The following is a 132,205-nucleotide window of genomic DNA, read 5'->3' as shown; positions in this document are numbered from 1 at the left end:
TTTGGGAGGCATCAGCACGGACCCCGGGGTTGCTGCGGGCCCCGTCCTCACCGCTGAGGCTCCCGGAGCTGGGATGGGCACCCAGCGTCTGAGCCCAGAAGCCAGACGCGTCAGGCACGGCCACATGGGGATGTCTGGATGCGCATGCAGACTAATGCAGATCACCCTCCTAAGGGAGAAGTGGGTGCTCCTTCATTGTTTCAACCTCAGTTTTCCTCGTCTGTAAGATGGGTCCAATGACGACGCCAGATGTGTGGCTCTCTTAGGGATTTAAGGGAACGTCTCAAATGGGAACAGTGAAGGATCATAATGACGGTCGTGTTCGGGATTGAAACATGACACCAACAATAATAACAACGTGTGGACAGCCCCCGGGAGCCAGTTCTCGGTAGTCTCTCTTTCCCACCTCTTGGTGCTTGCACCCATTTGAAGAGACAACTGAGGCTCAGAACAGTTCAGCAACTTGCCTGAGGTCACACAGCAATTGGGTCTGGCTTTGGGATGCAGCAGGCGGAAGGAGCTGATTCTCTTTCTTTGGCCTTTGATGGTGATTCCCACCACCTTGGTCTTTGACCTGAGAGACGACTAGGTAGGGCCGGGGGTTCCGTCTGGCTGGGCTTGAACATGGGCTTCCCCCAACCCCTGCCTTGGTCCTGGGTGGACGTGGAGGGAGTGCAGAGGGGGGTTGGCGATGCTTGCCATCCAGTCCTCCGGAGCTGATAATGCTGAGCTCAGCGTCTGTCTGCTTCGCCCGTCTGCCAAGGAGCCTGATTATTTTTAGATAAGATGGAGAGGCGGGCGCCAGGGTGGGAGGGAGCCCCCAAGCCAGGGGGGTGGGCGGGGGTAGAGTAGCTGCAGTGGGAAGCCCCTCTGCCCCCTCCTGGGGGCCCCTGCGTGACAACTCAAGACCAAGGGCTGGACCCCCAGGACCTCATCAAGGTCAGAGGCCGGGGGGGGGGGGGCACTGAGAGCTCAAGGACTCATCTCTTTGGCTCTCAGTTTCCCTATCTGTAAAATGGGCATAAACCATAGCTCCTGCCTCCTGGGTGAAGGCAGGGTGAGTGAGTTACCCTCACGAGTTAGGAAATGAGCTCCGTTCATTTCAGAGAAGAGGAAACAGGCTCAGGGAGGGGAAGATCTACAGCCTGCGACTGAGCCAGGCCCTGCACATGGGTTCTGCTGCGTAGGGGACCCTCTGGACGCCCATGACCCCATGGGGCAGCAGCCAAGGGAAGGAGCCAAGCGGTGATCCCAGGGCCTGGGCACATCGGGGACCACTTTTCCACGGCACTACCCAGCCTGGCCCCAGCATGGGTGTCACCTCTCCCCCTGGGGTGGGGTTTCCTGCAGTGTCACTACCTCCTCCCCCTTCTCTCTGCAGACGCGGAGCAGAGTGGCAGTCCCCGGGCAGGGATGGGCTCCGACCAGGAGGACAGCAAGCCCATCACACTGGGTGAGTCTGGGGACAGCATAGGGTGAGCGGGAGGACCCTGTGTGCTCTGCGTGGCCCTGCACGGCCCTGCATGGGCACCTCACAGACATTCCTGGGTTCATTCGCCACAGACATGCCCTGGACAAGTGCCACTGTTGATCCATTGTGTAGATGGGAAAGCTGAGGCTCAGAGAGGTTAAAGGGCCTTCCTGGGGCACCCAGGAAGATGGGGTGGGAACCCACAACCCTCAGCTCCCAGTGTCTGGTCCCTGAGGTGCTCACCTCACAAGAGAGGCCCCAGGGGGCCCTGCAGTCCCGTGAGACATTTAACAGATGTTTACGTTGGTGGGAAGTGGGAGGGCCTCAGGCAGGGCTGGGAGCAGAGCCCCAGAGAACAGAAAGGATTCAGAAGCTGCAGAGGCCTGGCTTCCGCTCTGGTCTGCTCCCATGATTGCCCCCTGGACCAGAGCGGTCGCCTCTGCCCTGGTCCCCTGGCTTCTGTCCTCCTGCTCCCAATCTGTCCTCCCTGAAGTAGCCAGAGAGCACCTGTGGGCACCTGAGTCAGGTCCTGCCTTCCTCTGCTCACAGCTGTGAGGGTTCTCACCTCCTTGGGGGTAAAAGTCCTTCCCTGACCCCTAAGGACCTGCAGAACCTGTCCCTGTACCCTCCCTGCCCTCCCCTCCACCCTTTCTCCCCCTCACTCTTTCTGCTCCAGCCACATGAGCCTCCTAGCTGTTCCTCCAATGATCTAGGTCCAGTCCCTGCCTCAGGGCCTTTGCATGTGCTTTGCTTGCTATTTGGACAGCTAACTGTGCTCTCTCTCTGTCTCTGCCTCTGGATCTCCTGAGTCTCACCTGAGATCTGATCTCAAGCAGCCTTAGCCACTCTCAATGGCCACCTTCTGTTTTATTTCCTTCTGAGGAAGTTAGTGAGTGCATATGTATTTGCTTAGTTGCTTAGTGACCGCACATGTGTGTCTCTCTTCTAATGCAGCGTCACCTCCTTGAGGGGCAGAGGCTTTTGTCTATCCTGATCACTATTGTGTCCTCAGTGCCTCGAATAGGACCTAGTACACAACAGGTGTTCAATAAATATTTGCAGAAAGAAAAAGAGAGAGGGAGGGAAGAAGCGGAGAGAAAGAGAAACTAGAGCGATGGCATACCAGGGGTGAGGAGGGAGGAGAGATGAAAAGGAAGGAAGGAAAAATAGAAGAAAGAGCCGGTGGGTGAGGACATCCCTGTGGGAAGGACCAGCATGGGGAGGCCGGATGGTTCCAGGAGGTTCACAGCCCCCCAGGCTGCTCACCACTGGGCGTCTGTGACCCTGAGTCCTCCTTGGCCTCCTGTGATCTCCAGGCGCCTGCCTCCAAGCCAGATGTTCAAGGCAGGCGGGGGCAGAGGCACTTGGCCTGGTCCCATGGGGAGCTCCAGCGTCTGGCAGAGGAAAGCACTTCCTCCCACCCGCCAGGGAGTCCCCAGGAGATGGAGCTGGGCGAGTGCTGCACAAACAGGAAACCCCGGTGGGGGGAAGGCGGAGGGGCGTGCTGACACCAGCTGGCCAGCTGGGTGGCAGGAAACGGCCATGGCCACTTCCCCTGGACACTGGGGGGCCTTCACCCTGTCCTCCCAGGGATGTTGTGGCCCTGAGCCCCCCAGCACGGGGCTGGGAATATAGTTAATTGCACAAGAAATGGTGTTCGCAAAGCTCCTAACCAGGGAGGCTGCAGTTTCTGGACGGGCCAGGGTTTGGGTCTCCCACAGCTGGGGAAGCTGGGCACCAAGGTCAGCTCCCTGTGGCCCGTGCTGCCCCCTGGGGGCCTGGAGAAGAACTGTTCTCACCACCCCAAAAAGCTTAGAGCTGCCCACCTGCTGGTCTGGTCCCCACTCTGACCACCTTCCCTGGCTCCTTTCACTCCAGCCCTGTTGGCCTCCAACCCCAGGGCCTTTGCTTGGGTCACTGGTGGGAATACTGTGGCGCCTGGGGAGGCAGCAAAACAGCAAGTTTAAGATCAGTCCAATCACGGCAACCAACACTTGCTGTTTTTTCCATCTCCTCAATTTTAATGCATCCACTCCTCTTACCCACCCTACCAGGAGGTCTTGGTAAAATGTCACCCACAGCAAGGCCTCCTGAGAGTCCTTTGTGTAAAGGAGCTCCCCTTTCCAGCAGGCCCCCCAGCCCTGCCTGCCTACCACCGCATGACACGTGGCACCTTGGACTTCATGATCCTAAATTTATTTTTATCATGGTTAAACTCATGTAACAGCAAATGTACAGTTGGTGGCACTAAGTGCATTCGCGCTGTTGTGCAACTATCGCCGTCTAGTTCCAGAACATTCCATCACCTGAAAAGCAACCCCATCCCCTCCCCCCAGCCCCCCCAGCCTGCACGAACCCCCTTCTTGTCCGTGGAGGAGCCTGTTCTGGACATGTCACACGCGTGGACTCACACCCCATGTGGTTCCCTCCCTGAGCGTCATGGGCTTGGGGTCCGTCCCCGTGCAGCCTGTGGGGCGCCTCACTTCTGCTCGCGGCCAAGGGACGCTCCCCGTGTGGATGGACCACGTTTTGTGGCTCCGTTAGTATGCTGATGGATTGTTTCCAGTCGGGGCTGTCATAAACCACGGCTCTGTGCACAATTTACATACAGGGTTTTGTGCCTTACTGATGTCACGTGGTGTCCACTGCCCACACTGGACAGTGAGTCCCAGGAGAGCGGGCCACTGTGTCTGCCTTGTTCCCACAGTGTCCACAGCGCCTAGCTTGGAGCTGGACACTGAAGGCACTTGGTCAGTGCTTGTCAAGTAAGTGAGTCCTGCCCGAGTGGACCTCTGGGGGCACAACAGGCCTCCCAGCTGTCTGAGGTCAGCCAGGCCTCCCGCCCTCTCGGAGCCAGTCTGTTTCCAAACCCATAAAATGAGTCCTGGCCATCCCACACCAGAGAGGTGGGTCCCTCTTCCTCTGACATTAGGCAGAAGTGGTTCTGGGGACACTGGGGATTTTTAACTGCTGCAGGGGGACCTCCATTCAGCCTTTGGTTCTGAGCCGCTGCTGCTGGCCAGGCTCTGGTCTGGGCCTAGGGACACTGTGGGACCTGGGCACACAGAACATCACAGAGCTCCCATTCTGGAGGGGGAGGGATAAGAAGATGGGGCATCGCGTGTTGTAAGGAGTGACGGGAAGAAAGCAGCCAGCCCCTCCTGGGCAGCTGATTTCTATGTGTAAGCCTCCCTAGATGGCGGGGTGTGCGGCCTCCACTTCCGAGATTAGGGAGCAGGGAGGCTCAGGGATGGGCAGTGACTTGCCCAAGATCAGATCTGGACAGCAGAGCTGAGATTCGAACCCGGATCCAGCTTCTACCTCTGCCTTGCCGCGGGGCTGCAGGGGGTAGACATGGCAACCTCTCCAGCGCCTGGCGTGTCGAAGAAGGAAACAGATCCAGTGAGCCCCGTTTTCTCCCTGTTCCAGACACCACGGATTTCCAGGAGAGCTTTGTCACCTCCGGTGTGTTCAGTGTCACGGAGCTCATCCAAGTGTCCCGGAGTGAGTGTCCCCGCCCACCCCTTGCTGGGATCTGGAGGGGGAGGGACCCCCACAGGGGAGGGGCACTGGAGAAGAAGGGGCTTTGGGCGGGGGTGGCTCTGAGAGAAAAAGGGTCTCAGGGAGAGGCGAGGAGCCCATCACCCTGCCCCACTCCCCTGTCACCAAGCCAAGGTTCCTAGGAAGGGCGGCATCCAGGCCCTCCCTAGAGCCCAAGGTCAGGGCGACACGCTCCTTCCCAGTTAACAGACTCCACATGGATGGAGGGTGCTGGAAAGCCTTCTGCCCCTGTGTCCTTTCCTGGGGCCTCCCGACCCCTCCAGGAGGAGACCCCAAAGGGCCCCACCCCCTTCCTCTCTCTGCCTCCTGTTCCCTTACCTTCCTGATGGACCTGCTGGGGACCTACTCCTGTGACACCCCGACTCAATTCCACCCCAGGGAGTCCTGGGCACTGTCCCGCCTTCACCCTGACTATCGTTCTCCCTGTCCATCAGCAGAGCCTGGCCTCAGGGAGCACTTGGAAGCTTGGCCCCCCAGCTCTGGCTCTGCCTCGCAGCGTGCCCCTGGCGTCTCTTGCCGGCTTTGCTCTTCTGATCCATAGGATAAGGACAGTTTCAGCCAAATTAGGAACCACGCCGATCAGGGAAGGCGATCAGGGAAGGCGTTCCCTTTGGGACTGGCCAGCCCCCAGATGGCTCTCGGCACCCTCCAGGGCACAGGGCAGCCCTGGACCTTGAGCCCTCTCTCACTCTGCTCTCTCTTGCCCTCCGCAGCCCCCGTGGTGACTGGGACAGGACCCAACTTCTCCCTGGGGGAGCTCCAGGGGCACCTGGCCTACGACCTGAATCCAGCCAGCACGGGCATGAGAAGAACCCTACCCAGCACTTCCTCCAGCGGGTACGTGCCTGCCTGGTCCCCGCCTCGGGGGCATTCAACGACCCCTCCCCCACGCCCATCTGACCCCCGCTGGCTCACTCCTCTCCTAGCAGTGCCTGCTTTCAAGGGCCACGTGGTAAACTCCTACTGATCCTTCAAAACCCAGCCCCAAGCGCTGCTTTCCCCAGCCCCGACGCCCCCAGGCAGCGTTCCCCCAGCCTGGAGTCCCGTGAGCCCGGCCCTTGAGAGCCCACAAGAAGGCAGACACCGGGTCTCGCTCTGCAACCTGGAGCAGGTCACACCGTCTGCGCGGGCTTCCCCATCTGTAAAATGGGACCGTGGTCCGGGCGCGGTGTTCTGAGGTCTGCGGCAGACCCGGTGACGAGCCAGGCCTCCGGGGTTTCCGTCCACAGCCCGCTAGCTTGCCGCCTGCCCCGCCCGGGCCCCTCACTGCCCCCGGCCGCGCGCGTCCCGTCCGCGCAGTGGGCAGGTGGAGGCAGGTGGAGGCAGGTGGAGGCAGGTGGAGGCAGGTGGAGGCAGGTGGAGGCAGGTGTTCACGCGGCTCCCGCGACGTCTCGCGAGAGCACCCCGCCCGCCCTGCCCTCTAGGGCCCGGAAGTCAGCGCCGCCCGCCCAGCACCCTCGGGTATCCGTGGTAACCGGCTTGCTCTCTCCTTCCCTCACCCTTTAGGAGCAAGCGGCACAAATCGGGCTCGATGGAGGAAGACGTGGACACGAGCCCCGGCGGCGATTACTACACCTCGCCCAGCTCTCCCACGAGTAGCAGCCGCAACTGGACTGAGGACATGGAAGGAGGTGGGGCTGGCGGCGGGGGCGGAGCCGGCCTTGGGGTCGGCCTTACGGCGGCGGGGACTACATATTCCGGCAGGCACTGCGCGGGCCCCCGGGTGCGGGAAGGCTCGGGGTGTGGAGCCGCGGAGCCTCCTGGGAATTGTAGTCGCACGGGCGGTTCGCCGCTGGGAGTCCGGGCTGTCGTTCCCGAGCTTTTTGGTTCCGCCGAGACGGGGAGAGCGGAGCGTGTGCGCTGCCCGGTAAGGCTTCATCCCCGTGGGGTCCGTCTCCGCGGCTTCCGGAGTGGACTCGGCAGAGCTTCCGATGAGCAGGACGCTGCCCCCCGGGGTCGGCCACAGACCGTCGTCAGGGGGGTCCCCTCTGCCTGGGTCCTCGTGGTCCTGTGGAGCTCGCATCCCTGCGAGTGAGTGCCGCGCCCTCCGGGCCCCGTCGCTCTTCCCCCGGCGTCCTCGTGTCCGCCTGTCGCGCTGCTGCCTGCGTGGGCCCTCCGCAGCGGGGGTCCCGTTTTGGGGGGCGGCGGGTCCGTCGGCTCCCCCGGGGCCCCTGCGCGGCTTTCCCTCCCCCGGGGGCCCCGTCTCCGCCGCCGCTCTCCTCCGAGGAGTCCGGTCTTCTGCTCTGCAGCGCGCCGGCCTCCGGGATTGTCGCCACCTGGGGCGCAGGGCGGCCCCTGCGCTTGCCTCTCCCCCGGCACGGCGTCCCTGGCGACGCCCAGAGCCTCCGCGGGACCCGCGCCCCAGATTTCAGAAGCACCGCCGCGTCCCGACCCTTGCGCGTAATGGGGGCTCGCGCCACGGATTGGCCTGGGATTGCCGACCTGGACGCTGGGGAGCCCGCTGCGCTGAGCCTCGGTGTCCTGCTCTGTGAAATGGGGTTGTTAGTGCCTGCAGTCCCCGCCTGCGGTTGTTGTGGGGGTTACGTGAGTTAATGCCTCTGGTGTCCCTAAAACAAGCCTGGCATATCCTGCGCACCCACGAAACCCGAAGAGTGGTTTGCTTGTCTCCTCCCCCTCTGTCCCTTCTCTCTGTCCCCCGAGGGCCTGCTTGTCTTTAAAACTCCGTCTATACAAAGTGTCCGTCGCACCTGCAGGATTCCTGGAAGGTAGTTAACATTACCGTTAGAGCAGGTTTGGACAGCAGAGAGACCGGGGTTTGAAATGCGGCTGTCTCGCTGCCTGGGCTGTGTAACTTTGGGCAGGTGACTTGACTTCTCTGAGCCCCTGTTTCCTTATGTCCCAAATGGGATTGATGAGCTAACTGTTCTCTCCTGGAGGTGGAAGGAGGCCCATGCTTAAAGCAACTTTCTTAAAGCACAGGGTAAGTGCCCGGGGCACAGTTCATTGTTTGTGTCTTTATAAAATTCTCATCTCTAGGAGTCGGTCTTTAAGACATCTGGTTGTAGCATTCGAGCCCCGAGAGTCCTTGCTCTTCCCTTGGGCCGGCTCTCAGAGCAGCTACCTAACTTTGGGCGGATCTACTTATTACACGCTCTGATTTATGGGTCAGAGTGTCTCTGTGACTCGCTCTCTCTGTGCATTCCCCGTTTCTGTCAGGTTTGCCTCTATTAAAATCCTGCGTTTAACGGGTTCTAAGTTTGATTGTGAGAAACGGAAAACCTAAAAGGACGGGGCATTTCTCTCCAAAGTAAATGTTCAGCCATCAGCAACCCTGGACGTGTATCGTGTGCAGGACTTGGGCTCCTGCCTTATGCTCCAGTGAATGTGGTTTTCGTTCCCACCTCATGGTCCAATACAGCTGCTGGAGCTCCAGCCATCGTGTCTGTTTTCCAGCCAGCAGGAAAGAAGAAGGGTCAAGTCTGAGCATGTCCTTGCCCTTTAAGAATAATGCTCAGAAAATGCACTTAACCTCTTTTGCTTATCTCTGTGCCCCTGAGTTGGGTCGTATGGCCACACTGTGCTCCAAGGGACTAGGAGATGTCATTTTCAGCAAGTATGTGCCCATCTCAAATTTAAGGGTTCTGGTACTAAGGAAGAAGGGTAGAGCAGATACTGGGGAGACTGGCTCTGATTGGCGAGACAGTCTACATAGGAACATGCTGTTTAGAGGCAGAGGACAGCCTCTGTGATGTAGCCACCGCAGCCCCGAGAGGAAAAATTATAGCCTTGAGTCTGTGGATGAGAAAAAGAGAAGGGGTGGAAGTCAAAAAGCTATCTTTCAATGCAGGAAGCTCCAAAAAAAACCCAAAAACATTAAAAGGAAGGAAATGTTTGAGAGAGTCACTGGAGCTTGGTCTCAACTTCCTGCCTTGAGCATGAAGTGGCAGCCGTGGCGGAGGACTGGGAGGAGCCCACACCCGCTTTTGCTGTGTACAGGGCCAGAGGGGAATGTCAGAGGGGATCTGTCCACTCTAGCCTCAGTTGGTTGCCTCCGGTGATGGCAAACTCACTCTCTAATTCAAGGCCCTCAGTATAAACCCCCGCTGTGTGGGTGCCTGGGCCCCTGCAGATGCTCCCAGCCTGATGGAGAAGATAGATTCACATCCTCCCCATTCCTCTTCCCCTTCCTCCTCCTCCCCTCCCCCTTCTGCCCTCCCCCCACCCTCTTCCTTTCCTCCCTCCTCTGCCCCTCCTCCCTCTCCTCTCCTTCCCATCTTTTCCCCCCTCCCCCATTTTCTCCTCTTCCTGGCTTCCTCCAGCTTCCTGTCTAGACAGCCCCCAATTAGCTGCTCATTAAGAGGGTTAAGCTGATTAGAGCACTCTCTCCCTTCTTCTGCTCTGGCCACAAGGGCAGTGCTCAGCTAACAGCCCCCGCCCCACCCCAGCATCCCTTACCTGGGCGGCAGAGGCCTGGGAGTGGGGGAGGGATCATGTCCCCCCTGCCCCCAGCAGCATCCCCACAGCCCCACCTCTCAGGCCTTTTCCCTTTCTGTGCCCAGGTTAGGAGTGCCTTTCCTCCTCCTGGCCACCCCCTCCTGAGGCCTTCCCTGATTACGCACCCCTGAGGGCCAGAAAGGGGCACCCTCCAGACTGCTTGGTTCCTGCTGCTCCTGGGGCTGTCCTGCCAGGGGCATGGGCCCCCCCCACATACAGTTATGGTACTGGGTGAGGCAGGCGACTCCTTGCTCTCTCTGTCACGTGGGGGGGCTTCCCTCTCCTCTCATCGAGCTGCGGCGGGGGCAGGAGGGGTGCAGAGCGTGGCTGGTGGAGGTTGGAGTCAGTTCCACCACTTCTCAGCTTGGTGGCCTTGAGCCAGGGTCCCCATCTGTGGAGTGAGGGTGACTCCTGGGAGCCCTGCCCGGGGCTGCTGGGAGCGGTACCAGACGTGCCCTAACCACTCTGCCCCCAGGGACCCCAGGCCGACATCAGGACAGGGCTGTCGCTGCTCTGGCTTTGGGAAGGGGCTCCTGGCTCCGAGGTGTTGGGGCTGGGGACACTGCTCAGCGACCCCTTGGCCCCTCCCAGAGGGTGACGGGGCCAGCTGATGGCTGTCCGGGGCAGAGCGGTTCCCTGGGAAATCCTGGCTGCCCAGTGTCCAGGCCCACCGACCCGGGTCCCGGGGCTCACGCACTCCCCGCGCCGCGTGCATACAGGTCTAGTGAGCAGGGTTGTAACAGCAGAACCTCCTGGCTGCCCCCGTGGCTGTGGAGGGGGGCGCTGGTTCCCAGATCTGGTCACCACCAGCATGGCTGTGGGAGGGGCCACGAGAGGCAGGACCCAGCGGCGTGGCCAAGGGAACACAGCACAGGAGGGGGCTGGGGGGCCTGTGTGACCGGATATCCCGGAAACCAAGTGGCTCCCACCAGGGCGACTCGGCCCGGGGACCGAGTGTGTGCTTGTCACACTGTGGGGGCTGCTGGGGGGTGGCAGGGATGCTGCCTGGCCTGTAGCAGGTGGGATGCCCCCCACCCCGGGATGGCCGGCCCCTACGTCCGCAGTGCTCGGTGGGAGGGAAGGCGCGCCCCCAACATGCCTGAGTCCACTCCGGGTCTCTGTGGGTACATGTCACTCTGAGGGTACATGTCACTCTGAGTAATATTCTTAAGAATCATTTCTAAGCATATCTATCTGCAGACCCTGTGCCCTGGTCTCAGGGGTGGAGCCGGGCCTGGGACTCTGCCCTTATCACCTTCCACCTACACATCTGGGCGATGGCAGGGGTGGGGGTGCAGGGGGCTCGCCTGATTCTGGAGGGCCCCCGGGCGCCCTGGGGAGACGGTGAGGCCCCTGCGCCGGGGTTGCGGCCGCGGGCGCCAGGCCCAGTCTGACAGCTGTTGTGTCCCGCCTCCCTTGCCCCTCACGGTGGCCCCGCAGGAAATTCTGTCCTCACTGCAGCGAGGATGAGGGCCACACACGTCCCGCTGGCACACCTCTGCCCGGTGGACCTTCCCGAGGGACCCTGTGGCCTTCTGTCCAGGGCCCTGGTGGCCCAGGGGGTCGGGGCAGCCCCGAGCAGACGTGCCTGTGTCCAGAAGGAGAGAAGGCGGGGGCTAGGCCTGATGTCCGCAGCCCTCCGTGGCCACCAGGCTCCTCACTCCACGGCCCACGTGACCCTGGGCGACCACCCGCTCTGTGCTCGGAGCCCTGGTTTCCCACCCCCGCCCCGGACAGTGGGCTCCCGGGGCCCTCGCCCCCTGGAGTGCTGTGAGAAGGAAGGGCCGGGCTCTGTCTGCCTGCGGCCCTGTGACCTTCTGACTCCCCCCACGTAGGCATCTCGTCGCCGGTAAAGAAGACAGAGATGGACAAGTCACCTTTCCACAGCCCGTCTCCCCAGGACTCACCTCGCCTCTCCAGCTTCACCCAGCACCACCGGCCTGTCATCGCCGTGCACAGCGGTGAGCACGCGGCGGTCCCTCTGACCAGGTCCCCCTCGGCCAGGGACGTCCCTCAGGCCCTCTGAACATGAGTCCTATTGCCATCACCTCCCAGCCAGGCAAAAACACCTGGAGGTGCCATGGTTCGGGTCGCCTGGCCCTGATCTGTCTCTCAGGCCTCAGTGTCCCCGTCTGTACCAGAAGGAGCTCTGGGCTGGGCTTGCCCCCTCCGCCTGCTTGCCTTATCTCACGCTCAGCCCGCACAGGGTCGGGAGATCCCAGAAGGGGGTGGACACAGGCCAGGCCACATGAAGGCCACCCAGGGGATACAGGGGACTGTGTTTAGGATCAAATGAGCTAGATCGAGGGCTTGAATGTCGCCGGGGAGCCGGTTGTCACGATGATGATGCTCTAGTGCCCCATGAGGGCAGACACACACACGGGTTCCATGGCTGCCTGGCCGTGTCCACGGGTGGACACGCCATCTGTGGCAGCTCCCAGGCCGTGGTGGGCAGAGCCCAGTAGCTGCAGGAGAACCTGGGGCCTGAGAAGCCAGAAGTCCACACTGTTCACTGGCAGCTGGAGAGAGGAGGGGGAGGGAGTGGTCACGGAAGCAGGGCTCCCGTTGCGGGGGATGGAAATGTTCTAGAAAGAGAGTGAACATACGAGGAGTTACTGGGTGGTTTAGAAGAAGAAAAGGAAACAAGTGTCACGCAGGCCCGTTACTCACCGCGAGTAGGAGTGAGGTGCCCCCACGGGCAGACCCTGAGCCCACGACGCTTGGGGAGGGAACCAGACATAGAAGGCCACACCGCATGGGGTGTGAGTCCACACATGTGACACGCCCAGACCAGGCTCCTCCACTGACGGGAAGGGGGCCGGTGGGGACTCATGGTTGTTGGGGAGGGGACAGGGGGTGACCACTAATGGGGACAGGGTTGCTTTTCAGGATGATGGGAGTGTCCTGAAAGGAACTGTCATACTGGTTGCCCAGAGAATGTGCTAGAAACCAGTGCACTGTCTATGGAAAGCTGGCTGAGCCCTGGGGTGGGCTGTGGGACAGCCCTTCCCTGGGTCTGCCACCTGCTGGCTGTGTGATCTGGGGTGGGGAACGTAACCTCAGAGAGCCACCATGTCCTGTCTCAAAACCAGATGGAACCGGGGTGCCTGGGGGGCTCCATTGGTTCAGTGTCCAACTCTTGATCTCAGTTCAGGCCTTGATCTCAGGGTCATGAGTTCAAGCCCCGCGTGGGGCTCTGTGTTGGGTGTGGAGTCTGCTTAAAAAATGGTGATACCAGAAACCCATGGGCTTATGGTAGAAGTACTCAAGCTTGAGCGTGTGAAGCTGGGATTTGCTGTGTTGTCGGGCTCATGCCTGCAGACCCAGTCGCAGAGAGACCGTGTCCCCAGCCGGAGCCTGCACTGACCGCCCCACCTGCTCTCCGCAGGGATCGCCCGGAGCCCTCACCCGTCCTCCGCCCTGCACTTCCCCACGACTTCCATCCTGCCCCAGACGGCCTCTACCTACTTCCCGCACACGGCCATCCGCTACCCGCCTCACCTCAACCCCCAGGACCCGCTCAAAGATCTCGTGTCGCTGGCCTGTGACCCAGCCAGCCAGCAGCCTGGACCGGTGAGTCTGGGGGGCTTGGGCCTCCCCTCTGCCCCACGGGGTCACCTGCCCACACAGGGCTCCAGGGGACCTCCCCGGGGGGCCCTCCGCCAGGCAGCCCCCGTCTTAAATGGTTTTGTGGACAGTGGGGCCGCGTTCCCCTGCCTGAAGTGCCCGGAGCCGGGCCAGGTCAGCACAAAGGCTGTTCCAGGTGCCAGAATGGACAGCACACAGTTTGCCCCCCAGTCACACACGGTCTGGGGCCTCAGCACAGGCCCACCTTCTCCAGACTAGCTTTTGGGGTTCAGAGCCCTCTGCATTTTGGAGCTGTGGGCGAGGTGGACGAGGGGAGTGTACAGCCCCACCTGTGGGGTCAGACCCCGGTCAGGTCTAGGTGGCGTCTTGTGGAAGGAACAGATGGGTAAAGAGTGGCTTCAGGAGGAGACACAGGGTCCCAGGATGCTTCTAGAAGCCTACGGGGCCAGGCGAGGCGGCGGCAGTGGTACCCACCAAACTCGCCTGGTCACGCCAAGCCCGGCCCTCCCCCGGCAGGGCCGTCGCTGGCCGCCCGAGGCAGAGGGGGCGCCCGCCGCCTTAACCACCTGTCTCTCTGTTCCTCCCAGTTAAATGGAAGTGGTCAGCTCAAAATGTCCAGTCACTGCCTTTCTGCTCAGATGCTGGTACCCCCGCCCCCTGGGCTCCCGCGGCTGGCGCTCCCCCCCGCCACCAAACCCACCTCCGAGGGAGGAAGCACGTCGCCGACCTCGCCCTGTAAGCACTCGGGAAGCGGTGCCCGTGGCAGGGCGGGCGTCCCTGAGGGGCCCCCTCCTCCCCCCTCCCCGACTGCTGGGGTCAGGGGCTCGGTACCGGTGAGTTTGGTGGGTCCACGGATAGAGGCCCGGGGGGGCCATGTGGTCGGGCCCACTTGGGGCCAAGGCAGCCCTAGGGAGTGGCAGGAGAGGACCAGAGGGGCGTCTGGGGTCCCCGCGTGCCCGCTCCCAGCCCCTCCGCCCTCCTCCATGCAGCAGGCAGGTGGCAGTAGGTAAAGGTCTCGGACTGGTGGCCTTGGGGGCAGAGGTAGCCCCCAGATGCCTTTTGTTGGTGGAAAATGAGAATTTATTGTTGTCTTAGAGTCAGGATAGTTCACGTGAAAATTTCAGAGTTGTGGGTTCTCAACAAAAAAAAGGCAGCCCTGATGGGCCCCTTTCCTGCTGGCGACCCAGGCTGGGCCACGCCTCTAGACGGGATAGTCCCCACCTGCCCACCTGACCTTACAAGGCCTGGAGTTGACTGCCTTGCCTTCTAGAACTTTCCGTCCTTTGGATGTGGTTCCAGATGACCATTTGGTGGCCCTCCTGTACCCCCTAGGCCGGGGCTGCTCCAGGCTGGGAGGTGGCTCTGAAAATCGCAGTCCTGGAGTCCACCCCCATCAGCAGTGGCTCTCCCTGAACCCCAGTGCAGGCTCGGGGGGGGGGCATGCACGCTCCTCCAGGCTGCCATGCTCTGGGCCGTCCCCCCCACGCCGTCTCAGTTGCTGTCCCGAGCACGTGATTTCCGAAACCCCAGACTTCTCGGTCTGTCCGTTAGACTCACCACTCCTGGCCGGGGGTGGGGGGCCCCGCAGGCGCGCCCCTGCCCCCACCATCCAGGGCCATCCAGGACCCAGGGCAGCTGCAGGAGTGGAAAGGCTTTCTCTGTGCCAGGTGTGGTGTAGGCGCCGGGTTTGAATCCCGTCTCTGAAGCTCCGTCCCCGTGTGTCTTCATGCAAATGTCCTTGCCCTCTGAGCCTCCTGTTTTCTCAGACGTAAAGTAGCGAGGTCGCAGGGTACCCAGTTGGCTGGCGGGGAGTGAGGGGAGGAGCGAGACCAGGGAGGACATTCAGCGCCACGCCAGGCAGGGAGCAGAGAGTACTGGCCTGGGTACCCCGGCCCTGACCACTCTCATCTGTAAAATGGGACCAGCAGCCATCACGCTGGCTAGGTAGAGAGGCCTCTGAGGGTCCACGGGACCGGGCCGTGAACTCCCTCTCCTCCTTCCGCACCCGGTTCTAGGGACACATGCAGCTTGGCCGATCCCACGCAGGGACCCTCCCGCCACCCTGGGCCCAGCCTGTCCCAGGCTCCCAACCTCCCCGGCAGCCTCGGGCTGGGAATTATTCCCTCACCAGCGGAACGTAGCTGGGGGGAAGAAGACACAACTCTAAACGTGAGCGTAACTATAAACGTGTGTGCGCGTGTGTCTGCAAACACCCAGCCTTCCCTGTGCGGCCTCCAAGAGGAGGAGGAATCAGTAAAGCACCCTCCGTTACGCACGCGCCCCGCGTGGGGTGCAGGCCGCAGGAGCAGGCGCCCCTGAATAGCGCACGGGCGGTCTCTGGTTCTGGATCTCGTCTCGTGCCTTCCTTCAGCAGATGCCCCGCCTGCGGGACCCCAGGGCCCGGCGCTGTAGGCTCTCCGGGGTGCCTGGAGCGGCCGGGGAGGGCGGCAGGTTTGGAGGTGCCGGGTGCTGGGTGCGGAGGCCCGGCTGTGTGACCCTGGGCAGCGGCCACTCTCTCTGGGTGCTCCCGCACAGCCCCCCTTTGCTAACGGGCTCTCGGTCTCTCTCCTCCCCGCAGCCTACTCTACGCCCGGCACGTCCCCTGCAAACCGTTCCTTTGTGGGATTAGGACCAAGGGATCCAGCGGGCATTTATCAGGCACAGGTAGGGGCCGAGAGGCCGGCTGGGGGGGCGTGGGGCGGGGCAGGGCAGAGGGCCCCGCCTGGGGGCGCAGGGAGAGGCCGGCCTGCTGGTCCCACGCCACTCCGGCTGTACCCCTGGCACAGTGGCCGTTGTGCGTGGTAGGGGGTCCAGCTGCCCATACCCTCCCAGGGCCTCGAGCCCGCGCCCGGGGACGTGGTACAGCCCCCAGCCCCGCTTGCCGCTTCCCAACGGGGAGACCCTCCTAGCCAAGCTGCCACGAGGCCAGGGCTGGTACCACCCCAGGCCCATTTGTACAGATGGGAAGACTGAGGCCCACAGAGGCGAGGGGATCTGCCCAGGATCACACAGCACGTCAGCCCAAGCTTGCAGCCCCTAGCCTTCATCCCCTTCCATGCTGCTGGCCAGATGGGGCATGAGAAAGGGGGACCGAGGGTAGCCGCCGACTTGAGGACTCCGGCGGCAGCCAGGGAAATGGAGGCAGGCTGGGGACGGGGCCCCCCAGTAGCCTGCGCAGCCCGCACCCGGGGCTGCAGTCTCTGATGTGGAGAGGGGAGCTGAGGCTGAGTGGGCCCCATGGGGCCGAGTGTGCCGCAGGGTGGTGGCGGGGGGAGCGGAAGACCAGACCCGGAACCTCAGCGCGGAAGAGCGAGTTGCCTGAGGCCACACAGGAGGGGAGAGCAGAGCCCCACGGGTCTAGAGCTAAGACTCGTGGGTCTCAGCTCCCAGGGCTGGGGTCTGAGTCCTTGCCACTGCTGGCTGGCGGTGTATTGGCAGGTGATGTCTGGGGGTGGGGTCTGGAGCCCGGAGTCCCTGCTTCCCAGTACGTGTCAGGGAGGGTGTTGGAGGATGTCAAACAGCCAGGTCTGCAGGCCCCCCGATGCCCAGATGTGCAGAGCGAGCAGCCCGGGGCTCCCCAGCATCTCCAGATCGCCGGGGTCCCAGAGCCTGCGCATTTGTGGGACCCCGAGGCCGCATGTGGTCCCTCCAGTCGCTGGGGGAGGGTTTCCTGCCACAGGGCATGGGCAGGGGTTGAGAGGGAGGTGGAGAGGTGGCTTCAACCTGTCCTTCGCTAAGACCAGAATCAGCTGGGGACCCTCCTGGGCAGACCTGGCAGCTGGCAGGGGCTAGAGTGTACGGGGAAGCCGTTGCCCTCCCTCCCTGCCGGGGCCTCAGCAGTGATGCTGGGGTCGGGAGGCCGGGGCTCACACCTGGCTCTGCTTTACCCACTCTGAACCTCTGTCTCATCTTCTGGCCTCAGACACCTCCCAGGGAGCGCTCCTTCAGGACCAGTTGTCTTTAGAAAGGCCTCCCAGGGGCAAAGAGACGGCCCCACATACCCTTGCCTGCTCCGAATATTGAGTACTCCGCCTCGGGAGAGCTCCGGCCGGGATCCAGACAGGGACCCCTTGGTCAGGGGCCCTCAGCAAGCTGGGGCAACTCCAGGACTCCACACGTTGGGTTTTGGGGACCCCGTAGCCACCCTCTGTCAGTCCCAGCATGGACACCCCTGCTCCCCAGGGTTCCGGAGCCCGTGGTTCCTCGCCTGCCCCCAGTTAGAGGCTGGGAATGTCCCATCTGCTTCAGAAACGGAAGTGGCCAGGGGACACCTTGCCTGCTTAACTCTTCTCTGGGGTCCCAGCCCCTCACCTCCCCATGCTCAGCCTCTACCTTCCAGCCAATGTTCTGGAAGAGGAGGGAAACCGAGGCAGGCCAGGGCATACTTTGGTTCTCTGTGCTTCTTGTGGCCTCCCCTTGGCCAGTGGGCCCCAGCTGGTGTGGAGGAAGCTCAGGGAGAGGCACCTAGCGCCCTGCCTGGGGAGGGAGGGATTGGAGCCGGTACAAAGGCTGGCCAGCAGGAGAGCAGGACAAGGGTGCCCAGGCAGGGGCTTGGCACTGACAAAGGCTGGAAATGCTGGAGAAACAGCCTGAAGGTGGGCTTCGTCCTCAGGGCTGTGGGGAGCTATGGAAGGATTTTAAGTGAGGGAGGGGCACAGCTGGGTCTGGAAATGAGAAAGAACTTTCTGGGGCTGGTGTTGCCGGGGCACACAGGACATGGAAGGGAGATGCCAGCTGAGTGAGAGGCTCCCGAGGGGGCCTGGGATGTGGGCAAGGTGAGGCCCCAACCTGGGTGAGCGGGAACTGCCACTCCAGGGGAGCCCCTGCTGCCAGCTGCACCCCTGGCCCCTGGACTAAGGGTGCCCCAGTTCCCTAGTGGGGTCAGGCGCCTGCTCCCTGCCCCCTGCAGACCCTTAAGGGAAGGGAGGAGACCATGAGACCCTGCTGCCCGCTCCTGGAGCCCTGATGCAAAGGGCTCTTAGCTTCGAGGCCTCTCATTTCTGACCCAGTCAGCACTTCTGTCTCCCCCGTCGTTATTCCCGGGACATTTGCTTTCCTGTCCCCCCCCCCACCAGCCCCCAGCTCTGCCCCCCAGCTTCCAGCAGCCTCTTTCCCCCGACACCTGTCCATCTTCTGTCTTCCTCTCCCCCCACATCAGTGCCCTCCCCGAGCCAATGTCCTCTTCCCCACCAACAGCCCCTCCCTCAACAGTGCCCCTCCCCGAGCAGTGCTCCTCCCTCTTCGGTGCCCCTCTCCCAGCAGTGTCCCTTCCCCCCTCAATATCCCGCCTGCCCAGCAGTGCCTCTACACCCCGATTAATTTCCCCTTCCCAGACTAGTACCCCTCCCCCTGATCAACATCCCCTTCTCCCTGTGAGTGCCCCTCCCCCTTGGTCAGTTACCTACCTTCTTCATCCCCCCCCACCAACCCCTCCCAAGTCCTGAGCCGTCCCATTACTTTGGTCCCCAGAGAGGGGCTTCATGGGCCCATACACCTCCACCCCCTCTCCGCTGTGATGGGGAACCCCCCGCCCAGGGCCCTGCTGACATTTTGTACCAGGACCCTTTCTGCCCAGAAGCACATGGCGCCACCCAGCAGATGAGTCAGCCGGGGCCAGAGGGGCTAAGCCACAGGCTGGAGGCACACTGGTGGCTCCAGCTGGGCCGGGGGGCCCAGAGCTGGGACCTCCCCCGCCCCCGGCACCCCAGCCCAGGGGGAGGATGTTAAGTTACTGGGACCAGAGGCCTGGGAGGGAGGAAGGAGGAAGGGCTGAGGGGAGGCCACCATGGGGGAGGGTCACGCCCAGAGTCTGTCTGGTTGCCAACAGAAACCAGACATGAGGTAATGGCCAAGATGAACTTGAACTTGGCTGGAGGTGGGGGGCTGGGAGCCAGGGCGCCAGGTCACTGGGATGGCCCACAGGGACGGCCCGAATGGAGAGGCACAACTGATTGATAGCAGGGGTGAGGGACGACGCTGCGACAGCCTCAGTTGAGGGGGGGGGCCTGGGCCAGCCTCCTGCAGGTGGATTGGATGCTTTTCCAGGAAAGGGCTGTTCTGTGGCTTCCCTGTGGAGACCCAGGCTGGAACCGTCCCTGAGCCAGTGCCCCAGGCCCTCCCACCCCCACCCCTTCCTCCCATGGAAAGCGGAGGTCATGATCTCTCCAGGGCCAGGTGGGGGCCAGGCCAGGCCAGAGCCGCGCAGGCCCAAGTTGGAATTCCCCTCTGGTGCCCCCGCGCTGGTGGCCCTGGGCAAGTTTCTTGACTTCTCTGAGCCCATATTTTCTTCTTTGAAACAGGATGGCCGGAGGCATAGTCCCTCCTTCGTGGGGAATCTGGCGGGGGGATCGTTAAATGGGAGAACATTTGTTCAAAAACAAAGTGAACAGCTCCAGTCGCCTGGACGGTGTGGCACGTGGTACAGATTCGGGGTGCAGAGGGAAACCGGGTCAGAGCCACAGCCTCTCCCCACTTTGTAGACTCGGGGCACCGAGGCACAGAGACCCAATTGTAAGCAGAACCCCAGGAGGCTCCGATAGGTTTAAATCCCAGACAAACAAGTGATAAAAATAAGTTTCAAAAAATTGGTGCGGCGTAAGGATAGGCTAGAAGTTACCCCGTAAACGCGTTTTCTCGGTGGTTTCTCCAGAGATCGGGTACCACTGGGCGCGCTGCGCTTCATCCAGCAGCCTTGTCCGGGGTCCTCTAGCAGGTTATGACATGTCTGGGACACGGGAGACGGGTCCTGGGGAGGCGGGTGCACCGGGCAGTGGCCAGTGCGGTCCATGGTGGGAGCCTGACCCCCATGTCTCTCTTTCTCTCTCCCTCCTCTCTCCATGTGTCCCCATTGGGCACCCAGTCCTGGTATCTGGGATAAGAAAGATTTCTTCCCACGCCCTGCTCCTCCGTCGCGGGAATCCCAGGGGGCCGCACTGCCGGCCCCGGCCCACGTTTTCAGTGGAAAGTTAGAGTGAGCGAGACGACCCTGCCGACTCCCAGCCTGGCCGGAAAGACAGAACAGACACACACGCGCAGGAGGGAAGCAAGCAAAAAGAAAAAAGGCAAAAAAAAAACAAAAAAAACCAACCCACCAACAACCACAACAACAAAAAAAAGACAAACAGAAAAAAAACCACCATGAAAATAAACCCACCCATCCAAGACGACGAACAGTAGAGACGGCCACCCCTCAGAACTCTCGGGACGCCGCGGCCTGACCCGAGGGCCAGGCCCCGCCACAGGTCCGGTCCGCTTCGCCGCTCCGGGCGCCGTCCTCAGTCCTCACTCACTCATCTCCGGCTGCTGCTCTCCGAGGGCGGGCGCCCGCTCCCCGCCTCCGCCCCAGACCAGGTGAGCGCGGCCCAGTGCCCCGGCCCGGGCCCCACCGGGCAGGACACCCAGCAAGGCCACTTCTCCCTGTGCCCCCGCCGCCGGGACGCCCGCCCGGCCTCGGTATCTGCCGAGTGGGGAGGCGGGTGCTGGGGGGGGTCCTGGGGGGGGCGGTTGGCAGGCAGCAGAGGCCGATGTGGAGGCCCGGGTGGGCAGTGAAACGACACAGGCAGAAGAGGGTTGTGGGGAGACCCTGGGTGTTGCCAGGGCACTGGGACACGTGGTGGGAGCATTATCAGGAGCGTCCCGTGGCCGAGGGCCCTCCGCCTGGCCCCTGCCGGCCCGGCTCGGACTTGGGCTTGCAGCCGCGCGCCTACCCTGTTTGGGAAGAAAAGTCTCTATGCAATTGCCCCCCAGCTCCACCCCCGGCAGAGGAGGCCCCCCACCCCGCATCCCGCCGCTGGCCCTGCTCCACACCCCCCACGCCACCCCCGGGAAGGGACCCACGTTGCACACACTGTAAGAAATGCACTTTCCGAGGAAGGGGCTGGGGGGCAGAGTGGAGAGACTCAGAGCTCCTGGGGAGGGGACACCCTGTCTGGAGCCTTCATCCGCCGAGCCCTGGGACGGGAGGACCCCCCTGCCCCCGCTTAGCCCACGGAGGTGGGAGGTGGGAGCGAGTGGTTTAAGTGCCTGATTCCCACCGCCCGCCCCCCTTTGTCCAGCTGGAATGGGAAGTGGCCGCGGGCCCCTTCCGTTCCCTCCCCCGACTCAGCCACCTCAAGTCGCTGACCCTCATTGCTGTGCTCCCCTCAGAGCTAGAGAGATGGGGATCCCCCCCCACAGGTGGCCCAAGGGGCAGAGCTAGACTCCTCAAGCCCTGCCGTGCTGGGGCACGGGGGTGGGATCTGGGGAAGCCATCGGGCCCTCCCTCGCCGCCTCTGCCAGTGCCTTACATCCTGGAGCGACACCCCTCCCTGGCGCCTCCCAGCCCAAAGGGGGGCCACGGTTTGCACTTTCATCTTCCCCCCGCCGAAGTGGGGCACAGCCGGGGTGTTGCATCAGAGCCGGGCCTCCGGGCACCCACAGTGTGCACGAGCCCGGGGGTGGGGTCGGGGGCTTCTGTCTGGGGCAGGGGGGGTCGGCACCTATCGGGGGTCCCCTGTGGCCATGTGGGGGACCTCCCATCTGCTAAATGTTTTCCGTTGAGCCGCTCCAAAAACACTAAGCTGGGGACCCCGGGTGCCCCCCCAACCCCGGCTCCCTGGCCCCATCCCCACCCCCACCCCAGGATGGCCATCTTGGGTGGGGGAGCCTGGGAGGGGGTGTTAGGTGTTCTTGGGTCACGAGGCCCGAACACAGGGACCCCTCCCACCCATCCATCTGAGTCCCAACAGGCCTCCTCCATGCCTGGCCCTGGGGAAGACCTTCCCCACCACGACCCCTGACCCCCTGGCCTGGGCCAAAGCCATCGCCCTGGGCTGGGCCTCCACCTCATCTGCTCCCAGCCTGGCGCCCCTGGCCCTCTCCTGCTACCCCAGGCCTGGCCAGCCTCCCCCCAGCCTCCCCAGAAACTGGACTTTCCTCCCAAACCAGCCCAAGGGGCTTGGCAAACCCACTCAACCATCCAGAGAAAGACCCTTCCCCACCAAGCCCCCCCCCATTGTCCAGAGGCATTCGAGAACCCTTGGTCCGTCCGTCTGTCCCCAGGGCCCCCCTCCATGGGGTAGCTGTTGGGGACCAAAGCATGGGCCGCTCTCCCGGAGGGCAGGAGGGGGTGGGTCGTGCAGCTGGGGTATCTGGAAGCTTCTCCGCCGGGAACCTTAGGGTGCGGGTAGGCAGGGTAGGGAGGGCGTCTGACGGCCCCCAGCTACCTAACTTTGCATGGTGCTTCGTCGGGGATTCCTGTGACCTGGCTCCTGAGGCCAGCTCGCTGCGGCTGACCCTGCATGGCAAATCGTACCTGGCTCTATCCCCCTCCCCCCGCCCTTCCCCCCCCAACACTACCCCCCTCCTCTTTAAAAAAAAAAAAAGATACAAAAAAAAAACCTTAAAAAAAACTCCATGTTTCCTAATTTGCACGAAATTTTTTACCACATGATGTGCCTTGCCTTCTGAGAATAAGTATTACCTTTAAACAATATCAGCGCACAGATAGCTGCATGCTCTGCTCGTGTAGTTCCAAAACAAAGAGACAAAACAATGACATGAAATAAAAAATAAAAACTGAAGGGGGATGTATTTCTATTTGTAAAAAAATAAAATAAAAATAAAAAATAAGAATTAAAAACAGAAAAAAAGGAAAATCCCACGCTTAGAAAAGCTATCCACAGAACAGTGGCTCCGTGGCTGGCCCTGTCCCCCCACCCCCCTGTCGCCACGCCTCCCGCTGCAGTGGGGGGCGCGCCCTGGTGCTCTGCCGCCCCCAGCCCCACCCCTGGGCTCCGGAGGAGTCCCTTCCGAGGCCCCTGCCCACAGCAGCAGACGGACCTCAGGGGTGAGCCCTGGCCCCACGGGGTGGCCGTCCTGCCTCCCCTTTCCCGCAGGCTGGCGTCCCCCTGGCTCAGGGTCACATTGCCGCCCCCCCCAGGCTCCCTTCCTTCTCCCCCCAACCCCTCTTCCTTCTTGCCAAAGGACTCCCCAGCCACCCCCCCCATCCCTGGAGACCGGCCTGGGGGCGGCGCTCCCCTCCTGCCCCAGCACCCACTTCTGTCTTCCAGCTGTGAGGGGCGGGGGGGGGGGGCGGTTATCTGGGATGAAACAAAACAGAAGCCAAACCCAATATATGCAGTATCTGTCTGTCTGTCCGTCCCTGTAGACCTAGCTTGGCCACCCCAGACCCGGCCGGCAGCCCGCGGGCACGGGGACGACCCCTGGGCACGGGCTGCTCCGTCTGGTGGCTGTCACACGGTTGTCTTGTCCTTAATTCCACATCCTCTTTTCCTTCCTTTCTCCATTATTGTTGGTTTGTTTGGCTTTTGTTCTTTTTTTTTCTTCTTTCTCCCAATTTCCTTTGCTTTTTACTTGACCAAAGCTGAGACAGTAGCAGCCGGTTAGTGGGGTGTCCGAGGGCTGGGCCCTTTAAGCTCCGGCCCCCTGGCACCCCCATCTCCTGTGGGGACACAGCAGGCAGATGGCCGCCCCCGGAGCAGGGAGGAGCCCCATGGGCCAGCCCGACTTCCATCCACCATCAGACACTCATCCCATGCCTTCTTTTAAAAAGATGCCTCCACAAGTCAGGGGCAGGGGGCAGGTCGCACTCTCAGTGGCTGTGGCCGTGGCCGTGATTTGTCCTTTAGTCCGAGAGCTCACGTCCCTGCGTGTCATGTTTCATGCGGTAGATTTCTGGGTTTTATCCCTTTCCCCTCCCCCAGAATTGGGGAGCAGACACCCAGGGGAGGGAGGAAGTGTCCCACCCGGACCCCTCCCCGAGGGTCTTCGCGGGGACCACGTCATCCCTCCGCAGCCTGCCCCCAATTGTGTGCCCCGCTGAGTCGGTAGTGCCGTCCTGGGCCCATGTGTCCCCCACCCCCACCCCCCAGGAAAGCCGAAGGCAGAATAAGACGGAAAAACAGGGACCCAGCCAGACCCTTCCCCAGCTCTCAGTGGGGCTGGTGTTGCAAACACGAGGAGGACCACTGGGCCCTGCATTGTTTTTCACGTGTGTGAAACTAACATGTTCTCCAGCCCCGTCCCCTCCCATGCCTGCTGCCCCCACCACCCGTGGTCCTTCCCCGCCAGTGGGTGACCCCCCAGCCTGACCCTGGGCTCCAGCCGTGCAGGAAGAGAACAGAGAGGCCTCCTAGATGTATGCACGTCGCCCTTACGCCTCTCTGGGATGAGGGCATGGGCTCCTGCCGAGGGTGGAAAAGGAGGTGTGGAGGGGCGGGAAGACCCAGTCCCGTCCCGCTGCGGAGAAGGGGGTCTGGGGCCCCCAGGCTCCTGCCAAGTTCCAAGCCCAGACCACCTCAACCCCTGGCCCTGAGCTAGACAATCAGACCCAAGAGGAGCCCCGAAGGGGACCTGGGGGGTGTCTGCACCCCCCAAGCAACAGACAAGTCCAGCCTCAGCCCCACACTTCCCCATCTCTGCTCTGGAACATTCTGTCCCTGGGGATGGCGACCAGTTAGGTGGGAGCCTGGGGCCGGGAGCAGCTCCTGACCCCCGCAAGGCGCCGCTCGAGGACCCTCTCCCCACTCTGGCCCCTCCCACGGTACTCTGACCCCCCCAGTTTAGGGCTATTCTGTACACACACACGCATATATATAAATATATATAATTTTTGGAGTTTTTTCTCATAATACAGATTCTACAATGGCTACTTCTTATTTTGACCTGGATTCCCTCTCTGAGATCCCGGTTTCTCCTTTTCTTTGTGGAGGGTGTTGGAAGACAGGTTCCAGAGACCCAACCTTACATCCAGCTTCCTCTGCGGGCCCCCATCTTTCCCCGCTTCTGCCCCTCCGGACCCCTGAGGCCCCCACCTCTACACTGACCCGGCCTCCCCGGTCCATCCCTCCATCCATCCCCCCACCCCCCAGGCGAGGCAGGGGGGCCAGACCCAAAGCTGTGCCAGCGGGACTTGTTGCCAGCGATACCAAAACAAGACTTTTCCCAAGCAGTGCCTCACATGTCTGCTGGTGTGGTTTTGGGGTTCTCCTCCCCTGTTCTCCAGGGGTCCTCCCAGGCCTCAGGAAAGAGGCAGTAGGATCCAACAGGAGTCAGGGCTCGGACCGGAAGGAAGTCACGCACCCCCAAGCTTCTGCCCTCCCTGTAGCCCTCCATTCACACCTCCTGGCTAGAAGGGGACCCCCGGGAAGGGGACGGGAGCTGTCCCAGCCCCCTCCGGTGGGGAGCCCCTCAAGTCCACTCCCCACCCCATCCTCCCACTTTGGGTCCCAGCCAGGCCTCCAAAACCAAAGTCCCTTCAAATCCGGGGGGCCCTGGCCTCCCACCCCCAGGACCCTACATGGGGGAAGATGAGAGGGTCTGAGGGACAAGAGCGCACAGGGCAGGGAGGAAGGACAGAGACCCCCTGAGTTTCCTTGTTCTTTGCTCTTCTTTTCCTTTTCCTTTTCTTTCCTTCCTTCCTAACTTTCTCTCTCTGAAAAACATTTTGGTGGTGTTGCTTTTCACTTTCATTTTCTTTTCCCTCCGAGATATTTTTTGAGGTCCCCCCCCCATTTTGTATTTTACTGATATTACCAGGATAGTTTACTCTGTCTCTCGCTTCCTGCTCGCCACACACACCGGATCACACACACCCCATGCTCGTGAACCCAGGGCGGGAGACGGTCCCGGCTGGGTCTGCCGCCCGCGGCTCCCTTCCCCTCCGGGACAGGGACCCAGGACGGCTGGCAGACCAGCCGACTTCCCGCTCGCCCGCCCGCCGCCCCCGCCGCCGCCGTCCGCCACCCGCAGCATATTCTGGTCATAACCTTGTATATTACGCAGTCATTCGGTTTCTGCAGATGCGCCTACCTACGTACCATTTACAGAAAGTGACTCTGGCTGTTATTATTTTGTTTGTTTGTTTCCCTATGCAAAAAAAAAAAAAAAAAAAGAAAGAAAAAATGAAAAAAAAATGAAACAAGGGGGGGTTCCATAAAAGATTCAATAAAAAGCAAAAAAAAAAAAAAAAAGACAAAAGAAGGAAGAAAAAAATGTATAAAAATTAAACAAGCTATGCTTCAACTCTCGCTGACTGTCCTGGGTCCTCCTTTCTGTGCTTTTTGGGTTGTTCTGTGTGAGAGGGAAGGGAAGGGGCTGGGGCTGCGGAACGATTGGGCAGCGGCTGAGACCTTGGCCTCTGTCCAGCAGCCTCCAGGGACCCTCCACAGTGCCTAGGGACATTTGTTGATTGGGGGGAGGCTCCTGGCACTGAGGGCTGGGGCCAGGCACCCAGGGCACCCACACAGAGAGCAATCTGGACCCACATCCGTGTCCGCAGGGCCCATGGGAGGGACACCCTTTCCATGTTGACGTCAGTGAGCTCAGGGCCCAGGTCCTTCCTGCAATGCTCCCGGTGGCCTGTGGTCACCCTGCCCCTACACTGGTCTGTTTCACAGCCCTGAACCTTGGTTCCTGCTGTTCTTTTGCTCATCACTGCCTCTTCCTCCAGGAGGCCCACACACCTTTCCCCAGTCTAGCTTCCTCCCCGACCAGCCTCGGATCTCCCCAGGGTCTTCAGTCAACAAACCCCACAGGCGTCTGTGCAGCACCTGCTCTGTGCCGGGAAACCCCACCCCCTCCCCAGCTCCAAGGACAAAACCTGGCACGCAGTCAGCGCTCCATAAATGTACAGAACACTTTCCCTCTTTTCCACCTGGCAAAGTCCCATTCATTCAGCAAAGATTTCCTGAGCATCTGCTGAGTACCAAGTATTGGGGACACAGCAGGGAACATAATGCCCAAAATAACCTGCCTTCATAGCCCTTACAGTTCCAAGTCGGGAAGACGCATGGTAAACAATAAGAATAAGTAAGATATGTATCAGAGGAGGGGCGCCTGGAGGGCTCAACGGGTTAAGCCTCTGCCTTCGGCTCAGGTCATGGTCTCAGGGTCCTGGGATAGAGCCCCTCATCGCATTGGGCTCTCTGCTCAGCTGGGAGCCTGCTTCCGCCTCTCTCTCTGCCTACTTGTGATCTCTGTCAAATAAATAAATGAAATCTTTAATATATCTATATATTTCAGAGGAGGTAAGTGCCAAAGAAGTAAAGCAAAGTAAGGGAAAGGAGAGTGGGTCTCGCGTGAGGAGTTAACATTTAAACAGAGATGAATAGGAGGGACACAGCCCCCTGGAAATCTGACAGATGAGTGTTTCAGGCAGAGGACACAGTCTGTGCAAAGGCCCTGGGGCAGGACGCTGGATGAACAGCCAGGAGGCCCGCATGACTGGAGCACTGTGAGGGGCCCAGGGAAGAGGGGAGGACAGGGAGGGAATGGGCCGGTCCTGCAGGGTCTTGGCCTCGGGGAGGACTTGGGCTTTTTCCCCCAGGGAACCGGGAGACAAGACACACAGAGGGACCAGCAGGCACAGTGCCCTCCACTACACGCGGATGCGCGGCCCCACACCGCCGCCCAGGCAGGAACAGACGACAGTCGTCGGGACGGGGGCGGGGCGGTCCCAGGTCCCCTTCCCGCGTCCCAACCCCGACAGGGCTGGGCGCTTCCGCCTCAGCAGCGAGGTTCTGGCGCCCCCTTGTGGACGGGCGAGGCTCTGGACCGAGGAGCCGGGTCTTGGGGGGAGGGGCCCGCAGCCACCTGCGCCCCATTCCCTGTCCCCGGTCCAGCCGCTCCCCACAGCTGGGAAGGGGACGCCAGCAGGAGCTTCTTTGGCGTAGCGAAGGCCCAACCTGTTTGGGGGCTCCGGGTCGGGAGCTCGACCGGGGTGGGGGTAGGGGTCCGCCGACGCCCTCAGGCCGGCGGGCGGGGCTCGGCCGGCGCGGGGCGGGGGGCAACCCGGCCTCCACCGCGCGGGAAGCCTCCGTGTTCCGCAGACACCGGCGCCCGGAGTGAGGCCGCTCTGGGCTCGGGGACGGTCCCGCACCGCAGGCCGCTCGCCGCCCTGGGCCTCCGACTTCAGGTCATTAAAAGGGTGCCGGCTTGTGACAGCCACAGGACCCTCACAACTTCCAGACGCCCCTAGGGGAGAAGTCTGCCCCCCGCCCCCGCGGAGAGCGCGGAGTCGCACAGCCCCGCCTTCTCCCCTCCCCCGCGGCCGCGGCGCCGCCTCCTGCCCGAACCCTCCGCACCCCCTGCTCGGAACCCGAACCCGCGCCCCTGGCAGGGACGAGAGGCGGAGGGGCGCGGGGACGCGACCTGGACACGCCCCCTGTGCCCTTCCAGATCCCCCACCCGGAGCAGGAGCCTCCCACGCGCCGGCCGCATCCCCACCCTTTCAGCCTCCCGAAAAGCTGACATTTATTAGACACCTTCTGGGTTCCGGGCTCCGTGCTTCGGATTTTCATGGACACTGTTTCGTTTAATCCTCGTGACAATTTATAAAGGATCAAGTTACTCCCCCCACCCTTTTCCTGGACAAGAAGCTTAGGCGCAGAGAGGTTAGGTTACACGCTGAGGCTGCACAGCAAGGACGCTGGGAGTTCAAGCCTTTCGGGGAGCTGCCCGGGGGTGGGGGGAGGACGCTGCGTTCCCTCCCAACCTCAGCACCCGCACCCAGGAACAGCTTGCAGACAGTGACCAGCAAATCAGTGCCCAGAGCGGGGACCCTCCTCTCCCAGGACACCGCCATGTGCTGGGCCCACTCAGCGGGACAGCTGGGCGTGATCTGGGACCCGCAAACACTGTAGGGCCTTTGCAATTTCCTCCCACTGTCCCTCTTACCCCTGAGAAGGGGGCTGGGGAAGGGGGTGTATAAAGGCCCAGGTAAATGCAAAGGGGGGGGGACGTGGGGCGGGACCTGAGCCCTCCTCATTCAGGGACACTTCATCTGAATCCCACATGGCATCATTTCACTGGCTCCAGGACCAGCTTTTTGCTTGCAGGGCGCAGAACAGGCATTAGGCATCCCTGGGAGGCCTGCCTGGAGGAGGCAGGTGGGAAGCCTTCATTCAGAGGAGCTCTGCACTCTCTCGTGGTTTGGAGGCCCCCCTTTCTCCTCCAGCTCCAGCCCCCCGTTGCCCTCTGCTTCTCTCTCCTCTTCTCTCACAGTCCCCTCTTCCTTCTCTTTCTTGCTGCGGAGACAAGAAGGGTCCAGAAAACCCCACGTCATAAGAATTTCATGTCCAGGCCTCGCGATCCCCCCTGAACCTCTGAGCCTGCACTCCTGTGGCTCCCACCGTGCAGAAGCTGAGCTGAGCTCAGACAGGTTAGGGCACCGGTGCTGTTTGAACAAGAAGCACTCATGGGAGCCCACTCGGGAGCTCCGGGGCCCTAACCCAGCTCTTCACACCCTGCCCCCCCTGGCCTCCCGGGTCTCAGGACCGTGGGTGAGGGACCTGGCAGAGAGCCAGGGAGACGGGCTGATCGGTGGGCGGCTAGGTGAATGAGTGGATGGGTGGATGGATGGACAGATGGACATGCGGACAGAGGGTGGGTGGGAAGGTGGACGGAGGTGCAGACAGTGGGAGGGACACACACATAGGACTGGACGGAGGGACGGATAAATGCGTGGGGTTTGAAGGGAGGTGATAAGGACCTTACGGATCCCATCTGACACACACATGAGCCCTAGGGACTCAGGGAAGCCCCCTTGCTTTTCAGGCAGAGAGTCAGGAGGGAAGACAGTGAGGTTATATGAGGCTGTCTGGGTTCTGAATCAAAGAATAACCCCCCGGGGCCCTGCCCTGCCTCCTGGGAGGCTCTGCGAGGACAGGGGGGAGGGGAGTGGCTCTGAGCCCCTCAAGTTCCACAGGGGAGGGACTCAGGCAGGAGCGGGGCCCACCTGTCACGGGACTGGCTGCACCAGATGGCGTAGACCACTGTGAGGATGAAGAGGAGGAAGAGGGCGGCCAGCATGGCCCCCAACCCCACCAGCCACGGCTTCCTCTGGGTCACTGCAGGCAGGATGGGGCGGGGTCAGCAGCTGGGCTGGAGGGGGCAGCGGTAATGGGGAATGGGGGGTGGGGGGAGCTCCCTTCCCACCTCCTCTCCTTCCCGAGGCCTTACAACAGGGTTGGGCCTGAACCGGCTGCAGGACCAGAGCTGCCAGAAGGGAGACTGGGCCAGCGGTCATCCGGAATCTGTCCATCCTTGTCCGTCTGTCCTCGCCTCTAGCCAGCGGGTTCTGGGGATGCCACCCCATTAGAAGAGGAAGTGGCCTGCCCGGGACACCCCAGGGCAGGGTGTGGCCAGTGCTGCAGGAAGTGGGGGGATGGGGCCCTCTTCCCAGGGTTCTGGGTATGCTGGGGAGGGATCCCGCGTCCAGGGCATCCAGCACCTTGTCTCCCTAAGGTCCCCCTTGGCCCCCTCACTACGGGAGAGGCTCAGGAAAAGTGGGGACGCGTCTCCCGAGCGCCTACTGTGCGCCAGGCCTTGCCATGGCTCTTGGGCCCTGGAAACTGCTTCAATCCTCCTAACTCTTGTCCTCAGGGTGCAGACGAGGGGCTACCTTGCCGGGGCCACACAGCATTCCAGAGGGACACCGTGCTCCCAGCTAGGATCCACAGCCAGGAACAGCCCCCCCCCCCCTCCGCGCTCCAACCCTCTCCCATCCTAGGGCATTAACCTCCAAACCCGACCTCAGCCTATAAAGAGCCTATAAACTCCCTCATCACGCGGGTTGCCTGGCCTTCGTCCCAGCTCTGCCAACTGCAGCCCGCAAGACCTGGCCGGTGGCGTCCCTCTTTCTACGCCTCCCTATTTTCAGCTGGGAAACGGGACTAATTGTGCACTGATGGAGGCGGAGGACGGAAATGCCCCAGGCTCCCTGGGAGCATCTCTGAGGGCCTGTATTATCTTGATTTTATTTATGTTTTTTGCACCCCCTGGTGGACGATTCTGGAAGTGTTCTAGCAGCCTTGGCTTCATCCTACCAGCAACCCCAGCGATCAGCCCCAGAACCGAGCCCCGATGCCAGTCTTTGTCAAGGTCCTTATTAAGAAATAGTTAACATCCAGGGCAAGGTCCAGGGCCCAGAGAAAGTGAGGTGAAAGGGGAGGCTGGAAACTGGGAGGAGAAAGTACTTGCCCCTTCCCGGGGAACGCAAGAGCCCTGGGGCACGCAGCCTCCCCTACCCGGTTCCCGGGAATGGGGTCACGTGACCCCCAGATGAGGGGTGGGGTAGTGAGGATTTCCTAGGATATGGTGCTCTCTCTCGGGGCTCAAAGTCCAGGGCTCAGGGAGCAAAATCAAGATTTCAGGGAGAGGGCGGGGGGTGGGGGGGCGGCATCTGGGCACCGTGCAGCCTGTTCTCCCATACCTGCACGAGCATTGACCCCAACCCCAAAATCTGCCTGCCCCAGGGGGAAACTGAGTCCAAGAGACAACAGGAACCCTTCTGAACAGCTCTTATCAATTCTTTAATGCAGGTCTCGGAAAAGCAACCCCTACCCGGTGTTGGTCCCCGAAGCTGAGTGGGACAGGGTAGGTTCTGGCCAATAGATAGCAGGGAGAAGGAAAAGAAAGCAGGCAGTGGGGAGAAGTAGGGGGAGCCATGAGATGGTAGGGGCTTGGGGGTTTCTCCACAACCAAGAACGCACTCCAAGTGCAAGAAGAATCACTAGGCGGACAAGTCAGGAAGGAGGGCAGAAAGAGCCCACACATTCTCACACGGAGCCCTCCCTGGCGGGGCAGGGCACGTCCCACGCCTCTTCACTGGGTGCTCTCGGTTCTACATGGAGTTATTATGGTGGTTTCACATCCGGGCCATTGCTTACACGGTGTGGAAGGGGCATCTGTGGGCAGCTGCCTGGAGGAAGCGAGTGTCGACTCTTCACATGGCCATGTTTGTGACCTTCCCATCACCTCCAGACTCCTCCTTCTCCTCCAGCTCCAGCCCTGAGTTCGTTTCTCCTTCTTTCTCAGCCATCTTGCCCTTCTGGTCCTTTATCTCCCCTTTCCTCTCCCTCTTGCCTTCTTCACTGTAGGGATACAAAGGGCCCAGACCACAGTGAGAAACAGTCACTCCCATTTAATTGGCACCTACCTGGGCCAGGTGTTCTGACCTTTGCTGAATTCTCAAAACAGTCCTCAAAACAGAGGAAGCCTTGCTAGTTCCATTTCACAAAGGCAGAAACTAAGACTCAACCATCCCATGGATGGACAGGTGGATGGAGATGGGTGGGAGGATGGATGAATAGGTAGATAGGTAGAGAAGTGACCACAAGGTTGCAGTGGAGGGTTGAATAGATACACAGCATAGGAGGTTAATTAGAGGAGGGAAAGAATGAGGGGCTAATGGATGGCTGGATAGGAGTGTAGAAGGGTGGATGGACAGAGAGATCATTGGGCTCATGGGTGCAGGAAGTGGATAGGTGGATGGATGGGTGGGTGAGGAGGTAGATGGGTGGGTAAGGGAATGAATGGATGGATGGTTGGGTGGGTGGGTGGATGGATGGATGGGCAATGGGCAGGTAAGTGGTTAGGTGAATGGATAGCTGCATGGAGAGATGAATAAGTGAATGGGCAGATGAGTGAATGAACAGGAAGAAGAAGAGAATGACAAATCAATGGATGGGAGTATAAATGGGTGGGCGAATGGCAATGTACAAAAGATGAATGGATCAATGGGTTACTGGGTAGGGAGACTGATGGATGAATGATGGATGGTTGGAAAGTGAAGCATGGGTAGGTGGATGGATGGATGAGTGGGTGGGTGGATGGATGGATGGATGGATGGATGGATGGATGGATGGATGAGTGGGTGGGTGGGTGGGTGGGTGGGTGGATAGATGGAAGGATGGGTGGGTGGGTGGATGGATGGATGGGTGGATGGGTGGGTGGGTGGATGGATGGATGGATAGATGGGTGGGTGGGGGGATGGATGGGTGGGTGGGTGGGTGGATGGATAGATGGATGGATGGATGAGTGGGTGGATGGATGGATGGATGGATGAGTGGGTGGATGGATGGATGGATGGGTGGGTGGGTGGATGGATGGATGGAGAAATGAACGGGCAGGGAGAAAACTACCAACACAGGAGCTTAGGTGGGTTCGAGAACCTCCCGCACATCCTGGGAATGAGAATCACATTTCATAGGCACTGCACTGGTTTTCAGACAAAGCAAATAACTGGGACTACATCTCTCCCTCAAAATACATCTTGGGCTTGGCTGAGAATCTTCTGGTCAGGTTGGCTTCCTCCCATCTCCTGCACTCCTATTCCCACCCCCCAACTTTGCCCCAAGCTGGGATATTACACTAAAAGGGCCCCCAGCCCTGCCACCTCCCTGAGCCTTCCACCAGAATCATGTCTGGAACCAGTCGGGACCATAGAAAACACGGAGTCCAGGAGAGTCACCCATCCCAGATCACATGCTCGTGCACAGACACCCACCCAATCTGACACCACGGTCTTGTTCAACAGACCTACTGTGTGCCAAGCCCCATGCTGAGCCCTGGGAACACAGCTAGGACCCAAGCTATGTTCTATTCATCTGTTGGAAGCTACCAGCAAGCGTCAAAAAAGGGTGTAATGACTAAGATAATTTCAGCTGGTGGTAAGTGCAAAGAGGAAGGCACAGCTGTGGGGCGCAGTGTCAGGCAGGCTGGCAGCCAGGGTGGGCTTCTGCGAGGAGGAAATATCTGAACAGGGACTGAAGGAGGAGCCAGCCAGAAGATACAGGAAAGGCTGTTCCAATCGGTGAGAACAGTGTATACAAAGCTCCTGGGGCAGGAATGTGTTTGAGGAGTTCAAGAACAGAAAGAGGTCATCTGTGCATGCCCATCTCTCCTCACCCCCCGAGGAGGCTCCCACAAACCCCCTAACCCTGCACACACCCACACACGCTCACACAGGCAGTACCTCAGGGCTATGTCATGATAGGGGTTGGACTCCATACCGAATGCTAACTCCTCATCCTCATCTCTGCAAGAGACAGAGAGGTGAAGGTGAGTGAAGGGCAGGAGGTCGCCTTCAGAGTCTCCCCTGGCTGAGGCACATGAACCCCACAAAGCAGGGTGGCTCGGCTGCATGGCTGTCCCAGACCTTGAGGCTGTGAGGCCTGTCTGAGCAGGAGCAGGGAAATGGGGAGACAGGAGGGAGGGGACCAGAGAGGGTCAGGAAGCAGGAGGGGTGCCCAGCACTTTGGGGAGGAGAGGAGGACAGGGACAGTGGCTGTGGGGAGTGGGGAGAGGGGTTCCCACCTCTTTCTGGAGCACCAGACGCGATTAACCAGCATGAGGACGAAGACGATAAACAGGAACACCACGACGGCAGCCAGGCCCACCAGCCAGGGCTTCAGGCGATACTGCGAGGCTGTCCGGAGGTAGAGCAGCTGGGACTCAGAGATGGGGCTAGGCCAGGGGTCTGCCCCCCCCCGAAGGGGAGAGAGGGGAAAGGTGATGGGGAATGCTGATGGAGTGCTGGGTGTCAGAGACCCATTCTAGAGAACGGGAGGGGCCTGGGAGCATCTCAGGGATGGGGAGAGAGGCCCCAAGGGAGTGTGGGGATTGGTGGGGCTCCAAGAGGGGTCTGGCCCCATTCCTCCTCTGCCTGCCCCTCCTTTCAGAGGTCTTGGTTCCTCATCATGAAAAATGGGGAGACGGTGAGCCTATGGGTGAGCTCCTCCCAGGACCCTCCCCACCCCTGTCCCCCGCCAACCGCCCCACCAGGTCCAGATCAGGTCCTACCCTGCTGAGCCTCTGCAGGTGACAGGAGCAGGGCACTGAGTAGGAGAAGGACCTCCAGGGTCTCCATGGTCATGGAAGAGCCGCGGCGGTGCACGGTCAAGGTTGGCTGGGTGAGGCCCTGCCCAGCCCCTGATATGGCAGCAGGCAGGCCTAGGGGCGGGGCGGGTCCAGACCTGCAGGTCAGACTCTGGACCTGGTATAACAATTAACGCAGGAGTCCGGCCCCTCCACCCTGTGCCTGCCCCAGGACCCAGCCTCCAGGTCCCCCAGGCTCTGTGCTGCTGCGGCCAGGTTGAGATGGGCCTGGGCTCGGGGCCACCAGGCTTCCTTATGTCTCCTTCTCTGAACACCCCAAAAAGTGTCTCCATCCCCATTTTGTAGAGAAGACCAAGGAGGCCAGGAGAACGGACATCACGCAGAAACAGCTGGCGCTGGGGTCTCCCCCCTACCACCAGCTTATATGGCCATGTCCTGGCTCCCGGACCCCTGGGGACCCACAGCCAATACTGGGATGAGCACAGGGACAAGAAATGACGGCCACATGCCCACTATCCATCTCCAAGCCCAGCCACGCCTTGATGGTGGGAGAATGGGACACTCAGGTAGCTGATGACTCAGGCTCCAGGCTCTCCTGTCCATCAACCTTGGTCCCTGGCCGATTAGATAGGGAACCCTGCCCAGGAGAAAGAGTGCCCCACCCCAGCTGCCACCGGACAGCCACGGCCCAGGCACGTGGCAGGAAGCCCCTACACCGGAGGGGGGGCTCCCCCTCCCGCTCTGCAGGGCCCTCGGGGGCTGGGAGGGGTGCCAGCATCACTGCACACACCTTTAAGGAGCACCTATGCATACCTGGGGACTCCCCCCACCCTAAGGTCTGGCTATCATCATTGCTCAGTGGGCCATCAGGAGTGGCGGAGCTCAGGCAGCTGCTCGAAGCGAGCCCATCTCAGCCCCCCAAGTGGCGCCTGCGAAGCTCTGACCCTGTGCCCAGTCCTGTGCCCAGCTCAGAGGGGAGGGAGGAAGCCTCAGGCACTGTCCTCCAGGAGCTCTCAAGTTAGCTGGGAAGCCAGGACCCCCCAGAGAGCAACAGGTCCAGTGGGCAGAGCAGCAGAGCTGGGGAGTGTAAGGGAGGAGGTGGGGGGTGGGGCTGGGGCAGATTCGTGGAGCAGGGCCAGAACCCCATCCTGAGGCTTCTGCTTTCCTTCGAAGGCAGGTCATGGTCATGGAACTGGCCTCTTTCTGCAAAAAGTTCGCTCTGCTCCAGACAAGTCATCTCCGGGCTTTGTGCCTCCATGTTCCCACCTGGTAAGTGGGAGCAAAAAGTCCTGGCCAGTGGGGATTAAACAGTGTAATACGTGGAAAAGGCTCACTGAGCACAAGAGCAGGGACAGACTAAGGCCTCAGTTACCACTGTTACTCTTTGAAAATCGAGGGGCACCTGGGTGGCTCAGTGGGTTAAAGCCTCTGCCTTCGGCTCAGGTCATGATCTCAGGGTCCTGGGATCGAGCCCCGCATCGGGCTCTCTGCTCAGTGGTGAGCCTGCTTCCCCGTCTCTCTCTCTGCCTGTCTCTCTGCCTACTTGTGATCTCTGTCTGTCAAATAAATAAATAAAACCCTTATTTAAAAAAAAAAAAAGAAAGAAAAAGGGGCGCCTGGGTGGCTCAGTGGGTTAAAGCCTCTGCCTTCGGCTCGGGTCATGATCTCAGAGTCCTGGGATCGAGCCCCACATCGGGCTCTCTGCTCAGCAGGGAGCCTGCTTCCTCCTCTCTCTCTGCCTGCCTCTCTGCCTACTTGTGATCTCTGTCTGTCAAATAAATAAATAAAATCTTTAAAAAAAATAAAAAATAAAGAAAAAGAAAATCGAGCAGAGGTTGGGCAGAATCAGGCTCTGGGGCTACCGGGTCGGGGTGCGCAGGAGTGCAGAGAGTCCCAGGGATCAACCGTGGGAACCCGCCAGCCAAGAAAGACAACGTTCTCTGCCAAGTCCGGCTGCTCAGGGGAGCAAGGGATCCCATGTGCACAAGTCCCGTCCACACAACTCCCAAAGGGGTTCAAACCCAGGTCCCGGGGCCGGAAGGCAGGGCCCAGCTCAGCCCAGCCTCCAGAAGGAGCTCCGAGCAGGCAGGTCCTTGAAGACAATAGAAGAGCGGTGGGGAGCCGGGGTGGGGGCTTCTGCAGGGGCCGTATCGCCACCCCCGGCAGGGTCCTCATCACCCCGCCAGGCCAGGGCCATCTGGAGGTCGAGCTCCTCCAGATCCTCGCCCTCCAGGCTCGAGCGCAGCTCCCGGGGGGTGTCCTCCTGGTCTGGCTTCGGGCCAAAGGCCCAGTCTGCAATAGGACACTGGTGAGGAACCTCCTGGGGCTCATCCACCTTCTGTCCCCTCTCCTGCTGCGAGGGGCCCTGGGGTGCCCCCCCACACCTGAGAGTGGCCCAACACTGTCCCAAGCCGGGCTCATGGCAGACAGCAGCTCACCCACCGGCCAGGTCGTGGGCGAGGTCCTTGATGAGATGCCCCACAATGGCATAGGCCACGGCCACCACCAGGAACGCCGCCAGCAGCAGGTACAGCGCATACCTGGGCAGGCGGATGGTATCCAGAGGTGGTGGGCGGTACTCCTCATACAGCGGTGGGGCCGGGCTCCAGCCCTCCATCTCCTCCTCGACTGCCGGCCCTGACATGATGGCCACCCAGAGCAGGAGAGGCCCGGAGGTGACCTGCGTTGCGGAAGTATTTAGGGGCTTTGGGTAAGAGGATTGGGGCTCCTCCAAGGCCACCATCTGCCTGGATTAATCATAGCGCAAATCGCTTCCGCCCAGCGCCCCCCCATTTGGCTACTTTGCATATCCATCCCCACCCCAGGGCCTTTGCTTGAGCTGTTTGGTCTCCTGGGAAAATCCCTACCTTCATGGAGATGACATTCAAGATAACCTTAGAGTAAGTGATGTATTGGGTTAGAAAGTGAAGACTGTTACTGGGGTGGCTCAGTCGGTTGGGCTTCTCACTGGTGATTTCGGCTCAGGTCATGATCCTGGGTCGTGGGATCGAGGGGGAAGTCGGGTTCCGCGCTCAGCAGGGAGTCTACTTCTCTCCATTTCCCTCTGCCCCTTCCCCACCGCCCTGCTTACGCACGTGTGTGCATATGTGTGTGCGCACTCTCTTTCTAACATAAATAAATAAAATCTAAAAAAAAAAGTGGTATTGGGGTGGCAGTACCAAGGTCTAAGGGTTGGGACTACTAAGAGGGGAGTTCAAGCTTAAAATAGGGTGTCCAAGGCCATATGGAAATACATGTGAGCAGAGAAGCAGGTATGGGAGTACCAGGGAGAAGAAGAGTCCAGGCAGAGGGCACAGCATGTGCAAAGGCCCTGGGGAAGGACTGAGCCTGGTGTGTTGGAGAAGAGTAAGGAGGCCTGTGTGCCTGGAGCAGAGTGAGCAACAAGGAGAGAGGGAGGAGAGGTCAGGGAGCCCCGCCCCCCACCTCCGGCAGCATCCAACCACGTTAGGAATGATGCGGATTTACCCTCTGTATGAAGAGCTTCGTACCATGGCTGGTGTGCAGCGGGTGTTCAGTTCATTCAAATACAGATTGGGCACTTCCTGCTCCAACTCAAAACCTGGCAAGTCATGCAGGGCCTTGGGGGTCAGGGGAGAATTTGAGCTTTTATCCTGATCGAGGTGGTAGCCCTGGAGGGCTGTGGGCAGAGGAGGGCGGGGCCTGGCTCACTGGCCCACAGATGGCCTCTGGTGGCCGCTGCGGAGATGACAGACGCTGAGGGGTGACGACCGCAGCCAGGAAGGCAGGCTGAAAGGGACTGCGCCGGTCCCGGTGAATGAGCGGGGCTGGACACCCCCCACCCCGAGGCGTAAGAGGGGCTAGCCTTTACTATTTTTTCCGATTTTTTTCCTTGCCACTACAAACAATGCTGCAACCGGTGCTTCTTTTCCACTTTCCGAAGTTAGAACACTTCTCACGTGTGCTTCCCTGGTCAGAGCACTTCAGCCTTCTCTGCGTCAGAGTACAAGCCAAGTCCTTCTTTTTTTTTTTTTTTTTTTAAAGATTTTATTTATTTATTTGACAGAGAGAGAGAGATCACAAGTAGACAGAGAGGCAGGCAGAGAGAGAGGAGGAAGCAGGCTCCCTGCCGAGCAGAGAGCCCGATGCGGGGCTCGATCACCAGGACCCTGAGATCATGACCTGAGCCGAAGGCAGCGGCTTAACCCACTGAGCCACCCAGGCGCCCCAAGCCAAGTCCTTCTTAAGTCTGGTGTCTCTCCCCCAACCATCCCCAGGGCTCTTTCCCGCACCTGCCAGGTGTTCACTCTCAAACGTCACCACCTGAGCCCCTGGCCAGGCCTCCTAAGACTTATCATCGCCCTTGAACTATACGGCTTAACAGGTGTCACCACCTGCCATGAATTTTCCGTATTTATTGCTTGTCTGACTCCCTCAGACAACCAGGTTGTGAGGTTTTCGAGGGTAAGGATGGCAGGCTATCTCGTCCTCAGCCCCCATCAACTATTTGTTAAGTGAACGATGAACGAGCGACTCCATCGGGTCGGAAAAGAAGGACCCGCGTCCTCCCTTCCCCCGCTGGAGTCCAGGCACCTGACGCCATCGGCCACGCCCCCCGAACTCGACCACGCCCCAGGGCCGCAGCGCCTGCTCCGTCGCTACCCCGCGCCGGGCTCCGTACTGAATTGGCACAAACCATTTTCACGTACCTGGGGGGGAGAGAGTGGAAAGGAATGCCTTCCGCGGAAAGAGTGGACGTTGCCCTTCCCTTCCCTGAGGGACGCCCTTAGACGCCATCTTCTGTGTGAGTGTGAGCTGTGGCACCGATGCCGACTCGTGCTTTCAGACCTCCCTCCTGCCGCGGAGTCTCTGGCTGGACACCCCCCCAGCGCTGCGTTGGTGCCGGCCAGCCCGGTCACGTGGGCGAGAAAATGGCGGCCCCCACAGGGCGCCGCGAGCGTCGCAGTTGGTGAATTGAAGGTGGCGGCGGTGAGAGCGGGTGGACTCGGCGGTCTCATCCTCCCGGAGCTCGTTTGGGCGTTTCGGCGGCAGGGAGCACGGTGCGTGGCCTGGGCCACGCGGGCAGGTACGGTGGGGGGGACGCCTCGTGGGGAGGTCCCGTCTCTAGGATTGATTGGTTGGGGGGATCGGGGGGCATCCTCCTGAGGGGTTTCGAGTCCCGGCGAGCTCTTTCCCCAGGTTCTGGGGACCCTGTTTCGCCGGGGATTGGATTCCCAGGTTGGGGGACCCTGGGAGCCAGCGCGTGTAGGAAGGGGTGATCTCTTTCTCGAGTTTTGGGAGAACCAACGGTACGAGGGATCCCGTACTTGGGGGCCCGCGTAGACAGATCTTGAGGCATCCGGTAACTCGGGGTCTCTTCCAAGGGGAGGGATCCTGCGAGCATGCCTGGGGGAATCCTGTGTTGGGACGACCTCTTTCTGGGGGAGAGTTGGTTCCCAGAGATGTTTTTGTTGGGAATTCTTAGGTCTCAGGTGGGGGCGGGAGGTCAAGGAGCCCGGTCTCCTCTTTCTCCGTCCCTTACTAGCTCATCAAGAGGCTTTTATAGGGGTGAGCGGATTCCAGATTCTGCTTTGGTTAGGGGCTGATCCCCTCAACCCCACGCCCACACCCTTGCCCTGCTTACCACTGAAGAACGTGCTAAAGGTATGAGCCGTGGGCTTCCAGGAGGCTAGGGGAGCCCTCCTTGGTACAGAGAGGTAGGTTTGGGGCTCCCTGCAGGAACATTTAATACTAGCTCTGGTTTGTCAAGTGCATACTAGGTGCTCCGTGAACACGCCTTTTTTTTTTTTTCTTTCTTTTTTTAAGATTTTAGTTTTTAAGTAATCTCTACAATGTGGGGCTCGAACTCACAACCTTAAGTTCGAGAGTCAAATGCTCCATGGATTGAGCCAGCCAGGCACCCCTCCGTGAGCACACCATCACTGGCAGTAACTGTGAGGTCCAGGTGCCCCTTCTACCCAACTTGCGAATGTGGTGGGTGTTCAGTTCACTCAAATACAGTTTGAGCACTTCCTGCCATGGGGACAGATCCCAGGCTAGGCCGTGAGGACACAGCAGTGCACAAAGGAGCATAGATACCTGTGTGTGTCTGTGTGTGTACGTATGTGCATGTGATTTCTTTATTTAAAAAAAAAAATATTTATTTATGTGACAGAGAGGGCACACATGCACTAGCGGGGGGATAGAGAGAAGCAGGCTCCCCACTGAGCAGGGAGCCCCATACAGGGCTCGATCCTAGGGCTCTGGGATCAAGACCTGAGCCGAAGCCAGATGCTTCACCGACTGAGCCAACCAGGCGCCCCCAGATTTCTCTTTATTTATATACATAAGGTCCTGTCCTCCAGGCACTGATTTTCTAGAGTAAGAAACTGATCAGTGGGGGAGCCTGGGTGGCTCAGTCGTTAAGCGCCTGCCTTCGGCTCAGGTCATGATCCCGGGGTTCTGGGATCGAGCCCCGCATCGGGCTCCCGGCTTGGTGGGAGGCCTGCTTCTCCCTCTCTCACTCCCCCTGCTTGTGGTCCCTCTCTCACTGTGTCTCTCTGTCAAATAAGTAAATATTAAAAAAAAAAAAAAAGAAACAAAGAATTGATCAGTGAAATACCCTGGACACCAGGTGCTGTTAGATGTGCAGGGAAGCCGAAGGGGAGTGCGGCACAGAGAGGGCTTACGTGGCTACAGCCGGGTGCTCAGAGAGTTCCTGCCTCCACATTGAATATCTGAGCAGAGACTAGAAGGAAACCCGACTTGTGAGCTATTTACAGTTTTCTTCCAAATGCAGAAACCAACCCCTGAGACTTTTGCCCCAGTTCGGGTCTTGCTCTGGAGATCTGCAGCAGATCCTGTAGCTGGAGCTGCCCTGTTGGCCAGATTTCCCCTCATTCCCAGGAATCTAAGGACTCTGGGGCTGGGTAGGCGATGAAGGGCCTTTTCCGGGTGTCCTGAGGGTGATCCTGCAGAGCCCGGGAGTCAGGAGTCCTGGGCCCTATCTGCCCTTGGCGTGCTGTGTGACCCCACGCAAGTCGCTGCTCGTCCATGTAGCAGAGTCCAAGCTCGGGGCCCCTGACGCCTGGCCGGCTCGCTCACTCCTGGCTTCTGTGGTTTCTGGTGCTCTCCCTGGGTTGCTCAGAGAGCTTCCCCTTCCTCCTGAAGCCCGGTGCTGGTGCTGCAGGGAGCCAGGGGCTACGGCGTGCCACGGCATGCTTTACAAAGCGTCCCCCAGGTCTTCACTGGTCCAGAGGACAGAGATGGCGCCCCTCCTCCCAGCCCAGGCTGTGTCATTTTGTCTCTGTCCGTCCACTCAACCTAGCATTTGTGGCTTAGAGCTTGACTGTGGAGCCCAGCCTCCTGGATTTATGACTCCTCACTCAACTTGTAAGCGAGTTACTAACCTGTGTGTCTGCATTCTCGCCTGTAAAAGGGTGACAAGCCTGGTGCCCATCTCAGAGGTTTATGGGGAGAGGTAAATGAGTTTATGAGTGTGAGGGGCTTAGCAGAGGGGTCTGGCACATAGTAGGTCCTCTGTAAACGTCAGCTGCTGTTACCGCTAGGACTGGTTTTTATTGAATGCCTACTAAGTGCTGGAATATAGTGGCAACGAAGATAGTCTCGGTCCCTGCCTTCAGAGTTCTGATGAGGGGTAAGACCCACTGTAGGCAGCTGAGCTGTTAAACGTCCTATATGGTATCTCGTAGGGCTAAGGGCTCTGAAGAAAAGTAGAACAAGGGAAAAGAATAATAGGGATGACTGTAATCAGGAAAGGCTTCCCTGAAAGGTGACATTTGAGACCCAAAAAGTGAGAGGGTGAGCATGGGGGGGGCATTTGGGGAGGAGTGTTCCTGAGGACAAGAACAGCCCATGCAAAGGTCCTGGGGTAGTCCTGGTATGTTGGAGGAACAGCCAGGAGGCCTTGTGGCTGGAGCAGGATGAGCAAGGGGCAAGGGGTAGAGGGGGAGGAGAGGAGAGGGCTGGCAGGGGTCAGGGCAGGGCCTTTAGGACTGTGAGGGTGTTTGGAATAATGAGGTGCTGTAGGAGGATTGTGCAGGGGTCCAGTTTATGTGCTGAAAGCATTCGTGCCTCAGTTATCTGTCACGTAGCGAATTGCCCCACAGTTAGCAGCTCTGAGCAACAGCAGACATGCTCTCCCACAGTCTGTGTGGGGGATCTGTGCCTGGTCGCCAGGAGCTTCCAGTTCCGCTCTCTCGGGAGGTCGCAGTCGGGACTGCTGGGGCTGCCTTGGCTGGAGGCCGGACAGGGGCTGGAGGAGCTGCCCTCAGATGCCTGCTCTCACGTGGCTGGGGGCCAGAGGCCTTGGTCCCTTACCTGGTGGGGCCCTACATAGGGCGAGGAGGACGCCGCGGCGTCTCTCAGAAGCCGGCCCGTCACTGCTTCCATACCCGGTGGCTCGCACCGGTCAAGCCTCTTCAGTGTGGGAGGGGCCGCAGGGAATGGGGGTCGTGGGGGCCCCACAGCCCCTCTGGCGAGCGTGTGGAGGGCAGGACAGCAGAAGTCATTGCTGACACACAGGCAGGAGGGCCAGGGAGGGACGTAGCAAGTCGGAGGCCACACAGCAGGCGGCCGGGCCAGGCCGGGCCTTCAGCCCAGACGCCCGCCCCACCTGGGTCTGAGCTCTTAAGTGAACGAATCCGCCAGTGGATGAAGAACACCCACTTGGGGGCGCCTTGGGGGCTCAGTGGGCTGAGCCTCTGCCTTTCTGCTCAGGTCATGATCTCAGGGTCCTGGATCGAGCCCCGCATAGGGCTCTCTGCTCGGCAGGGAGCCTGCGTCCCCCTCTCTCTGCTGCTGCTCTGCCTCCTAGTGATCTCTGTCTGTTAAATAAATAAATAAAATCTTTAAAAAAAAAAAAAAAGAACACCTCACCCAGGCTCCTGGCTTTTTGCCCCTAGGTTCTCGTGCCCAGGAGCCCCCGCGTTCAGCTCAGGTGGGGCTGCGGAAGGCCCGTGGGCAGGAGGGCGCGGCGCGCCATGGTGACAGAGCAGGAAGTGGAGGCCGTCGGCCGGACGCTGGCGGACCCCCAGCAGCCCCTGCAGGCCCGCTTCCGGGCGCTCTTCACCCTCCGCGGGCTCGGGGGTCCCGGAGCCGTCGCCTGGATCAGCCGGGCCTTTGGCGACGACTCCGCCCTGCTCAAGCACGAGCTGGCGTACTGTCTGGGCCAGATGCAGGACCCCCGGGCCATCCCCGTGCTGCTGGACGTGCTGCGGGACACCCGACAGGAGCCCATGGTGCGCCACGAGGCGGGTGAGTGGCCAGGGCGGGGGCGCCGGACCTTCACCCCCTCCCCTGCCCGTCCCTTCTGCCTCGTGTGCCCCCCTCCCTCCCGCGCGGTCTAGAGCAGGGCTTGGCGGCCTTTGCCGGGAAAGGGCAGGTGGCAAAGTGTTCAGCCCCGTGGGCCGGACAGTCTCTGTTGCCAAGCCTCACCTCTGCCCTCGTGATTAAGTCGCCGTAAACTGCCCTCCGCAGAGAGGCGTGGCCACGTGCTGGTGGGACTCTATGGGCTCTATGGACTCTGGGTTTGAATTCCATGGAAGTTTCACACGGCAGGAAATACCCCTTTGATTAAATATATGTATATATATATTGTTTTTTTCAAGATTTTATTTGCAGTCTTCTCTTTACCCGACATGGGGCTCGAACTCAGGACCCCAGGAGTCGCGTGCTCTCCCGACTGAGCCAGTTGGGCTCCTGTAAAAACATTTAACAACATTAAAACGGGGCGCCTGGGTGGCTCAGCAGTTTAAGCATCTGCCTATGGCTCAGGTGATGACCCCAGGGTCCTAGGATCGAGCCCTGCATCAGGCTCTCTGTGGGGAGCCTGCTTCCCCCTCTCCTGCTGCCGCTGCCCCTGCTTGTGCGCACTCACTCTCTGTCAAATAAATAAAATCTTTCAAAATAAAAAAATGAAAGGATTAAAACCATTTTTTGCTCATACAAAACCAAGCAGCGAATTTGCCAGCCCGTGGTGTCTATTTCATTTGTCCATGTCACCCCCTGGGCCGGTTTCTTGAGTACCTGCTGCGTAGCAGGCCCTGCGATCTTGGGGGACACCGGAAACAGGAGAAAGGAGTAAACTCCGTGGCAATCCGGGGCTGTTGAGGCTGTGTCTCTGTGACCAGTGAGCTCCTTTGCAGACCGGGGGTGGGGGGCACTCTGTTTCCATCTCACTCATTTTAGGCATTTCTCATATCCTCTGAAGTAGTCCCTGGCTCTGCTGGGCCTCCCCCTGTCCCCAGGCTGCCCCCCGTAACTCTCAGGGTGCCAGGCACAGTTTTTGTTGGAGGTGTCCTCACCAAGAACATCCTCCAAACCTCACCCTTCCCATGAGTTCCGCTATTTTGAGTGTCCAGTACTGCAGAACGCCTTGTCGGGTGATAGTGGAAACACGTGGGGTACTGAGGAGGCAGTCAAGCAGGGAGCAGGGTGAGACGGCCAGAGGGCTCACCCTTTCTAATCGGCGGACAGAGATCTGAATGAAGGCAGGTGGTTATCTGGAGAAAGGTGCTTCAGGCAGAGGATGCAGCCTGTGCAAAGGTCCTGGGGCTGTACCGTGCCTGCTCCCTGAAGAAGTGGCAAGGAGGCCCCTGTGGCTGGGGCCAAGAGAGTGACAGAGAGGAGGAGGGGAGGGGCCTGGGGTGCTTCGGGGAGCACTCCAGCTTTTACCCTGAGGGCTGCGGGCAAGGAGGGCAGGCCTGACCCGGATTCAGGTCCGTTAGGATGTTCGTGATTGTGAGCAGCAGCGTCCTCTACCAGCTTGCAAAGGGATTGAGTGGGCGTGTGTGTTCGTTGGCTGCGGGTCTCTTCCCGCTCGGCGCCGGCGTAGGCCCACGGGGACCCACGGGGAGATGATCCGGTTTCCCCACCAAGCCCTGCCTTTCTCTGCTGACCTTCCTCTCCCACATCACAGCACAGAACCTCCTTCTCCAGGGCTCACTCCCACGAGCTCTCCTCCCCTGGGTGTTCTTGGGGCTCCATGGTGACCAATGTCCCCGAGTTGTCACAACATGTTTGTCTTTGTCCCCCCATCTAGACCACGAGCATGGGAGGCACGGGCCCGGGGGTGGCGGTGGGGGTGGGTCCCAGCCCAGTTCCATGCTCCGGCTCCAGTGTGTGGGTCACAGATATAAGCAGAGCCGTGGGGCACGGGGTGGGGGAGGGCACAAAGGAGGTGGTGTTGCTGGTCATGCCCCCTGATCCCCCCCATCCCTCCCCCAACCTATCTGCGGCATTTTCCAACCAACCGTGAGCTGTCTGTGTGGTTCTTCTCAGGCGAGGCCCTGGGGGCCATCGGGAACCCCGACGTTCTGGAGGTCCTGAAGCAGTACTCCTCCGACCCTGTCATCGAGGTACCGTGGCCTGACCCCTTCCTCCCCCCCCCCCCCCAACTGGACCATCCTCCCTCTGTGTCTGGTTGCCAGGGCGACCGCTCTGCCAGGGTCCTAGGAGACAGGGCGACAGCCAGGGTGGTCGTGGGCCACTGCCCTGCCTGGCTGAGCCACCTCGCCTCTCCCAGTTTCCCCGCTGCCTGCCTCCCTTCATTCTCCAGGGGACAGCTTTACTGAGATAGAATTCACATAACATAAAGTTCGCCCTCTGAAGGGGTATGCTTTGGTGGTTTCTAGAGCGTCCACAGGGGTGTGCCACCCTCTCCTAATTCCAGAACATTCCATTTCCGCAAAAGAATCCCCATCCCCATCAGCGGTCACTCCCCATCCCCTCCCCATCCCCGGTCCCCATGAGCCCCCTTCCCATCGGTGGAGGAGCCTGGTCTGGACGTGTCACACGCGTGGACTCACACCCCGTGTGGCCTTCTGTGTCTGGTTCCCTCCCTGCGCGTTGTGGGCTCGGGGTCCGCCCCGGGGCTGCATGTGAGGGCCTTGCTCCTGCTCCGGCTGATACTCTTGGGCCCACATCTTGTCCCACTGATGGACATTTGGGTTGTTCCCCCTTCCCGGCCCCCTGAACCATGCTGCCGCGAGCTGCGTGCGGGTTTCCGGGTGGACGTGTGCGTGTCCCACCTGCTGCTTCTCGCCGCCAGCCCTCAGCCCCAGACTCCTCTCGGCCCCAAGAGCGGAGGTCTCCCGACCTCAGACCTAAAGCACTCACGTTTCCTAATGACCTCAAGGCCAGAGCCCCAGGTTCTCGCCGCCTCTTGCGGGCTGAGCAGTCAGGCCTGGCCTTGCCTTCCACACGGTCCCGCGGCAGGGACTCCATGCCGCTGTCTCCACCCCACGCCCCCTTTGCCGGTGGCGGGTCTCCGCTCCACTCCTGGCCCTCCGTCCTCCTGTCGCTCCCTTGTCACACGAGTCCCTGCGGGTTTCTCTCCGGCCAGAATGACTGGAGCCTCCGAGGGTGGGGGAGGGGGTCCCCATGTCCACCGGGCGCCCCTGTCCCCGCAGGTGGCGGAGACGTGCCAGCTGGCTGTCCAGCGGCTGGAGTGGCTGCAGCACCACGGCGGGCAGCCGGTGGCCGCAGGGCCCTACCTGTCCGTGGACCCCGCTCCTCCCGCCGAAGAACGCGACGTGGGGCGGCTGCGGGAGGTGCTGCTGGACGAGGCCCGGCCACTCTTCGACCGCTACCGAGCCATGTTCGCCCTGCGGGATGCCGGCGGCGAGGCCGCCGCCTTGGCGCTGGCCGAGGGTGAGTTGGGGGCGGGGGTCACGGGCAGGGCGCCGGGGGGTGCTCAGGAGCTGCATCTTCAAAATGGAGCAGCAGAGTGACCAGGGAATGTGCATCCTGGGCCCTGCGGGCAGGCAGCCTTCCCCTCCAGCTCTCCGTGGGAAGCCGAGGCTGGAAAGGCGGGGGGGAGTTGCCTGGGCAGACAGCAGCCGGCGGATCGCGGGAGGCGATCCCTGGCAGCGCGGCTCCGGCTTTCTGGGCCCCTTTCTGCTACTGTGACTTGAATCGCTCTCATCCCAGCTCTGCAGGGAGCTCTCTGCAGGCCTCTCCCCGGAGAGTCGTGGTCCCCTGTGCCCCCTGCCCGGGGTGTGCCCGCAGAGGATTTGGAGCCCTCTCTGCACTCCCAGAACTTCCTGTTTGGCAGGGAGATGCCGGCTGGTCGGCTGGCCCCTGGGCCGCGGGGTGGGGGTCCCCGGGGTTGCCAGGCAGGAACACAGCGGGGCTGGGTGGTGCTTGGGAGTGGGGGCCACAGGCAGGCAGGTGGCCTTGAGCCCTGGCTCGGCCTCAGGGGCCTCTGATCCCGGGCAGTCATGATGCCCCTCCTGGTGGTGGTTTCCCCATCAGTGTAAAGCATGACCTGTCTTGTGCCCCTGACGGTTTCCTCAGTAAACACTCGAGAGCATAACATAGGCTCAAGGAGAGGTGGGAGCAGCTGTCAGGGGACCTTGGGCCCAGGAAGGCCACACCTGCCCCATCTGGCCTTGCGGAGGGCAGAGCTGTGTTCCCAGTGCCTGTTGGCGGGGAGCTTATAACCCGGCTCTGCTCTCTCTGGTTTCTCCTGCCGCTCTGGCTGCTGATCCCTCCCCCAAAGCCGCACTGACCACCGGGACTGGGGTGGGGTGTCCTTGGCACAGGGAGCCCCTTGTCCACCTCTCCTGGTCCTTCTTGCCCACAGGCCTGCACTGTGGCAGCGCCCTCTTCCGCCACGAGATCGGCTACGTCCTGGGCCAGCTGCAGCACGAGGCAGCCGTGCCCCAGCTGACAGCGACCCTGGCCCAGCAGGCCGAGAACCCCATGGTGCGGCATGAGTGCGCTGAGGCCCTGGGAGCCATCGCCCGGCCCGCCTGTCTGGCCGCCCTGCGGGCCCACGCGGCTGACCCTGAGCGCGTGGTGCGGGAGAGCTGCGAGGTGGCCCTGGACATGTACGAGTATGAGACCGGCTCAGCCTTCCAGTACGCCGACGGGCTGGAGCAGCTGCGGGCAACCCCCTCCTAGAGCCGCCCGCCCGCCCTGCGGGGCTCGGCACGCGAGCTTGTGCGATTGGGTCTGGCCTCCCCGCCCCCAGCTGTCAGCTTGGCCCGATCTGGCTTTTGCATCCTGACTCCCCCGAGGCCAGCCTGAGGTGTCCCGTGCCCCCCACGGACGGGGGCCTGGCACAGGGCTGCACACCCAGGTTTCTGGTTATGGGGTTGGGGTGTCGGCATGGGAGCGGGAGTCTGAGGGGGTGTTGGGATTGGGGTTGCCCTGACCCAGCTTCTCGAAGAACCAGGGGTTCCCTGAAAGGCACTGTGGGCAAACCCAACCCCACTGGGCCTGGGCAGAGGCTGGGGCTTCCAAGGGCTCCCCTGGGGCCTCTGACTCCCCAGCCCGGGACTAGGCAGGGTGGGGAGGTTGTTAGGGGCTCAGGGGCTGGGGTGGGACAAGCAGACCCCAGGGTCCAAATGAACTATTAAATTATTTTGGCCAAGACGTGACTCTCAGAAAATGTGGGGGGCTCTGTAGCAGGCTTATGTCCAGGAACGTCTCGGGGAGGGGGTCGGGGGGTTCACAGAGCTCCAGGCCCATGCTCTGGTTTCCTCTCCAGCCAGCCCACTCCCGGGGGGCTGGGGGAAACAGCCCCCAGCCTGGCCTTCCCCTCTTCCTCATTCTCACCCAGCCCTGTGGGGGTTTAGTGGTATGGCTAAGAGCCCAGGCCGTGGGTTCCCGTCCTGGCTACCCGCCTCGTTGTCCAGTGCGGCGTGGAACACCCTGTTTTACGGTCATAAAACGGGGAGCCTAAGCTCACGTGGGACACATTCACCTGCTGCTGTCTGCCAGCCAGCGACATCCCTGACGGGTCACACGAGGGCGTAGATGTCCAGAGTGGGGGTCCTTGGGCACCGTGATTGTGAGCTGGCTCTGCCACACTGATGCCTTCTGCCCCCGGCCCTTCTGACACCAGGCGCACGGGGTCTCCGCCCAGGCAAGTCACGTCTCCGTGGGCGTCCTGCAGTTCAACCCTGTTCTGCCGCTCACCGCCCGAATTCACGCAGACCCCCAGGTCCCCTCCCCACCGGTGATGATTTGCTGGCGCAGCTCCCAGAGCACAGGAAAGCCCTTGACTTGCCCGTTCCATATAAAGAATGTCATGAGCAGCCAGACGAAGGGTCCTGGGTCCAGGGGCTTCCTCCCGCGGAGCCTGGGGCACAGCCCCCTCTGCTACTGGGTGCACTCACCCACCCCGCAGCTTTCAGAGCCCCTCAGGGGTTTTGTGGAGGCTCCGTGTGCCCACAAGTTTGATTCAGTCAGTGGCCTTTGGCGATTCCCTCTCCTCCAGGGTCAAGGATGTGGCTGGAAGTGCCTCCACTGCTAGCCCCGTCCTGAAGCCACCTGTGAGCCCGCAGCCCCCGGCCTGGTTGGCGAGCGCAGGTGCCATGGGAAGGCCTTCCTCTGGCCCTTGCCTCTCCGGAAGTTACAGGGTTTTTTAAAACTTCATTTTTATGGGGCGCCTGGGTGGCTCAGTGGGTTAAGCCTCTGCCTTCGGCTCAGGTCATGATCTCAGGGTCCTGGGATCGAGCCCCACATCGGGCTCTCTGCTCAGCAGGGAGCCTGCTTCTCCCCCTCTCTCTCTGCCTGCTTGTGCTCTCTCTCTCTCTCCGTCAAATAAATAAATAAATCTTTAAAAAAAAAAGAAAAACTTCATTTTTATTTATTTTATTTATTTTTTTTTAAGATTTTTTTTTTTTTGACAGAGATCACAAGCAGGCAGGGATGCAGGCAGAGAGAGAGGAGGAAGCAGGCTCCCCGCTGAGCAGAAAGCCCGATGCGGGGCTCGATCCCAGAACCCTGGGACCATGACCTGAGCCGAAGGCAGAGGCTTTAACCCACTGAGCCACCCAGGCGCCCCCATTTTTATTTATTTTAGAGAGAGTGGGGGGTAGGGGCAGAGAGAGAGCCCCAAGCCGACTTCGTGCTGGGCACTTAGTCGATCCCGCAACCCCAAGATCATGACCTGAGCTGAAGCCAAGAGTCAGTCACCCAACCGACTGAGCTACCCAGGCTTCCTGGGAAGTTATAGACTTTTAAAAGGGGCTGGAGCCCGGGGCCCGGGACACACATTCCCCATTACCTCAGTGTCACGAGCACCTTGCCCACAGGCCCACTAGCCACCCTCCCTGCTCTCATCAGATGTACCTGTGCCCAGCAGCAAAGACCAGTGGGAATTTCTTAAAAACAAGGGAAAATCAACTGACCTCATGGCATCCCCGGGTTCTGTCTCCCGCCCACTGTCTGCTTCTCTCTAGCAAGAGGCCCAGAAGAGCCAAACCCTGACTGCCTCCCATGGCTCACCCCCCCCCCCCCCCCCCCCCGCCGCACCTGCACCAGCTAGGCTTTGCTCTCCTGTCCCCAGACCTGTCACAGTCTCTGTTCTCCTCCCCCTCACCGAGGGGTCTCACTCATCTGGCCAGCCCCCATCCTCCTGGGAGCTCCTCAGGGACCAGGCTCCTCTCCCACCCCTCCCCCATGCCCAGGCTGGGCCCTCAAGCCTCTTCCCTCCCTCCCCACTCCCCTGTGGCCAGCCTCATCCACTCCCCGCCCACCGCCCAATGTCTATGGCAGGATGATGCCCACAGCCCTCTCTCCAGCCCAGCCCTCTCCTGGGCTCCAGACATGGGGTCTAGCTGCCCCCCTATTCCACTTGGATATTGGCGAGGCACCCCAAACATAGTGTGTCCTTAGGATTCCCCACATTACCTCCCAAAGCTGTTCCCACAGGAAGTGAGAACTCTCATTCAGGGGCTCAGCCTAAAAACATCCGGGTTGGATCCGTTTAAAATTGGCCCCAGATCTGTCCACATCTCCTCCCTCCTGTGCCCCCAGTCACCATCACCACCTGCCTGGACCCACATAATCCCCTCTGCACCTCCCCCCCCCCTCGCCCCCAATTCCCTTCCCTGAGTCCGCCCTCTCAGCAGCGCCACCAGAGGGAGCTGGGGAGCACTCAGGACTGCCCTCCCTGCGTGGGCAGAGGGTGGGGAGCCCAAGTCCTCCCCAGGGCCCTCAACCAGCCCTGCCCAGTCCATCCCTTCCCATGGCACCCTCTGCTCCAGCCAATCAGGCCTCCTCAGTGTTCTTGCAAGGGCCAAGCCCAATCCTGCCCCAGGACTTTTGCATGTGCAGTTTACCTGGAACCTCTTTCCCTCCAGGTACCTCACCTCTTACCGAGGCTTGCCTGAGCACTTGTGTTAAAATCATAACCTCACCCCCGATGTCCCTGTATGCCGTTCCCTGTTTTCTTTTCCTCCATAGCATCTATAGTTCCCTGTATCCTTTTCTTAATTAGTTCATGACCTGTTTTCTCCACTGGAATAAGAGCAGCGGTTTTGTCTGCGCTGTCGCCGGGATGGGACGATGGTGTGGTGGTGCAGCGGCAATCCAGAAAATAACGATGAAGCCCTCATCCGTAGCGTCTACCATCCCCGCCGAGCACTGCATATGCCGCTGCTGGCCGTGACTTCTGTAGTCAGCACCCACAGGCTCCCACACAGCCTAAGTGGGTCCCCAGCCCGGAGACACTGCAGGTAAATATTTGAGGAGTACCTGTCCGCAGGGGTGAAGCTTAGACAGTGGTGCACGTATCCATTAGCAATCGGACACTCGGACGGGAAGACCCCCCCCCCCCTGTGGTATGGTAGGGCAGTCCAAGGTTGACCTCCACAGCGGAACCAGAGAAGCAGAATCATGTGATGTCATTTGTGCAAATGGAGCGATGTATGTAAATTACATACAGGCAACTTGTTTGAAAAACACCCAAGCACTTACCCAAAGTACTTTCAACCCTGTACCTCCCTGGGCTACGTGGGATGTTTTACTATGGTATTTACCTCGACACTTGTTCGGGTCGGGGACGGTGGCCCCTTCAGAGGGAGCAAACAGCCCGCACGAGGGGACAGGTTTCTCCCGGCCACCCTAGTCCTGCTCTTGGCTTCCTCTTGCTTCCTGGGCCAGGCGGAGAGCACAGGGGAGGAGGCAGGTGTGCCCGTGTGGCAGGATGTTCCCATTTTTAAAGGCAGACAGACAGCAATGGATTCGGCGTACCATCTCTTATTTAAGAGATGTGCGCGGGGTCCCTGGGTGGCTCAGTCAGGGAAGCATCTGCCTCCTGCTCAGGTCGTGATCCCAGGGTCCTTGGATCAAGCCCCGTGGTGGGCTTCCTGCTCAGCGGGGAGTCTGCTTCTCCCTCTGCCACCCCCCCTGCTTGTGCTCTCTCTCCCCCAAATAAATAAATACATAAAATCTTTAAAAAAAATTTTTTTTAAGTATTCTTCACACCCAGCATGGGGCTTGAACTCACAACCCCGAGCTCAAGAATCACATGGTCTACCAACTGAGCCAGCCAGGTGTCCCCAATATTATTTTCTTCTTGTCTTCCTTTGTGTTCGAGAGTTGACTCCAGACTGACTTTTCGGTGACCTTGGCTGGCCAGCAAGGACACCATCTCCACCATGTTTTGTGACTCATGCTAAGATTCGTGCACGGCCTCGCCAGGGGCCGGGCGTGGTGTTGACTCGGGAAGGCTCCCAGGCAGAGTGCCAGGTGTGACTGGCCCCCAGGATGTGCTGGGGGAAGGAGATAGACCCAGGGGTGCAGGAAGCAGATATGGGAAGCCACGCCCAAAAGCGAGACGCCTATAGGTCAGGGAACTTGGAATCTCGAACCTGCAGACCTGTGACAGGCTGATAGCAGGACAGGCACCTGTGCTAAATGCAGACACCCCACACCTTCCATGCTGCAGTTCCTATACACCTGAGCAAGCCCAAGCTCAAAGTGTCAGCGGCACCCTGCGCCCCCGAGCCTCTGGGGAAGGATCCCCCTGTCTCCTCCAGCTTCCTTGGCTTGTGCACACACCTCTCCAGGGTCCGCCTCGTCCCTGCGTGGCCTTCTCCTCTTTCGCTATGTCTGTGTCCAGATGTCCCTCGTGCAAGCACACCGCCGCACTGGGGCATATAACCTTGTCCTAACTTGCTGACTGCAGAGACCCTACTTTCCAAGTAAGGGTCCATTCCCAGGGACCGGGAGGGGGGGTTGGACTTCAACACGCCGTTTTTTGGGGACACAGTGAAACCCATAAGCCTTTGTCATACTTCTGATGTCAGGTCGGGGGTCGGCCCCGCACTGCCCCCAATGCAGGCTGAGTGAGAGAATTCATCTGGGCTCCTGCACGGCCAGTTCTCAGTGCCCAGGACCGAGCTCAGCACTGACTCATGGAATGTTTCCCGGGCTCTCACCCCTCTGGATTTCTGGTTTGTCGAAAATAGGAACCTCTGCCTTCCCGCCGAGCAGAGAGCCCGATGCGGGGCTCGATCCCAGGACCCTGGGACCATGACCTGAACCGAAGGCAGAGGCTTTAACCCACTGAGCCACCAAGGCGCCCCAAATAAAATCTTAAAAAAAAAAATCAACATGTATGTTGAGATCCTTGTAGGGCCCCGTGCAGGTGTAAGACATAATCTGGGAGGCCCGGTGCCACCCACACCCGGTTTCCCCCAAGGCGACTGGGCACAACACACACGCAAACCAGTCGCATAGTCTCGTGACCAGAACGCTGGCGCTGATGTCCTGCCCCATCTTGGGCAGCTTTCTCCAGCGCTGCTTGAACGTGGGTACGTATTCATGTATATTGAGTTTTCTGCCGTGTTACCCTGTGGAAAACTGGGTGTCCACCAGCATGATCATAACACAGGACAGTGCCACACCACAAGCGGGGCAGGGCTGGGTAACAACCCCACCTCCAAAGAGACCGGCTCCCTGATCCGCGTGCCACTGTAGAAGCAGCTTTGCAGATGGGGGTAAGTTACAAATCCTGATGTGGGGGCGACCCTGGGTTCCCGGTGGGGGGATGTCCCGCCATCCTCACGAGAGGGAGGCAGAGGGTGGGGGTCCCAGAGGTGGTCAGACCCTGTGCTGCTGGTGGGGAGGATGTAGGGGGGTGGCTCACGGGCCCAGAAGAGGCAGGAACCAGGTTTCCCTGGGGTCCTGGGGGGACTAGCCCTGCCCATGAGGGGTTTAGACCCCCTGACCCCCCATGTCAGATTTTTTTTTTTAAAGATTTTGACAGAAATCACAAGTACACAGAGAGGCAGGCAGGCAGAGAGGAAGGGAAGCAGGCTCCCTGCCGAGCAGAGAGGCCCTATTCAGGGCTCAATCCCAGGACCCTGGGATCATGACCCGAGCCGAAGGCAGAGGCTTTAACCCACTGAGCCACCCAGGCACCCCCCATGTCAGATTTCTGATCTCCAGAATAGTGAAATAACAGCTATGTTGTGCTGAGCTGGTAAGTTTGGGATGGGAAACCACACTCAGTGATCTCTTGTGCTATCCTTTCTTCCTTCATTAATGAAATATTTTAAAAAATCAAAATCAATGCAAAAAACCCAAACTCTTATTATTTTTTAAGTTTATTTATTTGAGAGCGTGTAAGCAAGAGAGAGAAAGAGAGATCATGAGTGGGGGTAGGAGCAGAGGGAGAGGGAGAAGCAGGCTCCCCGCTGAGCAGGAAGCCCGAGGACATGGGTCTCCATCCATCCCTGAGATCATGACTTGAGCCGAAGGCAGATGCTTCACCAACAGAGCCACCCAGGTGCCCCAAAATCTAAACTTTTAAATAAAGACAGGATCCAACTTTGACCTCGCCAAGCCCCCTCCCTGGCCTCAGCCAAATCCCAGCCTTGTCAGAGGCTGTCTTGGATTTAAAATAAAACAATCAAGTCAGATGGTGGAGGTGGAATTTTTGATTCATGTAAAACTTGCTCCCCCCACCCCCGAGTGTGCATCATGTTCTGTTGGAAACGAAAGTAAGAAACACCAGAGATCTGGCCACTTTTTCATCACCATCGGAATATTTTTTTAAAAATACAGCATCTATGGGGCACCTGGGTGGCTCAGTGGATTAAAGCCTCTGCCTTCAGCTCAAGTCATGATCTCAGGGTCCTGGGATCGAGCCCCACATCGGGCTCCCTGCTCCGCGGGGAGCCTGCTTCCCTCTTTCTCTCTGCCTGCCTCTCTGCCTACTTGTGATCTCTGTCAAAGAAATAAAATCTTAAAAAAAGAAAAGAAAATACAGCATCTGAATTGTTCCCTTTAGCTCTGCTGTTCCATTGGAGCTAGAATGCTGTGTGGAGTGAGAAGCAGCAACGAGCAGACACGGTGTTTTGGTTTTTTTTTTAAAGATTTTATTTATTTATTTGACAGACAGAGATCACAAGTAGGCAGAGAGGCAGACAAAGAGAGAAAGGGAAGCAGGCTCCCTGCTGAGCAGAGAGCCTGATGCGGGACTCGATCCCAAGACCCCAGGACCATGACCTGAGCTGAAGGCAGAGGCTTAACCCACTGAGCCCCCCTGGCACCCCCAGACACGGTTATTGAATCTGGTGGTGGGTCTGAGGAAGGATGATTGGATCTTGTCTGGAAGGGTAGATATTCAAGAAGTTGCTTCATTTGACATTGTTTGATTTTAAAGATTTTTTAAAACTTCCTTTAAAAGATTATTACATATTTTTTAAGTAATCTCCACACCCAACATGGGGCTCAAACTCACGACCCCAAGATCAGGAGTCTCATGCTGTACCGACTGAGCCGGCTGGGCGCCCTGCTCATCTGACGTTTATTGATCTCTTCTATTCTAGGCACTGCTTTGCACCTTCTGTGTTCAGTAGAATTTTCTACGACAGACATATTCTATATCTGCACCATTCAGCCAGAGGGGGCTGGGGGCTATGGAGCATTTCAAAGGTGGCCAGTGTAGCTACAGAAGTGACTTTTTTAATTTTCAAAATTTAATTTAGGGGGGCCTGGGGGGCTCAGTCTGTGAAGCATCTTGCCTTCGGCTCAGGTCATGATCTCAGGGTCCCAGGACTGAGTCCCGCATCGGGCTCCCTGCTCAGTGGGAAGTCTGCTTCTCCCTCTCCCTCTGCTGCTCCCCCAACTTGTGTGCACTCTCTCTCTCAAATAAAATATTTTTAAAAATAAAAAATAAGGGGCGCCTGGGTGGCTCAGCGGGTTGAGCCGCTGCCTTCGGCTCGGGTCATGATCTCAGGGTCCTGGGATCGAGCCCCGCGTCGGGCTCTCTGCTCAGTGGGGAGCCTGCTTCTTCCTCTCTCTCTGCCTGCCTCTCTGCCTGCTTGTGATCTCTCTCTGTCAAATGAATACATAAAATCTTAAAAAAAAAAAAAAAAATAAAAAAAATAAAAAATAAATAAAATTTAATTTAAATAGAGGTGGAAAAATCTGATACTTGATCCAGTTGTTGGAAACGTTTGAAGCACACTTGTACGTGAATTTACTTGTCCCACTGTCAATTTTATACATTGTAGAGATCAAGGTTTAACAATGACAATTAGCACCAAACTGAGATGGGCTGCGAGCGCCCACATACTGGGTTTTAAGACATTATGAGAAAAGAACAAACGGTATCTCACTGGTAACAGTTGATTCTGATAAAACGTTGAAATGTAACTACTTTGGACACATCAAGTATATTAAAATTAATTACACTGGTTTCTTTGTATTTTTAAAATGCGGCTAACAGGAAAACTTAAAATCTACTTCTCTGGCTCGGGCGATGTGTTTATTGGATGACGCCAGGTCCGCGCGCTGTGGGCGGAGCTCACTGAAGTCAGGTACAGGTGCGTCGCCTAAATGCATCACTTCCTACCAAACTTACAGAAACCGGGCACCACGGCCTCTTTCTTTCCTTCAAACCTTCGCCCACATGTCCCCGATGGCCCGCGTTAGAGACCCATCCTTCTTGGTTTTATTAGTCCGCCGAGGCCGTCCAGCGGGCGCCCCGCACCTTCTCCCCGCCAGCCGGGCGCCGCGACGCGGACAGACGGCCCTCGGCCTGCGCGATCCCCGTGCCGTCTGCCCTGCTCGGTTACTGTGACCCGTACTCTGGGCCTCCGTGTGCGGACGTTTCGGCGGACCCGGCTCCGACTCCCCCGGGCAGACGGGCGCGCAGGAGGGGACTCGCCCGGGCCGCCGGGAAGCCCGTGGGGGACCGAGTCTCTGCGGGGCGGCCGCACCGTCCGCACGGCGGCTGCCCACGTCCCACCCAACCCGCGTCGCGGCCCCGCGGCCCCCCGCACTCGCCCTGCCTCCCGCCCTTTCCTCAGGGCGCCCAGGCGGCCGTGAAGGGGTCGCTCGCTGGTTTGACTCGCCTTTCCCGGCGCGTCATGGTGGCGAGCCCCCGTGCGCTGCTCGGCCCGTCCTCCCCTTGCCGTTTGGAAGATGGCCGGATCCTCTGCCCACGGGGGGTGGCGGCGTGGGGCGGAGACGGCCAGGGCCCGGGCGAGCACGGGGTGGGAGCGCGGTAACCTGGACCGGCCGGACGGAAGTCCCGCCGCTGGCGGTGCGGTCGTTCCGGGCGGGACGGGCACCGGCCGCGGCGCGCACCCGCGCCTGACCACGCAGCGTCACTGCCCTCACGGGGTGCGGGCCCGCCCTCGAGGGCCCGGGCCTGGCACCGTCCCCTGCGGAGAACCACGTCCTAAACGAAGCGGAACCATTCCCGCAGATCCCACGCAACGGGCTCCGCCCGCCCCGGGGGACCCCGCTGGCCTCGGTCGCCGGTGGCAACGCGTGTCGCCGCGCTTCCTGTATTGATTCGAATCATGGGCTACGTCACGTCCTCCCGAGATGCCCGACGCGCGCAGGCGCAGTCGTGCAGGGTGGGCGGGGCGGGGCGCGGCCCCCGCGGGAGGCCCGGGCGCGCGGGGGCGGGGCGGGGCGGGGCGGCCGAACGCAGCGCGCCGGCGCGGGGGCGTGGCTGGCCGCGGGAGCGCGCGCGGCGGAGGAGGGCTCCGGGAGGCCGCGGAACAGCGACCGCCGCCATATTAAGGAGCGCGGAGCTCGGGGTCCCGTCCGCGGCGGCCGCGGCCGGACCAGTGGAGCTGCGGGCGGCTGAGGCCGGTGCGGCGCGGCGCCGGGAGAGGCGGGGTCGGCGCAGCCAGCGGGCGACCGGAGCGAGCCAGGTGAGGCGGCTGGGTCTGGGGACCCGCCCCCCGGGCCCGAGCCGCAACCCCCCGAGCCGGGCCGGGGCCTGACGGCGGCGCGGGCCTTCCCACCGCCCGACACCGGGCTGGCGGCCCCCACGCTCGGGCCCCTCCGGGAGCCGGCCAGCCCCCCTGAACCCGCCCCCCTGCCGAGCTAGGCCCGGGGTGACCTCCGTACCTCCCTCCCGTCTTCACCCCCAAACCCGGCCCTGCGAGAGCGCCCCAGCCCGAGCCACCGGCCGCCCGAGACCTGCGCCGCGGCTCGCGTCCGCGGTCCGCTAGACACGGGCCCGAGCCGACCCCTTCCCAGCTCGGCGCCTCTTCTCTGACCTCTCGAGCCCGCCTTCCAAATTGGGGCCATCCCGGCGCAGGCCCTGCGCGGTCGAGCCTGCCCCCCATGGCTGTCACGACGCGGCGGGGCTCGAACCGGGCCCCAGGGGCGAGTAGACGCAGCTGTGGAGACCCTGTAGGTGTGGGCGCCCCTCCAGGTTCCTGGCACCCAGAAGCACTTGGGCATTGCCGTTGGGGCGCATCCGTGATCCGCCTCGCTCCCAGCTCCACGGCCTTCTGCTCCCCCGGCCCCCCGGCTTGACCCTTTCCAGCTGCCGTCGCGCCCGTGTCTAGCTCTCCGTGTGGGCCCTGACCCCACCAAACTCGGACAGGGCCTGGCTCTGCCCAGCCACCCGCCTGCCCCGCAACATCCCGCCTCTTCCTGGAAGCCCCCCGCCGCCAGCGGGAGCCCCCAGGGATGGACTGCTTCTCCCCATCTCAGCCGTGCTCCCCCTCGCGTTGGGTCTGCACTGTCTAGACTCGCCCCCAGCGCAAAGCCGAGACCCTCCGCTCCGCAGCTGTCTAGCCTAGACCTGTTTTGTTCTTCCCTGTTCTTTTCCCCGCGAAATCCGCCCCTCTTTCAGGCGCCTGTCATGCTGGGAACTAGCCCCCCTTTCACTCCAGTCCACAGAGTGATGACCTCATGCCTATCGCTGGTGAGGCTGCACCACGCCCTCGCCCCCCCCCCCCAACTTCTTACTATGCTTGAAATGGGGAGGATTTACCAAAAGAAATCCAGTCCGCGCAAGCATGCACAGCTGCTCCCCCTACCCCAGATTGGGGGCAGGTGAGGGGGTCTTCGAAACGCAGGACGTTGGGTGGTCTCTCCTGGCAGACGATGGCGGGGGGTTGCACACTAGAGGGTGTTGAGATCTTCTCGGGACAGTGCCCAGAGTGGCGCGTTGTCCCCTAGAACGCATTCTAGGCTGTTGTTCGTGCGGGATTCCTTGTGGACCATCTCCGCCCAGGAGGTCACGCGCCCCTTCTGTTCCAACAGAAACCACTGGACTGCCGTGCTGTCCCGGCCCCAGAGCAGGCCGGTGTGCTGGCTGTTAGGGGCACTTGCGGAGGGAACAAGGTTCCACTGTTCAGGAGGGTTTGGTTGAGCATTCTGGGCTCCCCCCTCTGAAACCCGGGCTTCTGGCCCTTGGACAGCTCTTGGTTCAAAGGACGGGTGCTTTGCTGGGTGGTGGGCAGTGTCCAGGGAGCGAGCCATGCTGGCCGTTTTGGAGCACCCCCACTCCCTGTGACTGTTTTCCGGGGGAAATCTCAGACCCCTGTGGCCCATCCAGTGGCAGTGGCTTTTGGGGGCTAGGGGAGAAGTGCGCTCAAGCAGATGGGGAGGCGATGAGTTTCCAGACGCTGGTCTGCCTCCACTCACACGAGGCTCTGTCTCAGCAAAGTCTCCCAGTACTGCTTGTTGGGGCCTCTGGCCTGGCAGGTTTGGGGAGCAGAGTGGGGCTGGTTGTGGGGACCTTTGGCTTGGTAGCACTGAGCAGGATAAGAGGGTCCCAGATGGTTCTGTTTGGAGGGTGGATCCTGGACCTTCAGGTCGGGCGTCAGGATCAAGGGACTTGGTCTTTTCGGAACCAGTGAAATGGCACTGCCGTCTTCACTCTCTTCTAGAGCAGAGGTTCTCACCTGGAGACGTGGGTGCTGTCTGGGCACATCTGTGGTGATCACGACTTCGGGCCCTCCTGGCATCGGGTGGGTGGGGTCAGGGATGTGGCTGCCCCGCCCCGCCACGCAGTGCTCAGGATGTCCCCAAGTAGTAGTGGTGTGGAGGGACTGGAGTTGAGCCCGAGAGCCCTATGAGGGCAGGGACTCTGTCCCCAGAGCCTGCTCAGTGCCCTGTAAGGCTGGAGCTCGAGAACACTGGTTGGAGTGGGAGCTAACGGGTGGGGACAGCCAGAGGGTAGGGTCCACCTGCCATCCTGGGAATTGGCACAGGGAGCGGGTGGCCATCAGAGCTGGGGAAGGAATATTGAGCTGCCCCTCTTTCTCCCCGAAGCTTCCCGCCGTCCGGTTTCTGATCCATCACCGGCCCCAGTAGCCTCCCCCTTGTCAGGGCCACTGGTCACCGCCCCGGCCGCCTCTCACTCCACCTGCCCGAGCTTTGGTGCTGGCAGAGCAGCCGCAGGTGGCGGGTGGCTTGGAGCTGGGCGTGTCCTGCAGCTCCTTCCTTCTGTCGAGCATCGAGACTCGCTTACAGAGCTCCTTCTTGGGCGGCACTAGCGCTCCGGACACTGCGCCCAGTCGCCGTGCATCCTTGTGTCCTTGGCACGACTGCTTTCTCCTACTGTGGCTTCCTCGCTGTTCCAGAACAGGCGCACACGGCGCATCCCAGCAGGTGCAGCTGGTTTGGTCCTCGACCATCGTGCCGAACGAATGACCCCCGGCCCCCGAAAAGTGGACTGTGGATTCCACTCTCCCCAGGCTTCCTACACCTCCCCGCCAGCGAGCAGCCTCCTTTACTGGCCCTGCTTTTCCTTATTTGCCGAATCTTTGTTGGTAACAGATCGATTCGGATAGAATTGGTGTGCCATGTGATTTACCGATTTAAAGTATACAGTACAGCGCTTTTCAGCTTTTGCGTTTATCACCTTAATTCCAGAACATTCTCATCGCTCCAAACAAACCTTCTTCCCTTTACCCATCAGTCCTGCACCCTCCCCAGCCCCAGCAACCACTGCCCCATTTTTTCTGTCAGGCTGAGTCTGGTCTGGGCGTGTCACATGTGTGGACTCACACCCCATGTGGCCGTCTGTGTCTGGGTCCCTCCCTGAGCGCTGTGAGCTCGGGGTCTCTTCCCGGGGCAGCACGTGGGGGCCTCGCTCCTGCTGGCAGCCACTGGACGATCCCACGCATGGGGGACACGTGTGTATCTCCTCCCCAGGTGGCGGATGCTTGGGCTGTCACCACCTTTCTCCCGTGGGGACCAGAGCTGCTGCGAAAGTTGAGCACAGGTTCTCGCGTGGTGACCCTCATGTTTGATCTGAACTCAGGTGCGGCTTTGCTCTCTGCACACCTTCTTGGCGGGCACACTTCACTTCCTGTCCTCATTTGCTGCTGGTGCCAAGGCTGGCTCCGGAACTCCAGGCCCACGTGGCCAGTGCCGGTTGTCGTCTGGGTGTCCTGCAGGCGTCCGGGCTGAGTTAGCCCGGGAAAGCTCACTCTTTCCTTGAACCTTTCCCGCCCTGGCCTCACAAGGTCCCTCGTCTCCATCCCCCATCCTCTTGGGACTACCCACTTCCTCACCTGGCCTGGGCAGGCACAGTTGGGTCCCCTTGGTCCCCCTGCTCCCCGGTGCTCTGCCCAGTCTCCACGGGACACCACCTTCAGTGCCTGGAGGCACAATTCCTGCCACTCCCGGTCCCCCTGTCCTGCCATCCGCCCAGGACAAGGCCCAGAACAGTGCTCTTCCGGCCTCCCCTGTCCGTCTCCCGGCCCGCAGCTCATTCTTACAGCCGGCCTCCCCGAGCCTCCCCGTGGTTCCCTAGGACAGCAGCTGCTCCTACCAGATCCCCTGCCTTTCGCGTGTGCTCTGCCCAGAGGAAGGAGTGGTGGGTTTGTGCGGGAAGGGTCCGGGGTCCTACGAGAAGGGGAAAGACGCAGAGGCGGGCTGGGGCGGAGGTGGCGTTGGGGGGCGCTGAGGGGGCAAGGGCAGGGGCCGACGGCTACTGGGAGCCGTCTGTCTGCACTTACGGGAGGCTGAACGGCAAGAGACGGGTCAGCGCTGGTGTCTTGGGCCTGAGAGAAACTGCTCCTCCCCCAGAGGAGTCCCGGGGGCTCGGAGTTCGCTGTGGGCCGTGTCTGGGGATATTTGTGCTTGTCTGTGGGTGTTCTGGCGTTGGGGGTGGGGGCCAGGGGTGCTGCTCAGCCCCCGGCCGTGCCCACGATGGCCCCTACGGAGAGTGATGTGGCCAGTGCCAGCAGGTAGGTTTGGGGGTCCTTGCCCTAAACGTACTAGGTTTTAGGGTTTTCTTCTGCCCCCATCTGGGACCCAGAGGTAGGATCCATGGAGAGACATAATCGAGGAAGCACTTTGTGATGCTCGAGCCTACCTGTGAGGGGGTGAGTTCCCCATCCCTACAGGTGTGCGAGCAGATGCTATTGTGAGGAGCTCACCCTGAACCCCTTAAAGGCCTGTCCAGCCTGTGATCAGGCTCTCTGACATAAGCCATAGCTGCAAACGCGCGCGCGAGCATAAATCGCTCAGGGCTGTTGCCAAGTCATCCTTCCTTTGTGGGGGAGGCAGGTTGCGTCTGCACTGGTGAGGACCCTAAAGCCCTCGGGGGCTGGATGTCTTACCCCGTCTTACTGGAGAATGGGCGCCTAGCAGTGCCCAGTAGAGCTGGGAGACAGTGGCCTCACCTTGGGCGCATTTCTGGGGCTTCGTGCAGCTGTGCTCTCCTGGGAAGCTGGCCATGTCTCCTGGGACCATTGTCACAGGGTAGAAAGGGGAGCCTTTGGTCCAGAAAGCCCGCCAGGCCTGGGGTGCAGGATTGCTGATGAACCCTGGGGCCTGTCTGCACAGAGGGAGGTCAGGCGCGCTGGAACGCGCTCCTCAGGAGCCCTGGCCCCCGGGCCTCCCCAGAAATAACTTGACCCTCGTGCTGATTCGTACCAGCCCCCGGGGAGAGGTATATCATCTCCCTGTCCTGTGTCAGGTGCGGTCCCTTTTGATTCCAGCTCTCCCAGGCCTGCCTTCTGCTGTAGCGCAAGGAGAGGGACCACTAGCACATCGTACTCCCTCCACCATTGGGGGGGCAGGGGTTCATGGTCTGAAGTCCCCGTTCTGTGCCCCAGCTCTTGGCAGCCCGGGAGCGTGCGATCTAGTCCATGTCTGGGGACCACGGCCAGGCCTTCCGCCCCAGAGCCCCGTCTTTTACTAACCAAAATCTTCCCTCCTCTGGGGCAGGGGCAGGCCCTGGGGAGGGTGGGGCAAGGGGCTCCACCCAGCCCCCCGCCGTGGACAGAGGGGCAGGGAGCAGGCTCGGCTGGAGTCTGGTGCACCTGTCCCTGAGCACACGGGGCCCGCTGCCACTTCAGCCTCTCCTCTGGGTCAGACCCAGTTTGGTAGCTGTGAAGGCGGCGTCTCCCGTTGCTCGCCCAGGGCTGCCGGGCCAGTGGGAGCGGAAGCGAGGACTCTAGGCCAGGGGTGTCCTCCTCTGAAGCCCCCCCTTTCTCCGGTAGACCTTTTCAGGACCGTGTAGGGTGGGGGTGGGAGGCTGAGCCAAGGCAGAGGCAGCAAAGCCAGAGGTTCCCACGTGAGCAGAAAATTGGACAACTCCCCCTTTTCTAGTTGGGTCTTCCTCATGTGGTATTTTCTCAGCGTCTTAGAGGATGGCTGAGAAGAACCCGCCCAGGGCCCAGCAGGATGCCCTCCTCTTCCTCAGGAGGAAAGGGCTGCGCGTCAGGTGGTCCGGGAGCACGGGACTCCCCCGGGTCTCCTGCAGCCCCCGCCTGAGGGCCTCTGGATGGGTGCGCGTCCTGGAGATTCCAGGGGCCTCGCGGAGGCCCGTGCCCCGGGTGACGGTGCCCAGGGAGCCCCCAGCCGCGTACAAGCATAGTTCTCGGGCGGGTGGTTCCCCCCAGAACCAACCATGTGACATGACGCCCCACTCCAGAGCAGGCCTTCGGTCTTCGGTGGCTGGTCGCTCGGGTGCTGGGGCTAGGGACCCTCCCACCTGAGGGAGCATCGTGATCTGAGCGGCCGCGGGCAGGAGGGGCAGCGTGGGCACTGGAGCTGGATTTCCCGGGGAGGATCCCCCCAGCTTCCTCCTGCGTGAGAGCGCGATGGCGTTGCCCCTGGGGGTAGACTCGAGTCCGGGACCCGGAACGATGCTGCCAGCTGCCATCCTTGTCCCACAGGACCAGGTTCGCCTGGGAGCCTGGGCACACACAGGAGGGGGCAGCTGGTGTCTGCAGGCTCCTCTCTACGGTGTGCACAGCAGCTGCCCCCAACCGCCACCCGCTGGCACGTGCAGCTTCCCCCGCAGAAGCTGGACCTACCCTCATAGCACGGCTCTGCGGGGGGACACTGGGTGGTGTCCAGGACCTCTGTGGTCGTCACAACGGGGAGGGCCTTGGTGTAAACCGTTTCCTGGGCGGCCACATGCAGACCGTCCTCACCCTCGAGACACCGAGTCACGAGAGCCCTGTCGTGGGCATGTTTCCTTCCTTCGGCTTTTGCTGGGAAACCTTACAACATCGGAACCAGGAGGGACTGGTTTTTCGAGATGAGCAGGGCCTTGAAGGACTTGAAATTTGGTGAGCGCTCCTGGAAGCAGTGTGCTCCGTCCCGGGGGCCCAGGGCCCAGCACGAACTTGGGAGGAGCTGCGGCATGTGCTGTGCTGCCCCCGGGCCTGGAGGGGAGACCATCGCGTGTCCATGCCACCGCCCTTGCCGTGCCCCCCACAGCCGCACCCCAACTCCAGGGGGCTGGGAGATGGTATGGGAGGCAGCGTGCGCTGTGTCATTGGTCCTTGCTCACACTGGGCCCAGCCTATGTTCCATGGTCTCCCTCATCTGCTGGCCTCCAGCGGGTCTGCCCCGCGGCACTGGGAACATTCTGGCCAGACCTGCTCTCAGTGGGGGCATGTTCCCAGCACTGTGGGGGGCTGAGCAGCGGCCCCAGACCCCACCCCTCAATGCCAGGAGCACCCCAGTCATGACAACCACACATGTCCCCAGACACCGCCCAGTGTCCCCTTAGGGGCAGGATGGCCCCGGCGAGAACCACTGGGTGGTACCTGGAGTGAGAGCATCTTTACTGAGTGCTCGGTGGGCGGAAGCCGTGTGAGCAGCACACGGCGGGGCTGGGAGAGCTCGGGGCTAGCGGGGGGCTGCAGAGGAGCTGGGCTCCACTCGGTGACTGCAGGGGGGGAATCAGGGCCCTGGATAGGTGAGGAGCGGAACACGGCCAGTGCGTGGGAGGGCAGCCCTGGGTATTCGGTGACCTCTGACCCGTACAGACCAGCTTTCACTGCATGGCGACCTCATCATTGTCCTCCGAGATGACTGGGGCGCTGCCCGTCTTCAGAAGAGCGGGCTCGGGGGTTGGAAGCTTGTGTGAGGCAGTGGCCTGGGGTGGGTCTCCTGGCTCCTCATCCTGGGGGCCACGTTGGAAGAAGAGGAGACCCCCTTCTTAAGGGTTTGCTTGGTGGGAGGGCAAGTCTGCCAGTGCAGTACCCAGTGGAGGGGACAGTGGCAGCGAGTCGCTGAGGACTCCGGCCCTCCTCACGTGACCTGGACGCCAGCCTGCCCGTCAGCAGGGTGAGCTTGGGGCCAGGGGGGCGCTCACTGCTGCCTTCCGGCTCTGTCTTGGGCTCGGCCTGGGGGCGCAGGGGGCCCTTTCTGCTGCAGCCCGTGGACAGTCCATGCTCCGGACTGCTCGCTAACACGAGTCGCCGCGGGTTCTCGGGTGTTTCCTTAGGAAGTTCTCAAGTGTGCGGTGAAGGCAGCTGAACGTGGGGTGCCCTGCCAGCCGTGCCCCGCCCCTGGGCCGCAGTGGGAATCCAAGAAGTGCGAGCTTACCCGGGGAAGCACGGCTCCTTCCTCTCCCGTCCCGCAGCCCCTGTTCCTCTCCGCGCGCTGACCCGTGCCACTGGCTTTTCCCTTCGAAAGTAGCTTGTTGGCTCGGAGCTGCACTCACGTGCGTGGGGCCTGCTGGCCCTCCCGCTGCACTGGCCGCTGCCCTGTGCCCCGGTGGGGACAGGAGCCTCACGCCACTGCGTCAGCCCTCGCCTTCTCCACACGCAGCCTGCACGAGCGTCCTTGTACACGTGGCTTTGCACACACGGGGCTATTACGGGCGGGTTCTTAGAAGCAGAGACGCTGCATGGGAGAGGATGTGCGTTTTAAATTTGGAAGGCGACTGCCAAGTAGCCTTCCTTGGAAGTTGGGTTTCAGCTCCTGCCAAGAGCGCATGTGCCTGCTGCTCCGTTCACGGGGGCGGCCGGGGGCGTCAGGGGGCGTCGGGGTGCAGGCCTTGGCGCTGGGGCCCTGCTGCCCTCCAGCCACGCTGGGGTGGGCATGAGCGCACCCGCCACCTCCCATGGCTGGCCGGTATCATACCCCCCCACCCCCCACTTGTCTTGTCTTTTAAATAAAAGCATCTGTGGTCTGTCTCGTCTTGTGGACACTTTTGGTTTCTCTTGGGCCCTGCCGTCCATGCAGCACATCAGCCTCACCAGCTTCCTGGGGAGTCACCTGGGGACACAAGCGTGGTGGCCTTGCTCTGTGAATAGGGGGCTCTGGTTTCCATCAGAACCAAGTTCACCTGGGCTGAGAGGTTTAGAGCCCGCAGCCCACAGGGTGACCGTTGCTGAAGCCCTCGTGCCCCTCAGAGCCCCACTGTCCCTGAGCAGCCCTGCATGGGGAGAGCAGGGGAGGACATCTCTTGAGCATTGGGACTGAACATGGCCTTCACCGGGCCCCCCAGGGCTCACTGCCTGGGCGGTGGCAATCGGCTCCAGTCAGGGCGGGCCAGGGTGCTCCGCACACGGGCCGGGGCCGTCAGCTGCCTCTCTCACCCTTGTTTCATCTCTGTGGTGGAGAGGACAGCTGACTGGCCCGACTCTGGCAGTGTACCCAGGAGGGTAGAACTTAGCAGAACGGAGCCAATATCGCTGCTCTTTGTATCCCTGTCCTCTTCCTTCCCTGACACAACCCGCCCCCGGGGGGGGAGTCTTGGTTCTCACAGCGGTCGCTGGCCTCCTGGAGCTCAGGTTCCCTGGGGGAACCCCCGTCCTCTGAGTGGGCATCTCCAGCCTGGACACAAACTCGTGTGGCTACACGGCCCAGGAGTGGTCCCTGTGGTGACGGCACACGGGATTCATATTGGGGCAGGCCAGTAGGTGGACTGGGAGCTGGATGGGAAGGGGTCTCGCCCCCAGAGAAGTGAGGGAGGCTAGAGGGACACAGCTCACTTCCGGACTCTCTCTGTGACAAATGGGCTGAACTAGTCCAGGTACCTCTGCCGGGGTATACAGTGTCCATGCAGGGTGGAGGCCGATTGCCAAGAAGGGGGTGGCTGCTCCCCTAGGTATACCCCATAGGGAGGGCCTCAACCCCGCTTCACTCAAAGCAGGAGGCCTGCTGTGTGGCCCTGTGGGGATGATGGGGCTGGGGGAGCTTGGGAACCCCAGGCCCTGGGAGGAAGGGCCCTGGGGGCAGGTGGGCACCCACGTCAGGCCTCTGGGCAGGAGCCCCTGTCCATACCCCTACATAACACAGGGCCTTGCTGCCCCGGCTCAGCCATCGTGGGTTCACATGTGTGTGAACACGGTGCACGGTGTGGGGCACACCGTGGCGACTAGTGGCCACACGCCTGTTCCTCTGAGTCTAATCCAGCTGGTTTGTTTTTGGCTGAGTGTCCGGCTTTGGGCCTGGACCGCACCAGGCCAGTGCTCTCTGTCCCCTCGTGGCAGGTAAGGGTCAAGGACTCTGGGCTCATGTTGGTCCTTCAGCCATGTGCCGTACCCGGTTTCTCTGCCACAGGCCCGGGAACCCACAGAAAGGCCCTTTGGGGATGTCGAAAGTGGGGCTCAGGCAGGTTGGCCTGAATATCTTCTCGTGTGGCCAGAGCTGGAGAGGTGTGAGTGGTGGACCCCAAGGTCTGTCCCTTCCCAGGTGACACGAAGCTAGTACTCTCCTCGGGTGTCTTTGTTTGAAGATTTTATTTATTTGAAAGTAAGCGAGAGAATAAGCAGAGGGAGGGGCAGAAGAGGGAGAAGCAGGCTCCCCGCTGAGCAGGGCGCCAGACACAGGACTCCGTCCCCTGACCCCGGGATCATGACCTGAGCCGAAGGCAGACACTTAACTGAGCCCCCTGGCCGCCCTCGGATGTCTTCGCAAGGGCACGTGTTCTCTCTGGTCTGCCCCCCCTCTGTCTCTGGTCTGCCCTATCTCTACGGATGGGACCCTCTGGGGAGCCCCCGTAAGTGGGATCCCGCAGGATGGGCCCCGGGTTTGGCTTCTCTCCCTGAGCGTGGGTCTTCCAGGTGTGCTTGTGGTGTGGCAGGGGTCGGACTGCCCTTTCTTGTCAAGGCCGAATGACGTTCTGGTGTGTGGAGGGACTGCACCGGGTTTATCCTTCTCTGAGGGTGGACACTTGGGAGCCCGTCTCCTTGGCTGTCCGGAGTCATGTCAGTGCGGACGCTGAAGGGCTTGCCAGGGTGTGGGTCTGCCTTTCTTCTGGGGCACATACCTAGAAGTGGAATTCCTGAGTCCCCGGGCTCTGTGTGTGTGTGAGAGAGAGAGAGAGACACACACACACACACACACACACACACACACACAGAAGCTCGTGGGCTCGGGGTGGGGCCTGTGCTTCGTGGGGACAGTCTCAGTTTGGGAGGGTGAGAAGGTTCTGGAGCTCGCTTTGGAGCCGAGGGTGTTCACAGAACAACGTGAGTGCTGGACGCAGCAGAGCTGTGTGCTTAAAGCCGTTCCGACGCTACATGGTTTTTTGTTTTAAGATTTTTTTATTTATTTGAGAGGCAGAGATCACAAGTAGACAGAGAGGCAGGTGGGAAGAAAGGGGGAAGCAGGCTCCCCACCGAGCAGAGCGCCTGACGTGGGGTTCCATCCCAGGACCCTGAGATCATGACCTGAGCCGAAGGCAGAGGCTCAGCCCACTGAGCCCCACCAGTCGCCCCCGACGCTCTGTCTTATGTTGCGTGTCTCTTACTGTGATTTTTTCCTTAAACGCAACTGTTGACCTCCGCAGGGTGCTACACTTTAGAACTCATAAACTTAGAACTTTGGGCTGGCTTCTGCTTTTCAGTTGGTCCTTCCCTGTCAGGGCCGCAGGGCTCCAGCCGGAGTAGCGGGGGACGGTGACTGTGAGCGCTCAGGGAGTCTGGGGTGGAGAGCGGGCGCACCGCAGGAAGCTGCCGTCCTCTGAGCAGCCCCTGTGCCGGGCTCTGTCCCCCACATCCTTGCTCCGGCCTCGAGGCTCTGTAGAGCCCCCAGGGGAGGCACGGCTGGCAAACGTTCCGCATTGGTTTCTGGAAGCACCCCCGTGGCAGGGGGCCTGGCGTGTGGCCCGGTGGTGAGGAGCACCCTTCTCCCAGAGGTGGCCGCCTGCTCCCCCTTGTGCTGGACAGCGCTCACCCCTTTCTTCCCTCCATGTGCTCCTCCTTCTAGAACATTCTTCGGCTGCCTCTTCCGAGAAGCCTTCCGAGCGGAGTTGAGCACAGTGGGAAGTGGGTGTGAGTTCTGCCACGTGGTGCTGTTGAGCCCTGCCCGCTGTGCACACAGGCCAGCAGGGTGAGGACTGTGCCCCCCCCCCCCCCGTCTTGCTCTAGGACACAGAGGCTTCCCCGTTCAGGGAGGAACCCATGCTGGGACCACTTGAGCCCTTGTCCAGCCCCCCATCTCAGGGCTGGGTGTGGTCGGGGGGCAGCTTGTGGCCTCAGAGGGTCTGAAGCAGGAAGCGACGTGGTGGGCTGCATGGCTTGGAGGGGTGGCTCTGAGGTGAACTCCATGGCCCAGAGACAGATGAGAGACTTGCACTAACCAGGACAAAGGCCGGTGGGGGGAGCCTCGGTCCTCTCCATCCCAACCCCGTGGCCTCCATAGCCTTTGGGGTGCACCCGGCTGTTATTGCGGAGTTCCCCGCGGCCACCAGGCAGTGGTGGGGGCTGCTGCCGTTGGTGCTGATCCTGGTCTTGCCCTTCCTGCCCCAGGCTGACCTTGGCCAGCTGACCTCGGCCGGCGGGCTGGGCCTGCCCTGTGTCGCCATGGACCAGGACTACGAGCGGCGTCTCCTCCGGCAGATCGTCGTTCAGAATGAGAACACCATGCCCTGCGTGAGTTCCTGGTGCCCCACCCCAGCCGGCACTGGCCTGGCACTGGCCTGGCACTGGCCTGGCTCCATGCGGGGGATTGGGGCAGGGCTTGGGGCTGGGACTGCGGTGAGCCCCTGGCTTCACCTCCTAGAGGATGGAGGGGGGTGGGGGTACAGGGTGGGGGAGGGGCACAGCCACACCAGCAAGTCCCCTCCTCCGGCTTCCCATGCCCTTCCTGCTGCTGGAGCCCGCATGGACCGTGGACCATCAGCTTCCAGACCTCTGTTCCTGTGGGGCCGCACTGAGGGCTGAGGAGGGGGATGGGGGAGGTGCTCTCAGTTTCCAGAGAGGGAGGCAAGGGGCCCAGTGTCTCAGACCTGTGGGCTGGCCTGACTGCACACAGCTGCGATGGTGGCATGAGGGGGCCTGGTCCTTATCTGCTGGAAGCCAGCAGCGTTTGGGGGTGCCTCTTCCCTGTACCCCACCCAGTCCGCCATGCTGCCTGTGTCCCGGGCTCCTGACATGTTGCAGGCCATGCTCGCTGCTCCTCTCTGTGCTCTCTGAGCTCCGCAGGCTGTCGAGGCCTTAGCCACTGGTGTCTCGGGGCCATGCTCCTTCTGGGGGCCCTGTGGGGGAGTCCCTCCTAGGACTCCTGGTGTGGCCGGCAGTCCCTGGTTTCAGGGCCAGCCCTCCCGTCTCTGCCTTGTCTTAGTGTCCCCTTCGCTGTGTGTCAGTGTCTCTGGCTCTTAGGAGGACACGGGACATGGATTTGGGGCCTGTCCCACTCCAGTGTGGCCGTCTTAACTGGCTTACACCTGCGAAGACGCTGTGTCTGAGTAAGGTCACATCCCGGTGCCGGGGTTAGAGCTTCAGCGTGTCCTTTGGAGACATGGTTCAACCCACTGCACATTTCTTATGGGGAAAGGGGGGCGGGCCGGTTTGCCGGGAGCTGAGCCCCCACATCCACTGCCCGGCTCTGGTGAGGGAGTCGTGGTTCCGCAGGGAACCGTCCTGGCCTGAGGGGGATGGCCCTGATGGGGCGGTGGCTCTCAGCGCACAGGGTGTCCGGGGTCCGCACTGTGCTCTTTCCCGCCGCCTGCGATGACTGGGAAGCAGATACAGCCCTGTGGCCGGTGCAGGCGCTCCCCGCTCTGCCAACGCGGAACAGGGAGGCGAGACCAAGCACGTGGCTCACTCACCGGCTCACCGCTGCCGCCGGGATTTCTAGAACCGATGCCCTGGCTCAGTGACCAGAGGCCAAGTGCAGTCAGGCTGGCCTTGGCCCTGCATGCGGCGGGCTCTGAGGCACCTGCACCACCTGCCATCCTTGCAGGTCGCGGAGATGCGGCGAACCCTGACGCCAGCCAACTCTCCCGTGTCCTCTCCCAGCAAGCACGGGGACCGCTTCATCCCCTCCAGGGCCGGTGCCAACTGGAGCGTGAATTTCCACAGGATCAATGTGAGGGGGTGCCCAGAGGGTGGTGGCCGGGGCAGGGGCCGGGGGGAGCAGGGGCCCCGGAGGCTCGCTCCAGCTGCCCTGCCTCCTCCCCCTCCCTCTCCCGCAGGAGAACGAGAAGTCCCCCAGCCAAAACCGGAAAGCCAAGGATGCCACCTCAGACAATGGCAAAGGTCAGGAGTCAGGCCACCCGCGCCCCTGCCCCCACGTCTGTCCCCCCCGCCCCCCCGCCCTTCCGTGGCTCACGGAGCCCGCTGTCCGCAGACGGCCTGGCCTACTCTGCCTTGCTGAAGAATGAGCTGCTGGGAGCCGGCATCGAGAAGGTGCAGGACCCGCAGACGGAGGACCGCAGGCTGCAGCCTTCCACGCCCGAGAAGAAGGGCCTGTTCACGGTGAGCCCGCAGCCCCTCCCCACCGGCAGCCCGCGCCGCACCAGGCCACCTGGCCCCGCCCCCGCTCGGCCCTCGCTCGGCCCCCGCTCGGCCCTCCTGCGCCCAGCCGGGCAGACACGTAGCCCCACGCCACGAGCCGAGGCTTTGCTCTCTTGCTGCCCTGAAGGCAGCGCTGGGGCAGGGGCCAAGTGCGCGGTCCCGAACCTCAGCGTGGCCCCGGCACAGAACTCGAAGGAGCCTGGCTTGGGTCTCCCGAGAGATGGCCAGGGGGCTGGTGGCCGTGGGGACAGTGGGGAGGCTAACACAGGCAAGTCACTGTCCAGACAATGCCTCAGGCCTGAGGTCTGGTTTGCTTTTCGGAATCCCTCTCCCCAGAGTTCGTCCGGGTTCCGTGCACACCCTGCACACCTGCCCGGCCTCCAGCAGCACGGGGGGCACCGGGGCTCTGGGCGGGAGCTCCCTGAGCTCAGGCTGAGGCTCCGCTCACCAGGTCCCCCCCCACCCCACCTCCAGTATTCCCTCAGCACCAAGCGCGCCAGCCCTGACGATGGCAATGACGTGTCTCCCTACTCCTTGTCCCCAGTCAGCAACAAGAGGTGAGTCTGGGCCTGTGGGCAGGGACAGGGCTGGGACGGGGCCGGGCTGGCAGCCAGGCGCTACCTGGGAGCCAGGGTTGGTCTAAGACCTGTGCTCTGGATGCAGGAGAGGCTCAGGGGGCGTCCCGCGCTGGGGACACTCTGCAGGCTCAGCGGCTTTGGGCCCAGCAGGGGAGTCAGGGAAGGCTCCTGAGGAGGTGCTGGGCGGAGGGCCTGGTGTGGCTGTCAGAGCCTAGGGAGGATGGTGGCCGCTGGGTCGCCTGTAGCCTCGGGATCACGTGGGTGGCAGAAAGCGGGGCCGGATGAGCAGAAGACCCCGTCGGGCCGAGAGGGGGCATGTAGGGCTGCAGAGGAGAGGAGATGGCGGCTGCTTTAGGGTAGGGGGCGGCCTCTCCCTCCCTGCAGTCAGAAGCTGCTGCGGTCGCCACGGAAACCCACCCGCAAGATCTCCAAGATCCCCTTCAAGGTCCTGGACGCCCCAGAGCTGCAGGACGACTTCTACCTGAACCTGGTGGACTGGTCGTCCCTCAACGTGCTCAGCGTGGGGCTGGGCACCTGCGTGTACCTGTGGAGCGCCTGCACCAGCCAGGTGGCCCTGCTGTGCGCGTGGGGCGGGCGCAGGGGCGGGCGGGACCGAGCTGGCCCGGCACTGCTGAGGGGGCCGCCCGAGTAGTGCCGGGGTTCAGGGCCTGCAGGGCAGGATGCTGGTGCGCTTGGGGCGGGCCGTCTTTGGGAGTAAAACGCAGGCGGATTCCAAACCGCCTCAGAAAGGGCTGTTCCTGTGCTCGAGGCAGCCCGTGGCCTGCGCCTGCCGCACAGCGCCCTGGTCACCCGAACACCCCTGCCCCACCCCCTGGTCCAGACTCCGTGCACACTGTCGTCCCCACGCTGGTGTGTGTCCCCTCCCAGCGTGCAGCCTCCTGAGCCCCGGCTCTCAGCCCCGACACCCATGTGCACAGACCTGAGGTGTCCCGGAGCGAATGAATGGGGACAGACGGGGATGAACGGATGGGGCCGGCCTCGGAGGCCAGGCGGGCAGCACGTCAGCTCACACCGGCTGCTTCCTCTCTCCCCCAGGTGACCCGGCTCTGCGACCTCTCCGTGGAAGGGGACTCGGTGACGTCTGTGGGCTGGTCTGAACGGGTCAGTACATGATCCCGGACCCCAGCTAGGCAGGGCTGGCACGGGGGAGTTGTGACCCGGTCTCGTGGGCGGGGGCCCTGCACAGTGTTGTGGGGGCTTCAGAGACCCACAGGGCCAGGCCCCAGCTTGGCGGTCACTTGTCTAAGCTCGGGGAACGGCTTCGGCACTCCTGCCTGTTCCCAGCCGGGTCGAGATGGTTACTCCTCCCCAGGGATACGAGGCCAGACGTGGTCCCCCGTGGACTGCCCTCCTCACCGCCACAGCTGGCGCAGCAGCCACACACGGAAGCACGCGGATGCTTAGCGTGTCAGCTAGGGGGCTTGTGTGGCCGTTTTCCCAGAAGGTTCTGAGGACGGCTGTCCTCCTGGCCCAGAGGGACTCGCAGAGAAGTGGCACCTCCCCCAGAGGGAGAGGAGAGTCAGGGCTGCCCATCTGGGAGAGGGCCTGACGCCCACTCCCTTCCCTGTGTGATTGGTCCTAGGGGAACCTGGTGGCCGTCGGGACACACAAGGGCTTTGTGCAGATCTGGGACGCGGCTGCGGGGAAGAAACTGTCCATGCTGGAGGGCCACACGGCCCGTGTCGGTGAGGAGCCACCCAGTCCCTGGGGGACAAGTGTGATTCCTGGGGGGCCAGGACTCAGCCTCCCTTGCCCTCTGCCCGGCCCACAGGGGCGCTGGCCTGGAACGCCGACCAGCTGTCATCCGGGAGCCGGGACCGCATGATCCTGCAGAGGGATATCCGGACGCCGCCCCTGCAGGCCGAGCGGCGGCTGCAGGGCCACCGGCAGGAGGTGTGTGGACTCAAGTGGTCCACGGACCACCAGCTCCTCGCCTCAGGGGGCAACGACAACAAGGTAGGTGCTCTGGGGCTCCTGTCCTCCTGGCTTCAGGCTGTGCCTTCCACCGCAGGGAATGGCAATGCGGGTGCTGCCCCAGCGGGGCGGGGGTGCTGGGAGGAGCTCAGGGGCCTCACGGCCGCTGCCCCCACAGCTGCTGGTCTGGAACCACTCGAGCCTGAGCCCCGTGCAGCAGTACACGGAGCACCTGGCGGCCGTGAAGGCCATCGCCTGGTCCCCGCACCAGCACGGGCTGCTGGCGTCCGGCGGTGGCACGGCCGACCGCTGCATCCGCTTCTGGAACACACTCACAGGGCAGCCGCTGCAGTGCATCGACACGGGCTCGCAGGTGTGCAACCTGGCCTGGTCCAAGCACGCCAATGAGCTGGTGAGTACAGGGCCCACGCGCACGCCTCCTGCCTCGGCCCCGGAAGGCCTTCAGAGCCCAGGGCTCCGGGAGCTCAGTCGGCTCAGACAGCTCAGTCCGGCCGTCTCCCGGAGCTCGGGGAGCAAGGGCCATCACCCGCAGCCTCTGTGCCTTGCCTGTCAAGCCCGAGATGCCTCCTGGGTGGGGGCGCTGCACCGCTCGCGTCTGAGCCCCAGGGTTACAGAAGGGGGGGCCTGAGTCCCGGCAGTACCCTCTCTGCCCCCCCAGGTGAGCACGCACGGCTACTCGCAGAACCAGATCCTGGTCTGGAAGTACCCGTCCCTGACGCAGGTGGCAAAGCTGACCGGGCACTCCTACAGGGTCCTGTACCTGGTGAGTGTGCCCCGCCCCGGGTCTGGAAGAATGCCACTGCCCCGTGCCCCCGAGAGGCGGTGTGCAGCCCATGCCTCCGTGTCCCCCTGCCTGGGCGGCCGCCTGCCTACACAGTCAGGTTGTCCCACCACCCGGCACCCGCTTTCCTGCAGCCCTGCCCTTCCTCCGCTCAGCTGTGTGTTCGCGCACACGCAGAGAGAGCCTCTGCTGGTACCTGGGTCTCGGCACTCGCTGGTCCCTGAACGTTTCACCGGACTGCCGTGCGCGCTGGCTCAGAGAAAGGATCCCTCTCTGGATGTGCTCGGTTTTTTGTCTTTTTGGAAGAAAACGTTTTGTGCTTAAACCCACATATCATTTATCCGATTGTACGGAGCAGTGTGTCTATCCTTGAGGCAGGTGGGGGGCGGCCGTGTGTCCTGACCAGGATGCTTTAACCGTGGCTCTGCCAGCCCACCTCGGGCCTTCCCCATACGGGCCAGTGGCCTCCATGGGGCCTGCCCCACCGTGCCCCCCGGCCCCCGGCCGCATCCCGGCAGCTCTGTCCGAGTAGGGCTGCCTGCGGGGCATAAGGCCAAGGGGAGGGTCTGTCTGCTTCCACAGGCCATGTCCCCTGACGGAGAGGCCATAGTCACCGGTGCTGGGGACGAAACCCTGCGGTTCTGGAATGTCTTTAGCAAAACCCGTTCGACAAAGGTAAAGTGGGTCGGTATCAGTGCCAGATGTTCCCCCACGCGCGTTCCCTCAGCCTGTCCTGGGCACCCCCCCGAGTCACCTGGCCAGCCCCGTTTACCCCGTCAGCTCTGGTCTCCTCTGGGACCCCCCAAGTCCCCTTTCTGCTCCCACATTGCCACACAGCCCAGGCCACATGGCACAAGGTGCTCAGAGCCTCACTCCCCTACACGCCTCAGGGTGCTGGGCACGGTGCCCACAGGCTCCCCTGGCCCGAAGCCTCGCATGCTCTCCAGGCAGAAGTCCCTTCTCGCGCCGGTGCTGCCGGTGGCCAGTGGCCTGGCCCAGCGGCTCCCGATCACCGGGGAGGCCGCCTGGGGGCTGCGGCTCAGCGCTCCTTCCCGTGTGCCCCGCAGGAGTCCGTGTCAGTCCTCAACCTCTTCACTAGGATCCGGTAGAGTCTCGGGCCTCGCCGTCCGGGTCGGCAGAGTCCCACCTCCTGTCAGCGTGCATGGACCCTCCCCTCCCCAGCACACAGTCCCCAGAGGACGCAGCCGGGGCGGGCGGGGAGTCGGGCCTGGAGGACCCCGAAGATTCTCATTAAAGCCTGATTGCGAACCCTGGCAGCCGGTGTTTGGGGCGGGGACGTGGCCGGGCCCTAGCAAGAGAGGGGGCCCCGGCGGGGACCATCTGTTGGGCTGCTCTGCTGGGAGCACGATGGACGCCTCCTGGGACCCAGCCTGCTTCCGTCTCCGTCTGCCGCGGCATCACTGGGGCCACGTGCTCCTGCCAGAAGTATGTGCTCGCCGCTGCCATCACCACTCACGCCTGCGGGACAGACGGCGGGACGCCAGGCCGGTCAGCTGGGGCTGGGCAGACGGCTGGGGTCGGCCCACGGAGCAGAGGGACAGACGTCTGACGGGTTTCTCCGTGGCCAGCACGGCTGCCCTTGCCCCGGCGTCTGTGCCGCTGACTTTCTCGGAGACACGGCGCCACGTCCAGAGCAGGCCCCGGGCAGTGTCCGGGCCGAAGGCGGTCATCGGGAGCTGGACTTGTTGTCTGAGGAGAGCGAGTCAGGTCCGCTCGCTGCGTTGTGCGTACCCTGATCCCGCACCGTCCTTGTTGCTGACGGGGGTCACGGCCCTGTTTCATCCCCAAGCCGGACTCAGGTGCTTGCGGCCTGCTGGGCAGCCGGTCAGGGTGACCCAAGGCAGACTCGACCCCAGAGGCCGTGTCCTCTGGGCATCTGGCTCCTGCTCCCCAGCCCGTTCCCCTTCCCCCAGGCCACCCCATCGGGTCCTGTCCATCTGTGCCATTGGCTGTGGGGCAGCCAGGGAGGAGTCACCCATAGGTCCTTCCAGAAACTTCCTGTGCTTCCCCCAGCCCACCCTATGGTTCTCTGCTGTGTCTAGCTACATATGGGCCCATCCCTTCCTGTCTCCTCTCCAGACCAGGAGACAGGGAAGGAGGAAGGGAGGGCCTGGGTGTGGTCAGGGAGTGAGCAGCAGCCCCCCCCCACCCGACCTTGGCTCCTAGGCGCTGCGGAATGGATAGGGTGGGGCAGAGCCCCTCCAGGTCCCCATGGCCTTGTGCCCCCCCCCCCCCCCTCTGTTGGCCGTGTGTGTGCACGTGTATGTACGTACTTGTGACTCTTTCGGATTTGCTTCTGTGTCTTTGTAGCTTGGTCCCAGGAAAGTTTAAGGCTGGAGGGGGCAGCAGTGGCTCACCCACTACCCACTGTGGGGGGCGGCGCTCACCGGCCCGATCAGCGGAGCCTGCCTGAACCGGTGGGGAGCGGTGGGAGCCCGCCTCCCAGGCCCTGGGCCACATCTGCCTGCCGCGGGGATGGACGAGGACCGTGTACATAGATGTGTGTATTTTGATCGGTGGAGTTCTTATTTTTGTGGGAGTGTTTAAGAAACCGTTCAGGCCTGACTCAGCCACACGCTCACCTTGGGCAGTTGCAGGAGCCCAGGAGCTGCTGTGCCCATGGGACCGCCCCCCGCCCGGACCCACACTGAAGTTGGGATGGCGGGGCGCGGGTCTGCGTGGGACTGACTGCAGGGCAGGGGACGGAGGGGCGCCTAGTGCAGGGCAAGCCTTGTTTCTTGTGACACCGCATTGTTGTCATTAAACCAGTCGTGGGTTCATGCACTGCCAGGGCTGTCTGTCTGTCTGGTCCCCAGCTGGGGTGTCTAGATGTCACATGCAAGGGGCAGGCGGCTCATCCTGGGGAGCTGGTTATGGAGAAGACTCATGGGCTATCCGCAGGAGGTGCCAGTAACCCCAAATTCAGGGTCCCCTGGGGCCGAGGGCAGGGGTATGGCCAGTCCTTGTGGCCCAGCGAGGGTGCGGCCTGCTGTGGGGAAGGAACCGCCTGCCTGCCCTCTGGATGGGGGAGAGCAGGGCAGGAGTGCGGTCTGCGCGCGCAGAAGGCGGGCTGCGCTGGGGCAGGGGTGGGCTGGGGGCAGAGGAGCAAGCAGACGAGGCCGGGGGTGCTGGGGTGAGGGGCCGCGCAGCAGCTCTCCGGCGGGGTAGGCGTTGCTGTCTCCTCGCCTGACCGCCAGGGAGACTGAGGCGAGTGGGTGCCGTCGCCGGCCCGGTGTCCGGCACGGGAGGTAAGATTTGTTTCCGTGGATCCTTGAGTGTAGCTTTCGGAAGGGAAGGGAAAGGGATTTAGTGGTAGCGGAGGATGAGACACAGGCCATGGGTGGGGGGCAGCAGGAACGGGGCTGACGATGCCATGAGGGCTGTAGGAGAGGGGGCCTTGGAGGCGGGTAGGGGAGCAGAGAGTCTTGGGGCTGGAGAGGAAAGCCAGGCCAGAGGAGTGGTTACTCCAGCAGGACGTGGCAGGTCAGGGGCTCCTGAGAAGACGGGCGAGCCCCCTACAGTGAGCAGCTCGCCTGCCCCGAGGTCCTTCCCTGTAGGTAAGGAGCCCGGTCCGGGACAGCGGGGACCAGAGACCAGACTGCAGCACAGCCGGTTGCGCCCGACAGCGAGGAGTATGTGTGGCTGGGATGGGGGACAGGTGGCAGGAGGCCCTGGGGAAGGGCACCTTTGAACCCAAAGCCCAAGACGGGCCTTGTGATCAGGGGCCTGGAGAGCAGGGAGCCCCTGGTGCAGGTGGCGCTGGTGGCAGAGGCTCCAGAGTGGTGTGGGGGAGGCACGGGCAGGGGCTGCCGGCTGGGGGCTGCGGGGATGACTCAGGCTTCCGCCCCCGACGCGGCGGGAGCCCTGGGTGTGCATGGCTGAGAGGGAAGGGAGCGGGTGGCGGTGAGACCCAGCACAGGGCCTGGAGGCAGCGCGGCCTAGGCCACCAGGAGCAGGTGCAAGTGAGGGGTGGGCAGGTCTGGGCGTTCTTGTTCCTCGTTATGTGATGAAGTACACGTAACACACAATTTGCCATCTTAAAGCGTGTAATTCAGTGATTTTTAGCACGTTCATGAGGTTATGCTGCCACTGTCTAGCTCTAGAACGTTCCACGACCCCAAAAGCAACCCCATCCGCTGTCACTCCCCGCTCACCCTCCCTAGCCCTTGGCCCCCGCGAGCCCCCTCCCGTCCATGGAGGAGCCTGGTCTGGGCATGTCACATAAATGGACTCACACCCTGTGTGGCTTCTGTGTCTGGTTCCCTCCCTGAGCGTCATGGGCTCAGGGTCCGTCCCCGGGGCTGCGCGTGGGGGTGCCTTGGTCCTGCTTGTGGCCACGGGACGCTCCCGTGCCTGGGGGACCGTGGTCTGTGTGTCCCTCGTGCAGCTGAGGGCTGCGAACCGAGCTGCTGCGTGTGCCCACAGCTCCAAACGTATCCCAGAAGCAGAGGAGGGACGGCTGGGAACGTGGGGTCCCAGCTGGAGCTCCTGGAAGGGTGCGCCTGAGGGAACCGCCCGGAGCGCCCCTGGTGGGTGTTCTGAGGGGGCCCGAAGAGGAAGAGGTGGGAGCCCCGTGTCGGGCACCTGGAGCAGGGCTCATACGGCCCCTTCGCTCATGCCTCCCCCGGCCCCTTCGCTCATGCCTCCCCCGACCTGCTCGCCGCCTCTGCTGGGGGAGGGAGGGAGCGGTCTGGACGGGGACCAGTGCTGGCCAGTACTGTTGCCGGGACACCGAGGGTAGTCTTTGTCGCTGTCAACAATGGCCCCACAGGCCTTCTAGGCATGAGCCCCTGGGGACCCAGAGGCAGACATGCAGACCCTGCGGCAGGAGGCTGACCGGCCCTATGTCCCCCGGAGGACCCTCGAAACAGATTTCCCAGCACCTCTGTTCAGGTGAGTGCCCCCCACAGCCCCGCGCGCCGCCTCTGAGTCCCAGGTGTCGTGGCATTCGATCTGGCTTCTCGTGAGTGTTTACTCTTCAGTCCAGGCACCTCGGTGCTCTACCCTCGACCTGCCTCACCCCGTCCTGACCTGGCTGCTCCCCGCACCTCCTGCCCCCGCCTGCTCCTGGTACTGCCCTCCCCCCTGCGGCCAGAGCAGGGTGTGCGTGAGCACCGCTGGCCAGGGGTCCGCTGTGGGCACGGGCACAGCCTGGAGCTGACTGGGTCTCTCCAGGAGCCTCCCACAGCAGCTCTCACAGAACCAGGCCGGGCTTTTGTGACCCTAAACCACTGAGATTGACTCTCTCCCGGGTCTGGAAGCCGGAAGCCAGAGATCAAGGGGGTCTGCAGGGCTGGTTCCTTCCGGGGCCTGAGGGAGCAGCTCTGCTGGGCCTCCCAGTTCTAGAGCCTTTCTGGTTGTCCTCGGCACCCCCTGAGGACAGGTCACCTCGATCTCTGCCCCAGCGTCACATGGCCTCCGTGTCCAGGCTCCCCTTCCAAGGACACCAGACCCCACATGAGGGCCACCCCAGCCCGAGGCCCACAGCTTAGCAACAGTGTCTGCTGAGCTCCCCAGGGGGGTGCTTGAGACCAGGAGGGCGTGGATTTGGGGAGCCCTCTCATCCCGGCAGACTGGCTAAGGCACCGTAACGGGGGACTGTGCAGCTGTAGGAAGACTGGGGTGTGCCCCTGGGCCACCCCGCCGCACGTCCGTCCTGCGCAGTGCCCACCCCGGGGTGGGGTGCGGGGGCCAGGGGCACAAGTGCGCTCTCTTAAAGGGCAGGAAGGCTCTGGGTCGTGGACCGAGCAGGCATCGACTGGGGTTTCTTCCAGGTCTAACCTGCTGCTCCCAGAGGCCCACCTCCCACTATCACGTTAGACTGGCGGCCTTTCGTTTCACAAATGCTGTGCACGTCGGGGCTCAGAAGTATTCCCTTTGCTAGGACAGGGGACCCAGGATCGTGGGCACGTGGCAAAGCCAGTGTGTGTCAGGTTCCCAAGACCGATGTTCCAGAACCTTCCACGCTCACCCCACCCTCAGTGAGACGCGTGGGTTTCCAGTTTTCCGTGCTCTCTGGACCACGCAGGGCGCAGGTCCAAAGAGCCTGTGGTCAGCAGCGCCCCCAACCGCCGGGGCAAAGGGCCTGCTGGACCCTCTGCAGGGCACTGGTGCTCCTGGCAGGCCTTCTGGGAGGAACGGCCAGTGAGGTTTCTGCCCGACGAGGTCCCTGGGGCTTGAGCAGCTCTGGGGGTGTCTTTCACTTCTCAGCTTTCCTTTCCGCTTCTGGGGTTTTCCCTGTCATTTTTAACAGTACCACACAGCGACTTGATTTTCAGATTTTATTTCCGAGTTCTCTCCACACCCAGCATGGGGCTCAAACTCTCGACCCGGAGATCGAGTCCCACGCTCCCCCGACTGCACCACCAGGCACTCCCATCTCTGCACCGCAGTCCCGTTCCCTACACTGGTCCTGGCTGCCCCAGGGCCTCTGGACACCCACTGGCCCTGGACAGCTGCTGCCTCCCTGGGGAAGCCGTCCTAGTGCCCTGCCTAGGACAGGTCTGGTAGCAGAGGCCTCCTGCCGTAGGTGCACCCTCCCCCCACCACCCCGTGTCCCTGGGGGGATGGACCAGAAGTGCTGAACAAGGAGAGGGTTTAATGCGGGGCGGGGGGAGGTGTTGGAGGGAAGCAGGCCATAGGACTCAGCGCCCGCACTCCTCTGCCTGCGCCATAGGACTCAGCGCCCGCACTCCTCTGCCTGCCAGGGCCAGGGTGTGCATGCCAGCAGTGCAGGGCAGGGGAGGCCCCCAGGCTCAGCCTCTGCTGCCCTCACCCTCCCAGCGATGACTATCTGTCCTTGGAGGGTCCCCGCTGGACACCGGCCATCAGGCAGGCAGTGCGCTGGAAGTATGCCCCCATGGGATGCGACGCAGCGGGCCAGCCGTGGTACACGGGCCTGACCAACTCTGAGTCTCGGGAAGCCTGGTACACGCTCCCGCGGGCCCTGGACAGCCCGTACCGGGAGGCCTATGCCCGCTGGCATGGCTGTCACAGCCACTGGGAGCGAAGCATGCCCTCGGGTGAGTGCTTGGCCCAGCCTGCGCCCCCTCCCCGGCCCCTCCCAGCCCCAAGGGGAAGGCCAGGGCCACAGATGACCTACCCCGCCCCTTCCCCCAACAGCCTACACCCAGCGCCTCCGGGAGACCGCCTGGTACGACCCTGTCCTCCCTGCCCAGTACAGGGTCCCCAGCACGCGGTGGGGGAGCGTGCTGTGGACAGACAGACCCTTCCGGGGCAAGGAATACGGTGAGGAGCGGAAGCGGTCGGGGGGACCAAGGCCACCTCGGCTGGGGTTCAGAGTGGCCGGGGACAGGAGATGACCTGGGTCCTGGCCCCACAGTGGTCACCAGGCACCAGTACCAGGCGGAGCCGCCATGGCAGGGGTCTGACTACGTGCCGCTCCTGTCGGCACCCCAGCGCCCGCGCTACACCACGCAGAACCACAGGCGGTGGGACCTGGAACCCTACTGCCCCTCCACCAACCAGCGGCCCCCACCCGTCTACACACCCATCCACTGATAAAGTTCATGCTGCCCGACGCCACCCTCTGCAGCCCCCCTCCGTGCAGCCCTCCACCTTCGGGGACCCTGGGGACCTTGGGTGGTCCAGCCACCAGCCAACACCCCGGTGACCCAAACTTGGGCCAGAGGCAGGCAGACTCAGGGCATCTCAGCTGCTCTCTCCCCACTCTGGACTGCGGGCACACAGCTGAGGCCACAGCCCTCACCCACGGGTGGCTCTTTATTCGTGGCCAGCAGTAGCCTGGGCGCAGGGCATGGGACTTGCTCCTCCCCACCCCCGCCGGAGGCTCCTGTCAGGCCCAGTGACCACACCATGGCCGAGGGGACCTGGCGGCCCGTAGGGAACCACAGCCGAGCCCGGGGTGAGGGGTGAGCCAGGCGCGCGCCTGGATCCCAGAGGGCTCACCTCCACGTCTGGGATCCTGACCGTCCTCCCGCCGCAGCCAGGCAAGGGTGGGGGCAGGGATGGGCGGGAGGGACAGCTCGGAGGGAGGGCTGCTCCTGGCCTCCGTGGGGCCTGGAACAGAGTTCGTGTTCACAGGACGGCGACTGAGGCGCGTGCGGCATCAGGGCTGGGCTCCAGGGTCCCCTGCAGAACAAGGGGTGGGGGTACAGTCAGTGCGGGGGGCTGCTGTGGGCCCACCCTCCAGCCCCTGGTCCATGGGGGTGGGGCGCAGCTCGGACTCACAGCTCCGCAGGCGGATGGGCCAGAGGAAGAGACTGCACAGACAGAGGGTGGCAGCCACGCCTACGCCTCCGGTGGCCACCACCATCACCCAGCGGTAGAAGCCCATGCAGGCCCTGCAGCAGATCTCCAAGCTGTGGGGCGGGGGAGGGGAGAAGCAGGGGCTTTGCCCTCTGTCAGGACCCTCCAGCATGGACCTCCTGCTCAGCTACTCGGCCACCAGAACCAGGGGTGTCACCCTCTACCCCCCACCCACATCTGTCCCATCCTCTCCCATTCTCTGTCTCATGCGGGTCTGGCCCCGTCACCACCACCTGCCTGGACTACCACTGTCCCGAGGCCCCCGAGGCCCTGCACACCTGCCCCATCCCCTCCCTGCTCCAACTGCACGGGCCTTCCCCCACACGCTTTCCTCTGACACCGAGCCCAGTCCTGCCACAGGACCTTTGTAGGGGTGGTTCCTTCCCATTTGATTGGAACTCCCTGACAGGTCTCAGGTCCAATGTCACCTCCTCAAGGAAGCTCTCCCTGACCTCTTGCCCCAGACAGGTCTCCGTAAGTGGTGTTTCCTACACCGCCCCCCGCCACTGGCTTGGGTCACGGTTCTGTGCTTAGGAAAGTAGCTGGTGTTGCCCCCAGGCCCCTGAGGACAGAGGAGCAGATGGGCTTTTGTTCCCAGATCCCAGGCTTCTATGGGTCTCCACTCAATGGTCTAGAACCATCTGGGTCTAGAACTAGGTTCTGAGGGTCTGAGCAGATTACGGCTTTGCCCGGCCCTGCCCACACCCATTGCCCCGGTACATCCAGCGCCGCGTCCCCGGCGTACAACAGCTGGTGGGTTGCCCAAGGTCAGGAACAAGTGGGGCCCCAGTGTGCGAGCCCCGCCCACATGCTGTCCTCTGTCCAGGCCGAACCCCCAGACCCGGGGCAGGGCCTGGCCAGTGCGCACCCCCCGCATGCTCCCCTGTGAATAAACGAGCGGCACTCACGAGCAGGGGTACAGGCTCTGGATGGCCATGACTGCCAGCCCGTTGGCCACTTTATCCGAGAAGCTCATGGCCCCGTACACGAAGGCTCCACTGTGCTGGGGTACAAGAGCGGGGGCTCAGCACCCGCGGCCCGGACCCCAGCCCCCGCCCCACCCCGCCGCTCCGCCTTACCGTGTGGGGGCCAATGAGGTCGGCTGTCATGGCCAGCGAGGTGACGAGGATGGTGGCGCAGCCCACGCCCAGCAGCACTGCCGCTGCGTACACGGCCACGCCCAGCCTGTCTGCCAGCGCCACCCAGGCGGCGAAGGCCAGGATCGCCAGGAGCCCCGCAAAGTAGGTCAGCTGCGGGGGAAGCGGGGCCGGCGTCAGAGCCGCCGGTCCGTGTGCTCCTCGGCCGGCCGCCGCGGGGAGGGTGTCCGGCTGGACCGTCCCGCGGTGCCCTCGCTCAGGCCCCGGGGGACCCGGAGGCCATGGCACTAACGCCAGGCACCACTGAGCCGTTAAAATCAAACACGGTGACGGACGGCGCTCCACTGCCCCGGGCAGCACCGAGTCCGAGAGTACCGCAGCCCCGAGCCACGCGGGAGCCAGATGTGGGGCGGCCCCGGGCCGGAGCCCGCGCTTCTGGGGCCCCTACTCCCGCCCGACCCGGCCACTCACGTTCCTCCCGATGCTCCTGTTGACCGGCTTCATGAGGAAGGAGGAGCAGAAACCGCTGATGTACATCAGCAGCGGGATGGTGGCGATGAACTTCTGCGGGGGCAGAGCAGCGTGGGCTCAGCGGGCTCGGGGGACTCGGTGGGGCATGGGGTGCGGTGGACCGGGGCCCGCCCCCCAGCTCACCTTGGGCAGGTTGAGGGAGTAGGTGAGGTACATGGCTATGTAGGTCTGGGACAGGTTCACGATGAGCCTCGTGCTCATGTACAGCAGGCCCACCTGCGGCAGGCAAGCCAAGGGCGTGGGTCAGTGGGGATCGGGGGCCCACGGGAGCCCTGCAGCGGCACCTGACCCCCTCGCGGTGACCGCCTGGCCAGCGGGCGGGGCAGACCGTGGCAACCGGAGGACGGCAAAGGGACTGTCTGCCCCCGTGTCCGCCATCCCCCTCCCCAGCCAGCCGAACACCTGGTAGAAGGCCGGCTCCCGGAGCCAGTGTTTCCAGAGCAGCAGGGGCCGGGCGGTCGCGGGGGCCAGCAGCGGGCTGTGCTCGTCCGGCTGCTCCGCCGGGGGCCGGCGCCCCTCCCGGGTCCCCAGGTGGAACAGAAGCGAGAAGACAGCTCCGACTCCTATCACCAACAGGGAGAGGTTCTGGAGGCCAGGCGGGAGAGGGGTCAGCGGCAGTGCTCTCAGCCCAAGCCCCCGGGGTTAGGGCCACGGGGGTGTCTGGCCTGGGCCCCGCTCACCTGGAACACCTGCACGTCTTGGACCCCCAGCTGGTCAGTGACATCGCGGGCCATCTCTGTGCTCGGGGAGCCCTGCAGGTGCAGCAGGAGCCAGGCGGCCCCGTACACGGCGATGTTGGCCACCACGGTGAAGGCGTACCTGGCGGGGGCAGGGGAGGCTTTGGCACGGGACCCGGGGCATCTCTGGCTGGCGGAGCATTCAGCCCCCAAATACGGGGTGGCCCCAGCACATTATCTGATGACTGACACCGGCCCCACAACTCCACCCGGACAGCCCAGCCACCCAGGCCAGGGTCACAGAGACTCCAGGAAGACCGGAGACACTCGGAAGCCAGGATTTGGGATTCCTGGTTCCCGGACCCTGGGCCTCGACAGGGCTGGGGCTCTGTGGTCTAGAAGCGTCTGAGGCTACTGCTGCTTGCCGCCCCAGAGCAGTGTCCCTCCAGGGGCTGGGGGGGTGGGGGCAGAGCCTCTGGATCACATGCCAGGACTCAGTTTCCCTTTCTGAAAGTGAGCACAAGACCCCAGAGATAAGTGAAGAGGCTACAAGACTGGTGGGAAAGTGCACCCCGGAGCCTGGTCTCGGCACCACCCGCCCCGCCAGCTGGGGCCCGAGGGGTATCACTGGCCCCACTGGGCTGCGCCTGTGCCGTAATGCAGAACCTAGAGGCAGAGCTGGGAGGACGCCAGGCTGGGCAGCACTGGGGCCCAGCGGGCCACAGTGGGGGCAGCAAGGCCCCCGTGAAGATGCCACCATGACCAGAGCCGCAGAGGAGCGCACATGTAGCAGGCACCCGCCGCCACCCCAGGGCCCAGCCCCTCCTGGAGCTCCAGCCCTCGTCTGTGCGGGCCCTTCCTCCCAGAACTCGACCCACTCTTCCCTTTCCCTACCGCACACCGTCCCGCAGGGGGACACTCTGCTCAAGCCCACGAGGGGCCTGTGACGATTGCCAGGAGGATTAAAGAAGGTAATCCACGTGAAGGGCCCAGAAATGCGCCTGTACACAGCAAGCACTCCATAAATGCTCCTAGGTTCTCTCCAGGAGAACTTCCTATCTGTGCCGCAAGCAAGTCAACGGGCCAAACGTCTCCACGCCAGGCATGCCCGTCTCCACGCCAGGCATGCCGAATTCTATGATGACCCTGGTCCCACCCAGTCCAACCCCTCCCCCACGGGAGGGGACCTGTGAATAAAGGTAAAGGGATTCTACAGCTCACATTAAAGGAATTGGTCCTGGGTGAGCCAGACCTCATCAGGAGATCCTTAGGAAAACCTAAGCCTCCGCTGAGACCCCAGCCCTAACGGGTGCCCTGATGGGAGCCTCCAGACAGACCAGGGAGCATCAGACTCTAGGTTTCTGCTCTGGTCATGACCTCAGGGTCACAAGATCGAGCCCCGTGTCGGGCTCCGCGCTTAGTGGGGAGTCCAAGATTCTCTGCCCCTCCCCCCACCCTCTAATAAATCTTGGAAAAAAGAAAATACAGCTGATCCGAGCCAGACCCCTAACCCACAGAAACCACGAGCCGCACAGGCACGCCGTCTAATGCCGCCAGCTTGGGGCCGTGCATTACCACGGCAACAGCTGATTAACACACCACCAGGCAGGCCCGGGAGCTGGGGCGAAGCTGGGGTGCACCATCCTGGGGCCGCGCGGCTGAGCCCAAGGGCGGAAGGGCTCCCGCTTCAGGCCGTACCTGAGGGCCGTGAGCTCCACCTTCTCGTGGTCACTGGTGGCGAGCTCCGGGATGAGGCTGAGGTGGGCGATCTGCGTGGCCGCCCAGCCGAACTGGAAGACCACCACGAAGGGCCCGTAGTAGAGGAGGGCGGCCCACTCCGGCGTGGCGGCCCCGCAGCCCAGGCACGGGCTGAAGATGAAGGGGAAGGACAGCAGGACACAGACGGTGCCTGTGGGTGAGCGAAGTGGGGAGGTCACATTCCAGGGCCTCACCAGGGGGGACCCTCCCACGGTCACACAGTGGGGGTGAGAGGCCACGGTTCCCCTGACAAATGAGGAAACCGAGGCAGAGAGGCCTGGGGTGGCCCCGAGGTCATGCAGCCCAAGAGGACAGCGGGGCCCCCAGTGTCTGACGTGGAAACTGAGGCACACCGCGGGCCGTCGTGTTCCCGAGGTCACGTGCTGCAAGTACAAGGCAGGGCCAGGACCTACGAAAGGACAAGAACGGGGCTTCCCCCTGCCAGCATCAGCGTCCCCAGGGTGCTGCCTTGGTGACAGGTGGGGAAATGGGAGCACAGAGCACCTGTGGGGTCCCCTGGAGCGCTGCCCTCCAGAAATACCAGGGACGCCACAAACCCCACAAACGCCGTTTATACGCGCACCTTCCCTTCCCACCTCCCGCCCGGACCTCCGCCTGCCCCCCATCTCCTGCCAAGCGTCCCACCGCATTCCAGGCAGTCAGGAGGCCAGGTGACGCTGGGTCAGGCTACGGTGGACCCTGCCCTCCCTGAGCCCCAGTGTCTACCAGCTCATAGGGGGGCGCGTCTCTTCCTGGAAAAACCCGATACCTCAGAAGAAGCCCGAGTCTGTGGGGGCGGCCAACCTGCCCCTCCACCCCCACCCCCGCTCCAGCCACACAGGTTCAGTCCTGCCCCAGGGCCTTTGCACCAGCTGTGTGTCCTCTGCTCTCCTCACATCCTTTCATGCCTCAGGACCCGACCTAAATGCCACCCCCTCAGAAAAGCTCTCCCTGACCACCGCAGTTCCTAGCAGTCCCCTCCCTGTGCTGACACAATCTGGACATGGCTTTCTTCTCACATGCCTTAGCATACACAGGGACTCTCTTGTCTCCACTTGTTTCCTGCCTGCCTCCCCCACCAGACGGGCGCTGGGAGGGTGGTCAGTAAGTCTCCTGAGGTGACTTCTGGGGCCCTGGCCACCAGCACAGAGCCTGGCGCATATCTTTTGGACAAGTGAATGATTATACTAGTGTCCACTTACAGGCCCAAGAGGTGGGTGTTACTATTCTCCCCACTTTCCAGATGAGGACACAGGTTCAGTGTGTGAACCCCTGGGCCCTGAGCCATGCTGCTTCCCTCTGCCAGGCCAGGCCCAGCTCAGCACCCTCTCCCCCCATTCCCTGCTGGGCCTGGCAGCTGACCTTCCCTCCTCCCTCCAGGCTCTGGACCTCATGCCCCAGACCTTAGGGCCACCTCCATAGCCCTGGGATGGAGAAATGAAAGCAAAAGCACCCTTCCTTGCTATTTTCCTGGAACTGGAGCCTGGGAGGGGCGTCCTGATCTCATGTCTGGACGCCCCAAGGGCTGCCTCGGGGCCAGGCACAAACTATGTAGACTCTGATCAGAAGAATGTGCTGCTCTGGCCAGAATCCACCCCGAAGCTGGCCAGGCCAGGTTAACCATTGCCTGGCCAGGGGGCCTCGGGCAAGCGACTGTGCCTCCCTGGGCCGCAGTTCCCAGAAAGTATGGACGTTGAAAATACCCGCCTCCCAAAGTTAGCATGAGAACCAAGGGTTAACGTAGAAAAGCGGGAACTCCTATGGCTCTCGGCCACTTCCTGCCTCTGCAGCTTCAAAGCTGGGCTAAGTCACACTTACACAGCTGTTTCAACAGGCTGGCATGCCCCACCCCCCCACACACACACTCCTACTCATCCTTCAAAACCCCAAAGCTAATGTCCTCTTCCTCAGACCTCCACTTCTCCTTTGTGAAAGCCACTCCAGCCACATGCCCCAGCCCGGATCCCACAGGAAAATCCATGTGTGGCTCTAAGGGTCCTCTCTGGGCTAGAGCAGGGGAGCCCAGAGGGTCTGCTAAGGGGAAAAGTGAACCCATAGACTTGGGAGCAAAAGAAATATATGGGCCCCGTTTCCAAGGTGACTTTCACTCAAGCCACCTCATCAGGCCAAGAGGGGCTGCCCCAGCTTCCTCTCTCCACAGATCCTCCCAGAGCTCCCCACATGCTCCCCCCGAGGTGGAGACAGGGTGCAGTGGAGGTCTTGGAGGCTGGTAGGGGCCCCTTTCCCCCAGGCCTATTTTACATAAACACGAAGCCTTCAGTTCTTTATTTACAAGGGTGCCTAACCCCTGCCTCTGCGGGCAGACTCGGATTCTCCCTGCGGGGTCAGGCAGACCCTCCCACGGATGAGAGGGGCACACCATCAGGCCTGGGGGCACGTGCAGTGTCCGCTGCCCAGCTCCCCTCCCACAGCTGGCTCCATCCCCTCAGGGGCGGTCAGTCTCCCCTGCCCAGCCCAGAGAAAAGACTGCCCGGCTCTGTGACCTATCAGGTTGTGGAGCTATCTTGTGTGTCTGTCCGTCAGTTTATCTATTATGAGCAAAAGTGCCCTGAAGACTGGGCCCAGCTCTGCAAGTGATCCCTGCGTCAGCCCAAAGGGGGGCAGCTTTCACATCTGTTTTTCCAGAGGAGGTGATCGCCAGGCTGTCTCCCCCTGCTTCCCTCCCTGGCGGCTACAGTCTCAAGGGACCCGGTGCTGGAGAAACCTGACATCCGGCCATGTGGAAGTCCACCGCACCTTTGCAAAAACGCACCCCCCCAGAGCCCAGGGCGGATCACTGCCTCCCCAGTCTCTGCCCCCATCAGTCAGCTCCTCCGACCTTCTAGAAAGCTGCTACCCAAAATTCACAGGACTGGGCAAGATTCCTAGGCCTGCCTCCCGAAATGCCCAGCTGGCCCCGGACGCCAGGATGCGGCAGGCACTCCTGCCAGCAAGAGAATGGCAGAGAAAGTGGCTGGGGCTCATCTCATGGCCCAGGATCCGTGGCAGCAGAGAAGGGGCGCTGGGAGGCAGGCCTTATCAAGGGTGCACACTGGGCAGGACACCCTGGCTCCCGGGGCACCTGCCTCCTCCCCTCAGCAGCGGAGGTGTTCTGACGGCCCCCCTAGAACACGGGTTGACCCTGTTAGCTTCGCAGATCCCACCCCTCAGCCAGACACACGGAGACCCCTGCCTCTTGCGTCTTACCTGGCCCCCAAGCCTGGGTTCCCTAGCGCAGCACCCCTAAACCACCCAAGCACCAGGTTGCCTGGGATGGAGCCGAGGGTGGGCAGGAGTGCACTGGAGACATGGACAGACTGAGGGAGGGGGCTCCAAGCAGCCTGCCCCTCACTCAGAGCTGTCCTGGGTGGTCACCCAGACAGACATATGGAAAAGCCCAGCCGGACCAGGCCAACTGACAGCGGGGGCACCAGCAGTCAAACCCAGTCCAGAGAGGGCTCGGGATGTCCATGGGAGTCAGACAGAAAAACAAAGGGAAGTGCCACTGGAAGGTCACATGAGTGGTCAGGTGGCAGACAGAAGGAGTACAGAGCCTTTAAGCAGACAGATGGAGGAGGTCAAGGATGGGGCAATAGAAAGGTACAGAGGAGCCGGACAGAGAGGTTCAGGCAGTAGGGCTGTCAGGCAGTCAGAGGGGGTAGGCTCAAGCCAGGGGCAGGCAGTCAGAGTGGGGAGGTTCAGGCCCCAGGGCAGGCAGACAAAAGGGGAACGGGAAGGCCCCCGGGGGGGCAGGCAGTCGGAGAGGGGAGGCTCAAGCCAGGGGTCAGGCAGTTGGAGGTAGGAGGCTCGGCCACGACTTACCGACGAGGTGCCAGGCCTTTCGGGGGCCGCAGCGGACGCAGCGGCCGGCGGCGCGGTCGGCCTCGTAGCCCACGAGGGGCGTGCACAACCCGTCGGCCACCTGGCCGAGCAGCAGCAGCAGGCCCGCGCCGCGCGAGCTGTAGGCGCGCACCGAGTGCAGGTAGAGCAGCAGGTAGGTGAACCACATGGACGCGCACAGGTCGTTGAGGAAGTGGCCCACGGCGTAGCTCAGCCGCGCGGCCAGCGACAGGGACTGCGGCGGCGCCCCTGCTGCGGCCGCCGGGGGCCCCGGGCCCATGGCCGCGCTCCGCACCCAGGCCGGGCGGTCTGGCGCGCGACAGACGGACCCCGGCGCGCGAGCCGACCGCGCCCGCCTGTCCCCGCGCCACCACCCAAGCCCGCCCTGCCGAGCGTGCCTGCGGCCGCGGGGCCGCGAACCCAGACTAAGGCCCGGGCGGAGAGAGGCGGGGAATGCTGGCGGCCGCCTCCACCAATCGGGGCCGCGCGCCGGGGCCCGAGAGCCAATAATCAGGCTTGGGGGCGTGGCCTCGGGGGCCGAGCCGGCCCTCACTCCCCGCGCCAGCGGGATGAGACGGTCCTAGCGCCCGAAGGCTCCCGTTGGCGTTAGCGGGACTCTCACGAGCTGGGGGGCGACGCAAGGGCGCCTACACCCAGACTTCTGCCTTCGGGCCCGCGTCACCCCGGCCGGCCTGCAGCTTTATGGGGCCTACTGTGTCGACGGGGGAGGACGAGGTGGGCTGGGGGCTTGCGGGGTGGGCTGGGGGCGTGGGGGATGGGGGAGAATTCCGAGCCCGAGCTGCCACTCCTCGGGGTCCGGTACCTTCCCGGCCCGGAGAGACCCAATCGGACGAGGAGAGGACGCATTAGTTCTAATTAATTAGTTATTAAGGATAATAATGGGGGTAATCATAATAACACCAGCTGGGATTTAATGATCGCTGACTGTGCCAAACGCCCCACGTGGGTTTGCTCACCCAAGCCGGGAGGGACGCTGAGCGAGTGTCTCCCATTTCACAGGCGACCAACGGGCCCGGAGAGCGGGCAGGGCGCGCTCGGGGGCGCAGTCAGTCAGGTGCATGCGACACCACCCGAGGCCTGTGCTCAGAACCCCTCCCCACTCTCCTCCAACGGTCCTCCCACCACCGGATCACCACACCAGCGGTTTCAAGTTCCTCCTAGCCCTGCGTGCAGTCGTCCCCCCATCCCTGGGCACCTCCTCCACCAGCGGTTAAACACCTGCACTCCCGAGCCGGAAGCTTGGGGTCTAGATCCAGCCCCACTCCCTCCTAGCTGGTCCAGCTCCCACAAGTCCTTTAACTGGGTGGGGTCTCAGTCTTCCCAGATCTAGAATGGGTATAATGTGCACTACTACAAGTCATACGGGGCGCCTGGGAGCTGGGCCCATAGAGGGTGCGACTCTTGATCTCAGGGTCCTGAGTTCCAGCCCAACATTGGGTGAGAGATTCCTTTAAAAATAATTTTTTTTTTTTTAAAGTGACAGGGGCGCCTGGGTGGCTCAGTGGGTTAGAGCCTCTGCCTTCGGCTCAGGTCATGATCTCAGGGTCCTGGGATCGAGCCCACCATCAGGCTCTCTGCTCCGTGGGGAGCCTGCTTCCCCCTCTCTCTCTGCCTGCCTCTCTGCCTGCTTGTGATCTCTCTCTCTCTGTCCAATAATTTTTTTATTTTTTTAAATGTTTAATTTTTTTAATTTTTTTTGATGTTATTTGAATTTTATTGGTTTTGTAAGTTTATTTGTATTTTATTCATAAATTTTTGATTTATAGTTGTTTATTTTTTTTATAATTTTTTTATTTTTTTCAGCATAACAGTATTCATTATTTTTGCACCACACCCAGTGCTCCATGCAATCCGTGCCCTCTACAATACCCACCACCTGGTGCCCCCAACCTCCCACCCCCCACCCCTTCAAAATTCTCAGATCGTTTTTCAGAGTCCATAGTCTCTCATGGTTCACCTCCCCTTCCAATTTCCCTCAACTCCCTTCTCCTCTCCATCTCCCTAATTTTTTTAATTTTTAAAAAAATAAAATAAAAACCTGATATAATTGTTAGCTTTTTTTTTTGTAATTGTTATCTCTTAATACTCTCAGCCAGAAAGTTTTCTCATTACCCCCTCCTCCCGTGTCAGTCATACAGTACTCTGGGCTGCCCCCCATCAAAACCTTGATATCTGCTCTTCCCCCCCCAACCCTAGCTGTGACCCTGCCCCCACCCCGAACTATGATCCCGGTGAAGGCAGGGGCTGATCAGTTACACACACAGGAGCGCAAGCGGGAACTGGGAAGCAGGAACCCGCTAAAGAAGCAGAGGTTCAAACAGCCCAGCAGGGCCCCAGCCCAGACGCCCACATGGATGCAGACCACCCACCCCAAAGCCCACTTTTTTAATGAAAAGGAGCCTGAAAAATAGGTGTGGGCGGGGTCATGATAACCTTGCTGGGGAGCGGGGAGATAAGGGGTCACTGCGCGGGAGGAGACAAGGAGAGACAGGACTCTCAATTCTTCCTCCCTGCGGGGCGTGCCCCCCCCTGTCTCTGGGGCAGAGTAAGTGACGTAAAGAAATTCTCGCCTCGGCTCTACACGCCGTTTAAAAATACTTGCCTACGTTTCTTTTCTTTCTTTTTTTTTTAAAGATTTTATTTATTTATTTGACAGAGAGAGATCACAAGTAGGCAGAGAGGCAGGCAGAGAGAGAGGAGGGAAGCAGGCTCCCCGCTGAGCAGAGAGCCCGATGCGGGACTCGATCCCAGGACCCTGAGATCACGACCTGAGCCGAAGGCAGCGGCTTAACCCACTGAGCCACCCAGGCGCCCCTTGCCTACGTGTCTTTAACATTTTTCTAAAGTTCTTACGTATTGATTTCAGTCCTCTCTGCCCCGAGGTGGGGCTCGAACTTGCGACCCTGAGATCAAGAGTCACACAGTCACACGCTGCGCATCGGAGCCAGCCGGGCACCCCTCACCTAAGCTTTGAGTTCCCATTTCTCTTCTCCTTTCAGGCCGCATCCCTGGGGGATCTCACACAGCTTCTTGCCCATTTTGCAGAGAAAACAGGCTCTTACAGAAGTCCCTTGCCAGAGGGCACACGGCGAACAAGAGGCAGATTCAGGATCGAAACTGCGCTCCCCGCGTGATCCGCAGCATCTCTGAGTTCTTTATTCTAGGGCAGGGGAGGGCCCACCTGAGGAGGAAAGGTGCCCCGTGTTTACTCTTCCCAGCCCCCCGCGGGGGTCTGGAACTTACGGGGAGCATCCCTCAGGCAGACCCAGCACAGGGGGGCGTTTGGCAGAAACACCAGCATATCTCGGGGTCTTCCCGCCGCGGGGGAGCAGGCTGCCTCTGACCTGCGTCCTCCCCTCCTTCCTTCCTTCCTTCCTCCCTGGACTCCCTCACCCAGCAAATCTGGGCCTCACCCTGAGCAGTGCAGGAGCCCCAGAGATTCTGAAGCCCCAGTCGGAAGCGGGGACAGAGGGGTCAGACACCAGACACGGGAGGGCTGGCTGAATGGCAGGCAGAGTCTGGATGTTACCTCCAGGTCACTGGGGAGCCATAGAAGGCTTGGGAGAGAGAGCTGGGAAAGTCCGATAAGAAGTCAGGTGGGGGTGGGGTTGGGGGCTGTCCATTCCGAAGCAGGCCTGGGCCCCAGGAGTTGGGACAGCAGAGCAGAGATCACACACGCCCCGGGAGAGCAGGGGTGAGATTTGCGGGGAGAATCAGAGAAGGTCCTGCCCTGAGAGAGGATGTGAGAAAGGAGAGGAACAGGAGAGAGACAGGCTTGGGGTCCCGAGAGATCCGGGACAGACTTTGATGTCCCCAGAGCGTCCCAGCTGCCCCCACCCCTGCTAGGGATCGGATGTCCTGGTGGCCCCAGTCCAGCTGCAGGTGGGAAGGCGGGGGCGCGGGGGGGGGGGGGTGTTTCACTTTGATCTTCTCTCAGACCAGGCTGGGAGGAGGGGGGCGCTGGGTGGAGGGAAGGGGAGGGAGAGTTCCTAGAAACCTGGGAAACCTGGGAAAAACAGCCAGGAACTTGGCTTAGATCCCAGGGTGGCTGTGAGTCAAACCCAGGTGTCCCCGGCAAGGCCGCAAGCGTCAGTTTCCCTTTCTGTGAAGTGGGCACAGAGCAGCCGTGCTGAAGGAGGGTCACAGGGCGGCCTACGGGAGATGAGGCAGATGTGGGTTCGGCCTGCGGATCGGGGTTTGCCAGCCTGGGCAGGACTGACACAGGCATCAGCTCGTTCTCTGGGGTGGGGGGCGTCCTGGGCATCACAGCCCCCCAGCCTCCAACTTTAGAAGCCAGGGGCACGCCCTGCCCTCACCATGAGTTGTCACAGCCAAACATGTTTGTGGGCCTTGTCCAGTGTCCCCTGAACTACCCTGGGCAGCAGCCACTGTACTAGAAAATTCTCTGAACAGGGTCTGCAGCTGCCCTGACCAAGCCAGCTACCACTCCCAGCGGCACTGACCCTGGTTCTAAGGGAGAACGTCAGCTAAGCTCCTTAAACTCTCCCCACGACTTCCTGAGGGCAGATGCAGTTATGGTCCCACTTTGTGGAGGGGCTGGCTGGGGCACAATTTTGGTCGATGGCTCAAGTCACACATCTAGGGCTCGGGGCACCTCCCTGACCTTGTGAGGGTTCTGCAGCAGCTGGGGGTGCCCCGTCCTCAGGGGCCTGAGGCCCCTGCCCAACCCCCCTTTTTGGGGGCAGCTGCGATCCCCACTTCCCTGCTGTGTCCTCAGCCTTCCATCGCCCCTCCCAGTGGACCCCTGTGTTACATCTGTCCCTAAAAAAGCCAGAGGAGGATTGGGGTGTCCCAGGAGCGCCAACTGTACCCTGATTCTTCCTGGGGGTTAAACTACCTCCTGTCGAGAATAAGAATCACATACTTCAGTGGGAGGCACAGCTACAACCCGGCCATTCCGTGTCCTCTCCCGGAAAAGCAGGTGATGGTGAAAGTCCTAACCCCCCCCCGGGACCTTGGAATTCAACATTTGGAAATAGGGTCATTGCAGAGGTGGTGGGTTAAGACGACAGCACGCTGGGACAGTCGCCCATGGACTCAACACAAGGGGAAAGCTGGGCTCACACACTGGGGGAGAAGCCAATGGACAATGAAGGCAGAGAGATTGGGGTGACCCTGGGACCAGCCAAGCAACACCCGGCAGGGCCAGCAACCCCCCAGAAGCTGGGAGCGCCTGGGGCGGATTCTCCCCTAGGCCCGCAGAAGCAACCAGCTCTGAGTTCCTGCGTGTAGGAAAAGTTTTAGTAAGAAGTAGAATATTTGGATAATAACAATTTCAAAAGCGAACGTTTAGGTCATCCTTAATGGATCTTGTACTTCTGGGACTGCCAGTTGGGATTCTGTACCGGGCTTCCTGCTGGACAAAATTTCTCAGGGAGGCACAGAAATGATGCAAAGAAATGAACACGAAATTGACGACTTTAGACAGCTGGGGTCATTATGGAGGGCTGGCTTTTATTTATTTATTTTTAAAGATTTTACTGATTTGAGAGAGAGAGAGAGAGAATGCAGCTGGGGAGAGGGGCAGAGGGAGAGGCAAAGGGAGAGAATCCCAAGCAGATTCCATGGCGGGTGAGGAGCCCTTTGCCAGGTTCAATCTCATGATCCCGAGATCACGACCCTGAGATCATGACCCCGAGATCATGACCTAAGCTGGAGCCAGGAGCTGGTCACACAACCAACTGAACCACCCAGGCACCCCCACTGAGATCTAGGTATCAAGAGAACTTATGCTGCTGAGAAAAAACAAGGGGCGCCTGGCTGGTTCCGAGCGTGGAGCTAGTGAGGCTTGCTCTTGGAGCCATAAGTTCAAGCCCCACGTTGGGTGTGGAGCCTACTTGAAAAAAAGGCAAAAAAAAAAAAAAAAAAAAAAAGGGCTTTAAAACTTCAGGGCAGGGACGCCTGGGTGGCTCAGTTGGTTAAGCAGCTGCCTTCGGCTCAGGTCATGATCCCAGCGTCCTGGGATCGAGTCCCACATCGGGCTCCTTGCTCATCAGGGAGCCTGCTTCTCCCTCTGCCTCTGCCTGCCATTCTGTCTGCCTGTGCTTGCTCTCTCTCCCTCTCTCTCTGACAAATAAATAAATAAAATCTTTAAAAAAAAAAAAAAAAACTTCAGGGCAGAAAGGATCTGCTGTTAAATGCACGAAGGATATAAAGTCAAATGGTATAAATGCTGCTCCTTATAGTGGCTTGCGCGGGGTGCGGGCATGTACGGGCTGTGTGGACCGAAGACGCTTTTATTCTTTCTAGAGACTATCTGCGCAGCAAGATACTTTTCTTGATGTCAAGGAGCTGCAAATTGCTCTCAAAATCAACCTCAGGAGCATCTGAATGGCTCGATCGGTCAAGTGTGGGACTCTGGGTTTTGGCTCAGGTCATAATCTTGGGGTCCTGGGATCGAGCCCCACTATGGGCTCCCCACTCTGTGGGGAGTCCGCTAGAGATTGTCTCCCTCTCCCTCTCCTCCTCCCCTGTCTCTCACTCTCTCTTTAACACAAATATATATGTATATGTATACGTATACGTATATGTATATGTAATCAACCTCAAAACACTTCCTTTCTTTTTTTTTTTTAAGATTTTATTTATTTATTTGAGAGAGAGAGAACATGAGAGTAGAGAGGTCAGCAGGAGAAGCAGACTCTCTGCCGAGCAGGGAGCCGGATGTGGGACTCGATCCCGGGACTCCAGGATCATGACCTGAGCCGAAGGCAGTTGCTCAACCAACTGAGCCACCCAGGCGCCCACTTCCTTTCTTTTTAATGTATGGGGAGGGGCGCCTGGGTGGCTCAGTGGGTTAAGCCGCTGCCTTCGGCTCAGGTCATGATCTCAGGGTCCTGGGATCGAGTCCCACATCGGGGTTCTCTGCTCAGCGGAGATCCTGCTTCCCTCTCTCTCTCTCTGCCTGCCTCTCCATCTGCTTGTGATCTCTCTCTGTCAAAAAAAAAAAAAAAAAAAAAAAAATCTTTATAAAAAAAAAATCTTTAATGTATGGGGAGACCCCTGAGTTTCTCGTGCGGGAACTTGGGAGCCGGAAGGACAGTTTCTAAGCAACCCTTGTCAATCAAGCCAAAGAGGCGGGGCTTGGAGGGGAGGGCTTGCCGGACCTTCCAGGGGGACTTCTCACCTCCAGTGTTTTAAGATTGCAGGCATAGGCGAGGGTGGTTCGTCCCGCGAAGCAGCGGAGCAGGGTCTGGAATCTAGGTCTGTCAAGATTCCTAGCCCTGGGCTGCCTCTTACAGAAACAGGTGTATTGAGACTGAATTCACATACCATACAATGTACCCATTTAAAGGGTGCAGTTCTGGGGCACCTGGGTGGCTCAGTGGGTTAAAGCCTCTGCCTTCTGCTCAGGTCATGGTCTCAGGGTCCTGGGATTGAGCCCCTCATCGGGCTCTCTGCTCCGCAGGGAGGCCTGCTTCCTCCTCTCTCTCTGCCTGCCTCTCTGCCTACTTGTGATCTCTCTCTCTCTGTGTGTCAAATAAATAAATAGATATCTTTTTTTTTTTAAGATTTTATGTATTTATTTGACAGAGATCACAAGCAGGCAGAGAGAGAGGAGGAAGCAGGCTCCCCACTGAGCAGAGAGCCCGATGCAGGGCTCAATCCCAGGACCCTGGGATCATGACCTGAGCTGAAGGCAGAGGCTTTAACCCACTGAGCCACCCAGGCGCCCCAATGTATTGCTTTTTATGGCCACTAACATTCCAGTAGATGAACGGACCACATTCTCTCTATCTGCTCATCCACAGATGGGCATTTGGGTTGCTTCTACTTTTTGGGCGTTGTGAACCGTGCCAGCTGTGAACATCCATGCCCAAGTTCCTGCGTGGACACATGTTCTCGGGTCTCTTGGGTATATCCCTAGGCACGGGATTTCTGGATCGCATGGTAAACTTCATGTTCAAGGTTTTGAGGAACTGCTTGGCTGTTTTCCAAAGCCCTTGCCTCTGAGAAATTTACTGTATTTCCTCATTTGTTTATTCAGCAAATCTGGTTGAGTAGCTCCTAGATGTGCTGTTCCAGGAGCTTCGGAGTTAAAACCCACGGGCCCATAAAATAGCCACTTAGGTCACATCACCAAAGCCGGGCTTAATACCCGAGTAACTGCAGCTTCGACCTCCCCCAGAGACGTGAAGTCTTGATGGGTCAGCCGGGAGCTTTCCCTCTCCACCCCAAAGGAAAAGGAGAGAATCTGTGTTGATTAGACCTCCTGCTCTCCCCCCTGCTAAGGGAAGGTGACCTTTCAAGGAGGAACAATCCTTTCTTCTCTCTTGCTGAGAACGTCCTTGCCCCTTCTTCCATCCCATATAACCTTCCATTTTGTAGCGCTCTTTGCAGCTCCTGTCTACTTGCTGTGTGGAATGCTGTCCCATCTGTGAGTCCCTCGACAGAGCCAAGGACATCTTCAAATCTATTCCGCCAAATGTTCTTTAGTGGTGCCTGGCTGGCTCGGTCATACAGAGCATGTGAGTCTTGATCTCAGGGTAGGGAGTTTAAGTCCCCACATTGGAGGTAGAGATCACTTAAATAAATGAAATTTAAAAAAAAATTTTAACAGAGGAGACAAATATATGGAGAAAAATTAAGACAGGGTGTACAGGGTAAACCTCATTGAGAAGGTGACATTCGAGCAAAGATCTGAAGGAGATTAAGCAGTGGGCCAGGCAGGTAATCAGGAGGAAAAGGCACAAGAAGTGCAAAGGCCCAGGGGTGAGGTGTGTGTGTGTGTGTGTGTGTGTGTGTGTAAGAGAGAGAGACAGAGATGAAATGGACGTATCTGTATTTGAGGAACATCAAAGAGGCAGAGAAGGGAAATGAGGGCAGAGTGCTGATGTGGGCAAGTCGTTTGGGGTCTAATAGGACATCGTGAGCATTCAGGGACCCCAACTGTCACCCTGAGAGTAGGGGAAGTCCCAGTTCAGGCCATAAGACCACACTGCTGCGGTGGGGCTGGGGGGACGAGCGGCCCCTCAAATCCCAGAGCAGAGCCTCCCGCCCCTACATCTTCACGAGCTCCTTGCAGCCTTCTTGTCTCACTTCCTCTTTCCAAATGCTTTCAGCACAGTTCTGGAGCTCAGCTCCGCAGCATCCCAGCTTCCCCGTCCTAAACATGGTGCAAGGTCTCCATAGCACAGGGGAAAGCAGAGCTCCCAGGGGGAGAGCAGCCTGCGCCGGGTCACAGCAGGGCTAGGCACAGCGCGGGGCCGGGGGCCCTAAATTCAGTGAATAGATGGCCAACTTCCCCGCCAGGTTTGCAAGACAGAGACAGACAGGTCCCACCCTGTCCTGGGGCGGGGAGACCTTAACCCCCTTTCCTAGCAACTAGCCGCCGTCTCCATGACAACTAGGGAGGGGTCCGATCTGGCCCAGCCGGTCCGGGGATCCCTCAGGGGCGGGGAGTCTCGCCTTTACTCGGAGAGGAGGAGTCCGAGCCGCGCCTACTGGCCCTTTAAGGGGCTCCGCCCGGCGAGGCCTCAGAGCGCCCTGATTGGTCGCGAGAGCGGCCGAGCGCAGCCGAACTTGACGCACCCGTCCGCACCCTTCCCTATCCACCTCCCACGCGGCCCAGCTGTTGCCCCAGCCAATCGCCTGCCGGCGCGCCAACCTTCATCTGCATGGTCACGCCCCAGGGAAAGACTACACCCAATCCGAACGCTCACGGAGGCCGTATTAGCATGCCGGGGGCGGGGGGAGCGGCAGGGGCGGGCTCGGGGCGGTTGGTTGGAGCGGCGCAGCAGCAGAGAGGTCCGGGAAAGTTTCTTTGGAGGTGAAAACAGCCGCGGAACTCGGGGCCCTGCGAGGGGGTGGGGGCAAGGGGGGGCCTGGGGCCGGGGAGGGGCCCCTCCCGGACCGGGGGAGGGTGGGCCGGCCCTTCCGGGGGGCGATCGCCCAACAAAGGATCCCCGGGGCGGCCGCCCTCGAGGGCCTCCCCGCCCCTGGATCCGGCCCCCCCAAACACCCCGGGCCCGGCATTCCGGAGCTCCTCCGCCGGGCCACCCCGTCGGCGGCTCGGGCGCCCCTCACTCGGCCACGCGTCTGCCTTCCAGGTGGGGCCGGGAGCGGCCATGTCCCACGGCTCCAAGCAGCCCGGCGCGGCCGCCGCGTGAGTGCGACATCCCCTCCCCCAGCCCACTCGGGGCTGCAGCCCAGCCCCCGCCCGCCCTGTCGGAGCTCCTCGCCCCGCGCCCCCCAGGGTCTTGACTCCCCCCACACTGCCGGGGCAGGACCTCCCCCTTGCCTCCCCACCGGCCTCTTTCCCCGCCACTCCCTGGCTCAGTTCCTCCCAGAGGTCCCTACGGCTCCCCTAGTGCTCCGGCCCCGTCCCGCGGGTTAATGACCCCCGCAGACTCCTCCTTCCGGGACTCAGGCCCCCTCCGTGCCAGCTCCGCGGTGGGGGATGGGGGTGAGGATGGGGGTGACCCTGGCGTCCTGTGGCTCCAGGCCGGCGGGCGGCAAGGCTCCGGGGCAGCATGGGGGCTTCGTGGTGGCTGTCAAGCAAGAGCGCGGCGAGGGCCCCCGGGCCGGCGAGAAGGGGTCCCACGAGGAAGAGGTGAGTCCCTAGTCCCTGCGAGGTGGTGGGGGAGGCTCAGGGACTCGCCGGTAGCCTGGAAGCCCCACCCCGGGCTAGATTTGAATTCGCTGTGGCCCCGCCCACAGTCCAGATTTTCCTCGGGATGGTGAGGCCCCGCCACCTGCCACATGCCACGCCCCCAAGAGAACCTCTGCCACTAAGTCCAGGCTCCGCCCATCGCCCAGTACCAGCTCCGCCTACTACCCTGTGGGAGGCACCTTCCCGTGGTCCTGTGGGTCCTTCCTCCAACAGAGAGGCGACGCCCACGCCAGAGACCACGCCCACAAGCGGGGCTTAACCCTGTCCCAGACGACTAGCGCCCGGGACCTCGGAACCCCGCCCTCTCCCAATCCTGGGCCTTGACCAAGCCATACCTACAGGCCTTCCCGGCCCTATCTCCTGGATAGGCCCCGCACACCCCCTCTAGCCCTCTCCCAGCCCTCCAGGCCCCTCCCAATGGCGTGGTCCGGTTCTGCAGCCGGTGAAGAAGCGCGGCTGGCCCAAGGGCAAGAAGCGGAAGAAGATCCTGCCTAATGGGCCCAAGGCACCGGTCACCGGCTACGTGCGCTTCCTGAACGAGCGGCGTGAGCAGATTCGCACGCGCCACCCAGATCTGCCCTTTCCCGAGATCACCAAGATGCTGGGTGCCGAGTGGAGCAAGCTGCAGCCGGCCGAGAAGCAGGTGTGCAAGGCGGGGGTTGCCCCAGGACCACTCCCTTGGCCCGACCCACTCGGACACTGGCCCTGCAGCTACATCCCCCAAAGGACAGAATGTGGAGGGTCCTTGCTCCCGCCTGGAGAACTGACCACTCATGGGCTCTCCCCAGCAGGCTGAAGCCAGGGGGGGCCAGCAATAGGCAAGAGTCGACGTAAAACTTAATAATCAACGTGGACAGGTGTAAGGAAGTAGGGCTGGGGGCCCGATTTTTATGGGCTCTCTTCGGGTTTTCAAGTCCTGGTCATTAACTTAAAATTGCAAAGATCTCAAGGAAACAAAACAGACCAGTAGTCTGTGCCCTCTAAGTGGGATTTCAGCAAGCGAAATGGGGGTGGGGGGCGGGGGGGGCAGTCCAGCCTGGAAATGGGCGCCTGCGGTCAGACAACAGGGAGAGGTTGAGAACAGCAGGAGTTTGGGGGGAGGGCCCTGAGCTGTGGGCGAGGAGGCAGGTTTTGTCTCCAAGGCCAGTAGGGAGTTACGGGAAGGTGGGGCACAGCGAGCCAGATGGGGTGTTAGTGGCTGAGGCCCTCCACCCCTGTCCCTGGGCCGGGCCGAGCCTCCCGCTGCCCCACTAGCGGTACCTGGACGAGGCAGAGCGGGAGAAGCAGCAGTACATGAAGGAGCTGCGCGCCTACCAGCAGTCAGAAGCCTATAAGATGTGCACGGAGAAGATCCAGGAAAAGAAGATCAAGAAAGGTGGGAAGGGGCCCAGCCCCCAGGCAGCTGGGCGCGCTCTCAGAGACAGGTGGCCCCAGGCGGACCCAGCCGCCCTCCTCCGTGGGACTCCCCTAACCAGACTGAGTGCTGACCTGGGGGCACACAGACACTGGGGGGGCCGAGGCACGAGAGTTAGTAGGGCTAACTGGGGAGGTAGGGTATCCCAGGCAGAGGGGAGGGCACTCGCAAAGCACTGTGTGCACTCAGAGGAGACCCGCCAGTCGGGCTGATCGTGCCCTCCTCCCTCCCCCACCAGAAGACTCGGGCTCTGGGCTCATGAATACCCTCTTGAATGGACACAAGGTAAGTCCTCCTCTTGCAAGAACCACAGCTGGGTGAGAAAGGTCTGGAGGTCATGAGCCCCGCTCTGGGTGAGCCACCAACTCATGGGCGCAGGCGAGTGCCCCTCCTCCAGGCGTGCCAGCAGAGGTGGGGCCACTTTCACGTCGTGGGATGTTGTTAAAAGGACTTCAACCCAGCTGACCAGAGGAATCCCTCCCAAGCTTGAGGGACGTCCCAGAGGGGTTTTGGCGCCCCCCCAAATTTGTCACCTTGTCCTGTTGTCCCAGGGTGGGGACTGTGATGGCTTCTCCACCTTTGACGTCCCCATCTTCACTGAAGAGTTCTTGGACCAAAACAAAGGTGAGCACTGACCAGGGGTTCCTGGGGAAGCGAATGCCAAGGCCGGAGATGGTGGGTGGGGGGGATTGACCACTGGAAAAAGCAGAGGCGCCCACCTCTCCGCCCCCCGCCCCGCCCCCCGCATCTGGAGGCAGAGCGGTGACAGTCGGCCTGGCGCGGGGTGGGGCGCGGGTGGGGGGACACAGCTAAGGCAAGGTCGGCGGGGGGTGGGGGGGACGCGCCAGGCTCTGACCCGGCTCCCCCACGCCGCAGCGCGGGAGGCAGAGCTGCGGCGCCTGCGCAAGATGAACGTGGCCTTCGAGGAGCAGAACGCGGTGCTGCAGAGGCACACGCAGAGCATGAGCAGCGCGCGGGAGCGCCTGGAGCAGGAGCTGGCGCTGGAGGAGCGGCGGACGCTGGCGCTGCAGCAGCAGCTCCAGGCCGTGCGCCAAGCGCTCACCGCCAGCTTCGCCTCGCTGCCGGTGCCTGGTGCGGAGGCCCCGCCCCCGAGCGCCGAGGCCCCGCCCACCCGCCCCGCACCCTATGTCGGGCGAGCTCCGCCCCGCCGGCTCCACTTCCCGGCCCCGCCCCCAGTCGCTCGGAGGCCGGAGCTCACACACCCCGGCCAGCCCCGCCCCCGGCCGTGCGACTTCAACCCGAATGGCCCCTACCCGGCGTGAGCTGAGCACGCGCCCGCCCTCGCAGACCCCTGCCCTCGCCGGCACTGCCCGTGACCCTCCTCCTCCTTGGCCTTTCGCGCTCTGGCCTCAGCTAACCTTGGCTACTTACTCCTCCCCAATTTGTAAGCCGGATCCCCCCCCCCCCCCCCCGGCCGGGGCCTCACCCTCACCACTTTCCATCTTCCGCCTCATCCAATGCCGCCGACGCGCCTCGCCTCTGGCCCCCTCCCCGGGACCCTGCCCTTGGAGACCCGCCCCCCGCCTCTGACCTCTGCTTCTGTGGGTACCCGGCCGCGTCGACTCCGCCGCTTGGCTCGGGTGACCGCTCCCTGCCCTCTTCCAGGCACGGGCGAGACGCCCACTCTCGGCACCTTGGATTTCTACATGGCCCGGCTGCACGGCGCCATCGAGCGCGACCCCGCCCAGCACGAGAAGCTCATCGTCCGCATCAAGGAGATCCTGGCCCAGGTCGCCAGGTGTGTGCCGCGGCGGGCCTCCCTCTCCCGGGGCTCTGCGCGGCCCCGGTGGGGCCGCTCTGCGCGGGGGTTGGGGGGCCACCTGCGGCTAGACCTGCCTTGGGCCCCGCGGAAATGACTGGATTTCGCCCTCCAACCGGGTTCCCGGGCTCGGGGCGCTGCCGGGTGGGATCGGGCTGCGGGATCTTATTCCGAGGGCACCGCCTACACGCGATCTACCAGGTAGGACTAATTTGCTGCGGGCGGCCAGTGGCCGGACCGCTGGGGGGCGCCGGTCCCATTGGGAACTTTATGAATGCTGCTGGGCGGGATGTGGCAGTACCCCTCGGCCAGTGGGATCCTCTGGGGGGACCAGAACTTCCCCACAGCTGCTTGGGGCTTTTCTGGGCGGCTTCTAGCTGCCCGGGTTAGGGGGGATTGAGTCCAGGCCCCCACTATGGCATTTGGAAGAACAGAGGGTTGGTGGCCTCTGATGACCCCCATCCTGGGGTTCAGAGCTGATAAATGATGGGGATTCCCCATCACGAGCCCCCCTTCTTTCTTGTCATAGTGAGCACCTATGAGGGTGTCCGCCGCCCGACGGATCCAGAGAAGACTGCCTTTGGTCACAGCCCCTTCCCCACCCCATGGAGGAGGATTGGGGGTCCACCTTTTGGGGCCATGCCCAATCCTGCACCTTGGGGGCTCCAGCCCCCCAGAATTAAATTTCTACAGCATCCCTCTAGCTTTCGATTCCCTCAGCAGCCTGACCCCAGAAAAATCACCTGCTGTACATGAAACGCCTAGAACCCAGAGCCTCGGGGCCCAGCAAGGTCCGCTTCCTTTGCACAACACTACAGGGACATGGGAGCACCACAGGGGCTGCGGAACCCAAGACACAAGAAGACCCGCAGCTGCCGGCACGCTCAGGGTGGGGAGGGTTATACCTGCTACACTGGCTCTCCTGGACCGGCCCAGGGACAAGGTAGAAAACCCCATACCTGTCATTCTGGGACCCCCAGAGGTGCTCACCGCAGGCTCCCCCCCACCCTGAGGCAGGCACGCTGCAGGGACCTGCTCTTATACTCGAGGTGGGGCCCTCTGCTTGTGGCCTGAACCCCAGAATTGGGGGCGGCTGGTACTGACCGCCTCTCCCTCATCCAGCTGAGGGGCCCTTGCCGAGGCAGCCTCTGCCTTTGCTCAATCTGGACTTTTTAAATAAAGAAAGTGGAATTTGAATTTCCAAGCTTGTGAATGTTTTGGGGGGTGGGGTGGGAGGTGGGCTAGAAGGTGTGCTCAAGGCCCCCAAGACGCCCCTGCTGGGTGTCCCAGGCCTGCCCTCCACCAGTGCCCGGCAACCACTGACCCCCCCCCCCCCCATCTGGAGGAGCCTGGTCTGGGCGTGTCACACGCATGGATTCACACCTGTGCGGCTGTGTCTGGTTCCCTCCCTGAGTGTCGTGGGCTCGGGGTCCATCCCTGGGGCAGTGCGTGGATCCCTCGCACCTTTTTGTGACTGAGTAATACTCCGACGCGTGGATGGGCCACACTCTATTACCCTTTCTCTGTGGATGGACGTTCTGGTGGTTTGGGCTCCTGGGAGGCTAGTGTGACGCACATGTGGCCGTTGGAACACTGGCTCTCAGTTCTGCAAGCTGTCTTCCCAGCGCAGAACCGCTGGGCCGGAGACGTTACGTGCTGGACTTTGCAGGAATGCTCTCTGCGACTTTCTGTGTAATGCAATATTCAAGCCATCTTAAAATTTTTGGAGAATAATTTGACAAACGGGATGTTGAATCATGTCCCCTCAAAAGATATGCTGAGGTCCTAAACCCCAGTCCTCAGAATGTGACCTTATTTGGAAATAGGGTCGCTGGGGATATAATTAGTAGGGATGAGGTCATCGGGAAGGGTGGGCCCCTGATCCAATGTGACTGGTGTCCTTATAAGAAGACAAAGATGCGAAACCAGACACACGGGACAGCCATGTGACTACAGAGGCAGAAACGGGAACAATGGGCCAGCCGCCACCAGAAGCGAGGACAGGCAGGGAAGGGCTCTGCCGAGTTCTTGGAGGGAGCTTGGTCTTGCTAACAGGCTGACATCACACTTCGGGCCCCTGGAAACAAGAGAGTAAATCCCTGTTGTTTTAAGCCCTACGGCCACCCCAGGAGACTAGTATAACCAGATACTGTCACCTCCCCACCCCAGCTCCCTTGTTCCCCCCCCCCTTGCTGGCACAGGTACCCCTGTCCCAAATTTAGAGTTTTTCAGGCAAGCCTTTCTATAACTTTTAGCACATAAGCCTGTCTTCCCAAAAGAGTACCGTTTTGGTGGGGTTTGGTTTTCTCCTTCAGTTTGTAAAGGTTCTAAAGTGTACAATTCTGTGGTTTCTAGTATATTTACAGAGTTGTGCAACCATCAGCGCAATCTCATTCCAGAACATTTCCATCCCCCCAAAGAGCAGCCCTGTACCCCTTAGCAGTGACCAACCCTCCTACCTCCCTCAGCCCCGGGCAGAAACGAATCCACTTCCCATCCACGGAGGAGCCTGTTCCGGGCCTGTCACACACGTGGGCTCACACCCCGGGCGGCCTTCTGGGTCTGATTCCCTCCCCCGAGCGTCATGTGTTCAAGGCTCATCGATGTCATAACATCTGGACTTTTAAACTTGACATGATATTTTCTTACAGTGTCCAAAGCCTGCAACTTGGCCCTTTCCATTAGCGCTTGGTTTCTGAGATTCTCCCAAGGCGGGACACCCCTGCTTGCCACCACTATATGGCATTCCATTGCTCTTTATTATAGGAGCCAAGTTTTTTGTTGTTGTTTTTTAAGATTTATCTGAGAGAGAGAGAGAGAGCAAGTGAGAGAGAGAACACAACCAGGGAGAGCAGCAGGCAGAGGGACAAGCAGGCTCCCCACTGAGCAGGGAGCCCCACACCAAGCTCCATCCCAGGACCCAGGGATCATGACCTGAGCCAAAGGCAGACGTGGAACCCATGGAGCCACCCAGATGCCCCCCAGAGCCAAAATTCTTGTTGTTGGCTGCCTCCGTGCTGTGGTCCCAGGGAATCATTACGGATGCTTCCATGTGCTCACAGCCTCCTTCCCTCTTTCTTCATCTGTAACCTGGGGGTTCATTCATTTCCTCACCAAAGATCGCCTGAGCGCCTGCTCTCTGCCAGGCACGGGCCCCGGGATACGTCAGGGGGGAAAAGAGACCAGAGCCCCCGCCCTCTTACAGCTGACATTCTAGTCCTGGGGACAGCCAGGATACAAGATGAACAGCTGATCTCTCCAGTAGTGCTCTATACTAGGGAGAAAAATCTGGGAAGAGATTGAGAGGTGGAAGGAGGAAGTAACATTTGAGCAAGTAGCAGAGGGAGGTGTGGGAGGGAACCGCATGGATGACTGGGAAATGACTTTCAGGCAGAAAGAACACATGTGCAAAGGCCCTGGGGCAGGACCCAGCCTGGCATTAGAAAAAAGGCAAAGGGGCCAGTATATATGGAGCAGGGGGAGTGATGGGGAGATGGGGAGGAAGGGAGGAGAGGGAGGGGATGGGGCAGGTTGTGCAGGGCCTGGTGGGCCTCAGGGAGGACTCCCCCCCCACACACGCCCCAGGAGGGAGCAGTGGAAGGATGTGGCTGAGGTTATCCCAGGGTACCTGTCCTGCCCCCTTGGTGCAAGGATTAAATAAGCACCGAGAGGACAGTGAGCACTAGGCACGCTCAGCTGTTTTCGTCCTCATCGGTGATCCCTGTTTTTCCCGTCTGCAGCCCAGGGCCGGGAGGACTGCCTGGGGTCCCCTGGGAGCGCGCAGCTGGCGCTGGCAGGGCCCGGACACCTGGGGCCGGACCCCCCTCTGCAGCCCGCGGTGTCGCCTTCCCGGGCGGCTCGGGTTCCCGGATCCCCTTACCCCAGCAGCTCGACTGTCGCGCCCTGAACCGGGGGAGGGGAGGCTGCAGGAAGCGGCGGATCCGGCGGCGACGGCGGTGGCGGTGGCCGGGGTGGCCCAGCTCCTCCGGCCATGGAGAGCGCCGCGGCCCAGGAGACCCGGGGCGCAGAAGCCCCGCGCCCGGCCGAGCCCCCGCCCTCGCCCGCGGAGGCCCCAGCCGCGCCCAGAGCCCGTCCCCGCCTGGTCTTCCGCACGCAGCTGGCGCACGGCAGCCCCACGGGCAAGATCGAGGGCTTCACCAACGTCCGCGAGCTCTACGCCAAGATCGCCGAGGCCTTCGGGATCGCGCCCACAGAGGTGAGGACCCCCGAACCGCCGCCACCCCACCCCCGCCAGCGCGGGAGGCGCACCGGTCTGACAGGGGATAGGGGTGGAGCCTGGAGCCGGGGACCGGGGGCTCCGGATTCCCCCTCCTCGGATGGAGGGGATCCGATCACCAGATCTCGAAGACACACCCCTCAGGTCCTGGGGTGCCCATAACCTAGAGACCCTCTTTGCGCGCCCTGCGCAAAAGAGGAGCCCGGTTTGGGGTTAGTGGGTCCCCAGGCCATCCAGGAGCCCACTGCGCTGAACCAGCTGGGAGTGGATCCCAGCCCTCGAGGAAGGGGAAGCGCGTCCAAGGCTCCTGGGCGCCGCTGGGGCAAGGGTTCCAGGCCGCCGCCTTCCAGGTGCGAAGTCGGAGGCCCCAGGGGTCAGGGGCTGGGCGGCAGAGCTGTATGACTCGCAGCCCCCAGGGGGCGCCAGTAGATTCAGAATCGACTGAAAAAGTTGGGCTGGAGTTTCATGACACCAACTGGTTAAAATTGAAAGACTGGGGATGGAGGAGGGGTCTCTTCCTGCCCACATCCCCCTTATCACCTTGCTCCTGGTTAGGAGGGTCTCAGACTCTCTCTTGCGCGCCCCCCTCCTCGACCCATTCTGTGGGTCTAACGTCCAGCCTTTTCCCCAAGGACTGGGATCCTGGTGGGTGGGTGACCAGACATGTTTCATGCCTCTTTGTGCCTCGGTTTCCCTCTCGGGCTCCCAAACCCATCACCCTGGTTGTCTGCACAGAGGGCAATGAACGTTGTCATTAATTCTGGACTCCCCTCCCCTTGGGACAGATCTTATTCTGTACCCTAAACAGCCACAAAGTGGACATGCAGAAACTCCTGGGCGGCCAGATAGGACTGGAGGACTTTATCTTTGCCCATGTGCGTGGCGAGACCAAGGAGGTAGAGGTCACTAAGACCGAAGACGCCCTGGGATTGACCATCACGGACAACGGGGCCGGCTACGCCTTCATTAAGGTGCTCAAGGGAGGGCGGGTGACTTCCTGGGTGCTTGGGGACCTGGAATGAGGCACTGCCCCTCTCCGGTCTAACCTGGGCCCTGGGAAGCCGAGGGGAGGTGGCTGGGCTGGCCCTGTGAGTGACTCTAGGTCCCCGCAGAGGATCAAGGAGGGTAGCATCATCAACCAGGTCCAGGCTGTGTGCGTGGGCGACAGCATTGAGGCCATCAACGACCACTCCATCGTCGGCTGCCGCCACTACGAGGTAGCCAAGATGCTCCGGGAGCTGCCCAAGTCCCAGCCTTTCACCCTGCGCCTGGTGCAGCCCAAGAGAGCCTTCGGTGAGGGCCACCTGGGGTCCAGGGGGCAGGTGGGGTGGTGGTGAGGAGCTCTTCCAGAAGCGGGTTCTCCGGACGCCAGTACAGTGGAGCATGGGTGTATGTGGGGGGGAATGGGACAGGATGGAAGGTTCTAGATGCCTCTGGCGCCATGACAGGGGGCTTCTGGCACTGTGTCAGGAATAGGTAGGGAGTTTCTAGATTGTCAGAGTCCATCCGAGGGTGGGGGCAGGTGGGTTTGGAAAGATCAGGATCGGAGAAGGAGGCGTCTGGACCTATTTTGGCTGTGGTTCTAGAGAAGGTTTTTCCAGGTGTGTTCTAGAACCGTATTTTTTAAAATTTATTTATTTATTTATTTGAGAGAGATTCAGCATGAGCAGGGGGAGGGGCAAAGGGAGAAGCAGACTCCCCACTGAGCAGGGAGCCCGATGCGGGGCTCGATCCCAGGACCCCGGGATCACAACCTGAGCAGAAGGCAGATGCTTATCGGACGGAGCCACCCAGTTGCCCGCAGAACGGTGCTTTCCAAAGAGAGGTCTGCGAGCCGTCCGTGCATGGGATAAGGGACTCGCTCTCCAAGAGGGTTTCCCCAGTTCAGCGGTGGGACATCTGGCCCAGCTCATTTCCTGAAGTGGGGGCCACCCTGGGCACAGTAAGATGTTGGGCATCGCCCCTGGCTTTGACCCAGCAGATGCCAATGGCAACTCTTACGTTGTAACAACCAAAATGCCTGCAGATATGGTCAAGGTCACCTGGGGGTGAACTCACCCGCCCCTGCCCCGGGGTCGAGAACCCCTGCGTTAGAATGCAGGCTGCGTGTTTAGCGGCAGGTGTGTCTTTTTAATAGCCAAGACTTTCTCAAGGAAGAAATCAACGCGCTGCTTTCCATGCCGGCACCACCTTCCTATTTCATTATGGACTGGCCCTTTGAGCTGCACTGTTCTCCGGCGAGAGGTTCTAGAAGCACCCAGGCACATCTGGAGGGAGGTCCCAGGGAGAAGGGGACAGGGTGGGGTTCCAGATCTGCCCTTTAGCACAGCAGTGGACGCTGAGAGCCGTGGCCAAACGTTACAAGGATGAGTTCTAGACAGGCTTTTCCAGACGGACCCTCTGGCTACAGGAGGGTCTCAAGCAGTCCCTTCTAGAAAGTCATTTTAAAAAGAGGAGGGGGGCGCCTGGGTGGCCCAGTGGGTTAAAGCCTCTGCCTTCGGCTCGGGTCATGCTCTCAGGGTCCTGGGATCGAGCCCCTCATCGGGCTCTCTGCTCGGCGGGGAGCCTGCTTCCCCCTCTCTCTCTGCCTGCCTCTCTGCCTACTTGTGATCTCTCTCTCTCTCTCTATGAAATAAATATAGAAATAATCTTAAAAAAATAAAAATAAATAAAAATAAAAAGAGGAGGGACAGGGGGCGCTTAGGGGGCTCAGTCAGGGGAGCCCATGACTCTTGATCTCAGGGTTGTGAATTCGAGCGGCATGCTGGGCGTAGAGATTATTTTAAAACGTTAAAAAATAAAAAGAGGAGCGCCTGGGGGAGTTTGGTCGTTAACCATCTGCCTTGGGCTCAGGTCGTGATCCCGGGGTCCTGGGATCGAGCCCCGCATCGGGCTCCCTGCTCGGTGGGGAGTCTGCTTCTCCCTCTCCCACTCCCCCTGCTTCTGCTCCCTCTCTCGCTGTGTCTCTCTCTGTCAAATGAATAAAAAAAGAAAAAATCTAAAATAAATAAATAAAATTTTAAAAAAGGAGGGAGATTTGGAGGAAGCAAGAATTCTCAAGCAGGGTCTCTGAGGATTCACCCCTGGATGTAAGGAGGGCTTTGAAGGACAAGAAGGTTCTAGAAAGGCTCCGCTGGCAGCTTCTGAGCGCTTACACAGATGCGGACCCACCCAGAACACATGTCCCTCCCCCGGCTCTGTCCCTTCCAGATATGATTGGCCAGAGGAGCCGCGGCAGCAAATGTCCCACGGAAGCAAAAATGGCCAGTGGGAGGGAGACCCTGCGTCTTCGTTCTGGGGGGGCTGCCACAGTGGAGGAAATGGTGAGTGAGGGGGAAGGGAGCCTTCGGGGGCTCTGCACGAGCACTCGGCTGACTCAGTGGGACCGCGGGTAAGAACCTTTCCTTCGTCAAGCCGCTCCCCTCCCTGTGAGATGGGGCCTCGTGGGGAGGCAGGACAGGAGCGGTGGCACAGGGGCGGGGCCTGCGGAGGGGCTGGGCTGGAGGGATCCCAGGCTTTGACCTTCTCTGCCGGGCCCTGCCCCCATCCCCCAGCCCAGCGAGTTCGAGGAGGAGGCGTCCCGGAGAGTGGACGACCTGCTGGAGAGCTACATGGGCATTCGGGACCCAGAGCTGGGTAAGGGGCCAGGGTAAGCCGGGTGGACCCTGGCGGGGAGGGTAGCCCACCGGGAGGAGTCAGAGGCCCAAGGAGCCCCCTCACCCGCCTTCCCTCCTGCTCGGCCTCAGCAGCCACCATGGTGGACACGTCCAAGAAGACGCAGAGCGTCCAGGAGTTCGCGCACCGTTTAGATTCCGTCTTGGGCGAGTTCGCCTTCCCGGACGAGTTTGTGGTGGAGGTGTGGGCCGCCATCGGCGAGGCCAGGGAGGCCTGTGGCTAGTCTGCCCCGGGGCTGAGCGCAGCCCCAGCCCAGAACCCAGCCCCCCGCCCGAGCCCACCGGGCTGGTTCCTGAAGCCCACCTCGGCCCCAGGGCCCAGCCGGGATTTGAGACCCAGCCCCGCTCTAGAGCCCAGGCATGCTCTGGGACCGAGCTTCCCGCTAGAACCCCTACCAGTTCTGAGAGGTCAAGTCTCAGCTCTGAGGTCAAGTCTTGCTCTGAGACCAAACCCTGTTCTAGACCTCAGGCCAACCCTGAGACAAAGTTCATCGCTAGAAGGCAATTCAGTTCTGAGACCCAACGCAGCCCCGAAACCCAGCCCTTCCCTAGAACCCAAGATAGCTCTGAAGCTAGACCAAGCTCAGAAACCAAGTTAAGGTCTGGGTCCCAGATAAGTTTTAAGACACAGCCCAGTTCGGAGATCAATCCCAGTTCCGGAAGCCAGCCCAGATCTGTGTCCAAGCCCTGCCATAAAACTCAACCTGATGGGGGAACTCAAGACAGCCGCATGACGCAGCCGTACCTAGATGCCCCGGCTAGCTCAGGAACTCCTGTTAGTTCTGGAGCCCAGATCAGATTCAAGAAACAATCCAGCAACAGTAGCCACCCAGACTCAGGACTGGAAGACGGCTCCCAAACCCAGCCCTGCTCACGAGCCCAGATGCTCGCTGCAGTTCAGTCCAGACCCAGATCCCAGCCCTGCTCTGCAACCCAACTGCCCTCGGGTACTCACCCACATCCTGGGGCCTGGTCCGGTTCCAGCGATGAGTCCAGCTCAGAGACCAAGCCCAGTTCCAGACCCCAGCCTCGGGCTACTACCAGGCCCATCTCCCGAATTCAGACAAGCTCTGACACCCCTTCCACTTCTGAGGCAAGGCGCGCCTCCAGAGCTCAGCTGGATGCCAAGTCCCGCTCTCCCTGCAGAGTGCAGACCAGCTCTAGAATACCATCTAACTCTGGGGCCCAGACCGGTTTCAAGACCTGGGCCATTTCCAGAGCTCAGTCCAGCTCAGGCAGTCCACCCAGCTCCAGAACTCCGCTCCATTCTGAGGCGCGGACTGGGTCTGAAACCCCATCCAGCTGCCAACCACAGTCGGTTGCTGAGAGCCCACTGAGTTCCAGAATCCAGCTAAACTCTGGAATCCGGCCTAGCCTCGGGACCCAGACAGAGACAGCAACAGACTTAAGCCCCACAATTCTGTCTAGCTCTGAAAGCGGACCCAGCTCCAGGACCCAGGCTTGTCTGGGAGCTCAGTCAACCTCTGGGACTCAGCGTACCTCGGAAACGCTATCAAGCTCTAGACGCCAGCTGCAGGACACAGCCCAAGGCAGCTCTGGCGTTGAGCTGGACTTTGGGAAGCAGACCAGCTCTGGAACTCAGCCAAGCTCCAGGATTCACTCCAGCCCAGAAACCCAGCCCAACTTGGAAAACCAGAGTGATTCCAGAACACAGCCTGTTTCTGAAACCCAACCCAGCTCTAGAACCCTGATCAGTTCTGGAACCCAGCTCAGGCCTGAGATCCAGCCCACTTCAGAGACCCAGCCCAGTGCAGGATTTCAGCCCAGCTCCAGGATTCAGCTCAGCCCTGAGACCCAGCCCCACTCTGGAACCCAGAGCAGTCCCAGAACTCAGCCCAGCTCTGGAATTTACTTTAATTCCAGAACCCAGCCTGTTTCTGGAACCCAGTCCAGCTCCAGAACCCAGACCAGTTTTGGAAGCCAGCTAAGCTCCAAGATGCAGCCCAGCTCTGGGACTCAGAGCAGCTCAAGAATTCAACCCAGCTCTGGAGCCCAGCTCAGCTCCAGAACTCTGTCCAGCCCTGAGACCCTGCTCAAATCTGAGACCCAGCTCAGTCACGGGATTGAGTTCAGCTCAGAGACACAGCCCATCTCTGGAAGCCAGCCCAGGTCAAGAATGTTGCCCAGCTCTGGAATTCACCTCAGTTCTAGAATCCAGCCTCTTTCTGGAACTCAACCCAGCTCCAGAACCCAGAGTAGTTCTGGAACCCAGGCCAGCTCTGGGACCCAGAGCAGCACAAGAAATCAACCCAGCTGTGGAGCCCAGCTCGAGAACGCAGTTTTCCTCTGAGACTTGGCTCAGCTCTAAGATTCAGCTCAACTCTGAAACCCAACCCAGCTCCAGAACCCTGATCAGTTCTGGGACCCAGCTCAGTCCTGAGACCCGGTCCACCTCAGAGACCCAGCCTAGGGCAAGAATTCAGCTTGGCCCTGAGACCCAGCCCCACTCTGGAACCCAGAGCAGTACAAGAAATCAGCCCAGCTCTGGAACTTACCTTAGTTCCAGAACCCAGCCTGTTTCTGGAGCCCAGTCCAGCTCCAGAACCCAGACCAGCTCAAAGATCCAGCTCAGCTCTAGAAATGGACTCCACCTACAGACCTCTAGCCTTGATCCTAGAGCCCAGGCTGATCTCACTCCCCCAGCCCAACATCAGCCCCCAGGCCCACCGCCCAGAGTCCTGACTCTGGCCCCTAGCATAGTTGCTCAGCCCCAGCCCCAGCCCCATGATCTGGTACATGGAACGCAGGCCAACAGCGGCCTGGGCCGAAGCCTACCAACTTTCCACCTGGCCCCGCAGCCACAGATCCCCTCAGCCCCCCAGAAACCAGCCCTCTTCCCCAAGCCCCAGCTAGGACCCCGGAAGTCCACCCCACCTACCATATCTATCTTCTCTAGTTTGGCTCCCAGGGCGGCCCTTCTGCACTCCCAGTCCCCTGAGTGTCTAGCCCAGAAGCCTGTCCCCTCCCCCACACTCAAGGAGTCAAGGCCTGCTCCTTGGGGGTCAGAGCCCCTCCCCCACCACGGGGAGCTGTAGCTTGAGGGCAACACAGTTTTGGCTCGCATAATCCCCCCACAATCCTGTCTCCTGTCCCTCCCAGCTGGGTCCCCTGGAGGCAGCAGGTGACCTCATTCCCCCAGCATGTAGGTGTTGGGGGAGGAGGGAGAGTGGAAATGGGGACTTTAGTTTCACTTGGGCCTGGCTCTGGGCGGTGTAAGCAGATCCCAGGTCTGTGGAGTGGAAAGCTGGGTGTGAGTGCCTGTGTGTGGGGGGGCATGTGGGCAGGAGGCAGAGAAATGGGGAGCAGAGGGCAATTTTGTCCTCATGTACCTTGAGGGCTCATGGGGAATAAAGGCACCTCTCCCACCCCTGAAGCTGGGTGTGTCATTTTTGGGGGAGTTCACAAGGAGGACAGACGAAGGGGCAGGCATAAGGGTTTGGGGGGGCGCACCTGACCTCACTGGATGTTTTCTAAGCTGCTGCTCTGTGCCAAGCCCTTTACTAAGTGCGAAGCCGGCCTGCACGGACCCTGTGCTCTGCAAAACCTCAATCATCTGTCCCTGCAACCGATGTTTATTGAGCACCTACTATGGGCCAGGTGCGTTTGCTCGAGGCCCTGGGCACCTTCAGTGTTGAGCGAACAAAACAGGCACCCCCTCCGCCCCCCACCCCCCGCCCCCAGCTCTGCTCCAGCTGCCGTGGGCACATGGTCCAACGTGATCCAATGCACAAACTTTAAAGACTGATGACTTCAAACCCGAGGGAAAGTACGGCCAGGGGGGCCGTGATATATTTTGGCAAGGGAGGGGTCTCGCCCGTGCACACTCAGTATTTCCTAAGCAGGGCCTTCGTGGGTTGGGGTGTCCAAGGGGATCAACCGTACCCCAGAAAGCAGGTCATAGGTAGGGGTCGGAGTCCCCCATTCCCAGAGGATTTCTGGAAGGGGAGGCTTGTAAGTCTCCTTTCCTCAGACACCCCCTGTCAAGCCTGCTCACCCTTCCTGGGGCCGGGAGGGGGACCGGAAAGGGGGATCCGGGGAGTGTTAGGGGGTCCCCAAGGCTGCTAGAGAGCAGCCCACAGTCCTGCCATTCCAAGGCTTGGTCCTTCTGAGACTCTGGGCTACCGGAACCCCAGAACAGGCAGCTGTGTCCTCGGGAGGGACGCTCCAGCCGGGGGGAGCCCCCTGCAGCCGTCAGGCTCTAAGGCATGGGGCGTCTCTGGGTGAGCTGCGGCTGCAGGGACAGCGACCTGGGCCGGGTGCTGAGGCGAGGGTGGAGGCGGCGGATCACGGCCCGGCGGAAGAGGATGTACACCCAGGGGTCGAGGATCTGGTTCCAGGTGGCCACGCGCAGGTAAATGAGCAGCTGCTGCTCAGTGGCTCGCGACAGCTGCCCGCTGGGGCTCATGGCGGGCGGGCTGCGCAGCACCGTCTGGGCGATGAAGACCTGCGGGGGGGTCAGAGCAGTTAGCCGGGTCCGCCCGCCGCCAGCCCCTGCCCCGCGGCCCACGCCCACCCCCGAGACCTCGACCGACCGTTCCTGTCCCTGCCTTGCTGTGTGACCTGGGGAGGGCTGGCCGGCCTCTCTGAGCTTCAGATGACGCAGTTGGGAAATCGCGTGCTTTTCCTGCGCGTCTCGGGGCGCGGGGTGGGAGGGGGGACTGGCAGGTGGGAGCTGGAGTCCCGGAGCCGGCCCGCTTCGCTGGGCTCTGAAACCCCCTCCCATTCTAAACACGTCAGGATGTGAAACTTTTCCACTGCACCCCAAATTCTTAGTTTTTATATTCTATGTTTTATTTAGCTTATTATTTTTAAAAGATTTTATTTATTTATCCACAAGAGAGAGAGAAAGAGGCAGGCTCCCCCGCGGAGCAGGAAGCCTGATGCGGGGCTCGATTCCAGGACTCCCGCGCATGAGCTGAGCGGAAGGCAGAGGCTTCAGCCACTGAGCCACCCAGGCGCCCCTGTATGTTTTATTTTAAATAACTTTATTTTATATTAAAATTTATATAATTTATGACATGGTTTTACACTAAATGATTCTATATTAAATTTGTATATTGAATTATTTTTTTAAGATTTTATTTTATTTATTTGACAAAGATCACAAGTAGGCAGAGAGGCAGGCAGAGAGAGAGGAAGGGAAGCAGGCTCCCTGCTGAGCAGAGAGCCCGATGTGGGGCTCGATCCCAGGACCCTGGGATCATGACCTGAGCCAAAGGCAGAGGCTTTAACCCGCTGAGCCACCCAGGCGCCCTGTATATTGAATTATTTAAATGTTTTATCACTATTGAAATTTATGTTTAGTATGATATATATGTAAGTTATTTACAAATATGGAAAAAGGAATTATTTAATAATTCACATTGTAAATTATCATTATAGTAATATACTAGAGGTATATATTATATAGTATTTAAAATTACAGATATTACAATTATAATTATATAACTGTATAATTTATATAATTAAACATAAATATAATACAATGTGATAGTCATAATGTATATTTTATAACTATAATTAAAATTTATATTAAGCATAATTATAATTCATATTGTGTAAAGTTATTACATTAAAGTAAGTTATTATGGTGAAATTATATTCATATTGGGGCACTTGGCTGACTCAGTCTGTGGACCGTGTTATTCTTGATCTTGGGGTTGTGAGTTCAAACCCCACGCTGGGCATAGATGATTTAAGATCTTTTTGGGACACTCGGGTGCCTCAGTTGGTTAATCGTCTGCTTTCATCTGCCTTCGGCTCAGGTCATGATCCCTGGGTCCTGGGATCGAGCCCGCATAGGGCTCCCTGTCCTACAGACCCAGCCACGCCCATTTGTTTCCAGTGGCTGCTTTCCCATCCGGTTGGGACGGCAGAGCTGAGTATCTGTGACAGAGGCCATGTTTAAATATTTACCATATGGCCCTTTATGGAAAAGTTTCCCCACAAAGGGGACTTAGGAGTTTTTTGGTTTATTTATTTATTTATTTTAGGAGTTGTTTAATGATTCAGTGATTCTACCTAAGGGAAGGGACGCCTTTCCCCTTGTGCCCAGTGAGTGAACTCCTATTCATGCTTCAAAGCCCCAGCTCCAATGGTTCAAAGCGGGACAGAGCCCATTCTGGGCATCCCAAGAGACTGGAGGCTGGGTGGCAGGGAGGAGAGCAAGGCGCAGCAGCATGGACAAGTCTGTTGGCGGTCAGGGTCCTTGGGAGGTGACAGGTGTGTGCATCTCACCCAGGGGAGGGAAGCAGAGAGCCAGCAAGGAGCCAGTTCCTGGGGTGGGTCCCAGCTGCTGGCACCGATGGGTTCCCATGGGAGCAGCAGCCACAGAATGCTGCTTTTGGCTGGAAAATATGCTCTTGTCCTGCCCTGAGGTGCCCGTCCCAGGCCTGTTCTCATGGATATTACGCTTCGTATTTATCGGGCAGCACCTGAGTCATGTCCTCCTCTGTCCACAGCCCTCCAGGGCTCCCATCTCCCTGGGGAAGAAGCCCAAGTCCTGGGGCGCCTGGGTGGCTCAGTGGGTTAAAAGCCTCTGCCTTCGGCTCAGGTCATGATCCCGGGGTCTTGGGATCGAGCCCCGCATCGGGCTCTCTGGTCCTCAGGGAGCCTGCTTCCTCCTCTCTCTCTGCCTGCCTCTCTGCCTACTTCTGATCTCTCTCTGTGTCAAATAAATAAAATCTTAAAAAAAAAAAAGCCCAAGTCCTCCCTGCAGTCCCCCCTAGTCCCCTCTCCACCCTCCCCTTCTCCGTTTCTCCCCTGCACCCACTCTTTTCCTCCTTACTGATCTTCTAACATGCCAGGCAGGGTCCTGCCCCAGGGCCTTTGCATGTGCTATGCCCTCTTCCTGGAATGCTTCCCCCCAGGCCAGATCTCCACATAGTTCACTTCTTCACCTCCACCATGTCTTTGCTCAAATGTCACCTTCACTGAGAGGTCCCTGACCACCATCAGGCCCAGTCTCTTGGGACATCCAGAATGGGCCCTGCTCTGCTCTGAACCATTCCAGCGGGGGCTCTGAAGCATGGGTAGGAGTTTCACTGCTAGATAAAACCCAGGAAGGCATTCTAGATAGACACTCCCTGAATTGTTAAATGACTCCTGGGGCCCCTTGGTGGCACACTTCTTCTTCAAGGGCCGTGTAATAACTTTTCTAAACACAGTGTTGGCCACACCTAGGCTCTGCAGCTTCCGAGCAACAAGGAAGCATGCGGGTGTGGCTGTGTTCTAACAGGACTTTGTTTCTGGATGCGGAAATTTGAATTCCGTGTCATTGTCACGTGTCACAAAATGTCAAAATATGATGCTCCTTTCTTTGCGGTTTTCCTCCGACCACTTACATTTGTAAAAAATTCTCAGCAAAACAAAAAACACAAAGCAAAAGCAAAAAAACAAATTTGTGATCTTTCCATTTGCAGGGTTTTTTTTTCCCCTAAGATTTTATTTTTAAGTCATCTCTACACCCAACAGGGGGCTCGAACTCACAACCCTGAACTAAAGAGTCACACGCTCCAGCAGTTGAGTCCACCAGGCACCCCTGCAGGTTTGGTTTTTGTTCTAGCTCTTTTCACTTCCTACTATCGACCCCTTCCTGCAAACCATACACGAGGTTTATGGCCCGCCTTCCCCACTGGCAAGAGTTCCAAGGAGGATCTCTGTCACTCCTGTTCCCTGCTGTGTCTTCAGTGTCTGGACTAGAGCCTGGAACATAGGAGTCACTTATGAAATGTTTGCGGAAAGGGCAAATGATTAATGGGTTCATTTCCGTCTCACCGTAACTCAGAAGGTCAGACACTTTTTAATCCCCCTAATCACCAAGGCTGGAGGAGGGGAGCCCAGAACCAGAGTCACATAGCAAGTCCTTACTGGGCGTGATTTGGACACCGAGTGTCTGACTTCAGACTCCAGACATGTCCTGATCAAACCAGAAATGGAAAAAAATACCACCCCAAACGGAAAACCACACTGATCAGTGGAAGGACTTCAGCCAAGCTTTCCCCCAGGTCAGAAAATCTGGCCAGAGCCCAGTTTCAGAACTAGTAGGCTCAGGAAATGTTTGATGATTCAGTGATACTACCTAGAATGCCTTCCTTTTTCTTGTTTAGTAGGTAAACTCCTATGTATCCTTCAAAACCCTAGCTCCAATACCCCTTCTCTGGAAAACTTCCTCTGATACCCCAGATAGAACATGGGAGTCCCTCCCTGGGCAACCCAGTCCTGACCCCAGCTGGGGGTCATCTGTGTCTCGTTCGTGAGCTCCTCAAGCAAGGACATTCGAACACTGGGGTCTGTGCCCACATTTTCTTGGGTGGATGAGAACCTGAGGATTTAAGTCCCCTGTGGAGGGGTGCCTGGGAGGCTCTGTCGGTGAAGCATCTGCCTTCGGCTCAGGTCATGATCCCGGGGTCCTGGGATCGAGCCCTGCGTTGGGCTCCCTGCTCAGCAGGGAGTCTGCTTCTCCCCTGCCCTCTGGCCCTCCCCGGGATCTTGCTTGCGCTCTCTCCCTCCCAAATAAACACGATCTCTAAAGGTAAGTCAGCAAACCCACTGAGGGTGGCAGGAGCCCCGGGCAGGGCCCCGGGCCACACTCACCAGCAGCGGCATCCAGCAGATACTGGCCACCACCATGATGCCCGTGAGCTGAGCCATCATCTCCACCTCGCAGTCACGCGGGCGCTGCTGGGCGGCCTCCCGCCCGTGGTAGACGTGGCACAGGGTGGCCACACTGATCGTGTTGAGCAGGAAGGACAGCCCCACCGAAAAGCTGCCAAGGAGGGTGAAGAGCAGCCCGAAGGCCACGTCCCCGGGCTGGGCGCCGAGCGTGAGGAAGCACCAGGAGCCCGGGTACTGCACCGTGTAGCGGCCGACGCCCAGCAGGGGCAGCAGGCCCAGCGCCAGCGCCGACGCCCACACCAGCCCCACCGTGGCCCAGGCCCGGCGCTGCGAGGCCCCCGCGGGCCGCGAGAAGGGCCGGGTGATGCCCAGGTAGCGCTCCGAGGCCATGGCGGCCCCCAGCAGCAGTGGGCAGAGGCCAAAAAAGACCATGATGACGCCCATGAACTGGCAGAGGCGGCAGCCGGGGTCCGCGGCGCGCCAGTCGAACAGGATGGCATGCTGGGACACCACGATCACGCCGGTGACCAGCAGCCCCATGAAGTCGGTGAGCACCAGGCCGCAGAGGAAGGTGAGGAAGGAGGAGCGCGCCTGCGAGCTGGCCTGCCGCGCCCCCGCCAGCACGCTCAGGGCCAGCAGGTTGGACGCCAGGCCCACCACGCAGAAGGAGGCCGCGAACCAGGGAGAGGCGATCAGGCGCCGCTCCTCCAGGGTGATGTTGGTGGGCCGGAAACAGGGCCCCAGAGAGGTGCCATTGGGCCACATGGCGCTGGGGCGGGGAGCGGAGGGTCAACAGCTCATCGGGCCGACGCTGCAGGTGGGGAGAGCTGGCGCTGGCTCAGGCACGCCTGGGGGAGCAGAGAGAAGATTTGCTGGTGAGTCATTGTGCATTTTCATTGGAGGGGGCCTGGTGAACTCCTACACCATCTTCAATACCCCAGGTCAAATATCCCCTCTTTCTTTTTTTTTTTTTAAGATTTTATTTATTTATTTAACACAGATTGAGAGAGAGAGAGAGAGAGAGATATCACAAGTAGGCAGAGAGGCAGACAGAGAGAGGGGGAAGCAGGCTCCCCACTGAGCAGAGAGCCTGATGTGGGACTCGATCCCAGGGCCCTGAGATCATAACCTGAGCCAAAGGCAGAGGCTTAACCCACTAAGCCACCCAGGCGCCCTAAATATCCCCTCTTTCAAGAAGCCTGTCCTGGCTCCTCTCACTCCCCACGCAGTATTACTATTCTAATAGCGCTGTTTTCATGGCTCCCACCACTACTACCACCAGCTCTGGCCCTCCCCAGACTCAGTGACCCACCAGGGTGAGGACCCATGTGGTCTGCTCTGCGGCCCCTGGAGAACAACACCAGGAGTCTTTTCTGAGTCACAGAGAAGAACCAAGGAGCTGTGGGCGGGAACCACCATCCTGGCAGCCCCTGCGTGAGCCCAGGCAAATGGTCTCTTCTCCCTGGGCTCTGTGGCCCCGCTTGCTTGTCACCCGGCTGAGCCCTCAGCCGACTGCGGAACCTGGGGCAGATTTCAGCTGCTGGGAGACAGGATGTGTGCCAGGTGAGGAGGGCGGCTGGTGGGTGGCCTGAGGCCACCGGCTCTGAGGTCACCACTTCACCTGCACGTACGCGGGAGGCCTGACACCTTCAGCGTTTTTGGAAAACGCTGCCTTGCCCATGTTGGGATCGTGTGTGTGTTTTCCCCCCATTTTCATGGCATTTAACAAAAAAGATTTTATTTATTTATTTGACAGAGAGAGACACAGCGAGAGAGGGAACACAAGCAGGGGGAGTGGGAGAAGGAGAAGCAGGCTTCCCGCAGGACAGAGAACCTGATGTGGGGCTCGATCCCAGGACGCCAGGATCATGACCCGAATCAAAGTCAGAAGCTCAACAACTGAGCCCCCCAGGCGCCCTGTGGCATTGTTTTTATAATGAAGAAATAAACCCAGAAATCTAGTTCCATTCTGGGAACAAAAACAGAAAAACCCAGCTCATCTGGAGCGACAGACTCCCTGGGGATGAGCTAAAAATGGCAGTGAGAGGGACCTGTTACCCTCTGGGGCTGCGGGAGGACGCTGGAGACTAGCTGCCACGAGTGTGGACGGACAGACCAGACGTGGGGATGTTGCGCAGAAGCAAAGCAAGAGACCATCCAGAGAACAGCTCCCAGTGTCAAGAAGAATGCACCAGAGAGGCCGCTGGGGGCGCTGGGGCCTAACTGGCGGGTCCCTGGGCTCCTGCCCTGGGTCTACACCGCAGGTCCCCCTATGTGGCCAGCGAGGCTGCCCCGGGGGGGGGGGGGCGGGGAGGGCGGAGGGGACGCAGGTGGGTGGGCATGGGCAGGATGTAGGGCCGGCGGGCAGTTAGAACTCAGAAAGCTCCTTCCCTGACCCCCATTTTGCAGAAGGGGAAGACGGAGGCGCCAGAGAGGCCGAGTCTCTCGTCGGAGGCCCCACAGCCTGGCCTGAGTTGATCTGATGTAAATCCAGGCCTTGCTGTGGGCAAACCCATGTAAATGATTCGCAGGCCTGCCGGCCAGAGGGAGCCCTAGTGTGGGGGGTCCCCATCACCACAATTTGCTCTAAGGGCTGGAATTTTCTAAAAAACGGGTCTGGCCAGATTTGAATCCGGGTGTTGTCCTGAACCCCGTCACATACCCCCCGCTGGGAGCTCCCAGTTCCCTTCCTGCAGCATGGGTGGACAGGAATGAGCTAAGCTGGGTACAGGGCTTAGTGCCCTGTGGGTGCTCACTTCGCGCCAGCCCTGGCTCCCAGTCCTGCTAACCCGTGTGCTGGCCTGGCCCCTCTGCTCAGCAACTCCCTGTCGCTAGTCATGAATTATCCAGCCCCTGGCAACCGCAGTGAGCTTTGCTCCCAGGCCGAGAGCCAAGGCCACGGCCACTTTGGTTGGGGGGGGGGCTGCGGTGGGAAAACGGGGTCCAGAGAGAGGTGGGCGGCCGTGCAGGGGCTGTTCACAGTGATCGCACCCTTACCCTCCACTGCAGAGCAAGGGGCGTGCTCTCTGCCATCACAGACTTGGCCTACATTTGGATTCCTCTTAGGACGGGGCACTCGCTCCCTTGAGAGCTGCTACACACTGTTTCTGAAACTTTCTGGGGACTTGGGCTGTGCCTGCGGCCCCTAACTCGACCTCAGCCTGGAGGGACCACCAGCTCCTCCTGGGGTTTCATGGCCCCACCCTGTGTGGGAGCTCAGGCACTTCTCATTCGCCCTGGGGCCACATACCCTGAGACTGCCTCACGTCTCCCCTATCTGGGAACAAACCTATGACCCAGAGCCCTTGGCCCTGGGGGAGGCTGGAAACTGGCATGACTCTCTCTGGGCACAGACCGTGGTTTCCACTCCACCCCTCCTCGCCATCAAGTTCAGGTGATAGCTGCCGTCTCAAGTTCCCTAGGCATGCGGGCCAGGCCCGTAGGGACCCCTGGCAAGGCCTCTTTTCCCCTCCTAAGTTGGCTGGGAGGGATGGCAGGCCCTCCCCTGCAGGAGGCTGTCAACACAGTGCGAGGTCCAGAATCAGTCCTGTGTGGCCCTTGGGGGAATACGCCTCCCTCTCTGTGCCTCGTGGGAGGCACGGACCCCCAGATTTGCTGCACAAACCCAGGCTTCCATGGCCCAAGAGCAGGGAGGTTTGGGCTTTGAAGGACCAGGGCTCTGGAATTCTAACAAGTTCTTGGTTCTGGAACCCAGGAGGCCTCAAGTCCAGAATTCCAAGGGGCCGAGGTTCTAGAACCTTGACGGGAACGTGGCTGGGTCCTGGGATCCAGAACTTCCATCTCAGCTCCTGGAACCTTCTTGGAGGACATCAGTCCACCTGGGTAAGCCTGGGCCACGGCGGGGTGGGGGTGGACGGCTCCAGCCTGCCCCAGAGGCACAGACACCAGGCTGGGCCCTCCCAAGCCCAGCCGCCAGTGGAATGTGATCCCTGGTTCCCAAGCTCCAGGCCCCTCCCCTGCCTGCTGGCGGCTGCCGGCCCTGCTCTCCTCTGGCTCCGGAGCTAGCCGTCTCTCAACACGTCCATCTCACGCTCAACACTTCATCCCCCGGCTTGCCAGGCCGCCTGTCTCCAGGCCCACCCAGACACCCGGCAGGGACGAAGATGACCTCCCACCAGCTCGGACTGGAGTCCCTGATCTGCCATTGCCAAGCTACAGGCCAACACCACCAAGCCTGTGTCCCCCCCTCTACGAAATGCAGAAAACGGGGACACAAAGTCGCCTGCTGGTATTCTGGCCGATCTACCCAGGCCTGACCTGTCCCCATGGGCCCTCCGCACCCCCCACCCCATGCCTGGAGAGCCTGCCGGCTCCTGGGGTGCTCTGGGCTGGCCGTGTGCACGTGTGTGCGGCCCCCTTCATGTCTGCTGAGTCCTCCAAGCTCTGGCCAAGTGAATGCCGCCGCCCTTTGGCGTAAAGCTGCGGGGGCCAGGCCAGCCCATGCCTGGGGGGCCTCGCAGGCCCATGGGCCAGGACCCCTCCACAGACACCCTGGGAGATGCACCCTTACGGGTAGGGCCCCTGTCAGTCCCCAGGCCTGCCCTTGTCTCCCCTCCCCATACCACAAGGCTTAATTTCCGGGAACTTTTCCTGTTTGTGACACGGACCGGCTCCCACCTCAGAGGGTGTGGGGTTGGGGGGGGCCTCCACAGTCATTCCAGCTCGGCCCTAGGAGCCTCATTCCCTCATTTGTACAATGGGTGCCCTTGAGGGCTCACCACTCAGCAGTCGGTGTGGGGGCCGCACAGGAGGGCAGGTGTGGTTTGGGGTAAGGGGACCAGCCCCCGGGCCTTTGGCCGTGGGGAAGGATGGACACCGAGGGATGGACACCGAGTTAGAGAGATGCTGCAGACCCGCGCGGAGACCCTCCGCTGTGGCCTGCCCAGACACACGGACGCTGGGCCATGCTTGCTCACGGCCGCACCCAGCCCTCGAACCCTTCCTGCCACATTGGAGGACCCTGAGCAGCTCAGCGCCCACCCAGGGAAACGCACCCACAGAACACCCTCAGCCACGCTGGGACGGGCCCAGGGCGGACAGTGGGGACGCGACCGCCCCCTCGGGGCACAGACCGGGGTTCAACAATGCCGCCGCCCCGACACCCAGCACCTGGCTGCCCGGCAGGCACGGGGACACACCCACAGTGGGGCGGGCCTCCGCGGGACACACCCGCCCGCTCTCACGCCCCGCCCCTAACCTGGCGGCCCGGCCTCACCTGGAGATGGTGACCGGTGGGACGCGCGGGGGGTCGCGCCTGTCGCGGAGCCCCGCGGGCAGGCCGGCGCCGGGCCCAGGCCGGGGAGGGCGGAGCGGGGAGCAGGGCGGTCCGGCTTCCCGGAGCCCCCGGGGAAACCGAGGCACGGCCAGGGGCGGGCAGCCCAGAGGACCCCCGGCCTTTCACGTCCCCGCAGGGCACAGATGGAGGGCGCGGCAGCTCTGGACGCCGGGATGCGCGAGGTCCTCCGGGGCTGGAGGAGGGGCGATGAGCCCTCGGGGCCCGAAAGGGGGGTCCGCGGGGGCTAAAAATAGCCCCGACCCGGGGCTCCGATCCGCAGCCGGCGCCCTGTCTGTCCTTGTCTCTCTGTCTCTCCCTCCGTCTCTACGGGCCCCTCCCCCTGCACTGGCCACGCCCCCGTGGCCCGGCCTGGCTGATGGGGGTCAGTGGGCAACCCCCAGCCCGCCGGGAAACCCGCGCAGCCGTCTGAGGGAGTGGGCGCGTCCCCCTGGGCTCAGGGACAGGGATGCGGGTGGCGGGGGTGGTCGGCGCCCACACGGGAGCCTTTGGCCCGGGGCCGCCAGAGCCGGCCGGGTCTTTGCGCTCCCGCCGCCAGGCCCCGCATTATTCACCATCTGGGCAGCACCCAAGGGCAGCCGGGGAGGGGCGGGGCCGCGGGCGGAACCCGCCAGGGAGGCTCCCAGACCCCCCCAGGGGCCCAGGGCTCCAAGCTGGGAAACTGGTGGGCTGGGGCCTGGCACACAGTAGGTACCTAATAGATGCAGGGTGTGCTTAGAGGGGAGGGGAGCCAACACTCAGGGAGCAGCTCTGTGGGCGCCCTGCGGAGACAGCCTTCCCCGCCCCCCGCCCCCCGCCCCCAGCAGGTCCGCAGGCCCTGGTGGAGGCTTTGGCATTCCAGGAAGGGGGTCCCCTGAGGCCAAAGGCTTGGAGATGGCAGTGGGCCTAGAGGAGGAAGGGAAGCCCCCAGACAGCTCCCTGTGGGAGGGTGAGGAGGTCAGTCCCCATCCCCCTCCATCCTCAACCCCGCCCGGTGCTGGGTGCAGAAGGAAGCCCCAGTCAGTCACCCAGGGAAGGAGTGAGAGTGAGCCCAGGGAACCGGGAGCGGGGCTTGGCACAGGCAGGGTGGGCTTTCTTGAGGACACCCAGAGCCAGGGCTCTGGGCCAGGGTCTCATCAGCCACAGAAGCAGTGGGTTACCAGGCTGGGTGTGGCAGGAGGAAAGCCAGGTTAGGCCTCGAGTGGGTAAAGAGGGTCCAGTAGCTGAGGTCAGCCTTTGAAGCCACGTGGACAGCAGGATTTGGGTGTGAAGGGGTGACCCCGCGCCTCACTGGCCGCAAGTTAGGGCCTGCAGTGGGTCAGGGCTAGCTGGTTTGGCCTTGGCCCTGCCCCAGCCAATCCTTGGGGGCCTGGGAAGGACACGCAAGATCTGGCTCCGAGTGAGGACGTGCTTTTCTGCTCTCCCCTGCTCTGCCTTGCGTGTCCTGACACCCCTCTTCTGGCTCCCCACCCCACCATCCTTCTGGCCTCCGGGCCCCCAGCGCACAGCCAGCATCCCCAGTGTCCTTCCGGACAGCCTCTCCCGTCCTGGCCCAGTGTCTGAGGTGCGGAGGATTCAGTGGTTAACTCTGACTTCTCCTCCTTGGTGTGGGGTCTCCCCAGCTCCTCTGCATCTGCCAGAGCCCTGGCTCCAAGGCCCCGCTGTGTAAAGCCGTGTTCTCCCAAGCAGTCTCACCCCCCCACCCCCGCCAAAACCTCTTCAAGAGCAACTCCGTGTCTTAGTCCACGTGGTGGGACAATTCTGCATCAGATCTGCCCTCGAGGATGCCCTCCTGCTGGAGAGACAGAGCTGGACAGAGTCCAGCCCCCTGTGGCCAGGCCAGGACCAGAGGAAGTGAGAGGGCTTAGGGCGGCCCAGAGATGAGCCAGGAAGGCATCCTGGGGGAAGAAGGTGAGAACTGGGCTTTGTAGAATAAATAGGAGTGCCAGGGATCAGAGACACGTGGCCGTGGCAGAAATTACGTTTAAAAAACTTTGGGGAGGGCGCCTGGGTGGCTCAGTGGGTTAAGCCGCTGCCTTCGGCTCAGGTCATGATCTCGGAGTCCTGGGATCGAGTCCCGCATCGGGCTCTCTGCTCAGCAGGGAGCCTGCTTCCTCCTGTCTCTCTGCCTGCCTCTCTGCCTGCTTATGATCTCTCTGTCAAATAAATAAATAAAATCTTTAAAAAAAAAAAAAAAACTTTGGGGAGGAAAGGGAGCATGAGGCTTCGGGAAATTTCGAGGAAGACAGATGCGGTGGAAAGAGGATGTGGAGCTGGGCTCCAGATGTGGGGGGACTTGAGGGACACGGCTCCCTTCCCACTTCCTCTGCCCGAGATAACAGGGACAGCGTCCTTTCTGGGAACCGGCCATGGCAGGCGTCAGAGAGGGGCACTTGCCCCGCTCTGAGTCTGGGCAGCACCGCAACTCTGCAAGGCAGTGTGGGAAACTGACGGGCACCCAGCCGGCTCCGTCGGTAGAGCACGAGACTCCTGATCTCAGGGCTGGGAGTTCCAGCCCCATGTTAAGTGTGTGGAGAGCACTTAAAAACACAGACTCTTGGGGCGCCTGGGTAGCTCAGTGGGTTAAAGCCTCTGCCTTTGGCTCGGGTCATGATCTCAGGGTCCCGGGATGGAGCCCCATATGAGGCTCTCTGCTCAGCCGGGAGCCTGCTTCCCCCTCTCTCTCTGCCTGTCAGTCTACTTGTGATCTTGTCCGTCAAATAAATAAATAAAATCTTAAGAAAAAGGATTAAAAAAACCACATAGAATCTTAAAAAAAAAAAAAAAAAAGAAGGGGAAACTGAGGTCCAGAGAGAGGAAATGAGGCATCTAAGGGCAGGTGTGGGGTGAGATTTGCACACAGCTCTGGCTTCCGGCACCTCCCCGCCTCCCTCCCAGCCCCGCCCCTCACAGTCCGCTAGGGAGTCTCGGGAGGACCAGATGGTGAGAACAGAGGCCAGGCTCAGGATGCGCCCCCCAGGGCTGGTTTCCGGTGGGGGCCAAGCAGGGAGGATCTATTCTTAGCCTCCGAAGCCCAGGGCAGGAAAAGGATGGGGTGGGGGTTGGGGGCAGCTTAAGGCACTGGGTGGACCCTGGGTTAGGAGGGTCAGGGTCAAGGGGTGCCTCCAGCCCGCCTCAAGGGTGGCCCCTGACACCCAGCTCACAGCCCTGTCCAGAGCACCCACCCTCTCTGGCTCCCCAAGGCCCTGGGAAGAGTCCAGCCCCTGGGCTTGCTGTCACCCCGCTGGCCCCCTTTCCGTGGGCCTGTCCTCTGCCCAGCAGCCACGCGCTGCCTCGACCAGTCCGGCTCCTGTGCCCCATCTCTGGGAAGCCTTCCGCGTGACTTCTGGGGCCCCCGAGACCCAATGCCTCCCCCTGCTGCAGCCTGACCCCTTGGTCTGGGGTGTCTGGGCCCAGCCTCCGCCCTTCAGACTGGGTATCCCGGCTTAAACATGCACCTGGCGAGCCACACTGTTTCCCCTCCTGGTGCAGCTGCTTCCCTTGGGGTCCACACCCTGCCAGGACTGCAGAAACGGAGGAGTTGGGACTCTCCTGGGAGCAGGTGGAGAAACTGAGGCTAGGACACGGGCGGCGAGCTGGGAGGTGGGATTCCCCTAGCTCTAGGCCCTAACCCGACCACCACTGTCTAAGCTTGAAGATGTGGGTCTCTGCGAGCCTCAGAAGCACCAAACGGACACAGACGTTGCGTGGAGCTGGACGGTGCCCGGACACAGCCGCCACTGTACCCAGCCTGTGACCAAGCGCCAGGCTACACTGAAGGGCCTCCTAGGTGTGCCCCAGACTCAGCCCCGCACCCGGGGGCCTGCTCTGCGTGCAGTGACAGTGCAGCGGCCCAGATGTCACCTGGTACCAACTGCGTTGACACATGCAAGATTCGAAGGTTGTCCCAGCAGTCAGAGCTCGAAGAGTGACGTGCGTCAGGGTGGGGTAGGGGCAGGACGTGCTCCGTGTGCCTCCGTGTGCCGCCCTGCCCCGCACCAGGCTGCTGTGGGTGGACCAGCTGCCGCCCCGGCTCGCAGCTCGGAGGCTCCTCGACCAGACCCACGTCCCCGCTGCTGCTGTGGGCGCGTGAGGCGGGGCAGGACAAAGGACAGGTCGGGCTGCGCCAGGTGCTCCTGGGATAGGACTAACACAGGGCTGGGGGCGCCCGGTGGCCCGAGGATGGTCAGTCTGGGCCATGGACACTGGGTCGGATGGTTCCCTGTCAGGAGGGTGGCCTAGGCACTGTGGGGGGCCGAGCAGCGTCCCTGCCCTGCTTCCTGGCCCAGAGCTCCCCGTCCATGTGACCGCAGACCGCCATCCCCTGGCCTGGGACAGCA

The 132,205-nt window shown here is 61.0% G+C and overlaps 11 protein-coding genes across 22 annotated transcripts in view; 6 read left to right on the top strand and 5 right to left on the bottom strand.

Annotated features, from left to right (window-relative positions):
- NFIC (nuclear factor I C) overlaps nt 1-20,807 on the top strand; it is a 60,983-nt gene extending 40,176 nt beyond the window's left edge. For 2 of the 6 annotated variants that reach the window (XM_047706400.1, XM_047706391.1), the window contains exons 3-10: nt 1,382-1,453; nt 4,901-4,975; nt 5,746-5,869; nt 6,539-6,663; nt 11,323-11,448; nt 12,876-13,060; nt 13,663-13,810; nt 15,091-15,257. In XM_047706400.1, coding sequence (XP_047562356.1) covers nt 1,382-1,453; nt 4,901-4,975; nt 5,746-5,869; nt 6,539-6,663; nt 11,323-11,448; nt 12,876-13,060; nt 13,663-13,810; nt 15,091-15,242 — 1,007 coding nt within the window. In that variant the 3' untranslated portion in view covers nt 15,243-15,257. Of the gene's footprint in view, nt 1-1,381; nt 1,454-4,900; nt 4,976-5,745; nt 5,870-6,538; nt 6,664-11,322; nt 11,449-12,875; nt 13,061-13,662; nt 13,811-15,090; nt 15,258-15,653; nt 15,740-19,934 lie in introns of those variants that run through there. The other 4 variants (XM_047706413.1, XM_047706423.1, XM_047706408.1 and 1 more) reach the window with 4 other exon arrangements.
- A 7,546-nt stretch (nt 20,808-28,353) lies between these two features.
- On the bottom strand, nt 28,354-30,241 carry LOC125086898 (small integral membrane protein 24-like). The gene is made up of 3 exons (XM_047706528.1): nt 30,035-30,241; nt 29,811-29,922; nt 28,354-29,100 (listed from the first exon to the last, which is right to left on the bottom strand). The coding sequence occupies exons 1-3, from the start codon at nt 30,168-30,170 to the stop codon at nt 28,974-28,976; spliced, it is 375 nt and encodes a 124-aa protein (XP_047562484.1). The 5' UTR covers nt 30,171-30,241; the 3' UTR covers nt 28,354-28,973.
- A 1,130-nt stretch (nt 30,242-31,371) lies between these two features.
- SMIM24 (small integral membrane protein 24) lies at nt 31,372-34,817 on the bottom strand. Its single transcript, XM_047706520.1, has 4 exons — nt 34,658-34,817; nt 34,172-34,283; nt 33,831-33,893; nt 31,372-31,947 (listed from the first exon to the last, which is right to left on the bottom strand). The coding sequence occupies exons 1-4, from the start codon at nt 34,728-34,730 to the stop codon at nt 31,800-31,802; spliced, it is 396 nt and encodes a 131-aa protein (XP_047562476.1). The 5' UTR covers nt 34,731-34,817; the 3' UTR covers nt 31,372-31,799.
- Nucleotides 34,818-36,524: 1,707 nt separating this feature from the next.
- On the bottom strand, nt 36,525-38,689 carry SMIM44 (small integral membrane protein 44). 2 transcript variants are annotated; one of them, XM_047706497.1, is made up of 3 exons: nt 38,180-38,689; nt 37,136-37,687; nt 36,525-36,985 (listed from the first exon to the last, which is right to left on the bottom strand). In XM_047706497.1, the coding sequence occupies exons 2-3, from the start codon at nt 37,434-37,436 to the stop codon at nt 36,747-36,749; spliced, it is 540 nt and encodes a 179-aa protein (XP_047562453.1). In that variant the 5' UTR covers nt 37,437-37,687; nt 38,180-38,689; the 3' UTR covers nt 36,525-36,746. The 2 variants fall into 2 exon arrangements, with proteins under 2 accessions (XP_047562453.1, XP_047562463.1); XM_047706507.1 differs by lacking the exon at nt 38,180-38,689 and having other exon boundaries at nt 37,136-37,765.
- A 922-nt stretch (nt 38,690-39,611) lies between these two features.
- DOHH (deoxyhypusine hydroxylase) lies at nt 39,612-49,072 on the top strand. 2 transcript variants are annotated; one of them, XM_047706468.1, is made up of 5 exons: nt 39,612-39,732; nt 43,597-43,948; nt 45,974-46,050; nt 47,104-47,344; nt 48,279-49,072. In XM_047706468.1, exons 2-5 carry the CDS (start codon nt 43,675-43,677, stop codon nt 48,596-48,598), a joined length of 912 nt encoding a protein of 303 aa, XP_047562424.1. In that variant the 5' UTR covers nt 39,612-39,732; nt 43,597-43,674; the 3' UTR covers nt 48,599-49,072. The 2 variants fall into 2 exon arrangements, with proteins under 2 accessions (XP_047562424.1, XP_047562415.1); XM_047706459.1 differs by having other exon boundaries at nt 39,624-39,758.
- Nucleotides 49,073-58,414: 9,342 nt separating this feature from the next.
- FZR1 (fizzy and cell division cycle 20 related 1) lies at nt 58,415-78,769 on the top strand. Of its 2 annotated transcripts, none has more exons than XM_047706376.1 (15): nt 58,415-58,611; nt 70,118-70,240; nt 70,660-70,782; nt 72,095-72,220; nt 72,327-72,390; nt 72,482-72,609; nt 73,123-73,205; nt 73,611-73,794; nt 74,283-74,348; nt 74,830-74,932; nt 75,019-75,203; nt 75,340-75,573; nt 75,841-75,945; nt 76,546-76,638; nt 77,031-78,769. In XM_047706376.1, exons 3-15 carry the CDS (start codon nt 70,714-70,716, stop codon nt 77,070-77,072), a joined length of 1,482 nt encoding a protein of 493 aa, XP_047562332.1. In that variant the 5' UTR covers nt 58,415-58,611; nt 70,118-70,240; nt 70,660-70,713; the 3' UTR covers nt 77,073-78,769. The 2 variants fall into 2 exon arrangements, with proteins under 2 accessions (XP_047562332.1, XP_047562322.1); XM_047706366.1 differs by having other exon boundaries at nt 76,546-76,647.
- Nucleotides 78,770-80,638: 1,869 nt separating this feature from the next.
- Nucleotides 80,639-83,524, top strand: TEKTIP1 (tektin bundle interacting protein 1). The gene is made up of 4 exons (XM_047706483.1): nt 80,639-80,877; nt 82,768-83,006; nt 83,107-83,232; nt 83,327-83,524. The coding sequence occupies exons 1-4, from the start codon at nt 80,795-80,797 to the stop codon at nt 83,503-83,505; spliced, it is 627 nt and encodes a 208-aa protein (XP_047562439.1). The 5' UTR covers nt 80,639-80,794; the 3' UTR covers nt 83,506-83,524.
- A 164-nt stretch (nt 83,525-83,688) lies between these two features.
- Nucleotides 83,689-92,596, bottom strand: MFSD12 (major facilitator superfamily domain containing 12). Its single transcript, XM_047706445.1, has 10 exons — nt 92,159-92,596; nt 88,277-88,487; nt 86,582-86,720; nt 86,304-86,486; nt 86,025-86,117; nt 85,842-85,934; nt 85,353-85,523; nt 85,182-85,276; nt 84,196-84,326; nt 83,689-84,096 (listed from the first exon to the last, which is right to left on the bottom strand). Exons 1-10 carry the CDS (start codon nt 92,454-92,456, stop codon nt 84,074-84,076), a joined length of 1,437 nt encoding a protein of 478 aa, XP_047562401.1. The 5' UTR covers nt 92,457-92,596; the 3' UTR covers nt 83,689-84,073.
- A 9,397-nt stretch (nt 92,597-101,993) lies between these two features.
- Nucleotides 101,994-107,225, top strand: HMG20B (high mobility group 20B). The gene is made up of 9 exons (XM_047706352.1): nt 101,994-102,323; nt 102,662-102,770; nt 103,270-103,473; nt 104,085-104,205; nt 104,483-104,529; nt 104,796-104,868; nt 105,121-105,336; nt 105,871-106,003; nt 106,554-107,225. Exons 1-9 carry the CDS (start codon nt 102,286-102,288, stop codon nt 106,564-106,566), a joined length of 954 nt encoding a protein of 317 aa, XP_047562308.1. The 5' UTR covers nt 101,994-102,285; the 3' UTR covers nt 106,567-107,225.
- A 2,551-nt stretch (nt 107,226-109,776) lies between these two features.
- On the top strand, nt 109,777-117,329 carry GIPC3 (GIPC PDZ domain containing family member 3). 3 transcript variants are annotated; one of them, XM_047706297.1, is made up of 6 exons: nt 109,777-110,240; nt 111,047-111,232; nt 111,374-111,554; nt 113,472-113,584; nt 113,816-113,910; nt 114,011-117,329. In XM_047706297.1, exons 1-6 carry the CDS (start codon nt 110,016-110,018, stop codon nt 116,244-116,246), a joined length of 3,036 nt encoding a protein of 1,011 aa, XP_047562253.1. In that variant the 5' UTR covers nt 109,777-110,015; the 3' UTR covers nt 116,247-117,329. The 3 variants fall into 3 exon arrangements, with proteins under 3 accessions (XP_047562253.1, XP_047562274.1, XP_047562263.1); XM_047706318.1 differs by having other exon boundaries at nt 109,783-110,240; nt 113,816-113,897; nt 114,008-114,302; XM_047706307.1 differs by lacking the exons at nt 109,777-110,240; nt 111,047-111,232 and having other exon boundaries at nt 111,416-111,554; nt 113,816-113,897; nt 114,008-117,329.
- A 383-nt stretch (nt 117,330-117,712) lies between these two features.
- Nucleotides 117,713-128,326, bottom strand: TBXA2R (thromboxane A2 receptor). Of its 2 annotated transcripts, none has more exons than XM_047706331.1 (3): nt 127,809-128,326; nt 122,552-123,420; nt 117,713-118,400 (listed from the first exon to the last, which is right to left on the bottom strand). In XM_047706331.1, exons 2-3 carry the CDS (start codon nt 123,335-123,337, stop codon nt 118,155-118,157), a joined length of 1,032 nt encoding a protein of 343 aa, XP_047562287.1. In that variant the 5' UTR covers nt 123,338-123,420; nt 127,809-128,326; the 3' UTR covers nt 117,713-118,154. The 2 variants fall into 2 exon arrangements, with proteins under 2 accessions (XP_047562287.1, XP_047562296.1); XM_047706340.1 differs by lacking the exon at nt 127,809-128,326 and adding an exon at nt 127,104-127,133.
- Nucleotides 128,327-132,205: the final 3,879 nt, after the last annotated feature.

This window comes from Lutra lutra, chromosome 1 (genome assembly GCF_902655055.1).
Source record: "Lutra lutra chromosome 1, mLutLut1.2, whole genome shotgun sequence".
In the NCBI taxonomy this organism is placed as follows: Eukaryota; Metazoa; Chordata; class Mammalia; order Carnivora; family Mustelidae; genus Lutra; species Lutra lutra.
Note: the sequence above shows the minus strand (reverse complement) of the source record. Positions and strands in the feature narration are given on the sequence as shown.

Excerpts from the sequence above, each read along its gene's own strand:
- SMIM24 (XM_047706520.1), bottom strand. The coding sequence starts at position 34,730 with ATGACCATGGAGACCCTGGAGGTCCTTCTCCTACTCAGTGCCCTGCTC. Across the intron at positions 34,284-34,657 it reads ACCTGCAGAGGCTCAGCAGG|CCTCGCAGTATCGCCTGAAG; the intron begins GTAGGACCTGAT and ends ACCTCCGGACAG. Across the intron at positions 33,894-34,171 it reads GTCTGGTGCTCCAGAAAGAG|AGATGAGGATGAGGAGTTAG; the intron begins GTGGGAACCCCT and ends TGTCTCTTGCAG.
- HMG20B (XM_047706352.1), top strand. The coding sequence starts at position 102,286 with ATGTCCCACGGCTCCAAGCAGCCCGGCGCGGCCGCCGC. Across the intron at positions 102,771-103,269 it reads AGGGGTCCCACGAGGAAGAG|CCGGTGAAGAAGCGCGGCTG; the intron begins GTGAGTCCCTAG and ends CCGGTTCTGCAG. Across the intron at positions 104,869-105,120 it reads GTTCTTGGACCAAAACAAAG|CGCGGGAGGCAGAGCTGCGG; the intron begins GTGAGCACTGAC and ends CCCACGCCGCAG.
- TBXA2R (XM_047706331.1), bottom strand. The coding sequence starts at position 123,337 with ATGTGGCCCAATGGCACCTCTCTGGGGCCCTGTTTCCGGCCCACCAAC. Across the intron at positions 118,401-122,551 it reads TCTGCTGGATGCCGCTGCTG|GTCTTCATCGCCCAGACGGT; the intron begins GTGAGTGTGGCC and ends ACCCCCCCGCAG.
- GIPC3 (XM_047706297.1), top strand. The coding sequence starts at position 110,016 with ATGGAGAGCGCCGCGGCCCAGGAGACCCGGGGCGCAGAAGCCCCGCGC. Across the intron at positions 111,555-113,471 it reads GCAGCCCAAGAGAGCCTTCG|ATATGATTGGCCAGAGGAGC; the intron begins GTGAGGGCCACC and ends TGTCCCTTCCAG. Across the intron at positions 113,585-113,815 it reads CTGCCACAGTGGAGGAAATG|CCCAGCGAGTTCGAGGAGGA; the intron begins GTGAGTGAGGGG and ends CCCATCCCCCAG.
- SMIM44 (XM_047706497.1), bottom strand. The coding sequence starts at position 37,436 with ATGGTGGCCTTGGAGGAGCCCCAATCCTCTTACCCAAAGCCCCTAAAT. Across the intron at positions 36,986-37,135 it reads CCTCGCCCACGACCTGGCCG|ACTGGGCCTTTGGCCCGAAG; the intron begins GTGGGTGAGCTG and ends GTCCTATTGCAG.
- FZR1 (XM_047706366.1), top strand. The coding sequence starts at position 70,714 with ATGGACCAGGACTACGAGCGGCGTCTCCTCCGGCAGATCGTCGTTCAG. Across the intron at positions 70,783-72,094 it reads ATGAGAACACCATGCCCTGC|GTCGCGGAGATGCGGCGAAC; the intron begins GTGAGTTCCTGG and ends CCATCCTTGCAG. Across the intron at positions 75,574-75,840 it reads CCAAGCACGCCAATGAGCTG|GTGAGCACGCACGGCTACTC; the intron begins GTGAGTACAGGG and ends CTGCCCCCCCAG.
- DOHH (XM_047706468.1), top strand. The coding sequence starts at position 43,675 with ATGGTGACAGAGCAGGAAGTGGAGGCCGTCGGCCGGACGCTGGCGGAC. Across the intron at positions 43,949-45,973 it reads CATGGTGCGCCACGAGGCGG|GCGAGGCCCTGGGGGCCATC; the intron begins GTGAGTGGCCAG and ends GGTTCTTCTCAG. Across the intron at positions 47,345-48,278 it reads CGCCTTGGCGCTGGCCGAGG|GCCTGCACTGTGGCAGCGCC; the intron begins GTGAGTTGGGGG and ends TCTTGCCCACAG.
- TEKTIP1 (XM_047706483.1), top strand. The coding sequence starts at position 80,795 with ATGCAGACCCTGCGGCAGGAGGCTGACCGGCCCTATGTCCCCCGGAGG. Across the intron at positions 80,878-82,767 it reads TTCCCAGCACCTCTGTTCAG|CGATGACTATCTGTCCTTGG; the intron begins GTGAGTGCCCCC and ends TCACCCTCCCAG. Across the intron at positions 83,007-83,106 it reads GGAGCGAAGCATGCCCTCGG|CCTACACCCAGCGCCTCCGG; the intron begins GTGAGTGCTTGG and ends TTCCCCCAACAG.
- MFSD12 (XM_047706445.1), bottom strand. The coding sequence starts at position 92,456 with ATGGGCCCGGGGCCCCCGGCGGCCGCAGCAGGGGCGCCGCCGCAGTCC. Across the intron at positions 86,487-86,581 it reads AAGACGTGCAGGTGTTCCAG|AACCTCTCCCTGTTGGTGAT; the intron begins GTGAGCGGGGCC and ends CCTGGCCTCCAG. Across the intron at positions 86,118-86,303 it reads GGGAGCCGGCCTTCTACCAG|GTGGGCCTGCTGTACATGAG; the intron begins GTGTTCGGCTGG and ends TGCCTGCCGCAG.
- LOC125086898 (XM_047706528.1), bottom strand. The coding sequence starts at position 30,170 with ATGGGGTGGCATCCCCAGAACCCGCTGGCTAGAGGCGAGGACAGACGG. Across the intron at positions 29,923-30,034 it reads GGTTCAGGCCCAACCCTGTT|TGACCCAGAGGAAGCCGTGG; the intron begins GTAAGGCCTCGG and ends TCCTGCCTGCAG. Across the intron at positions 29,101-29,810 it reads TGCAGCCAGTCCCGTGACAG|CAAGAAAGAGAAGGAAGAGG; the intron begins GTGGGCCCCGCT and ends TTGTCTCCGCAG.